At 42.5% G+C, this 142,661-nt stretch overlaps 7 protein-coding genes across 25 annotated transcripts; 1 reads left to right on the top strand and 6 right to left on the bottom strand.

The window, feature by feature from the left end:
* Nucleotides 1–12,132: 12,132 nt before the first annotated feature.
* elavl3 (ELAV like neuron-specific RNA binding protein 3) lies at nucleotides 12,133–29,168 on the top strand. Of its 6 annotated transcripts, none has more exons than XM_027027293.3 (7): nucleotides 12,133–12,595; nucleotides 18,758–18,974; nucleotides 19,084–19,187; nucleotides 21,349–21,502; nucleotides 22,192–22,417; nucleotides 22,931–22,969; nucleotides 23,777–29,168. In XM_027027293.3, exons 1-7 carry the CDS (start codon nucleotides 12,587–12,589, stop codon nucleotides 24,123–24,125), a joined length of 1,098 nt encoding a protein of 365 aa, XP_026883094.1. In that variant the 5' UTR covers nucleotides 12,133–12,586; the 3' UTR covers nucleotides 24,126–29,168. The 6 variants fall into 6 exon arrangements, with proteins under 6 accessions (XP_026883094.1, XP_026883099.1, XP_026883096.1 ...); XM_027027295.3 differs by having other exon boundaries at nucleotides 12,134–12,595; nucleotides 23,798–29,168; XM_027027294.3 differs by having other exon boundaries at nucleotides 12,135–12,595; nucleotides 22,195–22,417.
* A 332-nt stretch (nucleotides 29,169–29,500) lies between these two features.
* Nucleotides 29,501–35,933, bottom strand: prkcsh (PRKCSH beta subunit of glucosidase II). The gene is made up of 18 exons (XM_035529067.2): nucleotides 35,854–35,933; nucleotides 35,277–35,397; nucleotides 35,050–35,166; nucleotides 34,818–34,913; nucleotides 34,647–34,704; nucleotides 34,213–34,330; nucleotides 33,788–33,917; nucleotides 33,365–33,449; nucleotides 33,156–33,234; nucleotides 33,003–33,086; nucleotides 31,653–31,820; nucleotides 31,458–31,548; nucleotides 31,242–31,311; nucleotides 31,053–31,142; nucleotides 30,874–30,948; nucleotides 30,687–30,786; nucleotides 30,418–30,587; nucleotides 29,501–29,717 (listed from the first exon to the last, which is right to left on the bottom strand). The coding sequence occupies exons 2-17, from the start codon at nucleotides 35,365–35,367 to the stop codon at nucleotides 30,441–30,443; spliced, it is 1,599 nt and encodes a 532-aa protein (XP_035384960.1). The 5' UTR covers nucleotides 35,368–35,397; nucleotides 35,854–35,933; the 3' UTR covers nucleotides 29,501–29,717; nucleotides 30,418–30,440.
* Nucleotides 35,934–39,179: 3,246 nt separating this feature from the next.
* On the bottom strand, nucleotides 39,180–88,247 carry pde4a (phosphodiesterase 4A, cAMP-specific). Of its 8 annotated transcripts, none has more exons than XM_081698430.1 (18): nucleotides 87,952–88,078; nucleotides 86,959–87,058; nucleotides 84,822–84,960; nucleotides 77,563–80,755; nucleotides 62,279–62,464; nucleotides 60,183–60,219; nucleotides 59,942–60,012; nucleotides 58,509–58,558; nucleotides 55,776–55,888; nucleotides 49,574–49,667; nucleotides 49,257–49,420; nucleotides 49,066–49,164; nucleotides 48,735–48,899; nucleotides 48,501–48,600; nucleotides 48,227–48,381; nucleotides 47,853–47,975; nucleotides 43,335–43,517; nucleotides 39,180–43,212 (listed from the first exon to the last, which is right to left on the bottom strand). In XM_081698430.1, the coding sequence occupies exons 4-18, from the start codon at nucleotides 77,622–77,624 to the stop codon at nucleotides 42,733–42,735; spliced, it is 2,082 nt and encodes a 693-aa protein (XP_081554556.1). In that variant the 5' UTR covers nucleotides 77,625–80,755; nucleotides 84,822–84,960; nucleotides 86,959–87,058; nucleotides 87,952–88,078; the 3' UTR covers nucleotides 39,180–42,732. The 8 variants fall into 8 exon arrangements, with proteins under 8 accessions (XP_081554556.1, XP_081554559.1, XP_081554557.1 ...); XM_081698433.1 differs by lacking the exon at nucleotides 77,563–80,755 and adding an exon at nucleotides 69,388–69,524; XM_081698431.1 differs by having other exon boundaries at nucleotides 80,634–84,960.
* Nucleotides 88,248–93,492: 5,245 nt separating this feature from the next.
* On the bottom strand, nucleotides 93,493–105,280 carry raver1 (ribonucleoprotein, PTB-binding 1). 4 transcript variants are annotated; one of them, XM_081698424.1, is made up of 14 exons: nucleotides 104,925–105,280; nucleotides 103,533–103,595; nucleotides 102,156–102,625; nucleotides 99,710–99,901; nucleotides 99,455–99,575; nucleotides 99,273–99,367; nucleotides 98,516–98,618; nucleotides 98,084–98,286; nucleotides 97,423–97,507; nucleotides 97,198–97,337; nucleotides 97,038–97,109; nucleotides 95,964–96,086; nucleotides 95,519–95,584; nucleotides 93,493–95,423 (listed from the first exon to the last, which is right to left on the bottom strand). In XM_081698424.1, the coding sequence occupies exons 1-14, from the start codon at nucleotides 105,232–105,234 to the stop codon at nucleotides 95,277–95,279; spliced, it is 2,190 nt and encodes a 729-aa protein (XP_081554550.1). In that variant the 5' UTR covers nucleotides 105,235–105,280; the 3' UTR covers nucleotides 93,493–95,276. The 4 variants fall into 4 exon arrangements, with proteins under 4 accessions (XP_081554550.1, XP_081554551.1, XP_081554553.1 ...); XM_081698425.1 differs by having other exon boundaries at nucleotides 97,198–97,334; XM_081698427.1 differs by lacking the exon at nucleotides 95,964–96,086.
* Nucleotides 105,281–105,771: 491 nt separating this feature from the next.
* On the bottom strand, nucleotides 105,772–117,683 carry tyk2 (tyrosine kinase 2). The gene is made up of 24 exons (XM_027027288.3): nucleotides 117,410–117,683; nucleotides 115,362–115,564; nucleotides 115,152–115,275; nucleotides 114,796–114,928; nucleotides 114,224–114,387; nucleotides 113,527–113,908; nucleotides 113,265–113,450; nucleotides 112,768–112,925; nucleotides 112,561–112,678; nucleotides 112,130–112,313; nucleotides 111,928–112,046; nucleotides 111,625–111,792; nucleotides 111,443–111,530; nucleotides 111,154–111,281; nucleotides 110,893–111,028; nucleotides 110,296–110,447; nucleotides 110,064–110,214; nucleotides 109,845–109,939; nucleotides 108,905–109,097; nucleotides 108,624–108,742; nucleotides 108,338–108,510; nucleotides 107,814–107,931; nucleotides 107,584–107,694; nucleotides 105,772–107,495 (listed from the first exon to the last, which is right to left on the bottom strand). The coding sequence occupies exons 2-24, from the start codon at nucleotides 115,543–115,545 to the stop codon at nucleotides 107,352–107,354; spliced, it is 3,528 nt and encodes a 1,175-aa protein (XP_026883089.2). The 5' UTR covers nucleotides 115,546–115,564; nucleotides 117,410–117,683; the 3' UTR covers nucleotides 105,772–107,351.
* A 738-nt stretch (nucleotides 117,684–118,421) lies between these two features.
* si:ch211-66e2.5 (cell adhesion molecule 4) lies at nucleotides 118,422–122,514 on the bottom strand. Of its 3 annotated transcripts, none has more exons than XM_027027302.3 (5): nucleotides 122,271–122,514; nucleotides 120,130–120,396; nucleotides 119,680–120,012; nucleotides 119,372–119,575; nucleotides 118,422–118,952 (listed from the first exon to the last, which is right to left on the bottom strand). In XM_027027302.3, exons 1-5 carry the CDS (start codon nucleotides 122,347–122,349, stop codon nucleotides 118,945–118,947), a joined length of 891 nt encoding a protein of 296 aa, XP_026883103.2. In that variant the 5' UTR covers nucleotides 122,350–122,514; the 3' UTR covers nucleotides 118,422–118,944. The 3 variants fall into 3 exon arrangements, with proteins under 3 accessions (XP_026883103.2, XP_026883102.2, XP_026883101.2); XM_027027301.3 differs by having other exon boundaries at nucleotides 119,330–119,575; nucleotides 122,271–122,512; XM_027027300.3 differs by having other exon boundaries at nucleotides 118,422–119,575.
* Nucleotides 122,515–123,240: 726 nt separating this feature from the next.
* Nucleotides 123,241–128,446, bottom strand: LOC113588198 (vascular cell adhesion protein 1-like). 2 transcript variants are annotated; one of them, XM_081698423.1, is made up of 5 exons: nucleotides 128,283–128,446; nucleotides 126,166–126,429; nucleotides 125,386–125,751; nucleotides 124,820–125,047; nucleotides 123,241–124,551 (listed from the first exon to the last, which is right to left on the bottom strand). In XM_081698423.1, the coding sequence occupies exons 1-5, from the start codon at nucleotides 128,335–128,337 to the stop codon at nucleotides 124,436–124,438; spliced, it is 1,029 nt and encodes a 342-aa protein (XP_081554549.1). In that variant the 5' UTR covers nucleotides 128,338–128,446; the 3' UTR covers nucleotides 123,241–124,435. The 2 variants fall into 2 exon arrangements, with proteins under 2 accessions (XP_081554549.1, XP_026883082.2); XM_027027281.3 differs by having other exon boundaries at nucleotides 125,419–125,751.
* Between the last annotated feature and the right edge of the window lie 14,215 nt (nucleotides 128,447–142,661).

Genomic DNA, 142,661 nt, shown 5'->3' with positions numbered 1-142,661 from the left:
ATTAACTGCTTCGTTTGAAACTCATGCAAAATTTTTACATTTATGCTACTGGCACCTGTAAGGCCTTTCCATACATGGGTGTAATGGATGCTGTTCTGAACATATTTCCTTTTAACCTTTTCAAGGAAATTAATCCATAGTGATAAAGTCTAAAGTTTAAAAACGGTCATAAGATAAATGTGGTAGTTTTCTGGAGTATAGCCATTTACTAAAAGGAACAGTCATCCAGGCTTGGCATGAACTTTCAGGCCTGAAACTCACAAATGAAACTCCACAAACCTGTAAACGCAAGTATTTATTTCTGGCCACCAGGAGGCAATGTACACCACAAGTGTTTATGACGGAAAGCCATGAAGCCTGAAAAGGCGATGTCCAGACATGATTCAACCAAGCCACCTATTGTCCTGTGCATTGTTCATATATCAGAAAGATATCTCTCATATTTAACTTTAATAATGTGAATAATTATATTATCCATCCACAGCAGAAATAATTGTCTGAAGGACAATGTTGGAATATCCTCTGAGCTTATTCTTCTTTTGTTTGACGGATAAAAGGTGTAAACCACAAACTCTTGCAGCTTCAAGAAAAACATTTTTGCTTCAATCTATTAAATATGAGCTCTGCATGTCAGACCTTCATAATTTAACATTCATTTGCCTCTTAAAACTAAATGGGCAAGAGGCATTAATCAACCTGTTTGTTTCCGAGCCAGGAGAGCCATTTGTGAACTGTGGGAGAGACCACCCTTCCTCCCCGTTTCTCCTTGCTGTTAGCGCTCTCTTCTCCCCAGCTGAGTATGACCTCACAGCACTTACAGGCTGTCTGCCTGTGGCTCAACCCAATGAGGCTGGCCCATTCATTCAGCACCACGGAGAGCTGCTACTCCTCCTTCTGTAGGTAGTACACACCTTCTGTAACCATCACCCACCTGAAGGAGTGTGTGTGTGTGTGTCTGTGTGTGTGTGTGTGTGTGTGTGTGTGTGTGTACAGGCGTGTGTGCATGTGTGTTTTAGGTGTGTGAAGCACGCTGACAGCCTCACATGGATGTTATTAGTACATCTTGGAAAGGCCACGCTCTGCTAGAGGAAGAGAACAGAAAGAATTAGACAGAGTGAGAAACAGAGAGAAGTAGAGAGAAATTGTGAGAACGAAAGGTCTGCTGTCTTTGGGGGAATTTTCATGTACCTGTCCCCCTCCCTGCAGGCTGGTCCAGGGACCATAATAATGAAGATAAATGAATTTCTCTCCTTCACTTTCTATTGAGCCTCTCCTGCACAAACCATGCATCGCTGCACCTGATGTAAAAGACCTCAGCATCTGAACAGCAGCGGCTTGGAATAAATCCCATTACCTCTGTGTAGCACACCGCATTCTGCAAGCATGATATTTGTCTGATTTTCTTGCCATCAGCATATTGAGATTCATGCGATGTCTATATCTTCTGTAATAGAGGGTATCAGGGATTGTGATTTTGAAGGATAGCCTGTAGTCAACCTGGAAGGCCCTGTGTAGTAGATGTAATGGATTCTCATTGAGGCTATTATGTTAGGGAAATTACCGCATTGCGGCTATAAGGAAACTCATGTACTTATAGCATTGTTTGGGCCCACAAGCTTAGAGAAACCCTGTAAAACCAGACACACATGCATCCTGTGTCTCTACAGCCAACATCACTGAAGCCTAATCTGTTTTGATAAACATGTCAGGTACACATTACCCCTGCAAAAGCCTCATGTAATTGGCTCACTGTAGGCAGGTAGCATACATCATATCCTGCCCTCTCTGTCTCCATAGCATGTTTCCTCTTCTCTCCTCTTTTCCCCTCCTCTCCTAACCTCTCCTCTCCTCTCATTCCAATCTTATCCCCTCCTCTCCCATTCCCTTCCCTCACCTCTCCTCTCTTTTCCTCCCATCGTTTGCCAAGGCTTTCCTTTCCTCTACCAGTACCATTGTTTCATTGCCCCTCCCCCTGTGCAGAGAGCAACCCCCCGCTGCATCACGAAAGAACAAAAGCGAGAGTGTCAGACACCACCCTCCAGATCCCTTTCACACCCCAGCCCCCACCCACCTTCCAGATGGGGCTGCCTTTTTCTTTTCTTTTTTTAAATTTTTCTTTACAGGGTTCCTTTGAACCCCAAGAGTCCTCCAAAATGGATGTGGCCCCCACCCTCCCTGCTCCTCAGCTGCCCGTCATCCACCTGCTCACACGCCACGCGCCTGAATCTAAAGCATAACCTCCCCCCTCACCCAGTCCTCACAGTCCGGTCACGCTTAAACTGTTAACCCCTTGCTTGCTGTGGTCTAGCTCCAGGACAAAAATCTTAGTGCCAACAAAGGCTGTTTTTATGACATGGCACTGCACAAGCCCCAAAGGGAGAAGGCAAGGGGAGACATGAGCCATGTGAGAGCAGCTTGCAGTGATACTTAAACCAAAGCTCAGTTAAAGAGAGAATCAGTAAAGGAGGCAGCACAATGGCATGTTTTGTAATTAAAGCTCTAGGACATGATTTTAGTGACAACAAAAGTCTTCCTCTTTATGGGATCCTAATACCAGTGGCAGAAAAACCATTATCATAGATTCATATATAATATGTCAATGAAATGTGGAAACAGCTTAGAAAAGCATGCAGTTAAAGAGAGGTTCATTAAAGAAGACAGGATGATAGCACTTCCAAAAAGAGTTCTCAGGGATGAGGAACTGAGAGAGGGCTCAAGATGATGCGCACACACACACACACACACACAAACACACACACACACACACACACACACACACACACACACACACACACACACACACATGCACACCTAATCAACATGTGCTTTGGAGAACACTTATAAACGCTGGTCACTTGGAGATATTCGTCATCGGAGAGCAGCGTGTCGTAAGACCACTCTAGCTAAGGACCGTAGTGGTGTCCTCCCAAGCCTGAGGGGGAGGAGACGCACTGCTCTGGGAGCACTGTCACGTTGCATCCTCGAGGCGAACTGGCTGCAAACACCTCCCTCTCTCTCTGTAGACCCCCCCCCCCCAACCCTGCGCCTCTAGGGAGCTGGCGAAGGGAGCCAGACTGGGCAGGCATCTGTCGCTGGACAGCTGCCGGTCACTTAATGGAATTTGCACTGTCCTTGATGGGCCAGAGCAGGGGCTAATGGCTACCGAATGTGTTAAAATCTGGTTAATCAATCCACAAGCCAAAGCCCATTCTACCCATTTGTCCTCTAGTTTTACTCTTTTAGGAGCAGAAGGAAGCTTCACTGAGCAATGAAGAGTGTCATGCTGTACGCACATGCAAATAGCACATACAAAACTTAAAGGGCGAAGATTAAAGTAAAGATCTAAACCTCTGAGGTGAGACTCATGTGTGGGACTGTAGTACAAACACAACTAACCTGAAGCTTGAACAGGAGTCTCTCATCACTGTGCTTATGCAGGTCACGTCAAACATCAACATGTTGAATTATGAATGAAGGGGAGTTTATTTAACTTTGGATGACTTTGCATGATAAGCCTGTTGAGTTTTCCTAGAAGAGCTGCCACTTTGTGTTCAAGGAGAATTCAACTCAGTTTCATTTCTGGGCCCTTTATGGTATGTTAGCTACCGTTTCAGTTTTTATTTAAACTACCCACATTTATTAGCCACTTTTTTAGCCAGACAGCCGTGTGACACCTAAAACACTGAAATATTTCCAGAGGCTAAATTAAAATCACCAGCAAAAATGTATGTGCATTTAAATCATTGTCATGTGCATTTATCATTGTCAAATACATGTCATTGTCAAATATATAATATATATAATAACTTTCTTCATTAATGGATGTAAATGGTATGTTGACACAGAAGCTGAAAAAAAATCCTGAAAACTGAAACAGGAACCTTACTGGATGATAGAATTGCAAAAGACATCATTACATAAAAGATCTCTACGAATACATTGAAGGCAATGCAGATAAAGCTTCTGTGTGGTGTCCATAAACCTCAAAAGTAGGTATTTTAAATAAACTCAGAGCTGAACAAAGTGGAAGTTAACGATAAAACAGACAGCTTTGAGTTTGAGACTTTACCCTCCTGCTTTCTGTGGTCTTAAAGAGGGTGCCCACATGTGCAGGCCATTCCACCTCCAGCCTCTTCCATGCTTCACTTTCTTCCTCTGATCAGCAGGAAGTCAACACCCCCTGCACATCGCCACCAGAGCTTCAAACAGCCCAAATCAATGGGCAGAAGGGAAGAGAAGTCCCTGGCCCTCCCTCTGCATCTGTCCAGGAAAAGTAGAGGGAAGGCTTCACCCATCAGAGACCCACAGAAAAAGGCAGACATTATCACTCCATCTGTCACAAGCTTCCTTGTCTCTGCTCGCAGGAAATATGGCTTCTGACTCAATCAAGCCACATGTTCTTCCCATTTGCCTGGTACTGTGCCTATAAATCATGGAATAGATCAAATGGACCAATTCTGGCTGCTGTATGGCTGAAATTGTCTCTCAATTCCATGTGTACCGGTCATGTGACACAAGTACTGGACACACCACTGATAGTTCAGATATGTTATAGCACAAACGTCTGTTTAGATCAGGTGTGCTTTGCTGAGCCAAGATAAAAAACAAATTAACAAAAAGCATATTGTTGTTAATGTTGGACTGCATGTTTTAAATCTTTTAATTGTTTCAAATTAATGAAATATATGCCTACCACACAGTTATCTAACTCTGCCAAATCTTATGGTTCCTTCCATTAGAAGGGTACTTACAGAGCAGCACCAAAGCCAGGCTCCCCTCCCCCAAGGACCCGAGCATGCTCTCAGAGAGAGGTAGGTAGTGCTTCAATCTCAGTCATGCTCATTCATATTTAATTCTGCCAGAGTTTCCGGCCAGACTAATGTGTTATTGATTGCATGTCGCATGTCTCCTATTACTGCAGCAGGAGAGGAGAAAAAAGAGAAGAAAAAAGTAGTCGGGGGGTGGGGGGGGTGGGCAGCACAGACTGAAAGTGCAGAGGGAGGGAGGGAGAGAGGGGATATGAGAGAAGAAGAAGAGAGATAAGGTGGATTGGGATGTGAGATGAAAAAGGATGCAGGTACGGGCAGAAAACAAACCATAATCCACGAGTTCTGAGTTTCACGCTGGTGTCGTAACAAATACAGAGCGGGAGGCGCAAGCATATCATGATAGACTCCAGCTCTGACGCCCCCACCCCCGATCTTCTTCACCACTTCGCTCCCGGCAACTCTCCTCACCCTCATATTTTTAGACCTGAGCCTTCTTGAGGAACAAGTTCCATTATAGACAGAGGGCTGTTAGTGGGCTGTGCATGGAATCTAAAAGTGTGCAAACGTGCTGAGGTGTAATTAAATGTAAGGAGGCAGACATGGGCGAGAGGATCTTACACTTCCCATCTCTGGGTCCTCATCAGTGCTCCACAGCGGGTGGGACCCGAACACATGCACCTACAGAAGAGATGGAAACAGAGAAAGGGAGAGAAACTAAGGAAAGAGAAACACCATCACACTGCTTTGTGTATTTAAGGTTTTCTCCCCAGATACCAATGCAGACGTGTCTGAATGAAAGATTAATAAGCACATGTCTATGTTTAATGAGGTTCAATGGTAGACAGCTTCCTAGCCATGCATGATGGTCACATACCCACCCACAAGTCCCTTCACTTTAATAAATTGCACATACAAGTCCATACTGACACATGGATTTGCACAGTACCAGAGTATGTGTGTCTTCATTAGCTGTAACAGCCAGTTCTAGGCCCCCACCAGCACACACACATGCACACTTCCCCAGACATATGGTATATAGAGTGTAGCAACAGTCTCTGTGCTTTCAATAGATTTCACAATCAGATATGAACTCATTCTTACATACACACTTGCACAAATGTGAGCGTGCACATCATACATGCATGCACATACACAAACACACAACCACAGACATACACATGTGCGTGCATACATACAAGCATGCACTCAAGCATGGAAAGCAGAACAAAATCAATAACTAAAAAGATGACAAGAGGCGTCTAGTTGAGCTCCTTCCTCCCACCTGCCTGTCTGCTCTAATAATAGCCCACAGACAACATGGAGAGGCAAAGGAAGAGAGAGAAAAAACACAGACACACAGAGCCAGAGAGGAATGATTTGGCAAGAGGAATGCCAAATAATACATGCGAGGGTGAATTTGGGCAACATCCACTATTCACGAAACAGCCCAAAACAAGCTGTGGAGTGGGTTTGGTTCTGGAGCTGATCCAGGAGCTGGGGGGGAGGGGGTCTGGTTTGGTAGCCATGCCAGAACAGTAACCGCAGGGGTGGGGGATGGGGGGTGTTCTGGAGCCAAGTAAAGAGCTATAGAAGGGGGGGGGGGGGGTTCCAGTCCTGGAGGTGAGCCAGAGTGGTAGTGGAGAAGGGGGCGATTCTGGAGAACTGTTGTGGGGATGAGAGCAGTTCTGGAACAAACTCAGGAGCCATGGCAGAGGAGGGGCTGGTTCTATAGCTGAGCCACAGCCGTCATAAAGTGGTCTGGTTCTGGACCCAAACCAGGGAGCTGCAGGTATCTCCTGCCTTCTGCTCTGTAGCTTTCATAGGCAGCAGGGGGTAGAGAGTGGCCCTAACAGATGAATCACTGGAGGGACTGCAGGTCGGATAGCACATCCCGCATTACGATATGGTCAGATAACACACCCCACGCTATGATAGGGCTAGATAACATACCCTACTCTACAATATGGTCAGATAACACACCCCACGCTATGATAGGGCTAGATAACATACCCTACTCTACAATATGGTCAGATAACATACCTCACACTATGTTACAGTCAGATAACACACCCCACACTATGTCAGTCAGATAACACATCTCATGTTACAATGTGGTCAGAAAACACACCCACACTATGATATAGCCAGGTAACACACCCCACGTTACAATACAGCTACTACACTCTCCTACATGCTAACATCATACAAACACTGAAATCATAAGTAGGAACCACTTCAGCATCCATCTTTGGCTACCATTGTCACTGTTGTAAAAAAAAAAAAAAAGTTTTTATATCGTCAATAAACACTTTACCAAAACAATAAAACCACCAGATCCCTTGATGTATTTTGAAATTGACTATCATTGGCTAAGTACGGTCATTGTGAATGGTTTTCACAACACAAATCTAAGTGACAAGTATCTTTTAACAGCTAAATGTTAATGCACATACTTGACTAAGCCGCTGCAAATGACTGAACACCATGTGACAAGTAATTAGCCTTATAGAGCCCTGGTTTTGACACTTGACATGACGTAATGTAACAGCCGATCATATTAAGGCTCACAAAGCTCCATTAAATAATAAAGTATGCCAAGTTACATATTAATGACCACACATACACCACTTTGTAAAATAAAATGTTGGAGGCTCTGATACTGTAAAAGACTTTCATGGCTGTTGTCAGTATAACACAACACACAATTAGCATTTAGGCATAAGAAACGTGCCTGCTCCTAAATTTGTCTTTTGGGTAAAGGCTGGACTGACTGGGATAGAGCAGTTCCAGTTTCAACAGTACAGCCTGCCCAGTTCACCCAGTCTACTGCACTGGCTTGTTGCTGTTTCCCCCACCCCATGAAGGATATATTCAAGTTACAAAATATTTTCAAGCCACTCATTATGAATCTGTTCGCAACAACTGCATGTCCGAAGAGACTGGTGAAGGGAAGAGAAAAAAAGAAAAAAGTTGCATGCACAGAATCGAGGCTGATTGAGAGCGCCATTAGAGAGCCGTAGTGTCTCATTATGGCTTAACGTCTGCAGGAACAAAAGAGGCGGGGCTGTTAATCTGCTCTCGTGGAGGCCCCATGAACATTATAAATAATCAGTGAAAATTACGGCCAGGGCTTCAAGCAACTGCTGTGCTTGAACCTCTGAATCAGTGCACTGAATAGGTGCTTCAGACGCCCTCTTACCTCTGGGCTGGCTTCAGCAGCACCTCCACCCCACCCCAACCCACACCCACCCACCCACCGAGTTGACAGAGCCTTTAATGAGAGTCCACAATAAAGCTTGTTTATTCACACTAAGTGCAAAAGAGGGAAGAGAGAGTGGGAAGGAGAGAGAGAGAGCTGGAGAAGAAGAGAGGGATGGAGAGACTGAACAAGGCCTGGGCACTTTGTGGCCCCTGCACACACACACACCATTTACCATTCGGGTGCTCTCGGACACAAGAGATGCCCAGTCAGGCAAATGCATGCCTGGTATAGTAGAAAAGATAGTAAGGGGTTGATGGGTGGGGTTAGGGTAGGGGAGGTGAAGTAGGGGGTTAAGACAGGCTGACAGCGGGAGGCGTCGTTGTGTCCAGTCTCTTATTAACACTTAACGAGAGCTTTCCTCATGAAATATTCATCGCCACTAATATCATCCAAGCTCCAAGCCTATCTGACTACTTATGTAAGGCAATTATGTAAAAAATCAGACAGGGCCCACAAGGACTGGGACAGGCCTACAAGACAAGAACTGAGAGAAAGAGAGAAAAAAGAGAAAGAGGAGCGTGAGAGAGAAAATGAGAAGGAGAGAGAGAGGGAGAAAGTGAGAGAACGTGAGGGAGAAAGAGAGAGTTACAGACACAGAGAGATGCAGAAAGAGAAAGAGATAGAAAGAGAGAGTAGGCAAGATGTGTTACAGTGATTCAGATGATCAGCAGTCATACCAAGACAGATTAGGGTTGGGGTTGAGGTTGGCGTTAGTGTTAGGATTAGCACTGCGGTTGGGGTTGGCATTGGGGTTAGGGCTGAGCTCAGAGCAGACTCACAGAAGAAAGTTCACTCCCACACCCGATGTGCCTGCACTGCTAACCTGGAACCCAAGAAACACTCAAGCAAAAATAGTCTCATTGACCTGGCATAGCTTGCTTAACGAACCCAAACATATCTAAGCAACCACCTATCTCAGGAGTCTAAATGTGAATCGGTGTTTGAAAGTGGCTTTTAAGCTGCTGTGCTTGTGCATGTTTACCAAACCACTGCTCGCAATGGCAGCATCTCCTGCTGCCCGGCTTCTGAGTGGAGGCCGTTGGCCATGCCTAGCATCACTCACAGGATTCCTGAAGAAGAAGAGACTGAGCACTTCACAAGGTCACACAAGGACAGTGCAGAAGGAATGTAAGAAGGAGGACCATTTCACAAACACACTTCTCTGTCATCATCAGTGCTCCGGAGCACACACCTCACATGCAGCCTGAGGTTAGGCCCTGGTGGGGGTCTGGCCACAAATAGGTTGTTTGTTACGCCTCATGTCCCGGGGCTGGGAATGCATTATAGATGAGACCACACTGTCAGTCTCAGTATGTCCCCACCTCTAAGGGAGGAGCCCAGGGGGGAGGGGGGGCAACGACTGCTACTGTAATCAGCAAACTGATCTTCCAGCTGAGAACCAGGGACACCCACTTTGTACTAGTGGTACTCGCTTCAACATCGAATAAATTTTATAATATGGCAAGTGCTTGAAAGTTTCTCAGTTGAATCAAAATCTTTATATGCTTTATATGCATTAGCAAATTACTAGAATAAAAAGAATGGTTGAATTTGGTTTAATTTATTTTGAAAAAAAAAGAACGTTAGAAAAAGAAATTTGTATATTTGGAAATGCCACTTTTAAAATTATTCTAATTATTCCACATTGCTTGTTAAAATTATTATCAGTAATATAATTAAGGAATCATGCAAGGAATCACACATAATAAATTAATTTTAATTACCATTATTTACTTTTGAATTACATTCCACTTAAAGGCTGTGTATAGAGAGGAACTTTTCAACCTTGCTGGCTAATACATGTAATTTATCATCCAACTTAAAATCAATAATAACCTCATTTAAAAAGTTAATATAATGCAGAGGAAAATGTTTCTTGAAAACAAGTCCCTGAGTACAATATGCTGAATTAACGCTGTTCTCAAGCAGCCAGCCTCTTCTGTTCCAGCTTCCCTGTCAGGTGATCCTGCGGCCTTACAGAGTCGAGCACCTCAGTCATGCAGCTCGATGCAAATCTGATGTATACTTCCCACTGGTACTCGGAACACAGCTTCAACGTGCACAAATTTCTCATGAAGCAGCCCCCACCAACCCACCCACCTTCAGCTATGCCAAACAGCTTGAGAACTACATCTTGAGACCTTTTGACAGTAACTGTTAACAGAGGAAATCAGTTGAAGCTTTTTTAGAGCTTGGCAAAAATATTCATCAGCTCATTTGCACTTATGATATGTGAGAAAGAGCTTTAACAAGAATTTGCAAGGAGGAAAGAAAGGCATGTATTTTAGACCTCTGCAAAATAATATCAATGTCTAAATATCACCCAACGCTTATGCATTTTCTGTGTCTGTATTTATTCATAAATAAATAAATAAATAAACACATACATACATACATACATACATACATACATACATTTAGAAAGAAATAAATTAAGATAAAATTTTAAGTTTAGATCAACCTAACAGTCCACTTATGCAGCTTTATGTATTATTCTGTAAACTTTACAGAAATTCACATTCGTTTTCAAAACACTATCCCCCTAATCTTTCTGACACCATCAGCTACTTAAAAATGCTGGCAAAAATATTGGCTTTTATTTTTTATTGTATTATTTCTATACCTAGCTGTAAAGTATCATAACAAAGCTAACAGGCTATATATGTATTAGGTATTTTTAAGTAGTTCATTGTTAATAAAAACATTTGGGAAATCTTGATCAACATTTTTAACCCGTTGCTTAACCAACATTACTCGTATAAAGTAGCATATTTTCTGTTAGAATACATGACATTTTATAATGGAGGCAATATTTAATTGCCTTAACAGGTTATTCATTTTGTAACACTGAACAACCTTAACTAAAAAGTATTTGGTGTCTATATTTTGCTTGTATACATAATTGCAATGGTGCTATGAGGCTAACAAGTAATATACGTTTATGACTACAAAATTAACATCGCAAAAACTGGTTGATTGATTACATTTGAAGAGGAAGCGAAATATTTGAGTTTGTCCTCTTTTATATCAGAAGTAAAACTGCATACTCCTCAAAGAATTAGTAATGGTCCATCAAATAAGAGATGGATCATGGATCAGTGCTGTAGTGGTCCACAGAGACTCAAATAAACAGTTCTCTTGTCTTCAATGTGTAACCCAAAATGACTTAGTCACACTTCATGAGCCACTTCTGGTGTCATCTGAGAACATCAGAGGTGTCACATAATATGCTGCGCTACATCTACAAAGGTTTCCAAAATTTACAAATGTAACTGTTGTTTTTCAAATTCTAAGACATTTCAGATGTCTTCTTTTAATAATTTCCTGTAAATAAAACCTCCTATTTTCCCAGCCATGCTGCAAAAACACTGTGAGTATCTATTGGACAGTTGTATTTGTCCAAATCAAATGGCTTTTTATCATTCCACCCCAAATCAAATTGCTCCATTCAAATTGACTTTTAGCACTATCACACACCTTTATTTTGTTTGTAAGTAGTGGGGAAATGCTTATATTAGTCATCCCACAACTTTGTTTACAACATGGCCTCTTACTGGATAAACCTTCCTCTGTTTTCCTGTTTGTCTGGGTATTCATTTAGCCATTGGCTAGTGATGGTGACTGTCTGCTAACTGAAAGTACACTTGCAAAATGACAAACCGAAGTATACAACATGAGGAGGATTAGTGAAAGGAAAACAGAATAAGGCGGGGGGGGGGGAGAAAAGAGAAAGATAAGGTTCTTGTCTTTTCTGCACCCATCTGTTCTGATGGTGCAGGTGGAGTTCTATTCTTGCATCTCAGTGTGGAGTGTGTGTGTGTAGCAGAGGGAGCCAGGATCTGGGGAAGTGTGTGTGTGTAGGGAGGGGGGGGCAGAGGGAAGGTAGTGTGTGTGTGTGTGTGTGTGTGTGTGTGTGAGAGAGAGTGCTTGTCGGGGGATGGGGAGCGAGAGATGGGGGGGTCTTGGTGATCTCTCCTGAAGAGGATAATGGGAGAGCAGTATATAGCAATGGCTGCCTTGTAGTGCCCTCCCTTCCCAATTAGCCAATCAGGAGCCAGATTTTCCTGGCAGAACGACACATAAAAGAAGAACATTGCAGCAGAGGCACAGAAGGAGACTGCGAGGAGCTGGGAAACACACACACACACACACACACACACACTCACACGCGTGCGCGCCACGGCCTACCCAGAACACCCTCCCCTGGACACACCCTGCCGGGGATCACTGCTTCTCTTTTTTTTCCATTCCGAACCATCGCCCACGCCGCGTGGAGAGAAATCTCTCTCTCTCATCATCATCATCATCGTCCCGAAGAAAACCCTCTTCTCCTCATTTTCTCTCGTTTTAAGGAAACCTACCATCTCCTGGGCTGAGAATTACGCCCAAGAGAAGGCTCCTTTTTCCTTTTTTCTTTTTTTTTTCTTTTGATTTCGGAAATCGAAATTTTGTTTAATTGAGCCACATATCAACCAGGCTAAAGAATAGTAAACCTCCAGCTGGCCTGAAGACCTGCGGAACGAAGGACCTAGATCTTGCTCATCGTTGTACAAGAATGGTTACTGTACGTATGCCCTTTTTTGTTTTGCTTGCAGGGGACCCTATTGTAGCATCACACACACAAAAAAAATATATATATTCTTGCATTCTCCCATATTTCACTGTGTGTAGAGGACTTCTGTATGGGCCAGCACATATTATTTGCATATCTGAGCTTACTGTTTATTGTTAAATTCGATATTACAGTTGAATCAGTTGGATTTTCGTAATTTCATAAATGTAAATGTAACATTAAGACAACATACCTTATTTACATACTGACATACTCTCAAATCGGATTGTGTAAACAAGATTAACGATCAGTGGTGGGTATTAGTAACGTGATACAGGGATGCGCAATGGCTGGCTGCTACACTAAAGCGCGCTACTTCGACGTTTTCTGTGGGTCATCGTTAACGATGCTTTCTTCTATCTTTGTGTCTATTTCTCATCGAGTATTTAAAAATGCACATCTGCTTGCATCGTTTGTGCTTTTGTCCATCATAATGACACAGAAGTAATTGTGTGATATGTCACACAGCGCGCGCGCGCTTCGGAATTCTGCAGGAGTAGCGAAGGTTGCTGGAAAGGCAGAGAAGGGCGTTCGGGGCATCGAGGCCGCGTGCGGTTGCGCGACGACGGGAGCGTACTGCCTTTCTTTAACTGCCTTGCGCAGCAATGGGATGCTCGAGACGAATTTCTGAGACAAAACATGATGCCTCGGAGGCTCAGAGCCCACAGAGAGCAAGGCAAAGAAAAGGGTCGAGTCATTCAGAGAGTGGGAGGGGGAGGGGAGGTTGCCTATTACGCATCCACTGGTTTGGATTGAATCAGGCAAGTCAAAAAAATTATAAAGGCTCTCGTTACGACGCAACTGAGCACATGAGATGGAAATATCAAAGGCTTCGAGATTCCAAGTGACTTTTAAAATGTAAAGATTTTTACTGAATTAGCTAGAGGAATTTCTGTTTAAGTGATTATGATTTAATTAGAAACACAAAGAACGAGAGGCCGGATTGCGTTTTGGGCGTGTCTTCTTCGGTGGAAGACTAGGCGATGGCACGCGCTGGCAGGTTCTCGGAAGGTTCTGAGTCTGACTTCTCGAAAGTCCCCAACAGAAAACGTTAACATCTACAACATTATAGTAGAGAAAAAATAAAGTCACTATCCACAGATAAGTTCAGTTATATATTATATATATATATATATTTACAGATATATTTACACAGCTTACTAAACATATAAGAAATATTTTAGACATCAAGTGACAGCTTGTTTGTACCGAGCTATAACATTGTCGTTGTGAATTGTGAGACACGTAACATCCATGTTTTGGGGAAATATTCGAATATGCCTAGCTGAAAGATATTTACACGTGGCCTGGAATAGCCATCTGACTGTAGCTCGACAGCATCCGTGTGCACGTGAAGAGATTGCAGTGTAGGCCTCGACGACCCATGACAATACAGGCGATCCTAGTTTACTGATAAAGGGGTGCAGTTGAGGTCATTTCAGGATGACAGCTGACCTCAAACAAAGGACGGCCCATGCTATTAATGTGTTTAGCCTCTAATACAATCTTCGGTCGATTATTTGGTTACATTGGTTATGTTATTCTCGATAAAGGAAACGTTATGGTCTTATATTTACGATTAACCTAAACACCGAGAGCGGGCCTGCGAAGTTTCCTCCTGTTCACGCGTTCCGCAGTCCTCCGCGAACATTCCTCTAGCGCAGTGCCAAGCAAATAAAATAGTTGAGTCAGATAACCTTCTCGAGGCACTTACACAACTCCAAGGACATAAGTGACAAACAGCAAAACCCATTCTGACACATATACGATCAATGTAATGCTTAAAGTGTTATATCTAAATGAGGAAGTTTGCTCAAATCAAGAAAGAAACATAAGACGACTACATCCAGTACCATGTGTCATCCCACCAGGGTCATGGCCGCTTGCCTTATTTTTAAGGTGTGTAATAGAAAACGCTTTCTTTCATCGACATTTACGTCACTGTAAAATAAATAATGAATCAGTGGTGGGTTCAAAATAACGCTTATGATGCTTGAAGAAATACTAATTTCAATAATCGCCTTATAAGGATACAAAGCTAGTTCATATGCCTAAAACCTAAACAATAAAACCACAACACAAAATATTGTTTTGTAGCATTTGCTAATATCAATAACTAAAACAACAAAATAGCAATAAAAATGATATTATTATTATTATTATTATTATTATTATTATTATTATTATTATTATTATCGCTATTATTGCTACTACCGTTATTATTGTTGTGCTGTAAGGAAAGAGGAAAGTGGAGGCAGTTGTGATGTTCATTGTTCACGAAGAGTCCCGCAGCCTCTGGCCTCGACACAAAGCGCCACTGTTTACATTAATATTCATAGTGCTGCCGTGGTCTCTGAGCGCGAGAAGAGGAGGAACGGGTGGCGCTTTTGTTTGGTTGTGTCAATACGTTTATTCAGCAAAAAGGCTCTTGGATTTATGAATGCCCACAGAGCACACATGTCCTCGCGCAATCAAAGGGAAAGGGGATAACGATTTAAACGTTTCGGATAGGTCGGGTAAATTAAGCAACGAAGCCTTCGCTTTTAATGAAAATATCTTAATTGCAATGAACGTAATAACCACACCGAGAGAGTTGAGGGTTGGTGGGATAATTTCTAAAGCTATACTTCGCTGTTTTGGAGAGGGCAAATAGGATACTCTCTTTGCGAAAGGGAAACCCTTTCAGTCGCTCCCTACTTCAGCACTCTGGATAGCGCCCAAACAGGGGTTTAACACGCTATGCAATGCTTTCACCACTATAGGTTGCGTTTTTGATTTTTAAAATCATAATACATAAACGTTATTTATTTAACACAAAAGGCAGGCGTATATATAAAATCGACAAGGTTCTTGATAAATTGTACTTTCCCCTAGGCAAAACGAACCCAATTGTTTTTATCCACCTAATAATTTCAAAGCTGAAGAGCGGATTTAGCCGTTAGGCGTTTGCTCGTGAATGCTAGAGATTTGACTTGTGTCCTGTATCTTTACAGCTGCCGCTGTGATCCTATAAAATGCGGTGAGAGTGTGCCTAATGTCCTTTGTTTAGGATAATCCTGTAATCTGTGCCACTAACACGGCCGCTTGGCACACCAACATTTACATTTTAGTCCAGAGGCCAGTCATTTACATTTTTTAATTTGAGAGAAAAAAGTATCGTGACTGTAGTGCAATTTCAAGTGTTCGCTGTCCTTATAAGAACAAACTGATGCTCTTTTTAAAATATATTAATTTAAAACTATTATTATTGGAGGCATTGAAAAAGAATGCATAACTGTTTTGTATCAGACGCCAAATTGATGCTTGTTGATCTCGCGAGACTTTGTCAAGAAGCACAATTCTTTTCAGAAAATGGCTTCCTCGCAGTACAAGGACGTTAAGGAAATGACGTGCTGCAGCAGGCCACATAAGCAGCTCTCCTTTTGCAGTCAGTTTTGAATAGTTCTTTACCTTTGATTTCACTTTTCATCACCAAAGACTTTAATGAGCCAAAACGGCACATTTACATTCTATGAAAAGTGGCAAGACAATATATATTTTGTGAAGGTTAAATAAATATATTTTTGAAAAATAGAGGTCTATGAATAGAGATACGTGAATAAATGTTGGCAACAGGCAAACTGACAGATTCCTCGGGACACATTTAATATAATAAATTTTGTTTATTTATTTATTTATTTTTGCTCTGCATTTGAATATTTCAACAACTAAATCTAAAAAACTCAATTTAACATAATTCTGTTCTATATCATTTTTACATACAAATGATGTTTTAATTTGAAACATTTTCACCCCACCAGTCTTTTATTTTTACAACATATCCTATCTCACTCCTACATACACTCTTAAAGTCCTGAAAAACAATGTGTGCCTGTTTTTCAAATTGCTGAATTAGCAGAGATTTTCTAACACAACCACTGCACATGAAGCCATTCGGACAGTGGGAACATTTTCAGTGCTTTCCATTATTGAACTTGGCTAGCAGTTCCTGGGAAGTAGCAGTGCTGTTATGCCAATTACTGATAGGGATTGTGAAAGAATGTGCAAACTAGGTTTTACAACTCAGAGAAGTAGTCGAAAAGGAACCAGCCGGCTTGCATGGAAGGCAGGAGATTGTTTCAGATGTCTGGACCCCTGTGCATATGTGCAAACCTGATACGGGGCGTTAAATACTAGAAATCCTCCAGGTCACTTGAAGTAGAAAAGCGGATGTCAGGGTAAGAGAAGGGATTGCGGCTCATGGCGAGTGCAATGCAGCCGTCCATTGCGTAAAAGCCGGCAGACCACGGTGCAACCGAGGAGTGCCCATCATCCTCCGTCGCCTTGGTGTCAGCCCTCAGCACTGAACTTCCTGCTTGACTGAAAGCTTTGCCAAGCCTCTCGGCAGGCTTGTCTGTGTGAGTCACAGATTTGGGGACGAAACACTCTCTTCCTCATCATCGTTCTCCAGCGTGCTGCTTTTTGTTACGTAACATTCCGCATTCATTGGGAAGGGTAGCTAGGCCATGGAAAGGTTTGTGTCAGCCCTGTCACTTAGTGGAATGAGATGCTCCACTAGCGCCTACTAGTGTATGCCTGTAGAGTCTACGCATTAGCAATGCTTTAGGACTTATGTTGAAGACTTTATGTCATGGGGGAAAATTGATATATGGGGGACAGCAAGACTATTTGTCATGCAGCCCAGGGGTTTTTGCCAGAATCTGTGTTTGCAGTGTTTTTATTTTTAGGCTGTAATAACCCAGTCGTCTGTGCTTTGCTGGTGCTTTCTGCCTGTCAGGGGCAGTTTTCCTGCAATCTACATTTTGCTCAGAACAGAGGGCTTATTTAATTTACTCACAAAGGAGACTGATGTTTGACTGACAGAGACCATTCTCAATTGCTTCCCTCTTAGCGAACATAGACATACATGCACTTACACACAAAAACAAACATTAAAACACACACATACATCATGCACACATACATGCACTGCTAAAAGTGAGCCAAAGCCAGCCAGCAGCAACAGCCATCGAGATGTTGTTACCTGGGCAACCTGGTTTCAAAGGAGGGAGGAAGTTATGGAGCTCGATTATAGGCAGATATGAAACAAAAGTCGATGGAGCAAGATAAGAATCAAATATGAGACAAAAAGGAGGAAGAAAAGCTCAGACCACACCCAGTAGGGGGAAAATGCTTCTTGTAAAACCCCATACCAGCAGTTTAATACAGGAATATAAATGTTGAAATTAATTAAAGTGAAATCAGCCTTTATCAGTCAACATTTTTTTATTAAAGTCCCCTCAGACTAAAATTATTTAATGATTTCAGAATGATGTGGGGTGACTAGTTACAGTTGTACCTGTTAACAGGGATCATATAAAAAGATCAGAGTTGCATCATTAATTGGGTGTGTGAGCTTTCTCATTCCACCCCTGGGGTTATTCTGTGAAAAGGAGTGTGCTCTTAGTGAACTGAGGCTGACTAATATTCTTATGCAAACAGTAATATTCTAATACCACTGATGTACAGTTGCTCGCAACACTGGACAAAATGCACCAACAGACATTCAAAAACCTGAAAGTGAACAAATTACTTTCAGGAAGTCAAACTAAAACACAAAAGTTCATAATATGTATCGCATAGTGGGAAGTTGCAGTAAAAAATTAAATTAAAATCACATACAATATTGATGTACAAGATGGGATCCCTTATGAGCAAACAGAAAAAAGGAATATGAAAGTTACTTTAGTAATAGAGAGAAACTGTCATGCAGCGGGGTGACACACAGCGTCAACATGTCCATTTCCATCCATTAGTGAGTTGTCAGACTGCTGACCCTGTAGAGAGGACCAGAGCGCAGCAGGGCTATGACATCTCTAAATCTAGCAGCAGCAGAGACACTGAGAATGAGGACAGAATAGAGGAACACGGAAGAGCAGGGAGGTTGGGCTTTGCCCCTACTTGCTCCTACACCATTCAGACACATTGACTTTTCACCAGGCAATAAGTGGAATCAGGAGTGGTTTGGAAGCTGCCTCTTTAAACACAGTGGCAAGCCTCACTGACACAAAGGCCAATCCCACCCTCGTGGTCACATACAGTGCAGCCACTGATTTATCAGTGTTCCCTTCTCAGATAATCAGCACCATGGAAACTCAGGTGTCCAATGGTCCAAGCGGAACCAGTATGCCCAATGGCCCAGTCATCAGTACCAACGGCGCCACAGATGACAGCAAGACCAACCTGATCGTCAACTATCTGCCTCAGAATATGACCCAGGAGGAGTTCAAGAGCCTTTTCGGGAGCATCGGCGAGATCGAGTCCTGCAAACTGGTCAGAGACAAGATCACAGGTGATGCCAGACACCACCTCCTCCTGCAGAAAGAATAGAACTCAGAGATGTCATGACACATGTGTGACTGTGTGTTGAGCTGTGATTGATTGTTTCGGTCATGCTGTAGGTCAGAGCCTGGGCTATGGCTTCGTAAACTACGTCGACCCCAACGATGCTGATAAAGCCATCAACACACTCAACGGTCTCAAACTGCAGACAAAAACAATCAAGGTAAGCGCACCCCCGAACCCCTGCTCCTGAATAAACCCCCTGCCAAGGGCCAGAAAGCAAAAGAATAAAACAGAGGGACAGACAGAGATGACGGAGAAAACAGAGGAGAGATAGAGGGCTGAAGATGGGGGTGGAGGAACAACAGGAACTAAAGAAAGAAATGAGAGAGAGGGAGAGAGAAAGGCGCGAGCATAGGTCAGAAAGCAAAGCAGGCTGTGTGCAGAGGTGATTGTGATGGAAATGTAATTAGGGGGTGCAGTGCAGGGAATTGGGGTGGGGGGCGGAGTCAGGGAGCAGAGAGTCCCATCTGCCTCCAATCTTGGCTAATTAGGACCTTCTTTGTCCCCAAATTCAGTTGGGGATGGGTGGGCGTGGTTTCAACTGGGGTTTAGGAAGAAAGAGAGATTAGACCATCCAGCCTGCTATCCCCACCTGATCAAAGCAGATCAAAGATTGTGACAAAACATAGGCTGAGGAAGATTTACAGAAAGAAAGCACATGAGCCCTAGAACAGTAAGAAGGATAATTACCTTAAGAAAAGATGCACAAATGTATGCATTTGCTAAAATGTAATATTTTGTATAATTTGCATCATTTATATATCACATGTACATTCTTCTTTAGCTAAATAGATTGAGTGATATGGCTTACATCTATCAACAGATCAAAGTGATGTAAATAATAACAGAATAACTACAAGTTTGTCTTATCTCAACATGCTTGCTCCATCCTTTACCACTGGTCTTCTCAACTCCTCTCCTTGCACCCACACCTTCAAACCCAGAAAATGTCATATTTTCCATGTCAATAAGGCATTGTGGGGGAGCTGGGGGGAAGCCGGGGGGGGGGGGGGGGCAGATAGGGGAGGAGCATGGGCGGGGGCTAGGCGGAGGCAGCGTGGGGAGCAGAATGCCAGTGACAGGATTAGAGGCCATATGGGCTCCAGGCACCATCTGTAGTGTGGGAGAGAAAGGGAGAGGGTTAATTATAGGGCAGGATCCAGCCTTCCAACACAACACCCGGCTCCGCCCCAGAAAGCCCACCGCAGACCACTCTCCAGCACACACTCACACACACTCATGCACTCACACACACATACACTCACCCAACAATAACCCTCGTCCCCCAACAATACAGCTGCTTAGTTGTACTCAGTGCCAGCCACACCCCCAACACACACACACACACACACACACACACACACACACAGAAACAGGAACTCAACATCACAGCTTCAACAAAAGTAAAGTGTCTAGATAGTCACACTGAAAAATGTCATCTCTTAAAACAACCAGATACAAGTTGTAATTTGAAAAAACTTCACACACAAGCAGCATGTGAAATCGCAGGTTGTGTGTGTTTGTAGTGTAATTTGCTGGGCCACGGGTGTGTTTATGAGTTGTCAGGGACGCTCCATGTCTTACACTTTGTTTACTTGGCTTGCTGGTTGCCAAGAGAACAGTTTTCCCCTGAGAGAAAAGACAAAGACACACACACACACACACACACACACACACACACACACACACACACACACACACACACACACACACACACACACTCATAATGATGCCATAAATTACTATCATACTCATTTAGCTACAAATCTGTTTTTTTCAGAGCTAGATCAAAATACTAGGCAAGGCAGTATAACATGAAAAATATTTCAGTGTCAGAACAAACTCCAGGCCCTAAAGCCTCATACACTGCGGTGTCTGAGGTGGTCCACACTGTGCCTATCATACAACAAAGCAAGAAAGTGCTCTCGTTAGAGTGCCTCCAGTGGGCAGACATTAGATTTCAGTGAAGTGGCTGACTGTGCAGAGGTGCAGGGCTGTTGGAGTGTGTTGCTAGATACTGGGGCTCTGGGATTAGGAAGTGGTGTGCAGGAGCAAACAGCAAGGGGACATAGACAGAGCATGATTGCAATGGAGTTCGTGTCAGAGCACAGGCGCTGGAAGAAAGCACGGATGAAAAGGGAAGGTAGAGGCCTTTCTCCGGAGCCGTCAGGGAAGCAGTGTGAGGAAGAGGATAGACGTCATAATGGCAGGGGAATGCAGCTCGGAGAAGTCTGCAGGTGCCGAGAACTAAGAACTGAGCCATCATTTGCAGCTCAGTGTGTGTAACCCTCTGTGTCTATGTGTTTGTGCTGTGGCGGTAGGTATCCTATGCCAGACCCAGCTCGGCATCCATTCGTGACGCTAACTTGTATGTGAGTGGCTTACCCAAGACCATGAGCCAGAAGGACATGGAGCAACTGTTCTCGCAGTATGGCCGGATCATCACCTCGCGCATCCTGGTGGACCAGGTCACAGGTACAGCCTTGGCTCACTCCCACTACGGCCGCAACAGCCCAGCTGATAGCAACTGCCTGATTACATGGTCCTCCACAGGGCTTCTCAGCTCCAGCCCTGTGGATCCACTGCCCTGGACTATGTCAGGATCTGCCTGTTCCAACACTCTTGGTGCAGCTGCTTAGTTGCCGGGCTCTTCATGATGCAGACCGGGTGTGTTGGGACAGGGAGACGCAGCAGAGCAATGGGTTGTCGTGACTAGGCTTGAGACGCCCTGGTAGAACCTATATAAAACTACTAACACAATTAATGATGAATGAAATCTAGTGGAGATCACATAGCGTTTCCATATGAAACTATGCTGTTTCTGAGCTTTCATTTCAATGTCAAGTCATCAAATCTTTATTGTCATTTCATCTATATCCAGGTATACAGTGAAGCAAGATAATGTTTCTCGAGGACCATGGTGCAACACAAAATAAGAGCAATAAGAAGTGTAAACAATAAATATGAATATGTACTTTTGAATACCACCATTTTCTGGTGAAATATTGATTTAACTTATGCAAAATTTTTAAATCTTGACTATAAAACTAACATCAGGAACCAATATAATGTCTGAGGTCTGATGAGATCCTCTCTCAGATAATGTCAAGCTGGCAGCCAAAGTCAGGCTGGGTACTGACCTTTGCCCCTGTGCCCTCCCGGAGCAGGCCTATCTCGAGGAGTGGGTTTCATCCGCTTTGACAAGAGGAACGAGGCAGAGGAGGCCATCAAAGGCTTGAACGGCCAGAAGCCCCTGGGAGCGGCAGAGCCCATCACGGTCAAGTTTGCAAACAACCCGAGCCAGAAGACGGGTCAGGCCCTGCTCACACAACTGTACCAGACAGCCCGCCGCTACACTGGGCCCCTGCACCACCAGACCCAGCGCTTCAGGTACTGCATCCACCCACCAACCTCCGTTCCTTGCTCCACTCTGCCGGCCTGTGCTTTAAACTGCAGCAGACGCATGCCACTAGAGGGAGAGAGAGTCCAACATGGGCTCACAGTTGGAGCTTTTACACTAATTATGATACGCTATGGTCCTTCATATAGGTTGCCTTAGAAACGGACTCATTACTGTGCAATTTGTGCTGCAGAGCAGTACAGTAGAATTGTATAGGGGATTAAACAGTGTGGCATGGCGTTACTGTATTTCTGTGCATTCAATCACACACAAGGATACAGACTACTCTGATGCAGTACTTTGAATCCACCACCTGAGGACTCTCTAAGCATTGCATCAGGGTGCTAGGAGAGCTCTGTTCGCTGATTGGTGGAGACTGAGACTGATGTAGCGGTCCCTCTAGTGGATGCATAAGCTGCATGTTAAATGAAAACCCTGTTGCCTGCTTGTCAGATCTTGCCACTAATGTCTCCACCTCCTTCATTCTCCCTCTTGCATTGCAGACTCGACAATTTACTAAACGCCACCTACGGAGTCAAGAGGTAATTTCCAAAAAAATAAAAAATAAATAAATCAAAAGCAAAGGTGTCTTTTTTAAAAAAAAAAGCATCCATGCCTAAGACAACCTCAAACAAAGTGCCCGGAATACCCCCTGCTGACGTAACCTTACAACTAGAAAGGTGACTTGAAATGCAGTCTGCACTGCCACAGTCAGTGTGACACAGTAAGCAATAATAAGTGAAATGCCCATGTGGCCCAGCAGGCTCTTCTGGCATGGCTTTGTTGAACCTTTTCTTTCTTTTGGTTGGTTACTCGATTGAACTGATTTGTATGTATTTATTTCTTGAACTAACATTTTTGTTTCAGTTTCAGTTGCTTTAATGTCCTTTTTTTTCCACTAGCATGGACATACCAGATTCCGTTTGAGTCTCTTCTGTTCACTCCAGTTTTTTGTGTTGATTTATTTCTTGTTTGCTTTCATCCCTTTCTAGGTTTCTGTGTTTTGCTCAAAATTGTGAGATTTCTGTTGGAGGTTGTGATTCCTGTGTCCTATTTCTACAGAGACTTTGGTCACCAGGGAATATGACTAAAATACACAGAGAATGTGGGTTAATTTGCATTAGAGAACTAAGCTGTTTGGTGTTCTTTTCTGCCTTTCCTAGTGCGAGCAGGTTTGTCTGAAACCTGCAGTACTGCCCGTGTGCTTTTAAAGCTGTATGGAGATGAGGATCAGCTGTCGAGCCCTCAAATCAGAGGCTCCGAATCAGCAGGGGCGTGTTCCTGTGCGTGTGTGTTTGAAGGCAGTGTGTGGCGTGCGGTGTGGAACTTCAGAATGACACCCATGGTAGCTCTCCTTCTCTCTTCCCCAGATTCTCCCCCATCACCATCGACAGCATGACCAGCCTGGCAGGGGTAAACCTGACCGGCCCCACTGGGGCAGGCTGGTGCATCTTCGTCTACAACTTGTCCCCCGAGGCCGATGAGAGCGTCCTCTGGCAGCTGTTTGGTCCGTTCGGTGCTGTCACCAACGTCAAGGTGATCCGCGACTTCACTACCAACAAGTGTAAGGGCTTTGGCTTTGTCACCATGACCAACTATGATGAGGCTGCCATGGCCATCGCCAGCCTCAATGGCTATCGCCTGGGTGACCGCGTGCTGCAGGTCTCATTCAAGACCAGCAAGCAGCACAAGGCATGAGTGGGAGGGGCCAGGGCCTGGTCACTACCGCTCCTCAGCCTGCAGGGGGAGCCAGCAAGCTCCCTGCAAATTCACTCTACATGGGCATGGACTGAGTCTCTCTCTGACACTCATTCAACACACACACAGACATTCACACATGGACACGTTATGTACACATACACCCCACACACGCGTGCATTTAGTCAGAGTTTAAAAAAAACAACAACAACAACAAACAGGAGTTTTTTTCATTTTCTCTTCACACAACATGCTAGTCCTCCCCTATGTTTGCCTGAATTGAATTAGTGGGTAACTGCTCTGTGGGTGGGGGGCGTTTTGCGAGGGAGAACGTTTTAATGAATGTGATGAAGAATGTGCTGAGCGCTTTGATTTAATTCAGGCAAATTACTACTACTGATGAACAAAAATTATCAAAAAAAAACGTGCAATTTACAGAAGCTCTTGGCCCATTAACTCCCCAGTCTTGATGGAGTGGATGTAGTCACTTTTTTTACACTTGGGCATTTTGAATCAGTGATTTTTTTAGATCTAAGAAAAAAAATTAAAAACAGTGTTCTCTTATATATATTATGATATAACTATATATTCAATATTTAAGGTGGTTATAATAGCCAAGTATGTAAGCATTTTCTAGAACTTTGATTACATTTTCCTGGCTTCACATAAGGTTGCAGTCTGTACCACCCCACTGAAGGTCTGACCCAATAGCCAATGAGTAACGTGTGTGATGGCAGACACAGTGCCAGAGGATATTAGTACACCATAGTCACCTCAACATCCTGAAACAAGCCAGTCAACATAAACACAAACAAGAACAAACACATGCATACTTCCACACACAATAGCCAAGACTTATTTTATTACATCAAAAAGTAACCTAGAATCTCCACGCGTTTCTACACTCTAGTTTTTTAATAGTTCAAAACTGATTCCACCACATCCAGCTTTCTATGCCACTAGGAACATTTTTGGCAGCGTTCCCTTGGTGATGAAAAGGCTAGGGGTACATCTGGAATAAATCTCATTTAGTAACCAAGATGTACAATCTAAATTCAAAACTTGTACACGTAAAAAAAAAAAAAAAAGTCCTCCTTCCAAGGACTACTTATCATGAGACTGTCAGCATCCCCTATAGCCAGGACACATTCTATAAACACATGGTCTGTATGAAGCTTTTTTTAAAAAAAGAAAGCCATACAGATGATAGCTGACATCTTAGACTGGCATTATAAGGCGAGGTTAGCTAATGCCTGTTAGCCCTGCACCCCCTCGCTTCTGTCCGATGTTTAGCACCTGCTCTCATCGATTGAGCTGAGAACTTTGGCACTTCCGAGATGCCAGTCATGTGAACGATGGCAGAAGACAGGCAGACATACTGGTAGGTGATGCCGGCTAGGACATTCCATTCTCACACCTGTTTTAAGATACAGCCACTCAATCAGTAAAAATATCATGCCATTTGCCCCACCCACAAATAATTAAGACCCATTTAAAATGAGAAAATTATGCCCACTTTTGTGCCAGAATTCCAAAGTCCCAAAAGCACCCTTAGAAATGTTCTAGGGTGAGCAACGTTGCTGTAAAAACAAGAGAATGTCATGTGATAGAAAAAGATAGATTTAAAATGTGCACACAAATCAAATGTCATGTTGTTTTTCTAAATAACGCTGTTAGCCAAAGAGGACAATGATCTCTTTGGGGGAAAAAAAAGGATTACGTTAGAGATTAATATATTTTTATATCTACAGAAAAAAAAACGAGACCTTGTGCAACGTTTTTACAGATTCTTAAGTGTGGAAAGATTTGGAGCACACCGCATGGTTTTCTGTCCTGACTGGCCTGCTATAGAGACCTAACAGGCTGTGGTGGACAGGCAGGGTCTGAGGGGTTGGGACTGCAACAGTGACCGTGCAGTGGAACCATTACATGATCAAAAATACACAAAAAAGTGAACAAATGAAAATTAGCAGACATATAGATATACACATAAGAATAAAACAAAGAAAGTTTCTCTAAAGTTGCATCAAGCACTGCTTTGGCAGTGGTGTGGTGAACACCCATTGCATCACTGGAGACTCCGTGAACTAGTTGCAGTGTACTCCAGAATGCTCCAGAATCCAAAACCTGACTGTGGAATATTTCAATCCATGCATATCATCTCCATCTGGCAGTTTAGGATGAAGTATAATATACTGTGCATGTTTACCATGCTCAAAGCACCAAACAGTTTGTTTAAAATTGGCTTAATCCACTGCACTCAACAAGGTTAATCTTAACTATAGCCGATACACAATAGCTCACATAAACTATAGATTAAAGTATATCCTCATGTGATTCATATTATCACAATGAAGGTACATACTGTCTGCTATGACTGTTTTCCATGTATTACTTTTAGATTGATCAGAATTTATTTAAACTTTATGTTATTATTTCACCATACTCAAACATACTGACATATCTTTCATATCATTTTTTTCTGCTTTGTATACTTTCCAAGTGAGGGACCAAGGCTTGTTCACTGAATACACCGGTCCTGCAACTCTTAGCACAGACTTTGTAAAAGATAATTCTCACCTTAAACACCTAAACACACATCACAGTAATGCTTGATCCCCTCACCACAGTTGTGTTGCTTACTCTCTCTTAATTCCCCTTCATAACAAAGATTCAGTCACATTTAATCAACCATCCAATCCAATCAACTACAGCACTTTTGTATTCATAGCACCATAGAGATAACATTCACTTCCAAATACACTTTCTTCATGCCAACAACATATCCCACACTCCTCTGCCCATTTCATTTATTGATAGTGTGCTGGTAAAGCGGCTTCATTACCTTGTAACAATACATCAAGTCCTGGAAGGATGCCTGATGAGATCTCTGGCCACTCTTTAGAGTCAGTGACAATAGGCAGCAGGGGTAGAAATGAGAGACTTGGCAACCTAGGCCAGTGGTTTGCTGTAAAGCTCTTTGGAGGAAGTGGCTGGCTAGGTTAATATTTCATCAGAGAGGTCTTAGTGTCCTCAGCTCTGGCTACTAATCCAGCGCATATTAACCCTTTAGCACCACAAGGACACACACACATGCACACACACATGCACATTGAATCCAGAGACGCACTCCTCAGAGCTGCGGTAGAGAGCCAGGAACAACAGCAGGAGCCACTCGTACTGCACCGCTTAAGCAACAAACACCAATAAAATCATTTAAAAAGACAAAAAAACTTTCCTATGGAACAGTAAGTGCAATGTGCTTTGTTTTTATATTGACTGAGAACAAAAGATATATATATTTTTTAAAAAAGAAATTAAACATCACACTGAAATGGTTTGCGGAATAGTGAAAGGATCAAATGCAATGAACAACAACAATAAAAAAACAAAAAAAACAAAAAAACGTAAGTGTTAACTAACAGGTACATTAAAGGAATTACCTAAACAGTGAGAGCTCTGATCTCTGATAATGTCCATTATCCCGTACTCAGCCCCCCAATTAGTGCTCTGACCATTCAAGGTGAAAAAACCTGCCAATTATGGTACTGAAAAGAGCAATTATCAAAGACCGTGAAAGGAATACTGTCTAATATTTCATTCAAGTTATAGCCCATGTCGAATTCAGAATATCATTTTTCCTGTAATTTATTGATTTACCTTACATATCAGAATCACATGTTATCTTAGCGTATTTGTGTTGTTGATGTTGCCATAGAGAACACACATGGGTTAAATAATTTCCTTGGTTGATTTTATTGGGTACAGTTTATCTTTTTTTCCATTATTTAAAATTAGTTGCTGTTCCTACAGTGTATGCAGGTTTTAGAATTAGTTAGTTTTTTATTTCAATCAAAATGTGTTTAATTGTGTTTGTAAAAGTCTGTGGTAGCTTTTGTTGCAACATAAATAATTTAAACAAAAAAATTTTCAATATAGCGCCAATGAACTTGTATTATTTGGGCGACTTTAAGCTTGTAGTTTTAACTTATTGTTAACTTAAAAACTATTTATTATCATTATTATGATTATTATTATTGCCTCGTATAAAAGTATGTTTTGTGTATATTTATGGTTTAATTCATTATATTTGCAAGTTTAAAAGAATTTTAATTTTGCCAAAATGTGGTTACACCGTTTTGTTTTTCTTAAAAGGGAACAAATAGACTAAAAAAAAAAAAAAGCAGCTTTAGAATTACTATTTGGAAAAGTTCTCCATAGGCAAAGAATGCACTGCTATATTAAACTAATCGAAAGTGTAAACATACATGCTGTGTGCTAGATGTTATGCCTTTACTGCCTGTGTTTTGTTTGTCTTGTTAAATGAAAACCTTTTGATTATTTGATCTAATCACAGTCTTGTTTTCCCAGCCACTTTCAGACCCCCTGACTGAGAGAGGGTGGGTGTGTGGGTGGGAAAGGAGGTGGAGTCTATGGTGAGGCCAGGGAGGGACTGTGCGAGGCAGGCTCCAGTCAGCAGCCTGGGTCTTCTGGCGTTCTCCTAGCTCCTCCCCTTCCTGCCTCACTGCTGTCACACAAAAGGAAAGGGAAGGGTATGCAGAGTGGGTGGAACCAAGCAAATATCCTAACCCCCACCTACAGCTGAGGGGCGTTGCCAGAGGCAGGACTAGGAAAGGGGTCAGTGGTTCCTCTGTTTCTCAACCAATAGTATTTTGTGTCAATTAATTTAGAAGGGATACAGAGTTACTTAGCAATGTTCTTCTAACACCATTTCTCAAGAATGGTACAATAGAATACAAAAAATGGAAAAAAAAAAAAAAAAAAAAAGGAATCAAAAACAGAGCCCCTGCTATCAGTGCCAGAGGGTGACAAGTGAAAATCTCACACTTCCAAACATGACCAAATGAACAAAGTCAACAATGTAACAAAGGGAAAAAATTAAAAATAAACCTTTCAGTTTAGTTTAGGATATTTATTACGGGGATTTCAGCTGAAGACGCTTGAGGACTTTTTCATGGAATTGTTTAATTATTTGTACTTTACATGCCAGAAAAAAAATAAAATAAAAGTTCAGAATCCTGACGTCCTGCTTGTTATGTTTGGATGTGTCTGTGTGGGCAGAGCCAAGCACAGTCCTAAAGAAGCATACTGAGGAAGTGCTGATGTGTGTAATTAAGTCGACCATTGACGCCTCTGAACAGTACTGAATATGAACTGCTGCACAGGGATAGTCCTTACACCACACACAACTTGTAAAGGTTGCTGTATGCCCAGGTCCCCACCCCAGAAACAGAACATCTCTGCTGCAAACCTACAGCAGTGTGGTAGTGATATCCAGGTAGAGAGAAACACACACACACACACACACACACACACACACACACACACACACAACCAGTCGAGAGCAAATAATCTGGGGGTTCACACAAATTCAACTTTATTTGCAAACTCACAATGGAATGTGGACAGAGTTCTGCATCAGTATGAAAAGGACAACAAAACCAGTTAAACAAATATGAAGCACTTTATCCATCATAAGCTTCACTGAAACATAACCTTGTCCTGATCAGTCTGGACAGGAACCAGAGCATAGCAAGGTGGATGATAGGAACAGGTATGGGCCACACCGACCTGGGGAAGACAACTCGACAGTTAACCACCACGAAACACAGGCTGACGTCCCACACTTATGCCATGGATTCAGAGTAGCATGTTTATTATTATTTAGATTTTTTATTATTATTAAAACAAATACTGACAATGAGCCCTTAATCATGTTAAATACATTGTCTAGTACATATATTAAGTGTTATACTTAAATATTATAAAACTAATTCTGTATGTTAATCTCTACACCATGCCATGAAACTTACAGAGCTGTTATGTAACAGTCTCTATTTTCATTGCAATTAGTTCAACCCAATCCAGTCCAGTCTCAGTAGTACTGAAGGGTTCTCTGCCACCCTGTGCACAAGAGACTCAGCAAAGCATGTGCGGCTTCCTAGGTCCTCTCCTCCCTGGGACCAATAACAACTAACTGCCACTGGGCTGATGGCACCAGACTGTGGAGCAATTTGTGCATGAAAACTTATGAAAGAATTCTGAAGCAGCCAACATCAGTCCTGCTTCACGCCTGTACAAAAGGAGACAGCATGAGCCCAGAGGGGGCAACATTGAGCTAGAGGTGCTGCTATGAATCAGTGCTGGGTAAATAATAATGCCTCAGCGTGCTTCACTCCTAAGGTTGTACTGCCCTCTGCTGGTGGAACAGAGGATTGCTGGAGTTTACAGCTGGCTCTAATTGGGCCATGTCCACAAGCACTAAACTCACCAGAGCACAAAGCGGTTGGGGCTCTAGAACTCGTCATGGCCAGGTAGGGAGGAGTCAGCATTGGGTGGGTCCTGGCACACAGCGGGTGTGGTGAACTCCATCAGGTATTCACAGCGACTGGGTTCTGATGTGGATGTCACAGCTGTTTCTTTTCCGCAGGTCAGCTTCACCTTAAGAGAGGAACAGCAGTGCATGGCCACAGTAACAGCGGTGCATCTGGTAAACACCAGACCAAGACTACAGTGAAAGCAGGAGTGGAGGTTACTCACTGTGGTGGACCTGTTAGGACCCTGCCAGCATCCAGTGCCATGCTCATATTTCATCAAAAGGTATTTATTCTCCTCAGGCCCTGCCCAGGCTCCCCAAGTACTAGCAAGACAAACACACACAGGGAGTGAGAGCAAGTTGATCAACAATACACTAATTAAGAGATTGAGATCCTGGGAAGACTCTTACCCCAGGTTGGTCTCTGAGCCTCCATACTTAGGTTTCTGGGAGACACGGTTAAAGGGACAGAGTCTATAGATGTACCTACCAAGTAAAGACAGGAAACATGAGCACACACATCCAACACCACAGAAACCATGAAAATCCATTGTCATAAGTCAATGAGGACACCAGTGAGGTTGACCTACTCGCTGGTGGGGAGTTCATAGCATTGGCTGTAAAGGTATGTGTACTCAGCACTGGGGCCAAAATCAAAGGAAATCTCTTTCTCAATGTTCCTGTTGGGATAAACAGACCCACATGGCCCATTCAGGCATCACAGATTCAAGTTCACACCTAGAGAATGATGGGAATGGTCTTGGCTTCACTGCACCTACTTGATCTGATCCTCCACTTCACGTAGAGCCCTCTCTGACTCTTCAAAGTCATCCCTGGCTTTCTGAGCGGCTGTGGATGACAAGACTGTTACTGCCACCTCAGACGGCATTACTGACAAACACCATACTGACAAAGTCACAAGGACATTATACTGAAGCGCGCTGCATGAAGTCCTCCATGCGAAACCTTGTGAACATGGGGGGTAGGGAACTCACCATCGATCAGGGCATGAGTCTCAGAATCATACGGGGACATGGCCTCTTCATCTTCCTCCTTCTTCTCTGGAGATCTCGTGGTAGGCGTGGCCTGTACCGCACAATGCAACCTCCTTTACTGACCTGCTTTACTGACAGAGCAGCCAGTCAAACCGGCCAACCTGCAGAGCGGATAGGCAGCTTCACCTTTCTCACCTTATCGAGGTCTTCCTCAGCAAAATCGTCTTCGTCGTCCTCCTCCTCCTCCTCCTCCTCCTCCAGGATGTCTTCATCGTCAGGGTATGGCTCAGAGTCATTGTCAGTGAGGGGCTCCTTGCTCTCTTCGGGGGGCGTGGTGACGGGTGTTGGTTCCACAGGCTGTGACTGTAAGAGAGGCAGAAAACATGTTGGTGGACATCAGCTCTGTAGAGAAAAAGAAAAGAAAAAAACAAAAACAAAACAAACACACACAAGTTCATCTGAACACTCTTTACAAAAGAACTCCACCAGAACAGGAGAAAAAGGCCTCAAGATTTTATACTCAGAACTGAATGTCAGCAGACAGCCAGTGAATTTGTCAAGCATTAACACAGAGCTAATCTTCTTCAATACCTATATTCCTAATTTCAAAAGATGCTTCGTGTTAAAACTGAGATGGCTATTTCCTCTCCTCAGAATATAGACACTGTTGAGAATGCTGAAATATTCCTATGAACCAACTCTGCCTTCAGATGGACTGAAGTGGCATCACTGCTACTAAATACAAAAGATCTTAGGACAGGAAAGAAAGAGGAAAAAAAAAAAAAAAAAGACTCAGCTGTCATGATAGAGATGTCAAACAGATCTGATTATTTCAGATTTAGTTTGGTTCATACTGGAGAACTTTGCAGTTTAGTTAGTTATTTTTCTGACTGACCCACTGATACGACATAGGGGAGTTGCTTGAGAACTACACACGAGGTGGTAATACATACCTTGTAGTTAATAAGTGAACACAGAAATAAAACCTCGTTTGCTATAAGTGTTTGGTCTCACAATAACCAATTAATCGCAGTTAGTAGCTACATGAATATCTGCACTGCAGTTGCATTAAATTTAAGAATTACTTCATCTAGTGTTAGCTAGCATGCTAGTTAGATTAGGAAATAAACAGTTCAGCTGAGGTTTTGGTTCTGTCTATGGATCAGAGACAATCATGGAGCTGAACACAGGGACAATCTGAAGGACTCCCCAGAAAGCATTAGTAGCCTATAAAATACTGTTAAGACCAATTTGTTTTGCAAATTTCAATGAGTGTTTACCAAAAATGATGAAATGCTACATCTGACATTATTTTGTATGTCATGTCATGCCTCCAAGATTTGTGATTGCTGGTGGTGAAAAAGTGATTGAAAATACTTCAAATCAAAGACAAAATGTGGTACACACACGGCACCTTCTCTGTGTCTCAGACAAAAAAAAACAAAAAACCTTTGCCAAAAGCTTTATGCAGTTATTTAAGCCAGAGAGAATATAAGCCAAGCTGAGAATGTGGTTAGATCAGGTGTGTGTAAGAGACTTACACACCTCTGAGACATACTTGTCCTTAATGTTGCTCCACACCCTCTCAAAAGCTGCTGTGTCCACTTGTTCAGCCCCTCCAAACAGGGCCTGGAGGCAAATCAATACACAAATTAGGGGGGGGGGGAGGAAGAGAGAGAGAGGGTCACGAAAACACACCTGGGCCTCAGTCTCAGAAAAACTGCCATCAGCATCCGAATCGAGCTCTGCATGAGTCTGCAGCTCGGCGAGAGACACACTGAAAAACACAAACATCATCATAAACTGGACAAACACACCATCTGCTCTACCACTGCATATGGACATACAGACCCCACCTGCATTAAAACTGCATGCACACAGACAAGCACACAATCTGTGGCACTTACAAGCCATCTGCATCATCGTCCAGCTCGAAAAAAGCCTCGGTCATTTTGGCTTTGTCCTTCTCTGCGCGGCTTGTTGCCTTTTGTTCTGCAGTAACAGTAAAAAACAACAACAACAAACAAACAAAAAAAAAAGAGGCAGGAGCTCCATTAAATAAATAAATAAATAAATAAATCACTGACAGAGCACCCAGCCTCTAGGACTAATATGTGTCATGACACACTGCTCCTGCCCTGTCAAGCTATGTTACTACAGAATATGTCTTGTGTATCTTAAAGGTCACTGGAATGTTAACTGTATGTGTCCTGTTCAGAAAACAAATCCTGAAGATAGATGGGAGTGTGAATTTAGTGGGTCCCATAAGCCAAACGTCAGGAAGACAGCAGCGTGGCAAATGTGCCATGAGAGGAAGAAGCAGCACTTACCCTCCCAGGCCTTGAGGTGGCGCTCTTTGGCTTCCTTCTCGGGCACCTCGGCTGTTTCTTTAACAGTTCTCAAGGCCTCCACTTTCTCCTCCATCTCCTTCCGACTGTTCTGCATTTCAGTAAGCTTCCTCTACAACAGACACATGACTCATCCACGGGGAAGAAAGCTTTACACCAGACGGTCATACTGCAGTCAGCATTTAAGTTGTTAAGGCATTGATTTCACTCATTAAAAGGCAACACTTACTCTCATCTCTTACATACATTAAAGCGACCATTTAACTCCTTAAAGCATTTATTTAACTTGTTAAAGCAATCATTTACCTCAATAAAAGGCAACACTCTTGCATTCATCTCTTATAAACCCCAAGAATCCTTCTGAGGAGACATTAGTCTAAAGGTAAAGGTATGATAAGTTACCCCACCTGTCTCTCTTGCTGCCCAGCCTTGGCCTCCTCAATGAGTTGCTGTTTGAGGAGGAAGCCCTCTTTGGTGATCTCGGCCATCCTCTGGAGAACCTCCCGCTCCTTTCGGCCCAGCTCCCTAAGTGCCAGTACAATGTGATAGGACTGCTCAACCCCAATATACTACAATGGCAACAAATGTTTAATCACATCTGTGCAATGCTAACTGCCATTTGCTATGCTCTTTCCCTGTACATTTTGTATTCATTACACAGCAACTATGTCAGGTCAGCATTGTACTCCAAGCATTTATTTTAACTGCATCAGCACAATGATTTAAGATATATAAAAATAGATCCATTAGGGTAATACACATTCATTTAAAGCTAAGGTTTTCTTCTAAAGGATACATTATGCAACATTAACCCCACAGAAGTAATTACTCTAAAACTTACTTGCAAGTGTTTTCACATTTGGCCCCGCTGTTGTACTCATCAGTGGTGTCACAACAGTCTTTGAAGGAACAGACAGGTTTTGTACAGGATATACACAAACAAATGCTGCACGCTAACACAACTCAAACTACACTTTAATAATTAGTAGAAACAGAGATAGAGTTGTCTTACCACAGATGCCGTCATTAATGCGCGATGACGGAATGAAGGTGGGTCTGAAGCCAGCATTAGTACAGTGGAAGTTACCATTGGGACACGCAGAGGTTCCTGAGGTCAAAAGGCATTTATAGCGCATTTGTAACTTTGACAAAATACGTCTGAAGAGAAGGGCGTTCGTGTAGTGTTGCAATGCGATTAGAGTGCAGAGATTCAGAGATGATTCAAATAAAGACTTTATCAGCACCTGGTTCATCTGAGCCGTCTTTGCAGTCGCAGTAATCGTCGTTCACGCGATCAAATGGAATGGTGCGAGAACCATCAAGGCACGTGAATGGAAGGTTTTCGTCATAGAACTGTCGTTCTGAATTGGGAGTGCGGATAAGTAAACAAGTTAAAGGAGCCATTTCATTATACCGCACAATGAATGTAAAAAAGCTACTTATTAATAATGAAATGTAGCGATAATCTTACTTGTAATTGGTACTCCGCGTGGCCTTTGAACCTCTACAGCTGCCCCTAAGCTTAATGCTAAGCTTATGAATAGTAGATGCGTGCCCGTCATGATATAGCTATGATATCCGACGCTCGTGACCTTGGAGTGCAAAATATTCTGTTTTAAATCTTAAATAGAGAGACACTTGGTTTAACGTATATTCAGTGCAACACACACACACACACACACACACACACACACTACCGGCCAATTTTCCGCTGAATTACATTTGGACGACAACCTGGTTAGCTTGTTAAATGTTTTACTAACTAGTCAACAGGTTAATAAAATTATTTGAGTACAAACCGTCTCTGATTAGATCCCTCAATTATCTAGCTAGCTACTAGCACTCCTTAGCTACGTGTTAGCGTTAGGCAAGTACCAAGCAAACTGGACAGATAGCTAACCTAGCTAATCTAGAGACCTACCTACTAGTAATTCTAGTGTATGGCCTCAAAATAATAAACATGAGAGCAGTAAAAGTGCAACTGTTAAACTCACGAAGAGATTTAACAATTTAATAAAGTGCATACAAATGAGATAATCATTCATTACCCTCTTCCGTAGCGAACTCTATGCGTGCTCACGTAAACTAGCCTTCGGGCGCATTGGATTATGGGTAAGGTAAAGATTTGACGTCAACCTGTTTCCACTTTCAAAAGAAGTCTGGGGCCGCCGTTTTAACCGCCGCTGTCAGCTACGTAGTATTTGAATCTGAACACAAAAAAGCTATTAAAATTTAACGTTTGTAAATGAGCAATATAAATCTGAAATTGAGGGTATACCATTCAATTAAACGGTTGAAATGCAAAATACACAAACCACACTATATTTCCAAACAGCATTTAATTCGTTTACCTTTTTAGGTTTACTTTCGACATAACCTTTGACGTTAGGCTATATAGCCTCGCCAGCATTCTTTCTTTTGGGGAAACACCCCACAATTATTTTTACTTTTTTTAAGCTTCACATCATCCGGCACATTAACTACAACAAAGTGATGACGAACCAAAGCTGTACACATATGCACAAATTATCTAGTGAACAGATTTTAACAATTTTTTCTAAATAAGGTGGTGGAAAGGTGCACAGCACTTTTGGCCCACTCCAAAAGTCCAGTAGCAGCTGCCACACAGCCTGACACCCCCCTCTAAGGTCAACCATCTTGGGAATCCATACAGCCTAGAAGCATGGGTACCCCCATGGCAACCAGTAGTTAGGGCACTGTCTCTTCCTGTGGCATGGGTTGTACAGGCACACTTGCATCCCTGATGAGAGCAGCTATTCTTGGTAGAGGAAGTCATAGTCTAGTTTCTAGTAAGTGCTGGTTGGTGAGCTGGTGTTTGGCATGGACAGTGTCAGAGCTGCTCTGAATACCCTGCTCCGGGCATAATGTCTTCTGATCCTGGTGGAGAACCAAACACAACCGTCTGCCCCTGGACCTGCTGACATCATCACTCAGGGTTCCCTCTGGCTGAGGCTCATGACACTAACTGGATTCATGACCTTTATGCTTACACCGCCAGCAAACCCAGTTGCTCTGCTACTACCCACTTGGGATTCTTCCTTGGTACATCGTCTCCTCCTGGGGCTCCTCTGCCACAGCACTGTGTTGTTCTGTGGATGAATTTGGCTATCTCTGTCTTGGTGGTGGCCATTTGAAGGTGGCTATTTTGGTGCAGCAAGGAGGAGTTGACCACGATCAATACAGCCATATCAATACATCACTTTTTCAGATATGACTAGAGGTTTGCATACTTGATGTCTTGCACTTCCACTCTACAGATACAGTGAGACAAATCATGTGGAGATGTCATGCTGATCCAAGGCATCATCGATTTGTTGAAGCAGGTGCAAGTCAGGTAACAATGCTGAACCGCCAATAGTTGAAACAGAGGCCCAAACTCTTATCCTTTTTTTGATGGTCCTTTTTCAGGATCATCTACGCTTCCCAGAACCTCTTTGATGGCTCAATGATCCCCACAATCACCAGCTAACTTTTTAGCAAAGGGGAGCCTGTGGGGATGGAGCCAAATCAGTACAACACTAATGACATTATTGTTGCACTGTACTAAATCAGTATGTGCCACTGTTTGTGCTTCTCTGTTAAGCCAAACAGGCTCCGCTGCCACATTTCATGCACCGCATCCTGTATTGTGCAAAACTCCTTTACTTGCCACTGCTGCCCTCAATGTTTTCTGCTTTCTTTGCTGTCTGCTGCATCATCGATGCTGATGACGGCGCTGCTTGTGTGTGTTGCCTTTGCCCTTCTGCTATCTGCCAACCAGCACTGGTACTACATTTTCAGCTCTTCCAGTACAAGTGGCTTCACCCATGAAAAAGTCATGTTACCCTCAGCCTGGCAGCGTGCCATACCATCAAGGATCTCTCAACTTTCTCTGACACTGTATGTTCATCTCCTCAACAGCTGGCAGATTCCCTCATGGAACACAAGGGTCATGCTGCCAAGGAACCATGACTTTCTGACTCTGCTCTGCCACTAGCTGCTATGGATAGTTTCACTTTTCTCCCCTGTAAGCCCAGCATTCCCTTTTTGAGATTGAGCAATGCCCTGGCTGCCATGAGGATCTCCAAACTGAGTATATACAGATCCTGTATAGGTGCAAGCCAGAACTCATGCACTTGTCTTAGACCCCCGACTACAGGAGTTACTTCCTTCCTCTCATGTTGACCCGGCTGCCGGTGTTTGGCATTGACTTGGACAGGCTTTGCTTCTAGTGTGCTGTTAATAGTGTAATGGAGGTCAGGTCGTCACAGCAGCAACACTGATGAGACAGTGTCAATGAGGGCCATGAGATGTTGTCTGCTAACACTGCACTCAGCCCAGAGTCTGCACTAGCAACAACCCGCACCAGTCTATTCCACCACCACTCACTCAGAGGCTGCTATGAACATCATCTCCTCCTCAAGCGCCTCTGTCTTTTAGCACTATGTTGTCTTTACCCCTGGGATGAGTTCAGCCCTCTCTGCCTTGACAGAGGACACTTGGAACCTGGCGAGCTGCACGTGCCACCTCAGTTTCTCTAGCAGCAGTGCATTCAGGAAATGTTGCAGTGCTAACTCCAGTCTTCTTGAACACAGAGAATGTCTGAGCCTTCATGCTCAGCTCTGCCAGTGCTGTTATCTGCTCTCCACTTAGTTGTCTTAGGGTGTAGTTGACCGCCTGAAACATCGCTAGAGAGCTGTGGTCAGTGGCATGAAGCTGTCATGTTGATGCAGCTGCATATCAACAAGCACCTCTATTGTTTTCTCTCCAGTGCCAAACAGAGGTGTATCACAGTGAAGGCAGCCACCCAGTCATTATGCCAAGTGGCTGCTGCAAGTGGATTTTTATATATACAGATATACAAATATACAGGGGGCAAGAGTGGTTCCAGTAGTAGTTAGAGCAGTAGTAGTAGTAGTTAGAGCTGTGACACCCAGAGTCCATGAACAACATACATTCCATGAGATCTACGTACAGAAGAGTGCAGTCCTGGAGACTGTTATGGTACTATGCTGGACCCTCGAGCTCCCAGGCTTCTGTTAGAGGACCTGAGCTTGGAGGAAAAATACCGGCCAGCGGGAGGGCGAGTGGGGAATTAATTATAAAAAAAAATTCCCCCAATGTGCCTACATACAGACAAAGAAGCAAACTTTTATATATAAATCTGTTTGTTTCTATGTCTGTTTGTTTTGGAAATGATTCCCATAGGCTAAGAACCATTCATTTTTTATAGTTGTATTAGAAACAAATAGACTAAAATTCTTTTAATCCTATGAAAAACACACATTCAGTGGACTGGTACTCTATACTGTGTCCCATGGCTGCTGTTTACCACAGTGGTAGAAGATACAATACTGCAAACATTCTCATCACATTTATTAAAAAAATCATCCTTTATTTGTATTTTCAACACACTTTACAGTACTGAACGGTGAAAGAAAAGAAAAATATACTGATATATATTTGTTTTATATATAGCCATTTGCTTATTAAATGCCTTTTATTCACAAAATGACACCTTATTTCTCTCAGTGGATTACCTTTCATAAAAATAATATAATATAAAATAACTTGGACACATTATACACATTACAGCAATGTCATTTACAAATATTACAATCATTTTCTGGTGTTTTTTTCCTATATATTATTTATCATAATTTATGAACAGGTAACATTATTTAAAGCCCAGAGAGTCAGTCCATAAATGATTCTCATATGAGGAAAGTAACTGAAATTACAAAGAAATCTTTTTTTTATAATTAAGCCACATTATCCTTCAAATCTTATGACTGTGTCAGGAAGTATCTTAAAAGACCCCCTTACTCAAAATACTGAAAACCCTACACTGATCAGCCATTACATGGATTACTGACGCAGCTATCATGTGGATTGCCGACCAGCCATCACGTGGATTACTGATCAACCATCACATGGATTACTGATGCAGGGTAGCTTGTCTTTGTCATGCAACAGGGAGAGAGTACCATTATGGTGGAAAAGGCTTAACCAAGCCATGTGCATCTCCTGTGCAACTGTTACCATGTCCCCTGAAAACGCCCTGTTTACCCCAGACTGGCTCCCTCATGATCCTACAGCAAATATAAAGTGCGGGTACAAACGAGTTGTAGAATTTAACAATGATTATTCTATTCTCAGACACATTTCTAATATACAGCAATTCAAGAAGGTAGAGGATTCGTTCTGTGAATTTGAACGGAAAATGGAAAAGAGAGAGATGAGCAGAGAAGAGGGAGAGGGTGCAGGTGCTTTTGCAAATTCAACAATTCTACTAATGCTTTATAACAACTAAAACTGATAAGTCGTCAGTGAGTGACTGATTGATTCCAAGTGATTTCAAATATACAGTCCAACATTACAATATATACAAAACAAGCTGTTAACTCTTAATATTTATATTCTCTTGTAATTAATCTTCAATATCATGACCACCAACCAAGATGATACAAAAATAAAAACTGTACACAAACTGTTCAAAGAAAACACTTTCCCTTTGATATTCCAACAAGAATGGCAGCAAGTAATTAATTCAATAATTTCTTAATAAGAAACGATTGCTACAGTAGTGTGTTAAAATGGCAAATAGTATTTGTTTGCTTAAGAGTTTACATCATTAACAAAAAGTCACAAACTAAAGTATTGTCTAGGGTAAGGTAGGAAAATGCATATGGGAATGTCATCGGTTCTGACCAGTAAATTCTCATTCTCACCCCTTTCCTGGGTCACAGCCCCACCACCCATCAATCGGGGCCCCGTGCCACAAGCCACACCTCATCTGATCACACCTTGTTTACTCACTCAGACATTTTGTTATTGGGTTTGTATTGATGTGACCTCAAAGGTAGCAACAGGCACAGACTCAAAGCTAAGCTACTGACCAGCAGAAACCAGCTCGTCCCCACGTCTGTAGAGGAGGAGGATTTTTCTCACGAAATACCCACCATTTCCCTGTCAACTATTACATTCAGAGACACACACATGGGGCAGTATTTTAATGTTGGGATAACTCCAATGCAAAACTAAGAGACCCGGTAAACATAAATGTGTACCTCTCACCCAGACCCCCTTCAGTTATTGGCATTTGTGAGAAAACAGCTGCACTACAGTAATCATGAGTATGCTGCCATCTACAGTAGTGCGACACCCACAACCTCACAGCAGTGTGTTTGACAAGAAACACTGCTCTAGTACAGATTTCTCAGTGCAGATGATGCAGTAATTATGTATCCAGACAGACATTTAGCAGATCTACACACATAACAAATATTCTGGGATGTGTCAAGAGCATCTCGTCAGTCAACATGGGAACATATATAAAAACCCTGCAGTGTTAAGGCAAAAAAGCATTAAACTCAATAATGGCTGCATGTGACTCTCTGTGCATGGTAAGTCTGGCCCATGTCTCTGACTCAGCCTCCTCTCCACCAGTCACCGCCTTCTGACATCTCAGTCACTGAATTACCTACTCACCAATTTCTTTAGCAAGACACAATTGAGAATATTATTGGTTTTGTGATAGAGCATGACTGCATTATTTCAGTGGGTGAACATGAGACTGTCAGTGTGAATCTACCAGTCTCTATTGTAAAGATCCTGGTTTTCTCATGACAGGCTGGGACTGTAATTCAGCAAGCAAATGCAGAATGTCCCATGGCTTATTATTAAAAAGTGACTATCCTTGTTTGCATGAACAGTGACAGGAGACATCAGCCCAGGAGCCACACCCAGGGCTTGCCCTTATTTCAGAGTCCCCTAAATGCTTGACATGCACGGAAGCAACCAAGGAAGACTTAATGCAATGAAACGAGGCGACGCCAATGTTTCCAACAGTCATGGAAACCTTGAACGACAATGAGACAGAGAGAGACAGAGAGAGAGAGGGAGAGAGAGAGAGAGAGAGCGATAACAGGTAATAAAGTAATGAAGACAAAAGCAGACACTCCTGTCCCACGATGCATTGCTTCACGGCAGCTCCAGAGCCTGAAGCTGGTGGTTCAGAAAGGCACGTGGCCATCTCATATTGGCAGCACTCCTGGTAAAGGGAAACAAGGAGCCAGGGCCCACGCCGCCTGCTACTTCCACACGTCTCTTCCTCCACTTCCTTCTACAACCCACAGTCCCCTCAGTAGTCGCTCTGTAGCGGCGTGTCCTCATGGTTTTCTTTCCGACAGAAACAGAAAATAAAAGTCACCCCGAACTGAACTAACCATGCACTTCCCGAGGATTTCAGTTCCTGTTATGAATCCGTTAAAAACAAGTTGACTATTGATACGGATAATAGTTGGTATTCCATTTGAGATGGCTTTTTCCAAAGAGATCCTTTCCAAATCTGAGTCCCCTCAAAACACAAACACAGACACACATTTAGGGTGTGTGCACATATTGTGTGGTACATTTGCTGATGTGGTAGATAAACCTGCAAGTGATGTGTGTGTGTGTGTGTGTGTGCGTGTGTGTAGATGTGTGTGTAGATGTGTGGGTGTGTGTGTGGACAAGAGTCTAGGCATGTGTGTGTAGGTGTGAATGCTTGTGCATGTACATATGTGAATGTGCATGTGTCGAAGTTACAGAGTGCTACACCATCTAAATGGCCACATTTAAACTCCGTTAAAATTATTTTCTTCCAATCAAACTTTTACCTTCTGATGGAAGGGCCCCAGCCCCCATTACAAATCTACAGTTGCTGTGTTAATTACTTCTCTGCTAGCAATATTAATTTGTTCCCTTTTTTGAAAAATAAAATGAAACATCTTATTGAGTTGGTGCAGAAGTATTGTTTTGTTCATGATTTTCCCATGACAACGCAGGAAGGTGGACAAGACAGGGGTGGGGGTGAAGGACACAATGTTCTTTCAGGACGTCCTGCTTCCTCCACTCCCTTTCGATGAGCCAGCAGGCCGCCGAGCTCACGTGTCATCAGCGGGAGAGGACGACTCTTCCTCTTCCTCTGCCTCCTCAGTGGGACTTCCATCAGAATGCCTCTCCTCATCCTCCTCCTCCACCACTGACTGGACCTGCAATCGCCTCCTCCCAGACCTCTCCACTGCCACTTCTCCTCCACCCTCCACCTCCCCACCTCCGCCAGGATCTGCCCCTTCCTTCATGTCTTTCTGCTCCTCCTGTGGGTCATCTCTGAGGTGGTTTTGGTCAGAACGCCCCATCCCCTGCGCTGGCTCTCCCTCCAGGGTGAGCTCAAACTGGAACTTTTCTGTGCAGGAGTTGAGCTCATTGTCAGGGAGAGGTGGGGGGGAGGGGCTCTGGGGGATGGTGCTCTGGTACCAGTCCCGGTTGTCTTCCAGGGTGTCCAGGATGTCCTGAGCGTCGGGGTGCACCAGGTCACCCCAGGTCTCCCACAAGGGATGAACAATATAGTCAATAAAACCCACCTGTGAGAAGAAAGAAGATTTATAGAAGGAGATTTATAAGAAAGTGAACTGTGTTTGGGTAGATGCGTGTGTGTGTGTGTGTGTGTGTGTGTGTGTGTGTGTCTGTGTTTGTATGTGTGTACCTGACTCTTCTCCACAGATGCAGTATGTTTGTCACACATGGGACTGATTTCCATCCCACGCTCACGCTCCTTGTCTCCCTGTCTGAAAAACTCCTCCATGATGCGGTCTGTCCATTGCCGGTACACTGCCAGGGGCTTGGTGGGGTTGCTGAGGTCAGCACAATGAACCATGTTTCTCAGAACCTACTCTCACACACACACACACATACACACACACACATACACACACCAAAGTTGGCTCATTATTATTTATTTTGCAGCCAAAGCTGTTTTCATTGAACTACTTTGTCTGAGTGTTTTTGGTGGGATAAAATATTTATATATCCCAAAAACATAAACCAACTGCTTAAAAAAAACAAAAGAAAACTTTGTACTTATAGATGACATCTCAAGTCTTACAGTGTTTATTAAACTGGTATTGTAATGTGGTCTTTATTTTCTTAACTGTAAAATACTTTAGATAAAAATAAAATAAGTTAGATAAATATTAATATTATTTATTTATTTTGCAAAATAAAGCATTATTGCACTGGTCTGGTAAAGTGTATGATAAATATTCTGTTATTTATCTAGCATTGTTCAAAATTGTTATTTTTTAGGACAAGTAAGTGCTAAAAGTTTCACCTCTTGAACTTAACAGGAATTGTTAACATTTATCATGAATAAGTAGTTATAAACAGGGTCTACAAATTCAACAGTGACATAATGATCTCAGAACTGAACTCAGAGCAGCTGGTAGCTGTAGACTTAGCTGTACTTCTAATTTACATTTACAGCATTTAGCTGAGACTTTTATCCAAAGCAATTTACAGTTATGACTGAGTATAACTTAAGCAATTATGGGTTAAGGGTCTTGCTCAGGGGCCCAACAGTGGCAAGGCTTGAACTTTGAGCCAACTAATTATAAGTCAAGTAGCTTAGCCCCATAAATGTGATGCATGTCTGTTATACTTAGCTGCTAAACTAGAATCAGCCTGCATTCCTGTAGGTTACCTGGTCGTGTAAATGGAGTAAGGTACTACCAATACCAAGATCATAAGTTCAATTCACATGTCCTGTCATACTGAACAATACATAAGTGGCTCTGGATAAGAGTGTCTGCCAAATGCTGTACAGTGTAAATGTAGCCTGACAGCTAGTGTTCATACCTGAGAACATGAATGCACTTTACTAAGCACTTTATATAAATGTCACATGCAGAGAGAGAGAGAGAGAGAGAGAGAGAGAAAGAGAAAGACTTTGAGAGTTAGGCTAAATAAATAAATAAAAACCAAGTATAAATAATTAACAAAATAATACCAAGCAGTCTAACTTGAGTCAAAGTCATTGGTGGAAAGGTAACACCTTTATGGAAGAATAGAGTGATGTTAAAAGAAGGTTATAGGTCTACTTAGGTTTGTGTTCCATGTTTAAAACAGTGAAATAGTGAGAAATATAAAGATGATTAGAACGTAAATGTGATTAGAACGTAAATGTGATTAGAACATAAATGTGCAGTTCTCACATATTCAGCACTGGGGTTTATTACTTTATGCGAAGCAAGTCACATTTCTACAGTGGGGTCCTCTTGCTTCTAGTTATGGCCCTCTCAGAGGTGTTAGTGATTCTTTACAGCTAAATGAATCACATCAGTTCTTGGAGACTATGCATAATGAGTAGGCATCTAAGACTGCTGGGTGTTTGAGAACAACCTTAAAGAACACCAGATCAGAAAAAAAGACTTTTGAATCAGTGTCTATAGGAAATACACATACATGGAAATCTCAGAGTCACTTTACATTGATTATTGTGTTATGTGCAAATGCATTTTTAAAACCCATTTCTGAAAAGTATTGCAGTACTTATATCATCGTGAAGAGTGTATTCACTGTAATGCTCTCTCAACCATTTAACTATGATATTTGTTTTACAGTACTGTTGAGAAAACTAGTCCAGGATGGGTAAGTCCTCTTGCGGGCCATTGAAGCTTTTGCTGTCAGACGTGTGGCTGCTAATGATTGGGAAGAGCTGATATAAGAAATGGTGGCAGGTATTAGACATTTAAAAGAAATTATAATGCTTTGAAAGTTAAAGAAAAGTGCCTTCTTTCTTCACTGAGTAAATTAGAAGAGATTTAAAATGTTAGAGGATATTGATAATTATTACAATAAACAAATATTCAAAAAGAAAGTATTTGAAGGTAGCAACTTCAGCAATAAGACTTTACATAAAAACATAAATAACACAACATAAATTACAAAACATATGTAACACATCTGTTCTAGGTAACAGGGAGTCTTCTCTGCAGTAAGGTAAACTAAGCCTGTGCTTTTGAGTCAGCTTTGGATTTGCCTGGACTGATCTCCCATTCTCTAATGTAAAGCATGATATATTTCCATCAAAAACAAACTCACTTTCTTATCTAATTTGATAGTGTGATTTTAAATGTCACATATAAGAACTAACTTTTAAGAGGTAACCTTTTGTGGTATGAGTACCTATTATGCAAATACATGTAATGTTTTTTTTTTACTATTGCATAACAGTATTCAGTTTTACTAGCATTCAGTGTTAACTTAGGGTGACCATATTTTTGTTTTCAAAGTTGGGGGCTCTAATACATGATCACTTTTAACATATTTATTTATTTCAGGACAAATAAACTATTGCCTTCAGAGACTATATGGTCACATAATGTCACTCCTCTCAGCTGAGCTGTTCCTTATAAATAAAATAAATTTGATAAAATGTATGAAGTAAAAAATATATAATTATTTATTTTCATCATCAAATAATTAATGAAAATCCATAAAAATGAAAAGCCATAAAAATCCACTACTTCATTATTTAGTTCTGATGTAGTTCTGATGTACTCATGTATACTTTCCTGAAGTCAGTTTTAGGTATGAAAATGCCATTTTAACAAGGCAGATCCACATGTGGGACTCTAGTTTAACACATATTTCCACACATATTCTGTAAGATGTGTTTAATTTCTGTTTTATTACTTGCAAGACTAAAAATTAATTTAATCAGAGCTTAAGTGGGTGGGTGTGAGTGTAAGGAGACGAATCTTTGTCAAATTATTTTGTCACATGCATGCTATACACACAAAAAAAGTCAATGTGTTTGTTTTTAAGTCTTGTTAAGGCTCCATAAAAAAGATTATATAGAAGTCATGTATCCTCTCTGGTCATACACTTATATGAAGCAGCTAACACACTGAGAAGCAGTCTGACCAATGGCTGTATGCATGTACATGTTGTGACCAGTTGTGACATGAAAGAAGGCAGGATCTCTAAAGAATGATCAAAGTAATGCACATACAGATGCATATATTGAGAGGAAAACAAATCCTGGGCATTTTAGGCATTTTAAAAGTCCAGGCTAGACACATTTTTAGGTCCCAGAAAGAGGATATGTCTGGGAAAAAGAGGACGTATGGTCATCCTAGATAAGATGTGCAAATGAATCTTAAATGTTGTTAAATGGAGCCCACAGGTTCTTTAAGGTCTTTAACACTAACACAAGCTCAAAGTTGTTTCATGTCTTTAATGCAAGCTCAAAATTGGTCTTTTTTACTTTATGTTGTGTTCCAAGTCAGACTGAACCCAATTCATCAGTATTATCATTGAAAAATTGTTTTTTTCCATAACTTTTCATTAAAATGTGTTGACAATTTCCCTTCAGGACTAGGTTTTACAGCACAATTTAGCTTACAGCCAATTATGAAAATGACTTCACAGCATAAGGGAAAATGTAGCTTTAAGAAAACAAAGACATAAGGTTGTCATGTGAATACCATAGTTCCTAAATGGGGGAACCCATTGTCATACTGCTGCAGTAGAGATCTTATTTTCATGTTTAGCTGCTCAACCTTGTCCACACTGCATTTTTCTCTTGATGTCCGTGTTGCATGTGACTGTAGTATGTAAACAAAGTCCCGTGGTGGAAAGGACACTGGAGTCATAAGTCAGATACTTGCATGTTCTCACCACTCACCCTTTATATCATTTTTATGTTTTATTGTGGACAGGAACCTTTTGAAAATGGACAGTGGACTAAAGTCTGAAAGCAGAATTATCCTAGAAGCTGGAATGTTATGTCAATGAGCTGAAATGTTATGTTAATTACTTTATACTTGCTTTTTGCATTTTACTCCTTTGTGAATTTATTTGGATTTTTAAACTTTTGTTAGCTATAATGAACCTAATTTGACTTGACTTTAACTTAAACCTGCAAATGTTTCTGGAAAATCTGTAAATATTTTTTAACATTAAGATTACTATTTAAGATTACTAAAAAACTAAATATACTTCCAGGAAAGGTTCCTGGTGAGATGGAATCCAACTATGTGCTATCTGTGATCCTCATGGATAGCTTCATAGCTTCAGTTCAAAACCAGAGTAAACCTCAGACACCAAATGTTGCTCATTAATTACACTTGAGGTAAAGTTTTGTAAATTTTATATATTTTTTGCCAAACTATTAATTTAAAGTGTCCTGCTGCATTTATTGTTACAAACACAAATTTTTCACCTGAATGCGGTCAGTGTAGTGATCGAGCAACAGAACCCCTGAGCTTGTCACTTTCTTGGTCTCCACCATTGTCTTCAGGTCTGCCAACAGACTCATATGCTTGGACATGTCTGTGGCCAGCACCTTTGAAGTGAAGAAGAAAAGACAGACCATGGGTAAAAGGATGACCAGCTTAACATATCACTTTTGATGCGTAAAGCCATAGACCACAGGCTGGCATGGAGGGTGGGGTGGTGTGGTGTGGTGGGCAGGTTGGCATGGTAGGTGGAGTGAGCCTGTTGGGCAGGTTGGCATTATGGGCGGGGTGAGCATTGTGGGCGGGGTAAGCATGGATGTTTGGGTAGGCATGGAGCGCAGGGTGGTGGGGGTCTCACCATGTCGATGACCAGCTTGCGTAGACTCTGTCGCTGCCTCTTGCTCAGGTTCAGGAAGATGTCACAGTTCTCCTCATGGAGCAACTTGAAGCCCACAGCCAGGTGATGGTTCTCCAGAACTGACTCGTCATTGTACATCAGAGCCAGCTCCGAGTCTGTGGCAGAAAGGGAGCAAATGCCAGGCTGCTGACAATGCAAAGCCACAGGAGTGTAGAGGGGAGACTCAGTGTTATTATATGAACCTCGTGCACTTTTCCAGTGTGTGTGGGCTTACTGGTATTGATGAGGAACTGGTTGGAAACTCCAGGATGGTCCACGTCATGGATGGCTGCAGCAAACAGCGCAGCTAGAATTTCCAGATCGGTGAAGACTGCCTGTAGAAGAGACAGAGCGGAGGAACGGCGTCTGCACACAGAGTAACATAAGTCATGCTGCAACTGGAGCACCTACACACTTGTCTGAGAGGCGTCCCAAGGGTCAGTCTGACCACATGAGAAGCTGTACTCACATCAAGTGCTGGCGTGGACAGGAGCACGTGTGTTGATTGTGTGACATCAGCCGCATGCAGGCTGTTGTGGTAAGCCACGTTGGCGTGGTAGTGATCTTCTAGCGTCATCACGTAGGTAATGAACGTGTCCACAGGAATCCGAAATGTCTTCAGCAGATCCCGCTCCTTTGAAAAGACAACAAACATGTATTCTGTTATACTTTAGGACTAAACGACCTTGGATATGAGAAATGCATTACATAAGTTAAACTTAAACATAAATTATTATTATTATTATTATTATTATTATTATTATTATGGGATGGAATGTGAAGGCCAGTGGATCACAGACCTGGAAGATGGCAAACATGATACAGCTCAGAGGTCTGTTATTGGAGAACTCAGCCACACGAAAAATATTAAGGCCCCACTTGTTCAAGTCATCCAGTTCCTATGAAAAGGCAATATAGGGAAAGTGCATGAGTGTACGTCCCCCTGACAGGTGATCAGGACCAAGTTTGTGTGGGAGAGGAGGGGCTGTACCCTGGCGAGCGCGTCCTCGTGCTCGGTCTTGATGCCGAAGCGTGGCAGCGCGGCGCTGGTCAGGCTGGAGCTGTGTGTCAGCTTCTTCACGCCACTGATGTGGCACATGGGCTTCTCCCGCTCACGCAGTGTCGGTGATGGGATCTCCACCTCATTCTGCTTGTCTGCGGAGAACACACAGGCCCTCGGGGACTCCATGTATGGAGAAAGCTTCGCGACAGGGTTGGTGTATGTGGGGAGGCGGGTGAGCGTAGAGTTGGAGTTTCAAGGAACCAACAGAGATTACAGTAGGAAATGGTGCAAGGGGGCTCACTCACCTAGGAAGGTAGTGGAGATGTACTCAGACACCTGGTTCCCTGAACGGCTCATCTCAGACAAGTGAGACAATTCCCTGTTTAACATCCTCTTAAACTGCAGGACAAAGATGGGAATATGGGAGAATAATGAGTAAAGCTCAAGGAATGTCACCAGTCACCAGTAATGCTCAGTAAGACTCAAGCATGACATGAATATGGGTGAACACAGCACACTAAAAAGGAAAGAAAACACTGTGTTTAAGATCTTCATGTCATCATGATGTTCATAGTGCCTACCACAGCTGTTAGGAGACTTGGACCTTTAAAAGGAGGAGGGGGATGTGTCTCGTCACTACTGCTAACACAGTCAAACACAAACCATGGCACATATGCAAAGCACATATAAGCACAGTTTTACCTTATGTCACGTTAGGGTTAATTATAGCTCATTAGGCAGCAACTATGAGAGGCTGGAAGCACATTATAGATTGTTCTTGGTGTTCGGTGTCAAGTGTGTGTTATGCTGTTGCCTACAATGTTATGTTTGGCAGGATCTAATAGGTGCTTATTGAAATCCCATATTATTGCTGATATCAAATGGTCAAATCAATAATGTATACTCTTAATTAAACCTTGATTATGTGTAAGCCAGTGAAATAGAATGCTTTCATCCTTCCTACCACATGGTTGACTGCAAGGGCAAAGAGAGGTCTGTGGTATCAAGCACACACACACACACACACACACACACACACACACACACACACACACACACACACATAAACACGCCTGTTCGGGAGCTGCAAAGGAAGTAAACCCAGCTGCAGTCTGAGCAGGCGCACTCCTCGTGGGAGTCGAATGAGACCCCAGCTTCATCCCACCGGCTAGTCCTTCACACGTTACAATCACCATGGCAACTGGCGGGTTTCCTTAGCAACTGCCTCCTCACAGGTCCTTCCTGCGGCATGACAGGAGAGAGGCGGCTGGTTGGGTGACAGTGGGAGAGAGCAGGTGTCTGTTTCTGACCTTCCCCAAGGTCATTACTCTGGGCACCTCTCTCTCTCTACCTCTCTCTCAACATCTTTCTCTACCTCTCTCATCCTTTCTCACTACCTTTCTCGCAAGCTCTCTCTCATTCTCTCTCTATCTCACTCCCAACATCTCTCTCTACCTCTTTCTCACTCTCTCAACATCCCTCTCAATATATCTCTCTCCCTACATCTTTCTCTACCTCTCTCTCTCAGACCTGCTCTGCATCACACTTTTCCACTCCAATCTCTTTGTTGTTGCATTGCTGTTGTTGCATCACCCCCCACCCAAGACTTTTCTTCCTCTTTCTGGCCAATCACTTGTCTTCTAATTACTCTGCCCACACATCAGACTGCCCATAGCTCAGCTTGGATGAGGTGTCTGATGACTGGCCATGTGGCATAAAGATCAGGCACATTAAAACAGTTTGGCGGCGTTGAAACACCACGGCCAAATCCAAACCACGCCATTGCCCTCAGAATGCCCTCAGACTGCAGACTGACACCACATGGCCCACGTCTCTTGTTTACATCTCAGAGTACCCAGCACCGCAGCACGATCAGCTCTCTAATGAGCACATGAATGTATGTGATCAGACGTGGGTGGCAAAGATCTTCACGCTCGCTGTGAGCAGTTTGATCAGCATGAGCTTACATGCTGTGGACCCAATCCAGGGCCCAGCAGACCTGCAGTGTGTGGTTCTGCTCCAGAGCCCAGCAGACCCATAGTATGATTCTTTCTCCACACTGCAGTACATTACCGCACATACTGTCCCAAAGCTCTGTTCACATGATGCTGAGTCACAAATACAACACTCTTGCTCTGCCAGTGTTTTAGCAGGCATCCTCGAGAGAGCCAGGCTGGTACAAGAGCACAAGAAGCTGAAATGTCTGCTCACTTACTAAGAAATATGGAGACTACTAGGAGACCAGGCCACTGTCTAGGTCTGTTCAGTGGCACCAAATGAGCTTATTCGGATTGCAAAAAAAAACTTATTACAGGGGAAAAAAGGAAAACACTAGTAATTCAGTCATTTTCAGTTCAGGGCACTACACAATTAAGGTTCACCTTAAGCTCAGAGTTCCACATTCAGAACCCCAAAGACCACGGTGGAGATATGTCAGCTCCTATTTAAGCATAAGCAAAGGATGTTTTTTTTCATAAGTTAAAAACACAGATCTTTACAACAAGGCTAAGAAGAGCCAAGGATAATAATAATAATAATAATAATAATAATAATAATAATAATAATAATAATAATAATAATAAAGTTTATTATTCCAAAATTATTTCAAAAGGTTTTAAAAGTACTTTACAGATAAAATGAAATGGAATAAATTAAGATAAAAATAGAACTTAAAAATAAAGAAAATGTCAGAGCAGAAAAGTGAAATGCAATAAGATAAAAATTTAATATAAAATAGTATAATTTTTGCAGCAGTATAATTTCAAGGTAAACTAAGCTATGAACATATAGCACAAAGACAGCCTAAGAGTTTGAGAGACAGCACATTGCAGTATCCACACAACATCCAGGCCATGTTAACACCGTCCAACTACATGTATGGAAGAATCTCTGTCTGAAATAGCCAACTCTCTGCCAAATTACCAGACTGCAGCATGAGGACTCACAGGTAGCTTCAAGGCTAGTGCAAAAGGAGTGGAAGAAAGGAGGTATGGAGAGAGAGGAGGTGAGAGAGAGCCTGAGAAGGGAGGGATAGGGAGAGAAGGAGAGCAAGAGAGAGAATGAGAGTGGCAAGGAGCAGACGCTCTTCATCAGTGTCGCTCTGTCTGCCACAACAAAAACAACAGAAGCCATGTGACCCAAAGAATTGCCATCTTCTGTGTGCCTCAGGCATGAGGTCAGAGGTCAGAGCCTAGAACTGACCTCATGCTCAAGGCAAAGACTTCAGTGGTTGACAGACACTAGTTGACAGACACAAGTATTGTGGCACAAATATACCAGGCACGTAATTTCCTTTGTCCATCCCTGAAAAACTTTGTCCATCCCTGACATTTCCATTTTTGCTGTCTAACCCAGAAATGTCTTTTTGCTAAATTACCTAACCATCTTTGGTCCCCCACCCCACCCCACTCCATCCCAGTTCCAGCTCAATGCCTAATCCAACAATTACTTGAGGAAAACTCTCCTTCCCCTGCCCTCCAGGTTGTACCAGCTTCACACCAATTGGCTGGCTGTAGAGTTGCACATCCTGTGCCTACCTGGTCCCACCAGCCGATGAGCCAGGGTTTGGCGCAGGTGTCGCAGAACAGATCCACCAGGTGGGTCCTGTGCTCGGCGGTTTGCCCTACCCCCTCCAGCACCACACTACTGCTGCTGCTGCAGGCTGCCTCCATCTCCAGCTCCACCCTTCCCCTCCCCTGCAGGCAGCTGTAGCTGGAGGAATGGGGTGGCCGGGGTGAGGCAGGCGACTCGAGGCCCTCCACCATGCCCATGCTGAGTGAAGGGGGTGGCGTGGATCGCTGGCACAGGCAGGAGGCACGGCAGTGCAGTGGAGTGGGCCCAGGGCGTGGACCCCAGCGGCATGCGTGCGCCGTCAGGGTATGGGCGCCCAGGCCACAGCCGACCCGGCCAGGACTCTCCAGAGCGATGTATTGGCCCGGAGGGGCGAGTGTGGGGAAGCAGACTAGAGTCCAGCAGCGCGCGGGGGGGGGGGGGGGGTCTCTGTCTCCGCCTCTCGCTAATGCTCTACATACAGGTGTCGGGTCACGGACTGGTCCGTCCGGAGGATTGCGGGCAGGGGCTCTGCGGCGGGCAAGAGGCGCCCTGTGAACAACTTGCCCAGAGCCGGTGGGTGCGCAGGCTGATGAGGCTACATCGCATCCCAGCTGATGAGCAGAATGGAGCAGACAGAAGCAGAATCCAGTAGGAAGGTGGAGAAAGGAAGGGAGAGGAATAGACAAATATGGAGAATTTGTGAGAGAGGAGACCGTCTGAAGGGCACGGGGGGTGGGGGGTGATGGAGACAGTGCAGCGACAGGAAGAAACACAAGGATGGAGATGTAGAGGGAAGGAAGGTGAGAGGCTAGAATCAAGAGGGATGAGAAAGGCAGTGAGAGAGAGAAAGAAAGACAGAAAGAGAAAGCGAGAGAGAGAGAGAGATATGATGGGATAGTATGGAAGCAAACAACGCAGCCAGCTGAGCACTGACAGGGATGCAGTAATCCACAGCACACAGAGTCAAAAAAAAAAGACAAGCGACAGACACAAGTGCAGGAAAACAAGGCAACAAAGAGTGAGTTGGCGCCTTTGGCGGCTAATCGAATCGCTCCAAAGTCCAAGCCGAGCGCGGGTCTGGGAAAATCGCCTGTGTTTGGCTGACTGTCCGTGACTCTGCTGCCCCTCCCCCACCCCGGAGCTCCGAGCCGGGGCCCAGTGTTCTGGGTGCGTGTGGCGATCGTGCTCCTGCAGCAGCCGGTCCAGCACGGCTGCGTCTCCTCCGCACGACCCCCTCGCGGCTGAGTCCACCCGCTATCTGATTCCCTGCTGCCTTCTCCTGTGCCTCGTGTTCTCTCCCTCCGTCTCCCTGGATGCTGCAGACGGCTCTCGCACGCTAGTCAGCCTGCTCTGGCAGGAGGAGCGCGCATGAGCATGTTTTTTTTTGTGTGTGTGTGTGTGTGTGTGTGTGTGCGCGTGTGCAAGCACGCACTACCCTGAATGCGCATGTGCTGCAGAGGGCATGTCAGTGTGTGGGAAAAAAGGAGAAGGTATGTGTGTGTGTGTGTGTGTGTGTATGTGTGTGTGTGTGTGTGTGTATGTGTGTGTGCATATGTGCGTGTATGTATGAGCATTATCTTTATATATGTCCTCAGTTTATCTCCAATACAAACAAGACTTTAATGAATCTGTAGTCTGTTTACCAACATTCACCTTTCCTCTCTCTCCTTCTCTCTCCTTGCTCCTTTCTCTCTGTCTCTTTCTCTCACACACACATACACACACACACACACACACACACACACACACACACACACACACACACACACACACACACACACACACACACACACACACCACTGTTCTCTTGTTCCATCCTCGATTTACCACGCAGTGTGCATCATGCTAAAATGAAACTGAATAATGGTGTTAAATATTCTAACACAGCAATCTTGACTTTGAGGGAAATTAGAAAAAAAAATGTTCCTGTCTCCTGTTTAAGGGAGAAAGGTACCGATTTTTCATTGGCCGGTACCTAAGCCGCATGCCTTGTGGTCACAATGCAGAGCCAATGGTTAAGCAGGAAGGGTAGAGGCTGCTGCAGTTCGGTAGCAACCAAGGTTAAAGCACAAACATCCGCATCAGGACCCAAGAGCTCCCTCCCTTACCTCCTCCCCATCCTTTCCCTCTCCATCCTCTGTCCCTCCATCACTTGTCTCTCTCTCTCTCTCTCTCTCTCTCTCTCTATTTGTCTCTCTCGCTTTATGTCTCTCTCCCTCTGCTTTTCTCTGTCTCTTGCTCTCTCCCTCTCATAGTGATGGAGAATAATGCTTTGGCTACTTTGGTTGCACGTAAACAATGAAATATGAAATATACATTGGAGAAGGAAATCTATTAGATCTTTCTATCTATCGAGACCTTTCCTTCTCTAGTTTTTGATGGCAAGCACCCACACACATGCAGACATGGTAGTAGGTCCAAAAACAGGAGCCATAGTGGTCAGTAGGTGGTCACCTATAATACCTCCACCTTTTTTTTTGGGGGGGGGGGGGGGGGGGTGTTCGGGGGGCACTGCTTACACCCCGAAATCTAATGCATTATTTGTAGTGTGAGCAGGAATTGTTGGGGGCACCTCCTCCATCCAAAAAAAAAAACCCCTATGCCATGTGGAATGTGTGAGAGTGTGCTGGTGTGCTTACAGAGCCCATGATGGTGACAGAGTCTAACGGCTTGGGACCACAAAGAGGTATCATTCCCTTTCTCCACTACATTCAGCAAGCATCAACCTTCAACATTCTAGCCTTTAAAGTCATAATACATCTGAACATAATAGGTTAGAACCTGGCTCATGGGATTATAGAATACCTATTGGTCTCGGGTACAGCTTGAAACTTTGCTGCCAAGAAAGGCAATCCCCTTCCCACAATTCCATCCCAGGCAATACGACAAATGGGATTATGGGAACTGTAGTAAGCATGTCGCAGTGGTGGCAATGAAATGAGGGTGAAGGCACACCTTGTTGGAAGCCATTTCGCTGACTGAGCGGTGTGTCTGGATGGTCTCCAGCTGGTCTAAACACCAGTCGAGCTCCTCCAGAGTCTCACGAGCCAGCTGCTGGTACGTCTCCTCTGTACGGTGGGGAGAGAGGGGCAAGGGGGAGAGACCCTTAATACAATGGCATACAAACACTGGAGCAATGTTTTAGCATCACTTTCAAAACACAGTAGAAACTGGTTTAAACAACAATGTTTGGGATCTGTCAAAGGAAAGCTCCTGTAAAGTATTCTCCACTTAGACTATTTACTTTCAGAGGATTTATTAATCTTACCCTTAATCAGTACCCTTAAAAGTTGTATTAATCTGACCCTTAATCAGTACTCTAAGAAGTTTTCATGTCTGACTCTTGTCTTCTTTCAGTGACAAAAGAGCAGGAATATTTTAAAATGTTCACAAGGAAAGATCAAATGAATTATGAATAATGTATTTTTTGCCACATGACTTGATTATCACATTTGCTACCAGCAAAAAAAAATGTAAAAATTGTCCTATCTGTGGATGTTTGACAGAAGTTGCTACTGATATAAATAGCTATTAAAATCATATATCAAAAAATGTTTGCTAATGAACACAGAAATGTTGGAACACTTAGATATAGTTTTCAGTGCCAAAGAAAACCAGAACCACCTAAAAGCGAATTAACACTGCCTTCTTTTTGCCTTTTGAAGTTCTATTTCACACTGGCTAAACTGTCATTATGAGCTAATTTCTTGTGTTTTTAGAAGGTAATAGGACTGCAATAGGAAAGCTATTTACTTTATGTTGCAAAACCCAACTGTGTTGTGAAATTCTGGCATATATATATATATATATATATATATATATATATATATATATATATATATATATATATATATATATAATCTTTTGTATCTTCAATCTACCATCAACTGGTCCATGACTAAGTCACTAATCTTTAATAACCTTCAGTGTTAGATGTCACACATGGACTGGGGTCAGGGAAAGGGATGAGAAACATGCTCAAAGCCGTAAGCTTAGCTATAGTCTCAGCCACAGATATTTCACCTACACAGGCGCAAGTAGAATCTGACATCTATAGTGCATTTACCTGGCCACACTATCAGGATCCTGCCAAATGCATTCTGATTGGGTATCCGCGTATATATGCACTTCCGCAAATCGTTTTGTACTTGTCTGATGTAAATCACGTTTTGTTCTACCTCAGGTCTGCCTTAGTGAACAGTTGCACATATATTGAGATACAATGAGCCTTTCAGATCAAGTTATATCAGTGGGACTGAAAAAGATGTGTGAGGTCCATGGTATCTCACCATTAAAAGTAGTTCAAGAGTTGTGCTTAAAGCAGTTAGTAATAAGTAAGAATTAAAAATTATTTTTATTGAAGGGGTTATGTAAAACTTTTGGCAATCATTTGCTAGGCTATAGTCCTGTTCAGATTGAGTATCTGTTCTTTTTGTTTATTTGCTTTGCTGTTGCATCAGAATTAGTGTAGGCGTAATGATTTTATTACTGAATACTGGCCTCTTCATTATGCTGCCATTGTTTTTGGATTGCACTTACATTTTTTTTATTTAAAAAAAATCATTTCAAAAATCAATCAATAAATAAAAATAAAATTATTAAATAAATAAAATTATTAGGCTCAACATTTTAATAGCCTACGTTAAAAAGGCTTCATATGGCCTGGCATGCCAGTGCTGTGCTAGTATCATGCTGGTTCTGTCCTAGTATTTGATAGTGTGTGTTGTGCTAATCTCAGGATAACAGGCTCAGCAGTGTTGATGAAATTTTTACACATTAATGTCACCACTGGGTTCATCACCCCAAAATGTTCAAACAGCAGAAACTAGCCATAAATAAAAGTCTAACAGATTGATGTGTATAGATGTGTACAGATGTGTACACCTACAAGATGTTTCTAATAAAGCGGGTGGTAAGAAGTTTTAACTTCATTTAACTGAAGAAAAATACCCCAAGGAGACTAAAATATTCATTTATAATTCTCAGAGAAAAACATTTTTTAACCCGTCATATAACTTAGTCTAAAGATGTGTTGCCTGACCAGCTAATGCAGCTCTAGCTCAAAGAATGTGTGTGTGTGTGTGTGTGAGGGAACATTTACAGGCAAAAGCATATTGGTGTTTATCTAATGCTGCAGTGGGTCTACACAGAGAGATTAATTAAACAGCAAAACCATCCCGAGTCCTCTTGATCCAAAATGAAATGACCAGAAAGTTTACTTACTACTAAAGTCTACTTATTACTAAAGATTACAGGTGAACCCTGTCCAAAAGAGGTAGTAGTATTGTAGTATTGGTCATATGTATCTCCCTCACTGTGGCATAGGGGGCGATATGGAGTGAAAGGCTTTTTCATCACCACCAGATGATTTGTGATTTTATTTTCTCCAGAGGCTAGCAACTGAGAGTTGTTCTTAGCTTGATTAGAGTCTGGTATGCCTCCAGCCCCTGCTGTCCATATGGTTCCACTGCGTCCGATGATATAATTCGTTTTGTACTGGCAGCAGTGCCTACCACAGGAAGCCTGGTGGAAGTGAATGTGAGAGACAGTGTGTGGGAAGAGCGGTAGTGTGTGTGTGTGTGTGTGTGTGTGTGTGTGTGTGTGTGTGTGTGTGTGTGTGTGTGTGTGTGTGTGTTGGGGGGTGGGGGTGTGCTCAACAGTTGCTAAGTTTTAATACAGTAAACATACCAGAGAGCGTTGCTGGGGGAACGGTGGGTTGGCTTGTCACTGGCGACCTCCTGTGGACAAAAAGAGAATTACAGACTATGGGTGACTGGAAAGAACTTTCTGTTGGCAGAAGCAGGAGACTGGCCTGTGCTGTCAGCTCAGTGGGAGATCAAAAACCTTTACCGTAAAGGGATCAGCTGATGTGCATTCCCAGAAAACATATCCATTGCATCTAACATTATCATTTCACATAATACATTTTTAAATTATTATACACTGTCTTGTATGTGTACCACCTACACTATATGGACATACCGCTTGATCATTGAATTTCAGCATGGTACTCTAATTGAATGCCATTATTGCAACAAGTCAGTTTGTGAAATTTCTTCCCTACTAGATATTTTATAATCAGCTTTGAGTGGTATTATTGAAACGTGTAAGCATTTAGGAACCACTGCAACTCAACCACTCAGTCACAGCAACTCAGCAGACCATGAAAGTTACAGAGCATGGTCACCGAGTGCTAAGGTGCATAGTGTGTAAAAGTCACCAACGCTGTGCTGACTTAATAAAAGCTTCAAATCTCCTCTTGCATTAACATCAGCAAAAAAACTGCGTGCCGGGAGCTTCATGGCATGGGTTTTCATGGCTGAGCAGCTGCATGCAAGCCTTACATCACCAAGCACAATGCAAAGCGACAGATGAAGTGGTGTAAAGCACAGTGCCACTGGACTCTGGAGCAGTGGAAATGTGCTCTCAGGGGTGACAACTGTGCTTTAGTGCACAAAGCAAGGTCCATAAAGGCATAGTTGGGTGAGTTTGGTGTGGAAGAACCTGACTGGCCCACATAGAGCGCTGACCTCAACCCTATCGACCTCACAAATATATGAATGAGCAAATATTGTCAAAGGCACACTCCAAAATCTTGTAGAAAGCCTTCCCTGAAGACTGGAACTGCCCAACAATTTTGTCCATATATAGTGAATATTAAAGATTCACTGTCTGGAGCAATGCTCAGAATGGGGGGAAAAAAAATTAAATTAAAAATCCTACAGATAAAAAAGAAACACAAATAAGTAGTTCAACCAGAATAATTAGCTATCTTCAGAGTACACAGCAGACATAGGAGATATCAGCAATGTAATTTTTTTGGCAACTGATATAAGCAAATGGAGGTGATCAACACTGAAAATGTGCTAAAAGCAACCATCTCCTTCCTAGACTTGAACAGCTTAAGAAATATCTCTGAATGTCCTACTTTCCATAAAACTAAAGAAACTAAAGAAACACAGGTCCAGCTCTATAGATGAAATGCAGGAAATCTCTGAGTAGATACTAAGGGCACAAAACTTGTCTTTATTAAATTTGTGTTATGCCAGATGCAAAAGAATGCTGCTCTGAGCTAGAGCAGCAGAAGGTTGAAGTAAAGGATACTGTGGAATGGTACTGACTTGCTGGTGGGTGTCGTGACATTGGCAAGAATGGTGAAGTTGCTTCTGACAGTTCGAAGACTGGCCAACACCTAGGGTAGAGGGCGGGGAGAGGGTGGAGAGAGGGAGGGGAAGAGGGCAGGACAGGGCAACAGAGAGGGTAGAGACACAAAGAAAACAGGATGCTAAGTCTGTCTTTGCAAGTCTTGGGCAAACCTCACTATGAAGCTGCATGTAGTTCCTAGTAGGCAGTAGGCCTTACCTGAGCAAAAGGGGTGACTATGAGATCTTCAGCATGTCTGTAAAGAGAGCGAGAGAAAGAGTGAGAGAGAGTCACTCTAAACGTGAAGGAAAGACCTGCTCTACACTCAACAGCCACTTTATTAGACATACTACAGCTCAAGTCTATAGCACATTGACATGCACAATTTATATATCTGCTGATGGCTGCTGTCAGGGGCCAGCCACTCTCAGCTGAGCAGTGTCACTATGCCTGTGTGTGTGCATGTGAGTGTGTGTGTTTGTGTGTGTGTGTGTGTGTGTGTGTGTGTGTGTGTGTGTGTGTGTGTGTGTGTGTGTGTGTGTATGTGCACGTGCATGTGTGTGCATGCATGTGTGTGCATGCATGTGTGTGTGTGCATTTGAGTATGTGTGGGTGTGTGTGTGTGTGTGTGTGTGTGTGTGTGTGTGTGTGTGTGTGTGTGTGTGTGTGTGTGTGTGTGTGTGTGTATAAACTGAGCAGTTACACTGACAAGTGTAAATTCCTGAGCCACACTGCTCTGCCTGCTAACCCTGTGCCAGCTCAACCCCCACATCCATGCCACATGCATGCCAGTGTTAATGCAGTGTTGAAATGGTCTGCCACAGGAATAACAGGGCCAGCAGTGGTTCCCTGACACTGACCAGTGATGAACAGGGTAGAAGGGGACACATGCGCTACTACAGCTGGGCTTCAGTCTGGAACTGTACACTTATAAAATACACTTATAGACTAGGAATACATAAATATACTTATAGGCTAGATGCACATAAATACACTTATAGGCTAGATGCACATAATTACACTTATAGGCTAGATGCACATAATTACACTTATAGGCTAGGTGTAAATAATACATACACATATAGGTTAGGTGAATATAATAAATACACATAGGCTAGTTGTACATAATAAATACACATATAGGCTAGATGTACATAAATACACTTATAGGCTAGCTGTATGTAATATATATACTTATAGTCTAGGTGTATATAATACATACACATAGGATAGATGTACATAGTACATACACTTTTATGCTAGGTGTACATAAATGCACTTATAGGCTAGGTGTATATAATAAATGCACTTATAGGCTAGGTGTATATAATAAATACACTTATAGGCTAGGTGTACATAATAAAGCTAAGTGCCATAAATGTAAATGTAATTTACATTTATACCTTAATGCCATAAATCTAAAATGTAAATGTAAATGTAATAAATACACTTATAGGCTAGGTGTACATGTCACGGAAGGCTCTGGCCCCCATGAGTCACGTGGTACGGCCCGCCGTGTGCAGGGGATTCACATTTGTACTGTTTGTAACCACGCCCTCTGGCATTACACACTTGCATTGGGTTTAATGTTGAATTTCTGTCTGTCTATTTAAACCCCTGTCAGTGTGTGCATCCTCGTTGGTCATTGTCCCTACGTGTGTGTTAATTTCGATCTCTGTAGCCATAACGTTAGTTTGTGTAGTCCAATGTTAAAGTGTATGTGTTCTTCCTTTAATGTTAAGTGTAGAGTCATGTTTACTGTAAGTGTTGTGTGTGAGTGCCACCTGTGTAGTATATGTTTAATGTTAATAAACGTCTTGCTCCGTCGAGGAAGTCTGTGCGTCCTGCTGCACGACCTGTGGCACTCGGGCCAGAAACGTACAGTACATAAATACACTTATGGGCTAGGTGTATATAATAAATACATTTATAGGCTAGGTGTATATAATACATACACTTATGGGCTAGGTGTATATAAATACACTTATAGGCTAGGTGTACCTTAAAAATGCACACAAAGTATAGTCCCAAGGTTGGTTTAATACAACTGCTGGTGAGTGTGTTACAACCCAAAGAACAGCTAAGTGATGCGTGTGAACAGATTAGTGATGAATGTGAATGTAATTGATGCACATGAGCAGGGAAATGATGCATGTGAAGATAAGTGATGCGAGATAGATAAGTATCGTGCATGAGCAGGTAAGTGACGTTTGTGAACAGGTACGGGATGCATGTGAAGGTAAGTGATGCGTTTGAGTAGGTAAGGTCATGATTCACCCATGAGCTGCTGTTGTGGCCCTGCAGATAATGCTTACCCCTCGCTATTAACGGAGGAGTTGCGGGACATGGTCTTGGGGGACATGTCGTAGTCGGAGTCAGAGCGATACAGGAAGGACTCACGCCTGCCACTCTGGGGGAAGGAGGGGTGGAGCACCAGACCAGGACTCGCCTGCAAATCCATCGGACTACGTCCAGGAGACGGTCCATTCTCTCCATCGAAACTGGAGAGAGAGAAACAGAAAGAGAGAGTTGAGAGTAAGAAATGGATAGAGTGTGAGCATGAGAGAGAAAAAGATGGCAACGCCAAGAGATTGAGAGTAAGAAAGAGGCAGAAAATATAAAGAAAAAAGAGGGCAAAAACAAGATGAAAAAAGAGATAAACAGAGCGAAAGGTCTTGTCATTTCCATTAAGCACACAGACACCCCTGCCCCAGACAGCATTAGCTTTTTTTCTCCCGTCCTGCACAGGGCAAATGGCACTGATATTGCAGATTTTGTGATTGGCTGTCCATCTCTCCAGACAGCTAATGCTCTTAGACTTTGTAACGGTCACAGGTTGCTGCCCAATGACAGCACCTCCATTAGCATCATTAGCCTATTAGCCCAGTCAGTGAAACTCCCATAATCACTGGAACGGTTTATTAGCCTTACTGTAATGCGGTTTATTAGCCTTACTGTAAACAAGAACGAAAGTGCACAAAAGTGACAGAGCTTGTTGGATAGAAAAGTCACCGCGCATGAATGCACGTAGCTCGATTGCAGGTTCTAAAGTGTGTTTGTACAGTGCTAATGCGAACAGGCGCATGGACAAGAACTGAAGGCTCCAGAACATCATGGAAGTTTTATGGCCCTCCCAGCCAATTCTGCACAACAGCTGTGGCTGTCAGCATAGCAGCATGGAATGGCACCCAGCCTAAGAGGGCATACGGGTGCAGCAGAAGGCGGAGCGTAGTGTAGAAGCAGGGACTATAGTGGCCAGGGGAAGAGAGCCAGGAAAGTAAGATACCTGGAGACGGAGTCCCAGGAACGCCTCAGGCATAAAAAAAACCCAGCTGCTTTGCAGGTGGAGGCCCAAGTCTGGCGTGTCTGGGCTCAGAGGTGAGGCAGGGTGGGTCGGGAGGCGGTGGCCCACCACACCCCTCCCACAGCTCAAAGCTGCACTCCAACCTCCTCTGAGTCATCACTATGGAATTCTGGGTATGCTGTAACACCCAAAACCTTAGATACACATGAGAACTACAAAAAAGCTCAAATGCACACACACATGACAAAACAACAAAAATATGCACATGTATTACAAAAAAAACAAAACAAAAAAACAACACAAATACACACATGAATTACAAGAAAAGCTACAAGGTTTCAGCATCAGAGTTTAATAGCGGGCAAGATTTCAGTCTGTTGTCTTTCTCTTATTTTTTCCCTTTCTCTCTCTCTCGTTATCTCTCTGTCAGTCAGACGTCCTCCCCCTCACTCTCCCTCTCACTCTCACTCTAATAACCCTGTTCCCACACAAAATGGAAAAAAGGATAAATAAAAGCCTGAACGTCAACGGCAGCATCCAGAGCCACGCAGGCTGTTACTGGCGCCGAGCTATAGCACCACTCTGCTGTGGGAGCTAGTGCTGCTGGGTGAAGGCTGCAGCAGCTGCATGCCAGTCTCTTTTATGGCTGGCCTGTTTTATGAGGCTGGGGCAGATGCAGGCATACCTTCCTGCATACCTTCCTCTCCCTTTCTGTTTCTCTGTGTAGCTTTCTGAAACTCCTCTTACCTCCTAGTACACAGTTCTACTTGGAAAAGAAAAACAGATCGTCATGAGGACCGAAGACGCTTGGTTAACGGGGAACTGGCGTGGAATAGCAATGCTCCAGAGAGAAAAGAGAAGAACACACACTGAGAGGGGAAGAGAAAGAAAGAGAGAGAGAGCGAGAGAGAGAGAGAGAGAGAGAGAGAGAGAGAGAGAGAGAGAGAGAGATGGAGGTGGTGAGTCACTGCCTATCTAAATGTTTGCATACCATGAAAGCCTGGAGCATGTGATATTTTCCTCCAAATCCATTTTTGTTTTTCCAGAAATAAACAGGTGGTTGGCCTTCGAGACAAAACTTCCCAGTTACTTACTTAAGTCTTACTTACTTAAGATGGTACCATGCCCCCAGTCTAAATAAACTCACTTTTCTAACAGGAACTAATTCCTTACAAACTCTTTGATCACACCAAAAAAGATTTATAACATTAAATGAGTAACAGAGGGAGGGTGTGTGTGTGTGTGTGTGTGTGTGTGTGTGTGTGTGTGTGTGTGTGTGTAAAACAGAGAGCGTGGAGGGGAGAAAGACAGAGAAAGAGAGAGAATGAGTGGGCGCGCACAGGCCATGTGCCTTCGCTGTATCATGTTAATATTTTTTAAAGTCACGTGACGTCTCTGAAACTAGGAGAGAGAGCGAGAGAGAGAGCCACGCGTCACGTGTCACTCTAGCGCTCGAATACCATCCGCAGAGGAACAAATCATAAATAAGACTCTTGTCAGCCGTCATTTTTTCCTGAATCTCCCCTTTCCTCGTGGGTCCTAACGCCCTTTTCCTGCTCCATCCAGCTTCTTTTAGATTTTTATGCTATTTTTCCTGTCTCTTCCACTCGTTCTCCCATCATCTGTCTCTCAAGATCTTCAACGCCCTCTCTCTGCGTTGTTCTCTGTAATTTGTCTCTGTGGATGTGAGTCAGTGCCGAAGAAAGCACGAGCCAAGCGCGCGCTGCTACACCGGCGCGTTCGTTTGTTTATAGGCCACGGGAGACCCGCAGAGCATACTCACTGAGTCATGGACAGAAAAGACGTTTTTACATATGAAAACGTAAGCTGGCGTGGCAACCGTCGAAGAGCACACATGTGGAAAATTAAACGGGAGCGGTGCACTCTGCGTGTCCCATGAGGCCTTACAGAATCTTAACAGAGGTAGTGAAAATTTTGGCTAGGTTTGTAATACGTTTGCGTTGCATATGACCTAACTATTGTCTTGAAAACGCGCTAGATTAATACACCTTGAAAAACGCAATTAATATGCATCAATAGTCAAGGGGGGGGGGGGGATCACAAGCTGAGCTAATGCACGAGAAACACGCTCGCCCTGCTTCCTTTGAGCGCACAGTGATTATAGGATACGGCGTTGGCAGCGAGACAGAGCGCAGAACAGTGGACAATGACAAGATGATCAGAGGGTGCATGGAGGAAAGAATTAGTGCCAGCTGGGTGCGCCTTGCCCTATAAACGATAACATGCTAAAACCAGACCTTCCCCGAGCAGCAGGGAAACAAATGCTGGCACACTGATGGCTTTGTCTTCCTGGCCTGGCTCTTTGAATTACTGACCTTGCAGTGACTGTACGGAGCCTTCAATGTGACAATAATTGCTGCAGATAAGTACTGCGATATTGATGTGCTTTGAGGAAAAAGGCCGGGAAGCACCCACTGGCCAGGACGAGTAAGCCACGACGAGCTAAAATTCACAACAACTCGCACGTGTAGAGTTTTCGAGGGCTTTGGCGTGTGCTGAGCTCTTTCCGAAGGTTTGTATGGTTTCGAGGGCTATACTGACATGGCTAGCATTCGACGAGTGCTCTTAGTTATTCTGCGATCCGCCAAGATTCTCCCTTTGTAGCTTTTGCGCTGACAGTATGAAATTAAATTAAAATAATTTAAAAAATAATAATAAACTCAAGCGCGTGACTAATCAAGCAGGGAAATTGACGCTACTCGGAGAAGTTGCAGTGAGTCACAGAAATTTGGAATTAAAAGGTGCCCCCTTCTCGTACTTCTCCTGCAAAACAAAGCTATGCCTGCTATTACTGTTATTTATTCTGAGACCACACACTCAAAGAGTGAGCCACACTTTGGCTCACTCCCTTAGTCATATCCACTGGCCCTCAGTCATGCCATATCCACTACTGCAGACCTGCCCTGTGAGCTTCAAATCACCTCTTCGGCCGAATCACCACGTTTGCAGCGGTAACTACTCTCAGTTGTAAAGGCCCAGAGAAGGCCCTTGCACCACTTTAAAATAAAATATTTTGATTATGTCCCATTACTAACCCGTTTTTTAGCAGGCTTTGAAGCCGTAGTTATTGAGCTGATATGGCTTAATTAAACCGCACACTATGCAATGGATTTCCTGGGTCTTTTCCGCTGACCCCGTGATTGATTCTTCATTAAAAGTGAACTGGCCGCACGAGTCCCGTAGGCTTTGCTGACACACCAGTCGGAGCTGCACTGCAAGCACTCCATCACCAGGCAGTGAGTACATTCCTCTACTGGGATTTTTTAATTTAAAAGAAAAAAGGACCCTGGAGAAAACATCCTTGAGCCTCCTTTGCAGAGTTAGTACTTAACCCCCCACATGTATGCCCTCACCTCTCTCTCTCTGTCTCTTGCGTGCACTCACACACGCACACACACACACACACACACACACACACACACACACACACATACTCATCCCTGTGTTGCCCAGGTCTGTGGAGAGTTATTTCCTGTCTCTGCCTCCTCCAGTGCCAAGCACATTTCCACGTGTGCCCCATTGCCCCCATCCACCCCTCCCCCCAGCTGACACAAGCAAATCGCCCCCACCTCTCTGCTTAGAGCTGCATGCTTCACCTATACATTTAGCACCTGCCAGATTTGTGTGCTCAGTGGGGATCGGGGGGGGGGGGGTTGGGGAGGAAGGGGGGTGGTGGAGAGGGGTGGTGGACTGGGGGGAACAGGGGAGATAGAAAGTGTGTTTGTGTGTAAGTGTTAAGGAGAGGGGGTAGGTGTTTGTTCCAAAGACTGGAACAAAAAGCTGCCATCTACTTTACTGCTGCACATCATTCCTCGCACACTGAGCAGCACCTGATCCAGAGCAGCATCCAGAGCAGCTCGGAGGCAGTTCATTGAGCAGCACCATCATTCCAGCTGCTTATTACATCAAGGCCACATCTCAGCCTCACCGCTGACTCACTTGGATATTTTAGGGGTATGCGTGGAAGCTCACTCTCTCCTTCTCTCTCTTCTTCTCTCTCACCTCTCTATCCTTCTCTATCTATATTCCTCCTTCTCCCTCCCTGCTCTCTCTCTTCTTCCCTCTTTCTTCCTCCATCTCTTGCCCTCTCTTGCTCTCTCTCTCTCCCCCTCTAGACTCTGGAAGCTCAAAGCTGCTCCAGACACGGTCCATTTCTGCACCCACGCAGCACCTGCACTCAGTTCCCTGCTTCCCTCCTCTACTAACCAGGTGGGAAGTAGAGCCATCTTAATTCCAGGACAAAGGGCACAGTCTCCCTTCATCCTCTGACACACACAAACACACACGCTCGCACACATACACACACAGAGACAAAGACAGTGTCAAGCCAAGGCAGACTGGCTACCCTGCAATGGCAGAGCAGGCGTTTAGGGCTTTCCTGGCCAGTTAGGTGCCAGACGGGGGTCTGTGGGGGCGGTTCGAGGAAAGGGCGATTACAGCAGATCAGATTGGATTAGGGATGGCTGGCTGCAAGTGGTGCAGCATCTAAAGCTGTGCTCTCCACCATGTTAGGGTGGACATGTACTGACTGGCTTTATGCATTTCATACAGATGATTCGAACACATGGTGCGCTGTCCTGGAGAGTGCCGATACTTTTCATAGACTCTGGGTGAAACGTGTGGCCTTGCCTGCCGGAGACTAGTACTCAGGGATGCCTTGGAGGCCAGAGGCTCATGCTCGGGAATACCTCAGCTGCTCTATTTCTTGCTCGCTGCTCTCTGGCTGCACCCGACCTGTGCCTGAGGTGAGAAGCCCACCGGCTGCCCTTTTGCTCATGTTCCTGCCAAAGCTGATGCTTGGTGCCTCTTGAAACTTGGCAGAGGCACCCTCAGACCTCACGAAAACTGAACCCTTTCTCCCCAATAGGCACATAGACATGCACATCTGAAAACCTACCCAAATGAAACCCAACTGCAAAAAATCAGTAAAACAAACCCCATATATAACGCCAATATAAACCCAAGCCCAGTATCAGTACACCCCTGCCCCCAGGTTTCAGGCAGTCTACAGCAGACATCACATTCGAGCAACTATCAAAGTTCCAAATCCTATCTTCTCTGCATCTCACACCTCTCATCACAACCTGACTAATTGTTCCTGACCCGCCCACCAGCGTGCTAAAGACTCTCTTCCATTCTTCTCTTCCTCTCTTTCCTCTCTCTCTCTCTCTCTCTCTCTCTCTCTCTCTCTCTCTCTCTCTCTCTCACACCTCCCACAGCCTCATTCTTCTCTGATTTTCCCTGACCCTTTCAGTAAAATTCCTCCCTGGATACTAGGGTCCATAAAAAAAATTAATGAAACAATTGAAAATCCACTATTTAGCACCCAGATCTGTTTAACAGATTATGTCAAGGGACAACCAAAACGTGTTGGTTTTTAAAGATGGCCACCTGTCCCTGGTCACATCTCTTAAAGTTCTGATGAGACATGAGGGTACGAGACTCTTCACGTGATTGCAGTAAGACAGAAAGATGAACTACCACAGAAAGTGATTAGGAAGGGCAAAATGCAGATGGAGAAACATTTTTTGATAGAAGCCTCATTTTAATTTCCTCTGCTGGTGCTGAAGCACTTTAGCCAGTGTGACATGTTTGAGAGTGACAACGCGAACCACACTCTCTGCCTGACTGCATAAGGTTAAACATTCGGGTTCACCCAAGGCGCTCCATCCTGCCAAAGGACAGTGAAGCGACTCTGTAATAATACCAGTCGAACTTCATTATCCCCTGCACTGAGTCAAACATAGATGCTATTGATTAATGGAGTTCTGTAATCAAGTGGGCAGGAGTACTACTCCAATAAAAAGCATGGTCATTATTAACATCATTTGAGGAGGTGCTTCATGAGAACCACATGCATTGGCATCTGGAGCTGGGAATGAACCGTTTGTAAATATGGATTTGCTGGTTCAGTGGAAACCAGGACTTGTGCTTTATGACTAGTTGTATCTTTACTAGTACTCATAACATGTGCGTATAGATGAGCACGACGCACTGTATGTCATTGGTCTCTAATGTGGACTGCAGACCCTCTGGCTGAGTCCCCATCCTGGGCTCTCAGCACAGCCCACACGAGAAGTGGTATTTTTAGACTATCACCCTGTCTCTGAGATGCAACACGTAACTCCTTCTCTGCAGGCTGGGGGCTGCCGAAGCTGTTATTTTAATCCAGACTGGAGAGACAGAGAGAGAGAGAGAAAGAGATGGGGAGAGAGAGAGAGAGAGATAGGGAGATTCTGGGAGGTGAGAGAAAAAAATGCAGAGAGGGAGAGGGAGAAAGAGAAATTTAGGGAGAGGAGAGAGAGAGAGAGAAAGAGAGAGAGTGAGTCACCAAGCAGTATCTTTGTTTCACTGAGAAGATGCAACAATGATGCCTCCCCCTCCACCCCCATGTTTGAGATATCCCCATGTTTGTCCATATCTCTCTCTCTGTTATGTCTCACTTTTACATCTCTGTTTCTGTCCATATATGTCTCTGTTATTTCTCTACATGTTTGTCCATGTCTTTCTCTTGGTTATCTCTGTTATGTCTCAAATTCAGTTTGTCCATGTCATGCAACCACTTGATTTCTACTTACACTCTTATCAGATGAAGCTGTGAAAAACATTTTATATACAGTCACTGAATTAAAGGGCACAAAAAGATGATGGAGAGATTAGTATTATTTCTAGTATGTTATTTGGAAATTTTAATTGATTGACTGCCCTTTTTGTGTCCTGACACCTTGAAGTTTTGGATGAACAGACTTCACCAGATGCTGGGTGTTTTCTGCTGGTAACTTTAGCTTTAGCTCTTTTTTTTGGGGGGGGGGGGGGGGGGACGTTAAGGTCTCTTTTCCAGAGTATGAAATTCATGCTCTGTTCAATTTAGTAAAGTGGATAGACTAGACTAGGATAGACTAGGATTAGAATTTCATACTTTATGTGCATGAAAATCTTATTTGGTAGGATAATGTGATTGTTTTTCCAGTTCCAAGATGGACTTCCATTTCAGTAGTTTTGAAGGATTTCATCACATCCGAGTAGGCAAGACTTTTGTAGAAATTAGAATTTTCCTCCTTCAGTTATCTATTACTGTGGCTCAGGTTACTATTTTTCATGGTAATGGTGAATACTTATTTCTGTAATGGATTAATCTAGAGATCTCTTTAATTAAAAGTCTCTTTAGCCAGTTAACTGCTTCATTAAGTAATTCAGGACAGCTTTTCCTCTTGCTCTGCATGTCTGCCATTCTGCCATTATTTTTTTTTTTCATACGTGCCTTTGCTGGTCTTGAGGGGCATTGTTTGATTGCTCTACACCAGCTACAAAAGGCATGTCATTCATACTACTCAAACAATCACCAAGTTCTGTATTTTGAAGAGTGAAAATGACAGTTTAAATGTCAGGGCTTATTTCATGTAGTCAGTAGCGTCACTGAAATAAATAATAAATAATTATACACATATATAATTAAAATGACATTACTTTAGTTATTTATCTATACATTTTATGGCATATCTAATTATGTATAGTCACTTTTAATTTTAATATTATTTATTTAATTACATTAAGCCATTTATTCAATTATTTATTTACTTACTTGCATATTACTTACATACTTATTTCATTTTTGTCACAAAAAATCCTCCATATTCAGCAGTTTTCATTTTTAATAAACTAGACACACTATAGCCAACTGTTAATCTGAGTTTATCCTTACAGACAATGAATAACATTACCTAAGACATCAATTGATAGTACTGTAAATTACCATCAAGGGCCCATAACTATTTTCAGTGTTGCATTTACTGCTAAACGTAGCGACTACAAAAAGCTGATTTAAAATCAACAAAGGTCTAATATTTCCACCTAACTGTAGCTGTGGTATTAATTTACCTTAGCCAATACTATAACCCTGTAATAACACACATATAATAATCGGCCGCCGGTTTCGAACACCACTTAAGGTCACTTAAATCATGTTACCTGAATTTGGTTTTGGTTTTTTTTGTTTTTTGTTGTTTGTTTCTTTGTGATACTTTCAAAGTCTAGATTCAAAGCCTTTTCTTTGAGCTATCCACTTTGTGAAAGATGCCAATTATACAACAAAGTCACACTGTCCTCTCACAACTGTCCTTGGCTAAGGGGTCATTATGTCTTTCTTAAATGAACCACAGATTGATTAAATTGTGTTTCTCTGTGGTCAAGTTGTAACGCTGATGTCAATAATATCGACTAGTGTATTCATTACTAGGCTTTTTATCCACCCTGATTAAATAGTTGAATGATTTCAATGAACAAAAATGTCATTCTGCTCTGTGTTTTCCATTGTATGGTGTAGGCTAAATAAGATGTTAATCATGATTGTTCAGTTTTATGCATTGATTAAAAAACAAACAAACAAACAAAAAAAACACCATTAAAACCAACAGTCCAAATACTTTTGGTATAACTGCAAAACATACTTCAGCCTGCTGTCCAAGCAATTTTTTGCAGTGCATCTTCAAATCTTTTTTACCCTCTGCATGTGTGTGTATAAAATGTAAATCAGTCTGCTCTGTCATGTCCAACTTTCAAGAACACACAGTTGAAAAACTGTCAGAATTTTTCTGAGGGATCATATCCATCTGTCCATGATGTCAGCCCACATCAGTTTTTTTCTTCTAAGCATGTTTGTTTATCTGCATTGATATGCTATAGGCCTATAGCCTGCAGTCACCTAATGTATCTGTTTCCATCTCTGTTCTTCTTTTCCATAATGGCCAATTTATTAATGATTTTTATCTAATATGGCACCTTTAGAATCAATTTTTCACACCAAATTTTGTACATGCACGGTGCCAGGGTATTCTCACACACATTATTGGTGTTAACTGATATGATGACTCGGAATGATGGGAATGGATGTAAGCTCAAATAGGAGGATAATAATGTTGCTGATGTTTTCGATTTGTTTTGTTTTGTTCCATCTGATACATAATCGGTTTATTAGGTTAGAAACATTGGTATGCCCTAAGAAGCTGCTCCAAAACAACCTGGTAAGCCATGCATTAAAACACGAACTTCCACAAAGTATCATGAGAAAATCTATGTACACACCTATTCATGATTTAAGTACATGACTATAAGTTAATAAGGAAATGTAATGGTATACGAATTATTCTCGGTAATAGAGGAGGTAAAAATAGTCATTAGTGAAAGAAAAGGTTCGCTGTGAGTACGGTGTTGTCTTTAAATTGGTATGGATTCCAGCTTCCCTTAAGGTGATGCTTCATAGAGTCAGCTGGTGAAACAAAGGACGTCTGAATCTTTGAACAAAACCTCTGTCCTCTTTCTCTGGAAACCTTGTGTACAACACTGAAACCATGACTACCAATATATCTCTGGTAGAAGAGGGGAAAATATTTTATATATGAGGACCATTTTGATTGCAAAGCTGATGAAGGACCTCCTATTTCAGACTACCTCTAGATCTTTTACTGCAATTACAGAGTCCCTGAAAATACACAAATCCCTGAAATTTTCTTCATATATTTTACGCGTGTGTGTGTGTGTGTGTGTGTGTGTGTGTGTGTGTGTGTGTGTGTGAGAGAGAGAGAGAGAGAGAGAGAGAGAGAGACAAAAAACATTTTAAATTTCAAATGTGACCTTTTGTGGCCAACAGTTTCAACAATTTTCAACAATACAGAGATGTTAATCATGTCTGTTGGTCTCTCTTTGTCTCTGATGGATTCAGTAATGTCAAACTCCACCCCAGTCTCACCTTGTGAAGGTCTCCTCAAATCAGTTTGTTTTTTTTATGTACACTTACAGCATCCATCAGCATAGCAGAAATAACACTGTATCTGCCAATAGACATGGCTTGATATCATCCCACCCAGTTAATTCTTGTTGTAATATGTGTGCTCGTTTGCTGGATGCCTGATTATAGTTTTGCTGTGTTTATTGGCTTGTTTTAAATAATTTTAAAACTACATAAAGAGGATGTTTATCTATATAGGCATATTTCTAGTTATCTCATTCTTGAACATAAAACGATATTAGAACAAGGAGTCGAAATGATCACCAGCAGTGGAAGTGCTAAATTGTATTTGCATTCAGACTTCTGGACTAAAGAACTCTCATTTATAATATCTTTGCCTTAAATTTCTTTTCTCTCTCTCTCAATCATTTTATTTCTCTCTCTATATGCCTTGTATTTCATTTAGAAGTTTCTGTGTTCCTTTGCTCTCCATCTTTCACAGTTTATTGAGTCATTTGCAAAACCTAAAGGTGAACGGCTATCATACTGTCACTGGCTCTCTCCATAACCTCTCTGCTGATGGATGGCCTTTTAAGAAAGCTCAGCAGAGCGCCACATTAATACTGATTCACATACAAAGAGAAGTGAGCTATCAGATAATGCAGCATGACGAGAGAATTCGAGGCAGAGGAGTGGGGAAAAAGGTGTTCCTTTTTTTCGATGTTTGTTTTTGTTTGGTTTTATCTTGCTTTTCTCTGGACTGTTTTTTTTTTGGCTGCCCTGCATGTGTGTGCAATCACCCTCCAAGGTTTCAGCTACCAGTTCTTGGATACGTATGGCTGCTCTGTGCATCCATGCTTTTTATTGGGCCGGTTGTTGTTTGGTACACTATGATTGGTTAAAGTGTGTAAATGAGTAAATCTCAAAACCCTTTTGTAAGTTGCTCTGGATAAGAGCATCTGCTAAATGCCATAAATGTAAAAAAAATGTAAATGTAAATTAGCATTGGTGAGTAAGTTGGAGTATCTAGTATGGACTGGTGTTGTACTAATAATGAGTTGCCATGATTTCTCCTGGATGTGTAATGCTTTCTTTTTCCCCTTCTTGCTTTGGAGTATTTGTTGCTGGTTTACCTGCCTACCACTATTAGGGTTATGGTGGTTCGGTACATGCCAGCACTCTGCAGTCACCCCTCCACCCAAGCACCCAGTGAGTTAACTTTGATGTTCTTTGCCTCGTTCCACCTGCCAGCTCTCTTGGTAAAACTGTTGGACTAATAAACTTAAAAACTTTGCTTTACTCAACTGTCGCACCCTTACAGATAAAAGTCTTTACTTGTAACAATCTCATTGTTCAGAACAATTTTAACATGTTTTTTTTTTTTTTTTTCTCACAGAGACACAGAGGCAGTGACCAGATGAATACTTCCATCTTAATCTAATGACACCCAATCACTAAAATTATATGGCTAAGACCATGCCCCAGGGAGAAGGTGGTGGTCTAGCTGTTGTTTATTAAAATACTTTAAATATTAGTTTCTGTAAGTTTTATGATGTAACTTCATTTGAATACTTGGCACCAAAACTAGCTGATTCCATACCATTAATGTTTTTGCTGATTTATCGACCCAAAACATCTTCACATTTTCTTTCAGAAATCAGGGAATTACTTCTTATTCTGGTCAGTTTGGTATGTCCAGCAATGGCTGTGCTTGGGGGTTTTCAATATCCATGTGAACACTGATTGTTCTTTATTAGCTGAGTTTGTTTTGAATGTCTAATTGTTTTTGTTTGATGCGGCATGTCAACTTTCCTTCCCTTAAGACTAGACTGGTTCCCTTGAGCCATTCCTTGCCATGATTTACCTCAGAATTATGTGCCATGAAAACTGCATGTTGGCACCTTGAGTGCCTTTATAAGAAAACTGACCTTACTGTTCATGTAGTAGCCTACTGAGAACATATGCTTAGTTATAGGTATAAATGCAACCCATGAACTCTATATTTGTTCTGTCATGAATGGTTCCAGATATAAGACCAAAATACTTTTCTCTACTATTTACAAACGTCTTCAGCCCCCATCAACTGCTCCTCCTAGTACTGTATCACATTTTTTTTCTAGATTCTTTATAAAAAAAGAAATTTGCAAAATTTATCAACAAATTTATCCACTCTGCTCTCCCAACACATGATCATGACAACACCCTTCTCATTCCAGCTGCTGAACAGTTTTGTTTTCTTTCCCACTCACCCTTCTCTCATTGGTGACTTAATTGCTAAATCCACCTCCTCTACCTATTCTTCCGTTATTTTTATTCCTATCTCTCACCTTATTAATGAATCTCTTGTTCCTATGACCCTCAAAACCTCAGTCAAACTCCCATTCTTAAAAAAAAATGGTCTAAATGCAGTGTTCCCTGATAATTACCAGCCTGCTTGCAATTTCCCCTTCCTAGCCAAATTGTTAGAAAAGGTTGTAGCCTCTCAACTACAGCCTTTCTTAAATATTCAGAACCTTTTTGAGCCTTTCCAATCTGGCCTTTGTACCATGCAGAGCACTGACTCAGCTCTGTTATGTGTCCTCGATGATCTCCCCCTATCTAATGATTCTGGCGATCTCAGTATATTTCTTCTTCTACATTTAAGTGCTGCATTTGATACAATTAACCATGGCATACACATAACTCCACTGTCAGCCATTGTAATTACTAGCACTGTAGTTACATGGTTCACTAAATGGGTGCTCTGGTTACAATACCAGGAAACTGGCTCTTTGGTCTGGTGGTTAGGGCATATGTTTATCTCCTGTCAGCCCTGGGTTTGAGTCCTGGGTAGGGTGGCTGCCTTTGTTACAATTACACTTTGTTGCCCTTGATAAACCTAAATCTTGCATTGATATTGTTACTCAAAGAGTGCTCCAGGGATCAGTCCATGGCCCTCTATAGGTTACCCTTTGGTCCGATTATTCGTAGCCATGGCCTTCACTTCCACTGTTGTGAACATAACACACAGAGCTATATTAAGATTAATATGTAAGACAGATGGAATGCCTTTATTTGTTCATATATACATATACACATGTGTACAGTACAATGGAATGTTTCCCTTCACATATCCCAGCTTCTTTGTGAGCTGGGTTCAGAGCACAGGGTTAGCCAGACCACCATATTTGCACCAAAGCAAGTCTGTACTGGACAGCTTTGATGTCAGCCACCTTGAGTGCAGTGAAAAAGTTTTGGATCCACTAGAGTTCCACAGAGGAACCAGTTACATTTTAACCAACAAGGGGGCAACTATATGCAAAACCACTGACCCACATTCCTAAAACCCTATCTCCTCTTTGCCACTGCACTGTGTATTACCCGCAATAAATCAGATTCACGAACAAACTTCCCTCAATTCTGAGGGATCTCATTTGCATTGTGGGATAATGCTCTAGTAGGGAAGGATATTAGGGAGGTGGCCTGGTGGAGTCCAGCAGCACCATTGTGTAACTGTGTTTTATCCTCTGGCCAATTGGGCAGGAGTCACATTAGACAGGAGTCACATGGTGGCAGTTATTCAGTCTTTGAACAGTCCTTGCTGTTTGTAGAGTTGGGTAGGCAAAAAATAATAAAATTCTGCTCAGTCCAGACTTGCTACATGATCTCTCGGTAGCCCCGAAAACAAACAAGAACAAGAAGTGGAGAGAGAGAGGGAAGCCTGTGTGTGAGGAACGGGAACAGGAAGCACGTCTGTGACAAATGAGTGCAGGGTGTGTGACAAGAAGTGTACAAGAGTGAACGGCTGAGACAGACATGCAAGACAAGAAAGAAGAGAAGCAGAAGAGATTTAAAGTAATACCATAATACCTTAACATTAAATGCTAATGTAGGTTACAGTGGAAGCTAGCTGGGGCTGGCATCAGCTCATCTGCGTTAGCCTAAGTGACACCTACTGACTTTCAATCATTATTAGTACATTAGGATTTTTAAAATAAATATGATTACAAATTAAAAAAACAAACAAACAAACATGAATAAGCCCATGATAATATGCAGGCTCTTATCACCTTTCAGTGTTCAGAGAGGCTACAGGTCTAGGATGGTGCTGAATGCCTATTTGATATTTCCAACAAGCCTACTGTGCACTGCCCTTCAGAAATCACAGCAAAACTAAATGTAGAGTAACAGGAGGAGAACACCCTGTTTCCAATATCCAAGCACGGCACCACCCAATTGCCTGCTTGCTTGGTCACATGGTAAAGTCTAACACAGAGTCTAGCACATTCAGTATGACACAGAGGCAAGTCATACATTTATTAGAGTGGGTATGCGATAGATTTTGACCAACCTGATTGCCAGCACCTACCACACTGGACAAGTGTTACTACTTCATTGGGAGTAAATCAAGAAATACATTGGGGAGAACAACTATTGGCTAAGGAAAAAGCAGAGTAGTAAACTATTGGCTAATATGTCCTGGTCAGCAGGACCCCCCCCCCCCCCCCCCCCCCCCCCCCGTACACACACACACACACACACACACACACACACACACACAGCTAACAAACCTCCCGATGAGCTTGGTTGGCTCTGAGATAAGAGGCAATCTCCCAGCAGGCTGTTCTAGCATGGGTGACCAGCAGCATGGCCAAACAGACTGGGCGTCTCCCCTTCTGTCCCCAGGCACTCAAACCATTGAGTGCCGCTCAGACATGAAGACACAGAGATTCACACACACACACACACACACACACACACACACACACACACACACGGTCACACACAGCTCCTTTGAGGACAGAGCTTGCTCCCTAACAAGAATTGGCAGTTCATGATTAAAGGTGAAAAAAAGACACCTCTCAAAACACCAAATCACGCTAATGGCATATGACCTACACATCCATCCCAAGGTCTGATGACAAATGCCACACAGCACCACTAAAAGCAATCAAACAAGATGATCATTTCAAAAGGGACAAAAATACAAAACCAAAACAACCAGCCAGTGCAACACTATGTATGATGAATTAATAACAACAGGTACCAAACAAGAAATTCAAATATTCATTATAGCATTTCTTAATAAAGAACAAAATATGTTTACATTTTTGGACACGAGCATATGGGTACAGGGGGACAGAATGTGGATGCGAGCTATAATAGCTGAATGACACCAGCTACAGACCAGCAGTGCTGTGTTTACAGCAGGGTGATGCTTAACACAATAGCATGGTTGTGAAAAAGTCGAGGTGTGCTTTGAATGCAGGTTAACATGAGCAGAGATGCTGATCCCCAGAGACAAATCTTGTACGTTAATAGACTCATGATACCTGTGCCCTTATCAAATTCACAGCATGTCACACACTGCTCAGTCTGCGGAAAGCATGCAGGCCATGGTGTTACCCCCGATGCCGCCCTTGTTGGCAACATGGAGAGGAAACCCCAGTTTTGTCCAACACAGGCCCAGAGCCAAGGATGGGTTTAAGCCTTATTTCAGCAGGAGCTTGGGCCTTCTCTCTAACTAGTTATAGCTGCCTAACTAGGAGGAGGGCCAACTCATGCATACACTCAGATGGGTCATGTGAGTGACAACATGAGTGGTCAATCAAAGCCAGAACTTTGCTCTGATTTGATTTGGCCAAGTGGCACTCACCCCTCAGTGCTGTCACTCCTCCTACACTCACCCCGCCGTTCCCTCACTCGTGTATGCACTCATCCTTTCAATCCCACTCTCTCTCCCTTTGTCTCTCTCTCTCTCTCTCTCTTTCTCTCTCACTTTCTGCACATCCTTGGTCACCTAGCTCTCCACTTCGTATCACGATCAGCAGGACTGAACCAAAGCCAGCATCAGCAACCCTCTGCGATCACGCTGGCTAATCGCCTCGTTGGTAGGCAGAGAGAGGGTCAGGTGGTCAGAGGGAGCGATCGAACCTCTGCATGTGCTGCTGCTGCCTGCCATGCTGTGCCATTCACCCGTGCAAGGTGGTGAGTCACACTGCTCTATCATGTCCCATGCCTCAGTACAGGCAGAACCGGCACACACCTGGTGCAGAAAGATAACCACGGCTGCAGGGCAGGTGGATCAGACCTCATTATGTGAACCACACACGCACACATGGATCAAAGGGGAGGAGAAGGAGGAATAAAAATAGAATGAGCTGAAGAGGGAAGAGACAGCTGGGTGAACCAACTATGAAAAGCTGAGTTCAGGCGACATTAATGAAATCGGGACGTGAAGTGATATCAGGTTCATGCTTTTCTCCACACACATTCAGGCAGTTTACTTTCCTTCATCCAAATGCTTCCACAGCCTACACAGCTCCTTAATTTCAAACAGCCTATGAATTCGCAATGACGCTAAAATTCTTGCTCAGTAGAAATAGCTCACTACATGAAACCAATTTTCAACTGTAATTCATACACATATATTATATATCATACATATTCAGTTACACCCAAACCCCAACTCTCAAATGTCATCTAACCCCCACCTCTCAATAGAAAAGTGCCGCATACTCCCATGATGCTTTGTTCCTCCCATGATGCTGTGCTCACTGCAGAGGCCATATCAGATGTATATAACATCAATCACAGCGGACATTCCTCGGTCTAAAGGAAGGACCTTGAGCACTTTCTCCAGGCTGCTGTGGCATTAGTTCCATGGTTTGTAGGTCCAACTGTACATCACACACTGCTGAGCATTTAGGTTTGGATTAGGTAAGGATAATTAGGTTTAGTGGCTTTCTGTAGTATAAAACAGTGTAACAGCCACCATACGTATAATCCTGGCTATCCCCAGAATCTACAGAATCTTTCAGATGTTCATGGTCTGAGTTGTGTAATGCAACTGACCCAGAACCAACAAAGACAATCCAGCTCACAAATAAACTCACCAACAGTCTACATTGGTAAAGCCAGTTCATTGCCATGTTTTCTCTCTCTCTCTCTCTCTCTCTCTCTCTCTCTCTCTCTCTCTCTCTCTCTCTCATACACACATTAAACCTATTCCTCACCCTGAAAACATTAAACCAGAACCATAAATTTTTATGCCAAGCATTATTCAGACCTTTCAAACTCCCGAGACACCAGTTTCACAAAGCAATTCATACTTGCTTGCACGATCACCATCATGATGTATGCTGCCAAACTGATTCATTAAACTCCACAGAGGCATATCGTAAATATCTGCAGCACTCTAAACTTGCTATGGCAGCCAGCACCATATTCCGCTGATACTGCACACATCCAGCCATCTGTCCCCAATTTCTCGTAATCATCCAGTAGGCTAGAGTTATGGGGCTCTGCCAGCTCCCCTGGGAACTACAACTCCCACAGGGCATTGCACTTCAGGCAGGACAGCCGGACGTGTGGCGACAGAAGTGTGCTGTTCTGTTGTATGTATGTTCAGTGCTCTCCACCATCTGCATGTGTCAACTGGAATTTGGTCTCAGGTGGAAGCTGTGATGCAGGTGTCTAACTGACGCCACTGTGGTAGCCCATAGAGATGAGCCCAAAAACACACAAACACACAAACACACACACACACACATACACACGTTCTGGCTGGGTGTCCCTCACACACATAAACAAAAGACTCCTCACACTTCTTCACCATTCACACACACACACAAATCCTCACCTCTCTGTTCATGTGTGGCATGCTGTGCTTTACTTTCATGCCTCCATTGCTCTGACTTGCCTGACTCTGTTCTGATTGTTACCTGATAATCTGAATCAGGTGTGGCAGTGCTTCGAAACCACCTGCGGTACAAAACAGGATGAAACAGAATGAAACAGGACACACAGCCCACTTGCCTGTTGGATAATGGAGCTTACTATGAGTTACCCAGGACTGTTTAAAAGTAATTGTTTACTGGGTAAAGTTCCTGATTTAAAGAACAAATATTCAAACTAATATGTGGGTGAGATTAATAGGTTTCATTGAGAGCTTGAATCAGATCACCATGCCTGCTGCCGTTTTTGTTGTGGTTGGCCACTGGGCAGATTGTATTCAGCACCTGGCTGCTCCAGACCACCTGAAGGGCATATCAAAAGGGCCCTGGGATTCTGGCAGTCTGCTTGTAAACATGACAGGTGTGGATATCATGTGAGGTCACTGTGTCATGTTGGTGCACCAGCTCAAGAACTGGCAGCTCATCCCTGCAGAGAGACCCACCTCTGACCAGACTCTCACATCGCATCTGCCACACATAGGAACTGGAGAGTGTCAGTTAGGCTGGAAAGGAGACCTTTAGAATATACAAATATCTACATTTGCAAATTTGCCCCTCTTCATTGTAGCTAGTGGCAGTCTTCATGGAAACCCCCTCCTGTCTTCAATGCAGACAGTGGCAATCCACATGGGGAGCCCCACCCCACTTACACCAAAGCTGGAATATAGGCAGAATCATGGGGCTGCTTTTTCTGGCACACTGTTTTGGAACTGCTCATAAGGATGCTGAAAGGAAGGTACAGAATTTCTTGATTTACTGTTTGCAGGCTTCTGACTTGTAAATGGATGTATACATTTCAGATAACCGTGAAAATTAAACAAAGTTTTCCCATGTAGACCTCAGGAGCCATATCTGCTATGCGCAGGCCTGCAGTCCTGGCTGCTGATCAGCTAGCACCAGAGCGCTGTTGGGGCTTGATGGATGACCAAGCATAGGGAAGACATGGTGAACTGCAGCATGATCATTACCTGAGGAGGAATGAGCAAATGTCTAATGATGGGCATCTCATTTAGCCAATGGGGAAATGAAGCAGAATGGTGTTTGGGAGGTGAGATTCCACAATGAGAAGGTGGGAAGAATGGGAAAAATCCGATAGATTTGATACGATAGAGTTAATAACTTAGTGCTAACATCGCCTTGAATCAGAGAGGCACTGGGGATTCAGGCAGGAGACACATCTGGGACACCAAAGGAGAGTGAGGGAGCAGGGAGAGGGAAATCAGACAAAATCATGCATGAAATAGAAAGAGCAGAGCACCAAGGGGGAAAAAAAGGTGCAGATTGAAGTCAGTAATTACAGAGGAGAAAGAATCAGACGGGGGGGGGGGGGGGTAATTACAAAACAAGGAGCTGAAAAGCATCAGTGAGAGACTCGGTGGAGGAACAGGTGGCCTCGGATCCAGACAAGGTGAGTGACACGTGATCGAGTGGGAAAGGATCCAGAAAAAATGAGTGACATGTGGGTGATCAAGTTGTAGGGAGCTACACCAAGCATTGTGCTTTGGAAGGAAACAGTTCCTGAGGACTGAAGGAGAATGCAGGGGAATAATATAAGGGCATAAGTGAACCTGTTCAACAAGAGACAAATCTGGATATAGTATTAGATCAGAGTTATAGAAGAGTATTCATGGTCATAGCATGGTGACTAGGAGAGAGTTTTACAGGCATCAAGGCAAATATCACATGTATGTGAATACTGCATTATGGTTTGGGGCTCTATGTTTTTGTTTTTATCCGTTTGTATAATATGTGATTCACACAATACTCATTGTGATCTGATTAACTGCAGGTGTGTCTAATAAACTGCTTAGCAAGCTTGGCAGTCAGCCAACAGAGCACCAAAAGAGCATTACAGCGTTCATCTATAGACAGCACAACTAGTGACAGAGACAGACAGAGAGAGAAAGAGAGGGAGGAGAGATGTAGAGAGAGGAACAGAGAAAAACAAGAAGAAAGAAGCCAAGAATGAGGGAAAGAAGAAATTCGAGCAGGCAGTGGAAGGAGAGTGGAATGAATGAGAGGGAAAGCAAGGAATTAAGACAGAATACCAAAGGCAGAAAATCTGTAACATATCACTTCTGTGTTTTCTGAGGCACAAGGCTTATCAAAAATGTGAATGTTCTTCACTCTGAACAGCTAATAAAATGTGTTTGCCGCACCATTCCACAACAACACATGGCACATCGGGGCATTAGACTTCCTTTTGCCTTTTTGGGCAAATGTATCTATTATACACATCCACAAAACAAGTAACCATAGCAACAGAACTGCAGGCTGAGCGGTTCTTCTTTTCAGCATCGGTCATTCTTTCTTCAGTGGTAACTTCCCAGATTGCGCAGGGGCAGCGGACATGAATAATTACCTCCTTCAAACATACCCACTCTCTCTATGTCTCTCACACACACGCACACACACACCCCCACACATACACACACGCTCACATAAAGGTACCTACATAATGTGGACAGACTGACAAATGTACTTCCAGTGAAAGAATGCGATGTAAGAACAGGCTTTCCAATTCCTCCTGAGCACAGTTCCAGTGGGGTGTGCACAATCACACAGCGTATGGTTGACAGCACTGGCCTATCATAATCTCCCCCACCTATCTATATGGTGAGTTCCAGGAAGCACAAAGACCATCAAAGATCATCACAAATTCAGTCATTACAGGAAAAAGTGACCTTTGAAAAAGCACACAGACTTAATGCAGGTTGTATTCCAACACTCCTTCCTGTGTCTTTTGGATTTTAATGAACAGAACTCTTGATGATCATATACTTGCATGTACTCACAATGGCTAGGATTATTTGGGTCTCTTTCATTTGCAATTTTTGTGTCATAATCCTTCATGTTTGATCTTACTTACATATTTGTCTTACTTTGTAAATAAGATTGTTTGGTGAAATACTGCCAAGGTTAGGTCAACAAGTCCTTCACAGAGCCTTGGTCCTCTGAGTACAGGCACACTGTTATACATATATACTGCAACAAAGCTGCCACATCAGTCCCTGGGCCCCCTGCAGAACCAGGTCTTTGCCAAGAACCTGATTTAGATCCTGTCCAGACACTTTCTTTTACAACAAATGTTTGGCCCACTAACACCCAGTGCCTGGTACCGTCTTTCAAATAATCAAACAGAAATTGAGGAATGAAAAAACTAATTATTCAGACTCATTCTTGGTGCACAATAGTTCAGTACCCAGTGTCCATTGATTCTTTAGAGACCAACTGCAATAATATCATAGCATAAAGTGAATTGGAATTTGACTGGTTGGGGCAGCCTTTAAGGACAAGATAATATGAGGTTAGGCAGTTATCTACCATGTTGACATAGGTGCACATCTGTATAGTGGTATTACACAAAAACCTGGTACCCAGGTTTATGAGAAAATAACAACTTGAAACTTCACAAAGTGGGGACTTGGGCCACTTCTGTTGGCAATTGAGAACAGTGAACAGTATCACCCTACTGCTATAACATCACAAACCACTACAAATATCATGGTCTGGCCAGGTCACAATCTGCTAATCGCTGTCCATAGCCACATAAAAGGCACAAAAATCTACATACCATACCGCATAGATTTTTGCCCACACACATTATTAACAAGCTGAAGTCGTGAGCCATCTTCAGTTCACATCTTGTGTGGAGTATCAGGTTCTAGCTGTCACACTTTTGATTTCCAAGCTGCCATTAATAATATAATTACTGAAATCTTGCATCCCACAGCTACTGAGATGATTGTGTAAAGGCTCATTCACCACTAAAACAACCTCCATTTGTTTCTGCACAGCTGAACTATAGTTTTGTTTTCAGTGTTTCAGTCTTCTGCTCCACAGCTGGACCTTATATCATCCACACATATTGCCTAATACATAGTACAAATGGCCATGGAGTATAATGCATGGTATAGTGTATACTGCTAGGATATTGTCTGCATATTAACTATACAGAGCATGTGTCTGGTTATAGGTTCCATGGTCTCTGCATTGTGCTGATAGTGGTTTATTATGTGTCAGTGGACTGGATGAATGCTGTATTAAGTTCTCATTGTGCTCAAACTTATGCTTCTTATATAAAGCAAACAAACCTTATAATCTGGAATTTGAGTCAAAGTGCACATCAATATGTTCTCCTGGTTGAAAGCACATACAGGCAAATTGGCAATACAGGCATCCTGATCACAGTGGAAGCCTGAAATCTGTGGCATCTGAATGCTGTGTCACTGGCTGAAAAGAGACAAAACAGTAAATCATAGTCAACAACAAACAAACAGGAAGAATGTAATTATTCACTGACTGTTAAATGAGACTTTTAAAATGCTTGTGTTTTAAAGTCATGACAAACATACAGTATAGCATGTTTCCTGTTAGCCACCAAATGCATATTGGTGCCTGATAGATGCTGGGTTTCCTATCTCACTCTATCACCACATGTCTCAACCAACCATGAGTAGAAATACTTGACATTACATCATGACCACATAACTACTTGTTTGTCTGGTATGTTGCTTCGTTATCTCAATAAAAACCCAACTGGTTGCATTCTTGGCACACCAGGACAGCATATGGCACCACATGGCACAGCTGGGATTTAAGCAAAAAATCCCAACACTGGACGGAACTCCATGATGCCAACTTTCACTAGTTTCACCACTCACTTGAAGCATAAATGGAATTTTCAGAAACAACTCTGAGAAACAAAAACATCTGACTTAAACAGGAAAAACAGACAGGAAAGCTTGATTACTAAGTAATATTTTGGACCTTCAGAGTTTAATTGAAATCTATCATCACTTCTCCATAATTGACCTGTATAGCACAAAAAGCAGGATTGCTACACCCAGATGCACACATCTGGCACTCTCTTCAGGCTCCCTTCCTTCACCAGGTGACACAGCTGGGAGGAACCATGTGCTCATCAGACTGTCCAAAAGGTTTCAGCAGGATGATTTCTTCTCTGGTTGGTGGAGATCAGTTCTCATCAGTCCTCCTGATTGCACCATGACCAGAAACACCCATGAGCCTTGACTCTTCAGCTGACTGACAGCCTTTTTACTCAGAAAAGTCTAGATTGATTTTGTTAATTAAAAAAAACCAACTCTAAACCTATACCTGCTTCAGCTAATTGCCTTGAAAAAGCACCACAATTTACGATTCTATTTGGTACCACAATAATCTCGTTGTCTTGGGAAAGGTGAAAGTTGTCTTGACATTGTCTACATGGTGCATCTCACAGGGCAGAGCAGAAGCCCCAGAAGGCTAGGCAGATGTGCGGGATGAGGCACTTCCCACAGCAGAGCAGGCAGAGGGTGGCTGGTGGCTCAGAGCAATGTGTAAGCGATGTTCTGTAAATCTCCATCTGCAGCCTGGCTGGATGGCATCATGCAGCTATTATTTGGTTGTGGGAACAGGGTGGAGAGATATCGCCCTAATAAACTGAAAGAGTGAAAAAAAACTTCACAGGTACAATGGATGTTCTTCCCCTCCACCTCCCAGATATAACTGAAGCAGAGATTGCACTCATCAGCATCCATATCCTGTGCTATACCAAACACACTTATTCATACACATACACACACACACACACAACAAAACATTCATACACAGACACTCACAGTCACAGACACATACAGAAACACATGTACACACATAATCACACTTCTGTATGTACACACACACACACACACAAAATAATGATAAATGCACTTTGAAAATATACATGTGAGTGCGCACAAATATGCACAGTGAGCACAAATGCATATACACTCAGAGATAAAATACAGTGACACAATTTGCAATGGACCACTCACATGAACACACACACACACACACACACACACAATAATGGGAAGAGAGTGCAATGGTTTGATAAAAGCATCCTCTGACATAACTGCTTCTTGCGGTGTACTTTTTTCTCTCTCTCTCTGTATCTCTTATACACACACACTCATACTTTCCCCTCTCTCCGTGTGTTGTCCCGCCCACAGAGGAAGCAGATCAGACCGAATCACTAAGGCCACACTCATGCCCGCTGTAGCTGCCAGTGAGTCCTAGGGCTTGGAATCCCTGTGTGGGCTCTATGCCTTCGGTGGGCCTGCGTTGGCCTCTCTCCTGGCTGCCTGCCGAGTGTGCCATCTGTGGGCTGGCAGGCAGGAAGGACTCTGGCCTTCTGCTTCTCCCTCTGAGCTCTCACGTCACAGCTTTATTAATTACTGCCACGCCCACCTTGTCTCCCCCGAGCCCATGTGCTTCCTTCACCTCCAGCCATCGTGCCTGTAGATGAAGGTGCAGTGCTGTGGATAGGACAGCAGTACCCACACTCATCCTAGATGGAAACAACACCAGGTGCATACAGGTATGCCTCAAGTACACAAATATAGCAAATGCATAATTGACCAGCCTATATAAATAGGGTGGATGTAGGGTCAACTGTGTGCATGGAATAGACAAAGGCCACCTAACATGTGAGTGGGTCAGGAACCTGCTCGGCCAGGCCATGAGGCAGGCAATTGCTCTGAACCAATCTAGAGTAAAGATTAAGTATTGCATAAGTTTGAGTATAAAAAAATTATTTTGTGATTCATTTGGAACAAAAATGGTTAAAAGCATCAAGTGGTTAGAGGACAGATGCATTTTTGTGGATTTTATGTATAATGAGCTAGGAGTCATTAGCTCTGAACAGGTGTGTCGGTGGGGACATACGATGTCATAATACAAAGCACGTACACTAGCATGTGAAACCTCCAGCTTCCTCAACTTGCCCCAGGTGAAAGCAGCTCCATCTCCCGCCTTATTCTCAAACCCATCCAGTTATTCCTGAAATCTCCCTTTCATTCGATGACATTGTGAACACGGTGTTCATTCACAACTGCGGGCCATAAAACTTATCTTGTTTGTGCACAGAGAAATCAGCTAGACCTTTGATACTGTTGCATTTTCTTAGTTTCTGCCTTATCTAAACCAGTTCACAAACACATATGCTGTGATCGGATGAATGCATCGTGGCAAGCAAACTGGCTTGGGTAAGTTTTGTAGATCATGTTTCAACCATATTAAGGTTCTTTGGATAAAATATTGACTGTTACGCTTAACACATCACTGAGAGCCCACGCATCCCCACTCTCAGACCTCTTGACATTAACCCTAATTTAAATCTTGATCGCATTCGTCCTTCACCATAATGCTTAAATTGCTTAGATTGGCATTGTCTAGTCTTACCGTTTATTCCCAACACAGTTTCCTATGGATGTACTAGTTGTTCCATGGAAGGACGATGGCCAGGACATGCGGGACTTCTTAAGCCCCGGCCGGTCACTCGTGTCCATCGCATTAGAGCGCTCTATCTGTCGGTGGTGATGCCGGTCAGTGTCAGAGTAGCCGCGGTGTTTGATTTTGATGGGGGTCCGTGGTTGTCTCCACAGATGCTGCGGAGGCTTGAGGGTTGCCTGACCCTCCCGGGGAACCGGCAGCGAGAGAGACAAGCTCTTCTTAGAGCAAGGTGGCGGTTCCATCATAGTGCAAATTAAAAGATCTATTCAAATAAATATCTAAATATATTAAAAGGAATCGAAAAAAGCTTTATGGCTATATATTCTCGCACATCAAAAAATAAGATTATTTATTGTCCATAATTGTCCATAAGTTTATTGTCCATAACTGGCTCTTCTCCATATTCAACAGGGAAATGTAACAAAAACAAGTCCAAGGCAATTATATTCTGTGCTTTTAAAAGACGATACACTATTACATGAAAATATTCAAATAATTTGAAATTAATCACAGTGTACGGATAACAGGTAATGGCGGTTTGTTACCCTTTTCTTGACATGGTGTGTAGTTGTTTGAATTAATTCAAAAGTTGTGGACCAAAAATGTCTCCGCTTCAATCCACTTAAAACCGTACGACGCGCCGTATTGTCCGCGTTGATAATGACAGACACTCGCCAGTGCTGTTCCCACTTAAGTTTGTCTCCTCGTCGCCCATGGCGCAATGAATCACTTATTTACCGTACAATTTATTGCTTTTTTATCAACCGCTTATTGCAGAGCCCCTGGCCGCTGGCGCTGTTTACTGCACTATGCTGGGAATTATTGCTCTTGCTAACAGCACATGTCTGTCAACGATCGCTCGCAATCACTTGGTTTCCAACTAGACACAGTCTCTGGGTAAGGAAAAAATTGTACATCTGGAACTGAAGCGACTAAAACTCCTGCTCGCTGTCCACAGATTCACCTTCCACCTCCATTTAAAAAGCTCCAGGCAAACAGTTTCATTTCGTGAGTAATTCTGAATTTTGCCTAGAGAACATCGTGCGTGGGATGTTCCCGAAACCCATGAACGCGTTTTCGTGTCGTTCCTTGGTTTCTTGATTCTGAGCTACAAAGCATTCCTTCCGCCGACTAATCGGTGCGAATCGCGGTCCCTGCGCTCCTCTTATTAGCAGTTATCTTATCCATGTTTTTCTTGCAAACATCTTCTGTTAAATTATGGCATTGGAGATACAGTTAGGCTTCTCTCAACATCTCGGCGCGCGCGCGCACTCTCTCTCTGTCTCGCTCTCTCTCTCTCTCTCGCTCTCTCGTGAGCAAGTATTCGGACCTGCCCTCGACGCAGTTTGGTTTTCTTTCGGTTAAGATGAAAACAATCTCGGATTTACTGCCCTTTACTTTTTTCATGTTGCGTTCGTCCATTTGACAACGTAGTGATTCGTTCATCGTGTCAAGTCCTCCCGCCATCAGAGGCATGCGAATACAATGGTGACTATTTATTAAAAATGATTAATGACTCAATTTAATGCAACACGGCTACATACTGTTTACATATTACTAACATGAAACGAGTTCACGCCCTACGCAACATGGACAAAAGTAAACGTTATTGGATGAGTAGTGCCTGTTTGCATAAGAACCGCATTTTACGTTCGTTTGCAGCTGTCTGTCGCAGTATTTCCCAGTATTGCGAGTTGTCACTTTTTTTAAATACAGCTTTTCATCGTTATAATCATAATTAGCATGTCTCGGAAAAGGGCTGAAAATGGAAACGCGAGGAGTTGCATTTCTCGTCTAAATTCACAAACGACTATTACATTTTTCTTAGCCATTTGTACAATTATCTGTTGAACTTGGATGAAAGACAAATAATTAATCCTTGATATTGGACAATGGCGCTGCTGTCATTTTTTAGCAGGCCCCCGTTGGACAGAGGTTTGCGCGCGTTAAGATGACAGGCATCCGTGTGGTAAAATTTAAGATTTTACTTTATGAAATTTCAATCATCTCAGTAGCCATTTCCCCCCCATTTTTCAAGGGAACCCCCCCTTCACCGAATGTTATGCGAACATTCCATTAGTATGTCCAACACCTATCTCCCCCCCCCCCCCCCCCCCCGCATTATAATAACGTGAGGCAAGGTGCTCTTTTTAGAAAATACTAGCCCAACAACGGACGGCTTTGTGAAGTCAATTTATTTAAATAGGAAATTACCACTCAACCTTTGAGTAGTGAGTGCCACATAGAATACATAATTACTCAAAAACAATACTGTAATATCCATCTCCACAGAGAGAAAAACAAAGAACGATCCAATCACATTCCAGATACCAAATAGGCCTATTCTCCAATATTTTCATGTCTGCATACTCTGGTAAGCAAACAAAGCATGCCTGGTTCCCCCGCCCCCCCCAAAGAGACTAAGGCTGTTCAGCAAAGCCCAGAGAGACGACAGAGGCCTGTTTGGCACCAGAAACATTTATCATCTCTCTGACATCTTACAGCCAGGAGTAGAGAAATGCCACACTTCACCCCAAGGTAAACCAGGAACACCAATAAGTCACCTGCCTGCCCCACCAGCTACAGCTGAAGGAGATTGCAAATAAACACAATGGCATACATATGTAAGTGTGGTCTACTGAAGCCCATACATTCAGCTGAAGAAATAACTTTGATTAGGATAAACCAACTATCCCATATATATATTTTTGTACACTGTGTGGCTTAATAGCAATTAGCAAGGGACTACAAGACATTTAATGCGTCATCTTCAAGAGACTTAAATGTCCCTCGTTCACAGCTTCAAAAAATTTAAGGAATTCTGAAAATATTTAGACATGGATAAAAGTTTGCAATGGATGTGTTTGCTATTGTGAGGCAACACGGGACCCTTGTCCAAGGACTGTTTTTGTCAGGCTCTCATTACTGCACTGTGATAGAGTGCAGTAAGTGCCCACTCCACCCCAAAAAGAAACAAGCAAGCATGCAGGTCAGTCTATCCCTGTGATGCCAAGAAGGCTGGCTCCTGTTCGGTTTCCAAAATGTGGTCTCCACACTGGGGAACACTGGGAAACAGAGGCTCCCTCCTTCCCTGGTTAGGTAGGGGGAATGAAAATTCTTATTGCTCTGCTGCCAAGGAAGAATGGGTCAGTATTAAAGGGTGACACTAGCAACACTGTGGGGGTGGGTTTGTAATTTGGCCAGGCTGCCATATTTCCAAGTCTAGGCACGGCCTAGCTATGCTTCTGTATGGAGTGCGTTAATTGTTCGCTGGCAAGATATCAGCAGTAGTTTAGCCCTTCACACAAAGGAACCCAAAATAGCAGCAGCTTGCTTCTTCTTTACTTGTGACGCAGTAGTAGAGCTGAAAGTTCATCTTTGTTTGTCATTACTTGCTTGCTCCTCCAACTGCCCCACCCAAAAAACTACCAGGCCTGACAGTTTTCCATCAGGAGAGAGGAGAGTGCTGACTGGCAGTCTAATTGCCCATTAATTGGATCAGAGAACTGCTGAAAGCCTGGGTTTCAGACACAGGAGGTTTGGCTTGATGGAGTTGGAGCCAGGGTCGAGTGTCAGCATGACCGCATGCATGGGGCCTCTTCTGCAGCTGCCAACCTACCACTCCGCCCACCCCAGTTAACACCCGCTCTCCCACGCTAACAGCCCATCATCATCACAGGCACTGGCGGTGAGGACAGTGACCCTGGCCAGCGTTCACGCACAGCACCAGCACTCAACCACCTGGGGGGCAGAAGTGCCAGAGGCACAGATGATTCATATGACACAAACACCATTTTACTTGAGATGGTGCTTTCAGGAGTTCTGATAATACTGACGAGAGCATAAATATCTCTACTAGCAACTCTTTATAATCTGTGGCAGTAGCTGGCTGTTGGGGCATTGGGGTATTGAGAAAGGGGGCGGGGAGGGAAAGAAAAAAAAAAAAAGAAAAAAAAAAGAAGACGACCCCACACACCACGCAGGTTTCCGTAACATTCAACACCAATGGTGCAGGGTGATTGCAGGGGTGGAAGTAGTGAGAAAAAATAAAAAGGCAGAAATAAGTGTGTCTCAAATCACCCATACTGCCATCTTGGTGGCCCTCAGAGAGCCCAAGGGATCAGGATACCCAGGTCCAAGAACAAGCTTACAATTATAGCAGCAGCAGTGATGAAAGCCAAGGGAGCACCATGCCAAAAAACACAACAGGGATAGGTTGTGTGGGGACATGCATTTTAAAGACTCCCTCCCTGCCCTGCCCCCTTAAGTGTGTCTGCTGCCAGTCTGCAGAAAAGCAGATGCTCATTCTCATTTTTCTGAGCCTATTAAAAAACACACCAATGCAAGGCTCTCACTCCTCTGCTCCTGTATGAAGTCAGCAGGGGAGGCCATTAGGTGCATTTTGTTTTTTTTTTTTTTAAGACACCACAGAGTACCCAGACAGCATTTTAAGCTTCCAGACTTCTCATCTCACATGAATCTCCACTAGTGCTGCACCAGCACTTGTTTGGCACTGGTTAACTCCTCACGACAGACCCATTATCCTAATGAGCAGGGAGACAAGGTTCTTTCAAATGGGCCTTGTTCAATCACGTTAAAGCTTGAAAAAAAGGTACACAAGTCAGTCACAGCCAATGAACACCATTCCTGCAACAATCGTTTGTTTAGACACCCATCCATACTGCAGAACAGCACCAGCCACCCACCCGTTGAGAGCTAAACCAAAGGGAACATCTCTCAAATAAAGCTGACATTTTGCTTCTCTCATTACCAAATGAAAGTCAATAGCTTCCCCTCCACCTCTTCCACTAGCCCACTGCTTTAGATGGCCAATGTAGGTTCTCAGCAGTGTTCCCTTGCTGAACTTGCATTGACATTTATTTTCCACTTTGAGTAGATTCAATATTATAGTGGGGGGTGGGGAGTGGAAATTTTAACCTTTGGCACCAACAGTTCAGGTGTACTGAAAGAAACCCTTTTGTTCTGCACCACAGCAAAACAGCCTTATTTGCTATTAAACTATCATTTTTAAAAGACCAATTGGAAGGCAAATCTCCCCTTGTGTCTGTCTACTGGTTTCATTAATGCATGAGGACAGTCACATGGCTTCAACCAATACAGCTGAATGAGGAAATGTAATTGATGCTGAAGAGGGCAGTGAAATCTCCAAATGAATTTGAGAAGAGATTTAGGAATAGTGAAGAGAGCTTTTTAAGGATTACAAGCATGCATGTTATCTAATGAATCAGGTACAATTCCTGTACAAAACAGATGACGACAAACTAACTCAGACTAAAAATTTCATAAAGCATCCCCACAGACACCCTGCTCAGTATAATCCCCAGAGGAATCTCACCTGTGAGCAGCATGTATACTCAAACACAGAATAGGACCTGTGATCTGAAGCATGGGACCAACCACATTGGCCTCCAGTCAGTAATAGTTGTCAGTATGCTTCTGGACTTTAATAAATGCACAAGGAGATTTGGATGAACTTAAATAATATTTACTTGCTCATACAAGTCACAAAAAATGCAGCATATCTATACAATTGAATAAAGCGCTTGTTGAGCAGTCAATCAATGGAAAATGAAGTCTTTGTAAGTCATTTGTACATAGCAGCTCCTCTTGGTTCATACATGTGTGAACTCATTTGGTACAAGACAGATGCTGCACTGCACAATCTCTTACTCACACATACCCCCACCCCATCTCATTATAGACTAGAAGGAGGAAAAGAAACAAGAACAGGACTCTAAAGTATCAATCAAGCTTAAGTATGTACACAGCAACTAAATTGATGTTAAATAGTTCAGGCTCAGATTCGGCAGAGACAATTGCAACAAACTTCCAAATTTGGCACAAGAGAGACTGTAGCTTCCACTGTGAGCTGCAGCATATGCCAGAGGTATTGAGTTATCACAATCAAAATGTCAACCAGATTAATTATGTCACACATCCAGTACCCACTCAATCATATGCCAATCATAATCAGTCAGCAACAGCTCCAGGCCTGCAGAAAACGGATGGCAAAGGAGTTGTCACAGTTAGATTTAAATCAGTGTAATACACCCCTGCCGCCCCCACCCACCATGTTTGGGCATTGGTCCAGCCTGGTCAGGAGCCTCAAATGTTCAAGTTGTAAAGAAAACTGCAGCCACGAGAGAGCACCTCCCCTTCATCTCCCTCTGCTGGTTTTTAGGGGAATGGCACCTAGTAGATATTTATGTTGGGGGGGGCAAGAGTTGTGTGTGTTTATATATTTATAAAAAACCCACACAACAAACCCCACCAAACACCCCCCCGCCCAAAAAACAAAACCACACACACACACGGGGGGGGGGGGGGGGGGGGGGAAGATGCTGTGCAAGGAACAAAAAGGGACAGATTGCAGGCCTGGTGACAGTTCCCTGAACATCTCCACCCAGACTCCACCTAAGCACTTTGCAACAGCAAAACTGCAGACTGAACACAAGATAAAGGGAAGGGGGAAGAGTAGGCACCCGTCGAGCACATGGAAAAAGACCTGACGGAGGTTAGGAAGATAAGTAATATGTTATCCAAGTGCAGCACACAACATTCAGTGCAGGAAAGCAGGCCACGTGATGGAGGAAAGTGGAGTGGAGGGTGGGGGGGGGGGGGAAGACCAAGGCAGATCAACACACCCAAATGTGATGCTGAGCAGGAGAAAAAAAAAAAAGAAAAAAGTAATACAGGCAGGGTGGTGGGGAGGGGCCACTCTGTTACAGCCAGAGACCTACGAACATCACAGGCGAACCCAGGATTGATATACATGTGCTGAGTGGAGACTGATCCTCAAGAGATTGGACTCATGAGCGTTAAACTGTAGCGTTACACAGAAACCATTTAAAAAAAAATAAATAAATAAAAAAAATAAAAAAATATATATTATATAATCCCACCAGTGGAAGGGGGTTCTTCTCCCTTGTGAGGTAACTGCTGTCTTAGCGTCTCCAGTAAATGAAAGAGAGAAAATAAACTAAAATAAATAAAATGCAAATTAAAAGGAAAAAGTACAATTAAAAAGGGAGAAATAATTTACATATAAACTGAAGTCATATGCACAAGCAAAACTTCCAATGGCTGGCTTTTGTAAGGTAGGCTGAGCTCCAGGACTGCCCTCCCACCCTGGGGTGACCCTGCTGACCTCCCAGCCAGGTCAGCAAGTTACTGTCCCCACTGCTAGATGCCCAGCCCTGGCCTCTTTCTGCAGGATGGCAGAGAGATTTTGCAAAAGCGCCACCATGTGGCAGTTAAAAGATGCGCTTGCGCTTCAGGTAGGAGTCGGCATAGTGTCCCCCGAGGCCCTGAGAATGCTGACCCACGTAGCCGCCCTCAGGACTGGGCTCCGGAGATGGGATCAGACGAGAGAAAAGACGCTTCTGCCCACCCACAGGAGTCTGTGGCAAAAAGCAGGTGAGCGTGAGGGAGAGCAAAAACAAATGTGTTTTACAGTTGTTAGCATTAGCGGGGTGTGCAGGGGAAAAATGCGTACCTTGCGCCCAGTGCCAGGGGCAGCAGAGAAGAGACTGGTGCGAGTCCCAGGAGGTGTTCCCACAGCCTGGCCAATGAGATGAGTAACCATTTAACCATCCACACAAAACTAACTCAACTCTGCCCAGTAAACACACAGATGAGCTTGCATATGGCACATCAAGCCAACCTACCCTAACCAACTAAAAATAGCAATAGCCAAAGTTATACCCTTGGGCTAAAAGCCAGTTTAATGACTCACACAAGAGGGTCTTGTATGGAGAAAGGAGTAAGGAGAAAAGAAATGTGAGGGTCATTAAAAGCACTGCTCACTCAAGGTAAAAATTGAAAGACAACATCAATCATCCAGAACAACTCTTCAGAAGACTGTGCTGGTTTTAAAATAGCCATAGCATACTGTAATACTGAAGGGGAAGGAGGGGTATCAATGCACAGGAGGACAGCACCTTGTTCAGCCGTGTCAGCGGCAGGCTTCCGGGTGCACCGAAGCTTAAGTAGGAGGAGCCAGGAGGACTAGGGGGGGAGGGGAAAGGAGGCGCTCGATCCACGAAGCCCGAGAGTCCAGCATGCTGCAGACCAACACACATGCACCAAGTTAGTATTCCTTAAGCTCAAAGACTAAAGTATTTCTTAATGCTACATCTAACTTTTGTATTTGCTATTGCTCATTTATAAAAATTTGTTAATACTCATTAATAGTGTATATGGAAATTTTGAACTGAATATTTTACTATGTGTGACAGATGGGTGATACAAGACAAACAAGCCCAAGAACATCACATAGCTTGGAAACAAGCTAGCCAGCCAACTCTGCTCCATCTGAGATTAACATTTTGTACATCGTCCCTGACAAGGGAAGAATAAGGGGGGGGGGGGACGTAAACCTAGCAAGGCAATGCAAAATAATTAAAATGATATGCATTGTGGGTGGCAGTCCTTCCTTAAAAGCAGGCCATGTAACCAATTGTCTGCAGTAACTATACAAGGCTAGATGAGTCCAGCATATACAAACACATCCAACACTCCTATTCTTAGGCTGTTAAAATGCTGAGTATACTTACTCCTTTTACACAACAATTAGAATATACAAACACCAAAAAAATACACAAATAGTTTTTTTTCCAACTATGGTTATAGATTTAAGACCAAAATACTGACTTTGAATATAAGCCACAAGTGTTTGGATTATAGACCGAACAGCTATGTGGTACGATTCAGATTCTCTGGAGCACAACAGAAAATGTAGTCAGGAGGACAGATAAGCTAAGCTTATGAAAAGCGTCAGCCATCAGTCAAAAAATAAAGGACCCAAAGATCTAAAGAATAGAGTCAATTGTGATGCAGCCCCCCGCCCATAATTGCAGCCATTAATATTTAGCATTGTGCATACAAATGTTCACTAATGTCATGGCAAATGGATTCACTGGACTCAACTGTAATCAATTAAATATGTTCAGGTAAAAATCAGTCAAATCTGTTCATTAAATGTTCTGGGAGGCCACCATGCTTGTGCACCATACCTGTACTCTCTTGATGGCGTGGGGCTCCCAGCCTATAGACTCCTGCTGCTCATACAGGTGAGAGTGTGAGTCCTGTAAACAGGTCCCAGATCAGTAGGAACCGGTTTACCAGCACACATACTGAAATGGAGGAGATTAAATGCTACATATAACCACTGACCTGGCGCAGTGATGGGAACTCATAGGAATCCTGGCGGCGCAGACCGTAGATGGAGTGGACATTCTGGCTTGGGCGCAAGTTAGATGTGCCAGCCAGTGTAGTTGGCCTCTTCCTGTATGGGTGAGCCCTAGAGTTGGCTGCTACAGGAGCACAGGGCATGTTAGGACGTGTGATGACAAGGAAGAGCGGGATGTGACAGCACACGTAAAGAAGCAGGAGGCCCACCTGAGGACGGGAATATACTGGGTGCGTTCAGAAAAGGGTTCTGGGACACTCCGATGTCATTGGATGGATCTCCCAATATGGACACCTGGGGTGGGCAAAGAGCAATACATGAATTGCATGCCAACTGCTGACAAAAAAAAAAAAAAAAGTAAACTGCCAACGAGTAAAACCTTAATGAATACAGGAGGCAGGAAGTAGCCCCAGAATCGCAGCCCTGGGTTCTATAATTGCATATCTAACATTTCACTGCATGACTTCGTAATCATGGCAACAAGTGTAAATCAATGTAATACTGAACTTTTTTCCTGCTGTGTTAATATATTATATTCACTCACTTTAGGTTTGCACTTATTTTTTACATTTCAGTTTAACACGACATGGAGATCTTAACACCTTAACACTACCACGTAGGTTTCCTTCAAGATAAAAAGACCCCCCCCCCCCATTACAGCAGTCTGAACTTTTTACTTATAAATACAACTAAAGCCACAGTGACCTTGATTCACTTATAATACTAGACTTTTACATGTATGCTTTGATGAGGGTTCTTAACAGTAACAGCAGCATGGTATACAATACATTGGAAGTTTTATAGTGTTGCTCAGGTGTGTGCTTTAACATCGACTCAGATATAAAGGAAGTTACTTGATGGAAGCCTCACCGCTGGCAGAGTGGGCCCATCTGGGCTGAGCACACTGCCCAGGAGAGGCATGCTCATCGCCTGGGGTGCAGGGGAGGGGTTCTGGGGGTAGCCTACAGGCCTGGCTGGGGACTGTGGCTCCCGCGCTAGTGGCCGGCCCAGAGGAGGTGGCTTCATTAGGCCCAACGGCTCTGATGGCAGAGCAAGACCTGAGGCCACGGCACCTGGATCGGAGAGATGTCACCACAAACATCAGAAGTGAGTGAATTTTTTCAAATACAACAACATGTACTGCATTGGACAGCCGGCTTTCTCCAGAGGAACTTATGTATTCATCACCATGACCGTTCTTCCTGGGTATCGAACTAATGACCATGGTGTTACTAGCACTTTGTTCTACCTACTCTACCAGGTGAGCTACAGGAGGTGCCTCATCCCAGGCCTTGTATATACCTTGGGCCAGCACATTTGTTGTGGCGTGAGGTAGATCAGCCAACATGCCAATGCCCGGCTGTAGGGGAAGACTGGCCAGGGGGTTCTCGCCCAACAGTCCAGCCTGCCAAAGACAAACCACATCAGCTTGAACACTGCAAACCAGCATAGGTGAAAACATGAGGAGTGAAAGCTGCACTACAGCAGAGTTCATGTACACGTGTAATCAGAGGCTTAGTGAATGCAGGTTAATGAGACACTGATGTAATTGAAACCTTTTCAGGTTATTCAAAATGAGCTGCTGGTGCCTATGACTGCTTAGCCACACACAAAGCAGGAGAGAGCTTGGACTTGTCACTTATACTGGCTGAAGGATCTGCCAAGAGCTCAAGACAGGCGTGCTAATAATATTTCGCTCACGTCAATCTTCAAAAAAGACGACATCCCATTTACCATCCAGCAACTATTGGAGGGACACATTGTACAAGAGCGTTCCTTGGCAATGTCTCTGACAGGACCCAGCCCTATCCTGACACTTCCTCTACATAGCACAGCACACCACACCCTGACACAGAAGCACCACTCACAAGGCAGCAGACAGCCCTGCAGAAAGCCAAAGAGCATTTCCTAGAAGGACTTGCTAGGAAGGGAGAAGTAGAGACTGAAGGCTATGAAGTACATGTCAAAAGATCAGTGATGCATGGAATGGGAGAGCTCATTAATGGACAGGGCAGGTGGGAGGGGCAGGACATGAGAAAGAAGCAGAGTCTGCATATACCTGCTGGACTTGGTTCTGAAGCAACAATTGCACCAGAGCTGCAGAGAGGGCAGGATTAGCCAGAAGTGGCATTGCTGGGGCTGCTCCAAGCAAACCTGCACACACAAACCAGTCCACTGGTTCAAAATGGGAGGTGTTAATGTCACAGGGGGCTGTTTGGGGGGCACACAGGTCAAAGCTACCTTGTTTGTGTCCATGGTTGAGTGACGCCAGCAACATCTTCAAAGTGGCTGGGTTACTTAGGCCAGACAGGATCTGCAGGGCACTGGGTTCAGGGAGGAGACCCTTTCCCCTGTTCAAAGCCTGAGAGAGACAGGCGAGATATGGGGTGGGGGGGTGGGGGAAATCAAGAGAGAAGGGAGATATTAAAAGGACAGAAATGCTACAGCTTCAGGAGCTTGGGCATTAAAGGGCTCTGTGGGCAGATTGGACGGTACCATAGTCTGTGCAGCAATGAGAGCTGCCAGCATGCTCCTGCCTGGTGGTCCTGGGGCACAGAATGACACTCGAATGTGGGTGCCACCAACAACCTTCCCATCAGTAACCCGCTGCACCTCCTCGGCCATCTCTGGTGTGGGGTACTCCAGCACAGCAAACTGCCGGAAGCTACTATCCTGTCCCTGAGCAAGCTGGAGAAAACAAAACACACACACCACAACAAACAAGGCAAACAGTCAAGAGTACTACCTCCCCAAAATGAACACAGTTTAGACAGACACAATAAAAGACTAAACTTTCTCAGATACAAATCGCCTGCATGTATGCCTCAGCATATGGCTGAATTGGAGGCCTAACTGCTAGGCCAGGTGAAGGGGATGGTTCAGCAATAACGATTGCCAGAATGACCAGACCAAGTCGGGAGAGTAGCATCACTTGCCCAGTTTGGCCAGTTCATGGTGGAGTCGGGGGCACCATGTTACATAAATATGGCCTTAGTCATTTGCATGTCAAAAACCAATGATCTGTTAACAAATGAAAACAGTAAGGCATGCAGGAAAATGTCAGCATATCAAATATGAAGCAAAGACTACAGCTTCATTCTTTTATGGAAAAGTTAACTTTAATGGGTCGAGTTTGACCACTCTGTACCTGACATGTTTTGCAAAGTTTAGAGAATATCCCAACAAGGCAGATAAGTGGCTCTAACGTCAGAACTACAAATTTTAGAAAACAGTCACGCGAGTGTCAAATCTGTCACCATGTGTGTATAGCAGCGAAAAAGCCACAATCAAGTCCAAACTGCTGGACGCATAGGTCAACGAACAGTGAAGACGACACCAAATTAGACATGCAGTTAAGAGAAACATTTCACCAACTATCCACATGAACACCTTCAATGTTAAGATGTGACTTAAAACGGAGACTCATTTAAAGGTGAACTTTGTTCTTATGAAGTCTTTTCACTCTTTCTTTTTGTTGTGAAATAAGCAAAATACATTGCAAGAACTTACAACAAGTGTACAAATAAATAACCTTAACTAAAAATATATCGTCTTGTGTGCTTATTTGTGTGTGTGAATAACACTTAATACAAAAAAAATCATTAGAGTCAGTAAAAATTTGGTTTGGGACAGTAAACTTCCCCTTGCTTGACCAACTGGACAATTTTTTGCTGGGGGGGAAACCACCATAAGATGACTGGACTGGTAGAAGTGATTGCACATCTGTGCATTAAGTTCAGGGTGAGCCCTAGGCAGGGCTAAATTAAATTGGTGGTAATTACTTGCCAGTGAAAATGCTTTCAAGATTGTAATCCGAATTTATGAAGTTAGGAAGTGAATTTTAATGCAGCCATGCTTTAATTACAAACTGTGATCCACAGCACTCAAACTCCATTCAAATTGTTCCTACAAAAAAAAAAAAGCACTTAATTTATTCCATCCTTTCTGACACAGAAGGATTCTAATGAATAAGGGACTGGAACTAATTCGATATTTTATTGGTGTACATGCCTTTGTGTTATGGTGCTCCATAAAGGAAAACAGTAAGCAATCAAATTGAGCACAGGTCACTAAAGCCTTACAGAGTGACTTGATTAGTATTTGAACACTTCATAGAGTTGGGCCCATCCTCCATGTAATAGGCTAATAAAACACTTAAAATCCAAGTATAGTGTGTGCCAGAATCTTTAAAGACAAAAAGAATCACCCCCAACACCTCAGAGCAAAGCTGTACAGTTAGCAACACACAGACGTTGTGATTTAAGGTAGACAAGCTGCCCCACTACTACAGATCAAGCGCACAATCGCCCCAATTCCCCCTCTCTAGTCTGCATCATGTCTATTGGTTGCAAACAAAAACCTCACCAAGTATAATCTTCTCTAGTCTCCAACACATCGGCTTTAATGAGCAACCTTTGTATGGTGCACACGCAGTACAAGGTATTATATGCATTTTAAAAAGTTAGTGAATTGTACACAGAACAAAGCACCTTTTTGCATTCTACACACTGAGTGCAGTCACTCTAGCCTGTCTTTCCATCAGAGTCATGGTTTTTGTGGCTGAACGTCAAACTGTTGTGGTCCGTTTGTTACTCAGACAGCTCTCGGCAAGCGATAAAATAATGCATTTCACGGTGTGAAATCAGTAGGAATCAAGCCACAAGGTCGCAACAGACACCTCCCAAATAAATAAACATATGAAGCAGCACTTTCCCTTCAGGGGTATTTTGTTTGCACTTCTATCGAGTGGCTAATCAATAAGGCAGCAATAGAATATCCTACTGCTGGAATTTTGATTCATATTTTGCCATTAGTCCAGAACACACTAGTGGGAACTGACTTCAGATAGATACTGGACACGACGTACAAAGGCAGACAAAAAAAACCCCCAAAAAGCTTGAGACAAGTTTGTGAAGGCCGTTGTGCATGAAGGTGCTCCCACCTGACAGAAGACAGGGACAGGTGTATCAGGCAGGGCATGGCGGAGGTCCTGGACGTGGAGTATGCCCGGTGGGAGGCGGTCCATGCACAGGCAGCGAGAATGCAGCATGGGGAAGGTGAGTGAGCCCACCTCAGTCCAGTGAACATAGAGCGTTCTTGATCCCAGACGCTTGCCCAGGAGCTCTGACTTGGCACGTGCCGCAGAGTCCTTCTTCATGAACTCCACAAAGCCATAACCCTTAGAGTGGCCCGTGGTGGTACTATGAATCAGGAAACATCGCTCAAGGTTGCCGAAGGGGCGCACCAGCTCCTCAAACTGCTGCTGCGTGAAGGCGCCGGGCAGATTGGCCACGCACAGCAGTGCGTCCGTCGGCTGCAGCTGCACAAAGAGGTCACGGCCACGCAGGATGTGCCCGTGGAACTGGCCGATGACCCGCTGGGCCTGGTCGCCATTCAGCAACGTGACAAAGGCTACACACACACACACACACACACACACACAAAATGGAGGTATAGGGTATAAAGCTTTGCTCAATAATGACTTGTGAAATGAATTGAGAGAGTGGTTGGCAGTTCAAGAGCAATGTCTTAGTAGTGACAGAATTTGATTAAATTTTGAAAGCTACTTCATTTGTCTTTGTAATAAGCCCGAGGCCTTCATCAACAGCTGGTCACCAGAGGACAGCTGATTACGGGCTGACTATTAAAAGGATAACGACAGATTAAGTCGGTAGTGGCACTACTGCATGTAGAAATTCCCAGCAAAAGCTCCAATCACAATCGTGTCAGTAGAAAGGCTCATCTGAAGAGCATGTGGTCCGCAGTGGTCCAAAAGGCAGAAATTAGCTATGGATGAATGGAGTAGAGCATGACTAGTGGTGCTCACTGCTGTGTGCAATTGCAGACCTACAAACAGCACATATATTGGTGAACCTTAAAGTGTCCACTGAGCATAGATACACTGGTGAAAAAAAACTGGTACGATGCCTCATGAAATTCAATAATGAAACTATATCTTAATGGCTCAGTGTACAAAAAGCTTTAACCCAGATGGCACAGATCACAGCAGTAGCTGCCAGTCTAGTCTTGAGTAATAGCTTTTCATAAGACCACAAGCACATGTGCTGTGGATCTTGTATGCATTTATATGTGTCTTCTATAGCTTGCCATATAACCCAACAAATTACTCAGTGTTAAACACCACTTCAAATGATTTTGAATACAAGTCATTTCAAAGGCAGTGTGATGAGCTGCAGCCAGAGGATCAGTGCAGCTGAACAGTCAGATCGATTCAGTTAAGGACATGGCGTCTCCATGAATGCAAGAGTAAGTGATTTTGCTACTCTATAATACAGGCCACGAGAAGGAAAGGACATACCTGTTCCTTTGTATTTGTCAACAAAGCAGTACTTCAGATCATAGCTGCTCAACAACTCGTGCACTTCCTAGAGACAGAAAACAGATTAGTCCAAAGAATTTTCCAATAGGTTCGAGTTCAAATAATTTCAGTGGCAAAGGTTTTTCTTTAGCTTATGTAATGGTGCTACACTGAAGGGGTGTGCAAAATGGACTGTTAGAACAACAGGTACAAACACTATGAAAATGCTAGACAGTGCTTAAAAAAAAAAAAAAAAAAAAAAAAAAAAAGCTAGCTACAAGCACGGGGAACGTTATGGGGGCGTTAAAAGACTAAAGGGTAAAGATTAAAACATTTGCTGGGGGATAAATACCAGGTTAAACGCTTCCTACGCGTTACCATAATACCAAATCGAGCACGCTCTTTTGGCGTAGCTGAACATTCGTTTTGTTAAAGCGATTTCGCAATTCTCACAGGTCCCTTTTCCGTCCCCAACAACCAAAATGTCTCCAGAATACCAGAAGCATGATTCACAAATCAAGATTTTCCCGATTTCTGGCTTGTGTAAGTCATAAGGTTAATATATTGACTAAATGCTATGCGCAACATCTTCCCCAATAGTTTTAGTGAAGGTTAGAGAGAGATTTTCTGCTTATTTTTGTTTAACATTTACTGAGCTGATCAAGAGCAAAGAATTGCATAAGTACCAACCTAGCTAGCTAGGAAGCTTAAAAAAAACAACAACGCATAAATAGGTAATAAGCAAGTCTTTATCCAGAGTAAAGCGTCGACATGCTCAAGCCATGAGCACGACAGCTCGATGGACGGCGTTAGAGTGTGAGCTAACTAGCTTGGATAGCACATTTTGGTTAGCTAGCGTTAAAAACCTCAACCTTTGCACCTCAAATAAGTTTAGAAGTGTCCCAAACGATAGTCAGTGTTTTTACAGAAATACCAGACACGCTCAGCGAAATTAGCTGATGGACGGATTTGTCCAACCAGTGAAAGACAGGTGGGACAACCAATTTATACGTCTAAACTGGCACAAGAGGACCGGTAGATGGCTAGGTTAACATGCTACAGACTAAGATAGCAAACACTAATTAGCCAGCGTTCACATTAACGCTAGTTTCACACGAGGGCGACTCTTCCAGATAAAAGGACAGGCGTTTTTGTGATAGCTGTGATTTTGAGCTCTCTCAAGTCTCAATTTTTGATAGCCAAGTTAAAGCGAATGCGACGACACACTCCGTCACTTAGCTAGCCTTAGCTTAACTTACATCAATGCTAGCTAACGCAGCTTGATAGTTTAGTGAAGTGCCCCTAAAAAGTTTGTCATCCACAACCCGTTCGCCTGCTAGCTAGACACTGAAAAATAAAGAACTAAACAACTAAAACGTATCGTCCGGATACTTGCCTGATTAGTAACATCGACGGGAAGGTTCTTAATAATGATTTTGCGGCGATTGTAAAACTCTCGTCGAGTTCGTTCCAAACGACTGGCAATTTCTTCGGGACTGAGGGGTGTCAATTCATCGTCAACCCGTCGAGATTGATCGTTCCCCCTGGACGAACCTTCATCATGGTGCTCTACCTCGGGATCTTTGTACTCTTCGGCAATGCAGTTCTGCGATTTAATTTGCTCACAGTGTTCGTGGAATGGACGGGCACCAACACAGGACTCGTCGTCTCTGGCAGCTCTAACTGAAACCACCGCCGCCATCGCTCCCTGTGGAAGTTTCCTCACTCAGTACGCTGCTTGCTTTGGGCAGTTTAAACAATACACGCATGGAAGAAACTCGTCGCTCATTGGAAGAAGGGAAAATGCGTCACCGTCACGGAACAAGAGGCAGGGCAAACGAGTCACGTGTCAATTTTAAATCGATAACAAGGAGGGTTGCCAAGTTTATTTTCAGTAATGGTTTAGTTGTACAATCAGAAGTCCTTTATTGTAACAGCTTTATTTTAGGTGCAGTATTTTTATGACACTTATAGACTTCATTAGATGAGAACCATCAAATAGGCTGATATTTATTCTGGAGTTTGTCACATCTGCACTTTTATTCGTAAAATCACAGCTATTTAATTTTTATTTAGCAACGCATAGAGCTAACAACCCCAAACCCTATCTGTCAATCTCTTTTTAGTAGACCTGTCGGGAAATGTCTCAGCAATCAAAAATGAATAAATCGTAAAATCATTATTTCGCGTTGTGGAGTGCAAGCATATCAGATGTGATAAATTCGAAATGGCAAAAAAAGATGAGCAGAGACTTTTATTTAAGGACTTTCATTTGCAGTGTTGCACAGAGCTATATATCATACACGTGCAGTTACAGATAACAGTATTTTTAAAAGTAAATTTCATGTTGTTTTTTGTTTGTTTACTGTAATAGCATATTGTTGGTCACCGCAGGCACTGGGGCAGTAAGACATTCATTCTCCACCAAATGTTAGAACACATAATTCATTAAGGGCATTTACTTATACAGTGCTTATGGGTATTTATCAAAGGCATTTATTTATACATGTCTGATGTTAAAAATCACTATTTTGCAAAACCTGTGATTTCCAAATGTAGGCCCCAGGAATGCATTATTGGTGCCCTATATGGCCACAAGTGTTTTTGAACTATTATTAAATTTAAGGGCACTAGCAGTACTTGACCATAACCAACAAAAAGCCCATAGACATTTCTTCATCTGTTTCACATTGTACTTACAGTGGCACCACAGGCTCATATTCAAGTGCTAAATCTATATGAACATCAGGTTATTTAGGACTGCATGGGACCACTGGTAGTCAGAGGACTTGTGCACCAGCTTCATTGGCCTGGTCCATAACACACCCCCTGTTGGCCTATTCATAAACTTATTTCAAAATAAGAGAAATGAGAGAAAATAAGAGTAACTGGCACCATTTTCTAACAGGAAGTAGGATTTTCATTACTCTCCAGTGACAATATAATGTAGGATGCTTGCACTTCATTTAATACATTTTTATTAAAAAAAAAATAAAAAATAAATTCAATCTGGTTACCATGTGTTATTTTGTGAGACAAATTGCTTTACTTTAGCAGTTTTGAAACAGGTATATTTTATCAAAAGTGAGTGTGTAGAACCATGTCCCACTGTTAAACACAACTAGCTGTTAAACACAGCCTCAGGCATGGCGATAAGTGTCTGTGGTGATCAAGTGAATACCATCCCAGTGAAACAGACATTCTAATTAAAGTAATATAACTTTAAAAAATACTGTGGCTATCCTTTAGGAGTTAAGGGTAGTATTTTACAAAAGGATAAAATAAATATAAATGATAATTGTTCAGAAACATTTTAAAAGATTCACAAAGCAACAGTTCCAGTTTCTAAGTAAAGTAAGGTGCAGATTAGAAAAACAGTCTCAGCTAGTAAGCCCTTCCACAACAGGTAAAGACTTTGTCTTATATTTTCTAGACATTTAATTAACAAATTTTTTAAAAAAAAAAAAAAAAAAAAAAAATTAAATTAAAATTAGAAGGAAAAGAAGTTTGGTATGCATTTTAAGGCAGCCTTGAGAAATTAAGAAATAAACCTTTAACACACTCATCCAAACAAACGTTGCTCTGTTTACAATACACATTGTCACATTTAGAAATGAACAAAGTCGCACCACTGAATTGACCTCGTTCATACAAAAGTACTGGCATAAAGAATACCCAAGGAGCAGAGAGGCTTGATTTGTTACTGTAACAAGGAAGCGACATCTGTTCTATAAGTAATGCTAACAGCACAGTGGCATCTTCAGGAAAGTGTTGTAAGGTTCCTGGGTGCAAACCTGGCAGGTATCAAGAGAAAGGTGGTCAGTGCTGGTTAACCTGGGCCAGGCACACAGTGGGCTGCTGCTCGTACGTGCGGCGGACATCCTCCAAACACTCGGCCAGGGACCTGAACGTAGGCCGATGCACAGGCGTGAAGTCCCAGCACTGCTCCATCAGCATGTACACCTGGAATGAGGCCAGGGAGTTCAGCCGGACCAGCATGTGAGGCGCTACCACGTGTAACTGTGAATGGGTTCTGGCTTTGGTTCACTACCTCATGTGGGCAGTCTCGTGGGCAGGGCAGTCGTCTGTGTTTTTCCAGAAGGTTAATCAGTTTCATCACAGTCATCTGACCTTGTACCATCCCCATCATCTCAACATATTTCTACAGAGAGCACAGCCATTTATGCAAAATCAATACTCTGTTTAACAAATGCTCTACACTCATATAAAAACAAATCATTACATAAAAAAAAGATAAAAATACAAAATCAGCCATCTCACCATTGGTGGACTTTGACGATGGTCACAGAGTGTCAAAATCTCATAGAGCGTCACACCAAAAGACCAGACATCAGAGGAGAAGGAAAACTTACTTTCCTTCAGACACTCTATGGCATACCTGAAAAGCAAAAGACAGTAGAACCTTTCCATTTAGAAAAACAACACTGCTCTTCAGTGGATTTGGCCAAAAACTCTCAAGATTATGTTAACTGATTCTGCTGAGTTAAAATAATATGAGCCCCAGTCTCAATGTGTTTGGAAAGGAACCTCATTATGAGTTGTTCAATTCACTGTAGGCTTGTTTGAAATGTTTCTTTTTCCCCCTCATCAAACATCAGAATGATTAATATTGTGTATTTTGATCTGCGTTCCACAGCAGAACTGTTTGAAATACACTGTATATAGTTTACAGACATTGATTTTACAGTAATTTTACTGTATTCTGAACTGCAAGTTTCTCCTGTGATCTCTGTGATTAGAGTTAAGACACAAACATTGCCAATTTTCTTGCTACTCAGATATACCAGAACACAGGGCTGTCGCCATCTTCACGAACGCGATAGTAGATCTCCCCTTCAGGAATGTACTTCGTCAGTCCAAAGTCACCAATCTTCACCACACCCTCATTCTCTACCAGAACGTTACGGGCAGCCAAATCCCGATGGATATATCTCTTCGAGTGGAGGTAATCCATCCCCTGTGGAAAGACAGGACACTGGCGATTACCCATTTCATTTTATGGACTGCTTCAATTTAGGAATCAAAGTTGTTTGCTTATGATTTATGGTTAGAGTGAAACTCCTGGCCCACCTGGCAGATCTGCTGTGCAAAGAGCAGACTCTGTGCGACTCCAAGACGATGTTTGGGCAGGTACTCGCGAAGACTGCCCAGTGGAAGATACTCCATGATCAGCTGAACAACCTGTCCACCTGCCAAACCACAACCACACACATGAATAATTACACCACAGCACAATTAGCCACCATCTGGCAGAGGCTGTGAACACTTCCCTTTTTCCTCTGGAGCCATCAGGCATGTCTACTGAGAGACAATCCCACTAGAAGTGGAAGAAAAACCAACCCAACTCTCACCCAGTTCACTGCAGCAGCCTTTGTACTTGACAATGTTGTTATGATAGAGCGACTTGAGGATTTCAATCTCCTTCATCCAGGAGTCATGCAGGTGATTCCCTCCCTCCTGCTTCAGAGTCTTCAATGCCACGTACTCTCCAGTACCGTCATTAGCAGGGTCGTACACGTACAGCATCACCTTCCCAAAATGGCCCTGAGGGAAGACCATCAGAAAGTTCAGAAACAAAGAATAAACCAAAATGTACTGCAAGGCAATAAGCATGTTGAATGTGCCCCTTGGCTGCTAAGGCTGCTGTGCTCCTTTCTTAATGACTGTGCTCCAGTTCAGTACTTGGATACTACTGCTGTCTCATTACTGCCTCCTCCCCATGTATCAAGGTGGCCTATATATGGACCTAGTTGGAAGACTAAAGATGGCTTCTCATGGCTCAACTTCTCTAGCTCAGATTCCGCTTTGTACTTGTTCTAGTTTTTGCTTAGCTTCTTTAAACTTGTCTGTGTTATGCTGTATCACCCTGTTAGCTTAGTAGCCCTTATGTTGATAACTTCATTTGTTATCCCCGTGGTAAGCTTGCGTGTGTTAGCCTTGTGTTTGTGTCCTCCCAGTTTCCGTATGTATCCTGTCTTACTAATTGTTTCTGTGAGCCATGTGTGAAGACATTGTAAGATTTTATAGGTTTTTTATTTAGGGTAGATAGGTGTGGTGTTTATTTTGTAGTGGGTTTTGTTTATTGTTTTGGCACTTTAACCACTCCTGATGATTCACCAGAGTGTGTTATTGTGACAGTACAATACATCACTTTTCATCATATAGCTTTTGCTTTGGGTCCTTTTAATTCATATTCCACATGGCTCAGTTATTACTCAGTGTTTCTGTTATGGCTACGCTGCCTAGACTTGGGTTGTAACAAATGCTACTCCGCAACCACAGCAAGCTGACCTCTCCGAGGTCCCGGATCTTCTTCAGGTGCCGTTTCAGGAAAATACTGGGATCTCTGTCCGGAAGTGCCTCACAATCTGAAGAAATGTCTGGGTCTGTTATTAGAGAAGCATGACATTAAAAAGAAAACTTGGAAATATTCAAATGAGGATGCATCAAATTCAGTTCAAGATGGGCCAAAAGTGACCAGTGACACAGCTCATGACAAACAATACCCACTCTTAATCTGTATCTCTGTCAGCTCTCGCAGAATAGTTCTGAAGGATGGCCTGGTGGCAGGGTCATAAGTCAGACACATGCTGATGAAGCTAGCCAGCTCTTGGGACGAAGGCACGGCTAGACGGCTCTGCGTCTCATAGAAGCGCTCTTTCTGTGAAGAGAGCACAGCATGGGGTTAGCCATGTGTGGGCTACACAGACGGGGGTCCTACGGCAGGATGCGGATCACACACCTCTGGCAATGTGCTGCCACTCATGGCCAAATCTCCGTTGTTGCAGATTTCTAGCAGTGTGGCTCCAAAGCTCCACTTATCTGCAGCGCTGCCCAGCAGAGCCCCACAGGGCACACATTCCGGAGCAATCCATGGAATACGCTCCACTCGCTCTACAGAAGCGGGGGAGAGAGGAAAAAAACAAAACAAAACAAAAAAAAACACACACATGCTCAACCCTCCAGCAAAGCGCACCAGATGCCTCCCACGCTACACCACCATCAGGCATTATTAAAATGTGCACGAACAGAGGAAATAAACACCACCATCAGGAAGTGGTTCGCACTGGGCTTCCTGTTCAACCACTGACTAAGTAAAAATAAAAAAGAAATATGATGAGGTAAACAGGGTGATAAAGATGACCACGGTAACCCGAGTCATGTCTCAGACAGAAGAACACAGTGTTCTCAGCGGGCTGCTCAAATCACAGTTAACCAGACCATCATGCTGATATTACAGTGTCCTAACTTGTCTTAATTTATCCAGTTCAACAGAATATCCTGCTTCATTATATCTGCTTCATCATTAAACAGAATACAGCTTCTGAGTGTCCTGTACCTCCACGTGAGAGGGCAGTAAGCGCGATGCCTGGGTCACTCAACTTCACAAATGGAAATGTGTTTTCTTCCAGACCTTTACGAACAACCAGAATGTTCTTTGCACAGACATTCCCATGAACCAATCTCTTTGTTTCCTGCATTGGAAAGAAAATAATGAGAATACATTGCCAATCACTGTACGGTTGGAGTCAGTGAATGGATTTCATCAGATGAATTTAACCAGAAATACTTTTATTCTGATAACTACTGCATGGCTTACAAGGTAGCACAGAGCACTGGCCAGCTGTTTCGCCACCGTGAATTTCCACTGAGGGGTCACACGCGCCTTCTCTTTGTGCAGGAAGACATCTAAGGGGCCAAACTCGACAAACTCCTCCACCATGATGTCTGTTCAGAGTCCAAAGGGTTGGAAGTGAACGGAGTTTAGGTGATTTACGCATTACTATTCCATAATAAAGTGTGAGAAGGGTTGCAGCTGCAGCACGTGGGGCTCAGGGGATTCTGGGGGAGTGGGTGGGGCTCAAAAGAACTCCAGTTAGGGCACTCACTCTCAGATCCCTTGACTGAAACACCATGTACGAAGACCAAGTGACAATGAGACACCTGACTCATCAGGCTAGCTGTCTCAAAGAATGCCTACAAAACAACAGATTACAGGTGAAGGAATTTCTTAGCTCTGAAAGTCACATGTTTGTGTGTTAGGTACTGAAGGGGACCTGGGTCCTCTCACCAGAGCTATGTCTTTGTGACTCTGGTCCAGGATCTTCAGCACCACACGGATGCCTTTGCTCTTTGAGTGGTTGTTGTTCCACTCATCTTCGTCATCTTCTGCCCCGCCATGGACCATCAAATGGCCTGAATAGATGTTGGTTCTGGTACCACGTCCCAAGTGCTGTTCCTTATAAGCAAATTGGGAAATAAAGAAACAAACAAAAAGAGCTAAACATTGGCTAATAGTTGTCTGATGTAAAAGCAATAACGGATCAGCTCCTAATATGAACATGGAGCTGAGATGAGATGTGATAAGACTAACCTGTGTTATCTCTTTGTCCTTAATCTGATGGAACCTCAGCTGGCACAGGTTTAGGGTTTCAGAGACTGGCTTGGCACTGCTGCTCATTCCATGCCTCATCACCAGGAGGTTAGACAGCTCTGTAATGCAAATAGGCCAGTTCCTTTATTGGGATCACACTCGAGGTGTCCAAAACAACAGTAAGGCCAAAGCACATCTCCACCTGCAGGTCTGGGCAGACAGCACTTCTTCACAGTGAAGCAGTCTTGGCCAGACTTGAGCACAAAGGTTTTCAGGTTGTCTGTGAGTTCCTTCACGCTGGAGAACTCACGCCCCCAACCCTCAAGTGTAAACATAGAGTTCGTCTGCATGATCCTGAACTGCTTGTGTGTGGGACTCCGTCCATCCTACAGGGAACAATTATGTCCACAGATGCTCAAAAACCACAGCCATAGTACAGCATAGTCTCCATCTTACAAATTCTATTCCCTTAATTGTAATGTAAGTGCATTTGCACCATACCTGAGGTTTCAGACAATGAAACCCACAAAAAACCCACAACGTGTGCGTCTTTAGAGTGTTTTTAAGAGAATGACTGCTTATTCTTTTTTTTGTTGAAAGCAGCATGAAAGATCGGCGTGAAATGATCAGCACCTCCGTCCTACTTAGAACTGCCAGTATGATGCGTCGGTAGTCTACCACACTCCAGCGCACAACGAATGCGCCTGCATCTGCCGCCTCCTTCTTCAGCTTCTGAAGTACAAACTCGTCGCTAAGGAGATAACACACACAGAACATGTCAGTGCCGCACAAAAAAGGTATCATTAAAGTTATGGTAGAATATGTATACACCAGCCATACAGAATGGGTCCGTGCAGTCCGTTGGCCTCACTCAGAACCACTCTTGGAGGTGCCACCTCATGGCAGAGGTAGTGATGCGCGTCTGCAGTAAGACGGAAGTAGCCGTCGAGCAAGGAGACCAGAGAGCGAGCATCGAGGCTGGACCTCAGACGCAAGTCCTGCACCACAGCACAATGAGTCATACACCACACCTACGTTTCCCACAAAAACCCATACCCCACTGAAAGCCAGAGGTGTATAGTGGATGTTAAAGCCAGAATGTCAACAATGGAAAACCTAGACATGTGTCTGTGGATTGGACAGATGTTTTACTGAGATTTGACATACTGTTGCAAGTTTTTGCAATGATCACATTGAGTGAAGAATAAAGGATAAGTATGGGACACAGATGCTTAGAATTTCAAGACACAAGCAATAGTTTCATAATTTAAATTTTAATCACTTTCTTCATGTTAGCAGTAGACATATGAGTAAAAAGTGTATGTTCACATTCTCACCATTGCATAGTTGTCTTGTCGGCTAATACAGACATTCGTTCCCATGATGGCAATGTGCGAGATTTCTGGGAAGTCACAGAAGTGCTTCAACTCTTCCACCGTGTCCATCTCCTGCTGCCGGACCTGTTGCCCCCTGTGCTTCCTGTTGTCCAAGTAGTCATTCCCCAGGTAACTGTTCTCCTGTGCCTGCAACACAACCCACAGTGAGTACCAGACAAGCAGGACTGCCACAGCACCTCCTGGTGGCAGAGTTGAGACCTACCCTTTGTGGCAGGAGCTTTCTCCAGTGGATGCCCTTGGTACCGGACACCGTGAGCTCATGGGAGGGCAGCCCGCACACCCCCTCTGCCTCGGCTGGCTCCTGCATCCGCGAAGCATTCAGGTAGGAGCCACTGCCATCACCATGGGGACGTAGGACCAAGTGGAAGATGGAGAAGGTCTCGGTGCCAAAGCGTGGGGCCAAGCGCTCCAACGTGGACAGGTACTTGTACATGACTTCCTGAGGCCCCAGTCGACCCTGCCCCACCGTGTGCTGCTGGAAGCTGCGCACAAACTCGGAGAACACGCGCCGAATGCGAAATTTTGTCAGCACGTTGTCGCGGGCGATATGGTGGGAAAACGAGCGGGGGATGCAGCGAAGGAAGCTTCAGGGAAAACAACATCAAACAAAAACAAATCAGCCCCTTGGATTCCCACATCCTGCATTCATTGGCTTTTCATTCACTAATTAATTTCTTTTCATTTGCCCTTAGGTGATTACAGCTGCTAAGTCGTATTGCCGCTCAGCCCACACAATATGACTTATGGGCAGACTGCAATACCTCCTTCTTCAAGCTGATCCAGTCAGGGTTTATTTCCCCCTTTTTTATTTACATGTACAAAGCCATTACAGATCTTCAGTCCTTTTTCACAGATAAGTTGCTTTTGTATTTCTGTGGTTATGAAAATGCAGCTCACACCTGGTGTGCCTGGCAACTTCCTGTAGTGAGGAACCACTCTGCAGGGCTTTGTGAGACAGGTGCAGCACGGCCAGGCCCAGACTCTCATTCTTGAAGGAGCTCCGCTCCTCCTCACCCTGCACATCCTCCAGCGCTGCCACGTCATTTACAAAATCACACTTCGCCTATGGCCAATCAATGGACACGATTGCAACAACAAATAAACGAAAAACAATCATACAAAATTTGAAAATGTGAAGAAAACTGTATATTCAAACAATGCAAAGCATGTGAATTTGAAAACTTGGTAGAAAAGAAAGGAGAAAAAAAAAATGTTCACAGAACATGGTGCTACTATAACATGGTGCCGGTGCTACTTTGGGATCATGCTGAAGTGAGATTTAAAACACTGCTAAAAGCAATACAAACAAAACCCTTTATATACAGTGCCTCAACCACATGGCAAAGTAAGTTCCTCAAATATAAATATATGTAAACAAGACACACACACACAGACACACAGGTGCGCGCATGTCCAAACATGCCCATACACTAAGAGTGGCCTTTGAAATGAGAAGGCTTTTGAGCCACACCTGAGCGAAGAGGTACTCCAGAGAGGTGATCTCCAGCAGGGGCACGCTGCTCTGCTCACTTCCACTGCGAAGGGCATAGCGGACCACTGTCGGTTCCTTCTCACTCAGTCCATGCCAGTTCCGAAAGTAGAACCTGTGCGTCCCACATCAGCATGGATGTCAGTAAACATCTTCTCAGACCTGCAGCACTGCCGAATGCTCTGTTCTGCTTTTTTAAATCATCCACAGGCCCCATCCAAACACTGTTATTCTTAGTACTGGGGGAGCTTGCATAATTCATGGTGACCTAAAAACATACAAGCACACAAAAACACACATCCAAGCATGTGCACACAAACACACGCAGTCACACACACCTCATGCGGAAGTGAAGTATCAGGCGTAACTTGCTTTCAGCGTTGAATTTGTGGTTTGGACTGTACCAACAGCAAGCCTCTGGGTCGTAGAGCGCGAACAGGGCATGGCAGACAGGCGTGATACCTGCATAGAACAGCAAAGGCAGCACCGTCACATCTCTTCCCTTGCTGAACAGCATGCTGACTCCAATCTCTGCTCCGAGCTCTTACCCACAGCCTCTGCTGCCTGGATGGTGAGCTCCTCGGCCGTCACCTCTCCATCCTGGTGATTCAAGTAGCAATCTCCACTTTTGGTCCAGAAGAGATACACATGAATGCCCGGCCCAGGGGGCGCTTCGCACAACCCCGTGGACGTCTCTCGCGTTGCACTCTTGAAGCACCCACGTCTAGACATTCTCCATTCACTTTCACACCTGTCACCAGGAACAGAGAACAACATTCCATCTCAGTCCATCAGAACCAGAGCCACAGGATGCCACGGGGCTCATGAGCATACTAGACATGATTTGTATCGATGCATTTTCACAAAGAGAAATAATACACTGGTATCAGTGAAAATCACAGGGCTTCATTAAGCCCATTTGCGTGTTGGATTTCTCATTTGTAATTCGTGATGAGTTCTGTCCCGTTAGGTTATAGAGTTTGTAAACTGACACCGAAGTAGTGGTCAGGGATAATGGCATTATATATGGCTATTTTTTATGCAAAGTGCTTAATGGAAGGGGAAAAAACAGGATCAAATTTCCTTCTTTTATTTGATTAGGCTCTTATCACACAAGTGAAGAAACTAACATCTTATTTGCAGTTTGGCAATAAAAGGACACTTTGACCCAGTAAGCATATTTTTGATTATGGGTTAATGGGTGGATCACCCAGCACTGTTGTGTAATGTACTGTACTGTAAAATACCATATATTTATACTATGGAAATTTTGAAAGAAAATGAATTTTTCTCTGGGCATCAATACTGTACTGCTCTTAGGCCAAGGTTACCACTACAGCTTATTGACATACACACACACACACAAATCACTCAAACTTACTAAACATGCAAATTTTAAAAACCCAAATATATGTTTCACAATGTTTAGTCTCTGTGTATGTGTGTCAAAACGACCAAAACCAGAGGAGAGGCATATCAAACAGCATGGGCGGGTGATCTGTGATAAAAATGTGACCAAAGAGGCCAGCCTCTGAAGTCAACAATTCATTCCAGCACTTAACAGTAGGCTAGCTACACAATGTAGACAAAACAGGAATATTCTGATATATATGGTTACTGCCTTAAAATATACTGTGTTTATGCACAGCAGTAAATCCTTGATGTGATATGGTTAAAGATATATAGTGATATTGTCTGGGGGGGAGGGGGGATACATATGTTGGATCATGTGCATGTCACCTAGACTGAGAAAACGCAAGATGCTTATATCACATGACTTTTTTTTAAATTGTGATTTGTTAGGGGTTTAATTTACTTATTTAAAGCTTTTACAATGGTAAAGGTCAATACTGACACAATGAATAACAAATAAATGGTTATTCGAAGTTTAAAGGAAATCAGTTTCTCTATGACAGGCAAAAGGACTCAAATCGTACTACATGGGACCCGAGGGACCAAGTTAGCCTGTTCTCTCTGCCTATATGCGCGACTCATCGACGTCGCTCGCGTAACGTGAACGTGAACGTGATCAGCTGTGGAACAGTACCACCCAGTAAAAAGATCGATCTGCTGATAACTGGAGTAGAACAGTTAATGTGGAAAAACTAAAGGGTGCTTACAGACTTCATTAAGAAACTTTTCAAATAAAATGTCTTAAGAAATTAATGAGGTTAATGATGTGCAAAAGGGATCGGTTGTTTCCACTTTTTAAATCACATTGCCAATCTAAATAGTGTAAAAACGACAATGTCATGGATCTGACAGGCCCGGGTTTTTATATATTGCGTCCACAGTGATGGACAGCGTTTAGAAACATGCTCGTCGGAATAATTCGGAATAATCCCAGAAGTGTCCACTCTTCATTCGAGCAATCCAACGGAAAACTGTGATACCAGTAACAAATACACTTTAAACGAAGCACGCGGTAAGTAGTTAAACATATAGCTAGATTAACTAAACCCAGTAGCTACATGAAAAGAATAAAAACACTGCTGCAATGCTAAGGTTACTTCCTGATTCACATATTTTCTGAACAAGAGAGAACTAATTTACAGATTGAAAATGTTCTTTGAAAATTACCGAAACAAAGACTTACCATTCACACAGGCAAGACAGGAAATCCAAAATGTTTGTCTTCGACAATGTTTGCCTGGTTTATGGTGTAAAGTTTCTTTGCATCGCCTTTATTAACTACCTACGTACTCTGACATTCGCTACGTGCCTCGCTCGAAATACGGGAGGGTCCCCCGACAGAAGGCCAAATTCAAGTACCACAGACTTCGCGCAGATCCCGTGATCTCGCTATATATGATATGTAAATAGTTTACATAAGAACAGTTTCAGAATAGGTTATTTGGAGATCAGCGTACTGGGAATATCCGCGAGTATTCTGCGTCATTCAAGTCCTGGTGGTTTGCAAAATTAAAAGTCCCTATTCAGAATTTATTTTCTCATAGGCTACTGTACGATGCTTTCTATGCATACGCAGTTTGTAAAACAAATCTTAAAAGATCTGCTATCATTCTTGCTTTTCCATGCTTTTTAGGATAATATGTCCGGAATTGGTTCCACAACTTTTATTTTGTAATTGGTACTTCCTCTAATAGTAAGGCGACACACGAGACGCCTATTTAAGATAAACCTCCAACATCAAATACCAAGTTGTATTGAGGACAAATAGAAGATTACCAGTAGGTGGCGAGACAAGATAATACTGAATTGTTTCACTCGCAGGTTTCTGGGAATATTTTATAAGTGGTCTGACGTAAACTATATATATCTTAATAACAAGTAGATTCCGACCATTTTACTACTAATTTGTACACTTGTCTTATGAGTGCCGTATGCTAAATTGCAAAATCACGGTGTCTCACACAGAAAGAGATTTTCCTGTTGAATGACTTAGTTAATGTTTCAGCTAACTTTAAAGCAATTATATAGAGCTCTTGGAGTAAGACACACTTACATGACACAATAACGTTTTGTTTTGTTTTCTTTTTCTAGTTAAAAAGTTTTAGATCTATTTTCCACAAGTAATGTATTTTAATTTTTGCATTATGTATGATTAGTAATCAGATATGAATAAGAAGAAAACACTAAACTGTAGATTATTCTAAGGAAACAGATACAATGAACTTTATTGTTTTAAGGAAACAGATGGTGTGACCTTTTGCAGTAACCACATGACTGCAATGAGAAACATAAAACAAGAACTGAAAAAAAAGATCTTTCTGGTTTTATATTACAGGAAAAGATACTGGAAAAGTATGTCCTTCACACTAGAAAATCAAGCAGTTTTACCTGTATATTTAACAGAACAGAAAATATTTTCTAAAAGATTTTACCTTTTTATAATGTTTTTGCCAAAGACATAAAGAGCTTTATTTTAAGCTCAGCAACAACCAGAAAACAAGACAGCAAGAGACTTTCACAAATAACGAAGGCCACACCACCCATGCAAACTCACAACTCCCTCCATCTTCCAAGAGCTACAAACAGACACTAATTATGCTGCAAACACTCAGAAAAGACTCATAATTACTGTTATGTATTGCAATTTCTGGACCAAAATCCAGAGATGAATACCAGCCGCAAGTCCATTCCATTTAAATGCCTGAAAGGTCTCTGAAATTATACACCTATAAGAAGTAAAAAATGCATTTGCTTTCATGTCTGTGTTGTCAAAAGTCCATAGAGAATTTGTCAAAATTTTCTTTTCATCCTAAATAACATTTAACAGAACACATTGGGAATTATGTCTATGTGGAGTGGACTGTACATGCTACATGTTAAAACACATCATAAGACACATCATAATGTAGCTGACTGAAGATTAGTGGGAAGAGTACTGAAATAATTATTTAAACTGTCAAATAGTCTTCATGCCAACCTCAGCTTTAGTAATAACAGCAGTGCCTAGTCCAGTCAACAGCCCTGGTCAGCTAAGTCAGCTTCTAGTTCTCTGTACCTGACCATATCATATGCTTACTTATGTCCAGAGATCCATCAGTTTTACCTTTGGATCTGGGCTTTATGATGAACTGCTTGCTTGATTTACCCAGAATGTTGGAGGCCATACAGGTGTAAATACCCAAGGAGGGGGCAGAGAGGAGTGGGTGGCTCTCATCACTCTCCAGCAGGGTTGGTGTGCTCCACCTATACAGAGGAGGTGGGTTTCCAACTGCCGTACAGTTTAGTGTGATCACCTCACCATCTCCAAGTTCTATCACTTCCTGCTCTGGACTGAGCAAGTCAGGTGGGTCTGAGAAATAGTTCAAAACAAAACAAAACAAAAATCATCAACGTGTCCACCAATACTCTCACAAACACATGTCAAAGTTAGGCTGGCTGGCTGGCTGGACATACAGTGAACAGCAATGTCGAGGGGCTCTGACTTCACCATTGGAGGAGGCTGCGGTCCCTCTGGCCCAAGTTCCAGTGTGGCCTCACACCTGTATGGAGCTCCATGCTCCACTCTACCTGGTGTGATCAGCAAGGTGGAGGACACCTGAACTGGTGTGGCAGGTGACAGTTCAGAGAAGGTGTGGTTATACACTTCAGTTTGCCCTCGGTACCACCGCAGAGTGAGATACTGGACAGGTGCAATGTTCTGCACCTCACACAGAAGCTGGTACTCTCTGCCTTCTACCATGGGCCCAGTGTGGTTGACCAGGCTGATGGAGATGCTATCTGGAGTCTCTGAAAGGAAGATGATACAGCAATGAGCCCTTTAACCTGTCTTGAGCAAAAACAATATCAAACCTATCCGTGTAAACCTATCATGCAGCCATTTTACTAGTCAAGGATTGCACATACTGTATAGAACAAGGTTGAGCTTCTCTTCACACTGTCTGGGGGCGGTGAAGAAAACTCCATAGCAGATCGGCTCTTCGATCCAGTCAATCAAGCTGTCCACCTGCCACTGTACGGTTAGGTCATGCTGGGTGTGCAATGCACCAATGGCTGATTCCCACCCCAGCACACGCACAGGCCTTGAGGCTACACAGCTGACGGATACCGGCTCCCCGAAGCCCACCACCACTCTCGGGGGGGAGATCTCAAGAGAGCAGCTGTCACCTGATGCTGAGAAGAGTTGGTGATGCTCATACACATCTTCTATTTCTGTTTCACTCACATTTCCAAACTGATGAAGTGATTAAACTCTCTACAAAAGTGTAATACTGTAACCAGTAATCATCATACTGATTCTGCAGCCAGTCATTAGCAGATGGGGTTGCAATATTAGACAATATTAGATAATTTTGGACAATGTTAAAGCCAAGGCTTGTGTTTGGCTGATCTCATTTAACACTTCAAGACTGAAATTATTTTAAGTTGTGATATCTATTCAGTGCACATGTAATGTAAAGACTGATTGTAATTTAATAACGTCAACCTGGAGAAGGCAATGTTGTGTATCTGTGCTAGTCTCACTCTAATAATACCTGTCAATAACAGAATCAAGATGATCCTTGGGTAGGGGAACAAGAAGGATAGCTTCAGAGCTCTATGACTCTTTTAAACATTCAAATTGGACTCTCTATGCTTGTGAAGTGATACAGCAATGATGTATAAACCATCAAAACAACAGGGCAGCTTAGCCTACTGCATAGCAGTGTAGGATGTCACCTGCTAAGGCAGGGAACACATAATCCTGGGATGAAGAGTCTGGTACCAAGCTGCCAGACATTGATGACAAGAACTGACAATGTTCCTTTAAGGCCTTTACCATTGCCAATGATTCAGCCACTGCCTGTTTGCTGCTTTACTATATGGCATATACTATATTTACTATTGTGTCTGTGTAACAAGGCTCAGAAATGGCTTCTTAACAGGGCTGGTACTGACCATGAACCATCACTGCATACACTTGGACCTACTCCCAAGTTTTGAGCCTTCACGCTGCCTCCAACAGTGACAGCACTCTGCCCCAGATTCCACCCCAGACTGCACCCCCATACCCTGACACCACACCATCAGTCGTGATCTGCACCTCTAGCTCTCTGCTCCCATACATCAGAACACAGGTCATCAATCCTATATGATGTCTATAGGACATTCATCATACCTCCCAGGTCGACACTTTAAGTATTATAATAAATACAATAAATACCTAAGGGTGGTTTACCAGACCAAGATTAGTACTATATTAAAAATGGCCTCTTGCTGGTGAACCACCTCTGCCATTACAATTTAGTCCAAGACTAGGCTAACTCCATGTCCAGGAAACTGGTCTCTGGAGTATTATCTCTTATTTATTTGGATATTATCTTTTTCAGCAGACTTTGCTTTCTATACTCAGCATATATTACAGTGTTCAGTTTTCTAATTAACAACATTATACACTTTGTCAATGCTCCTAACAGAATACAGTTGTCCTGTCGCTACTCTTGTGTGCATTGCAGTACTGCATAGTGACATAAAGAGCTACACATAGGAAAAGTATTAAGCCAACATGTGTTCTAAATTGTGATACTCTCAAGGCACTTATCTATATTTCTACACACACCAGACTGTTTCACTTTTTTCAGTCTTCTTTTTAGGTTATGTTTTTTGTATAACTGGTATAGCTTTTTCAGTTTCTATAGCTGCACTTAAAGAGGAAGGCTCATCAACAATGTTATTGTACCTATGCAATGGCAGAAAAAAATGACTGAATAAAAAATCTGTTTTAGATCCATAATAAAAAAAAAATAATGAAAACACAAAAAAACCCCTGTTATTCAGTCTCTACTCTACTTCCTAAAAATGGGTTTTTAATACACACAAAGGTCATTCACACACCTTAAAAGTTTTGTTAGTAGTGTTCTCCACAGAAAGTTCATACAATAATTTCAGAAGTGCCATCCAAATTTGCAAACTAATCTCCCATTGTTTAAAGCAAGGTAATAACAAATCTCAAAGTAAAACAGTGCAGTAATCTGCACCTCAGGGCGCGGGCAGCTGTGTGGACTTACCTGTCTGGAGAATGAAAAGAACAAGACAACATTTCAACGTGTTTTTCATCGTCTTTGCGAATTTGTTGATGTCTAACATGGTCCGGGCGCGGAGACGAGAGGAATTCCGCCTCTGTGCTGCTTGGCAACCCAAAAACTGAGCCGTGACAGCTAACAAAAGCGCTGCTTTGCATCGCCACTCTTGTCCTTGCTATAGCTGGAGCGAAGGGTCTGAAGGGGCGCGAGAAAGGACCGGGGCCCCCAGGAAAGCACCCTCTCGCCCCACGGGAAACAATTGCTGCCAGCCTCCCCTCCCGCATGCCTAACCAGCACCTCCAGTGACGTGACACCAGTTGCATGGGGAGGCTTGCAAGGCTTGAATTCAAATCAGGCCTGTAGCTAAGGGACAACATTATGCATCATGACTATAAACGGAAAATCATGTGTCATTTTGAACCTGCATACTGCATTTGCGAGCAAATAATCAGAGTTTAGGATAATTGGGATCATTTAAAATGATTGCCTGTATACATAAAACATGAGCACCATGTGGTTTCTCCCCTTACTAGAGACATGTGGAATGTCATGTGAATTCCAATGTACTACCCACTAGAACAATCCACCTACATGTGTGTCAGAATTTAGGTCATTTTCGAAGCCAAGCAGCAAGAGTCGCTCTATTTGTTACAGTGAACCTAGAACATCACAGCTGTGAAACTCATTCTTAGAACCATGTATACAGTCAGAGCACAAGGGACTGGATTCTTTTGAGCTGAAGATCACTTTGACTCAAAATAATGCTTTGTTGTGTCCAAAATCTTTCTATTCACAGTGAAGAAGATGTGTTTTGGGATACTGCCTTAAAAGTCTTTGGTGTAACCAGGTTACTATGACAACACTCTCTCTGCTAATACACTAAGTTTTTTTGGCAGGAAACTCAGCTGTCTTGTTTAAATTAACAGAAAAAGAAGACACCATTTTAGACACACAGTACATGTACACAACTCTCCTCCTTTATTATGCAAAGTTCCATTTCATACTTACATTGCATTGCTAGCTGTCTCAATGGATACAGATGATTCAGGCAAACTGGAGATTACAAATTAAGGCAATAGCACCAACACTCCTTTGCAATTCATAGCTGTACGTCAGAGTAAATACCTGGATATTAAAGTAAGTATTAAAGTTCCTAAGATAGCTCATCTTTGGAAAAAAGGTATATAATGAGAAAATTATATAGCCTAAATGTTTGGTTGAACAATTCCACAGGTACCAAGAACATATAGAGGAACCATTGTAGCAGTCATGTAACTATTGCAGTAAGGCACATCTTTGACAAGAAAAAAAAAACAGTACCAATTTGAACTAATTATATATATTTCATCAAATATGGCTCTTTGTCAATCAATAAAATGTAAACTTCATAGAATTTATACCAATTCCTTATGGATATTGACAACTATGAGTACGCAATCGTGGTACTTACAATTAAAAGTTTAAAGCACATCATTACAAATATTACATAAATTGGGGTTCATATTAGTAGTACACCCTGGTTCCACATTCTTGAAACAGGTAGGCTTCATTTACATTTATGCAGCTTTGGCTGCTAGTGCCATTGCCACAACCCAGTGTTTAGTGCAACAGTGCCAGCTTTACACAGAATTATTCCAGCTTTACACTGCATTGTTCCAGCATTCTTGTACCTTTGTTGCAAATCACACTGTGTTGCAGCTGCATCAGAAATACTGACTATCTGTGTGATCTCTCTTTTGCCAAGTCACACATCAGACCAGGCTATATGAAACCTGCAAAACTGCAGAATTATGCTTTTGTCATGAAAAGAAAACTTCTTTCTAAAATGACACACTATAATGTGTTGTTCCTAAACACACCGTGGAGCTGAGAGATAGTTGAAATCAAGTTCACATACAAATACATACAAATTTGTCACATACAAATAAAAAACCAAAATGAGTTTGGGGCCATTCACCAATGGATAAATAGAGACTAAAATATATATTGAGATATATGTTGGGTTAAAATTAAATTCTTACAGATGTATACAGTGCAACCTTCCTATCAAGGCTTTAGTATTTATCACTGGAATACTCTAAATTAGTGACAGTCATTATGCAGGTACATAAAAACAGAAAACAAAGCACTAAAAGCAGACCACTATGTCTTCAGATGACTGAGTTTGAAGAAATCTTGAGCCATACATAGCCTACATAACCTGCAATCAGTCCCAAAAGCAAGACTAAGCAGGATCCCAGGATACTCCAGAAAACAACACGGCTACCTGTGTGGAACAAATGATATTACATAGTGAAAAATAAATCAGCATAAGGCATCCAAAATAAACTTTACTAGGCAAAAATCTTTAGTGATCGTTTTTAGCATGAATAAGCATGAATGAGTGCAAGTGGCTGAATCTAAAATAATAGACCTGGACTAGGCTACCTTTAACTTGTTTGCTTGTATGTATCCCGGTGATGGTATTAACTAAAGAGGAATGGTATATGCATGGCAAAGCTAAGATAAATAAATTAAAACGTTTTCCTACTGACCTTTTTTCCTGATTGTGAACACTTTAGTATCATTTCCATATTGGTTTGAGGCAGTGCAAGTGTAGTTTCCCAAACCTAAAGAGGAAGATGTGATGACTGGTCTAGGTTTCAGATGTGCTGGGATCCAATTGTACACTGCAGGAGGGTTTGCTTTCACTGTGCAGTTTAAGGTGATCATTTCACCACTATCCAATAGGATCTCTGTATGATTTTGGAACTGTGGCATATCTAAGGAAAAGAGAGATACACTTCACTAATTTAACACTAGTACACTACAGTCCTAAGTGAACACTGTTGACACTTTAAAGGACATTAAAATTGTAACAGCAATAAACACAATTACACAATGGTCTGAGTCAGAATATGGAAAAAAATACACATTCTACTAAACAATAAACTATTGTATGTAAATTTGATGTACTGAAATTGGTGTCTTAGCCATCTTCAAATCTATCAGGTAACTCCTCTGCAATGCTATTACATTTGTACATGTGGATTTTAAAGACATCCATACCCTACAGGAACAGCATTATAAGGTCAATTTAGTCATGTCAGCTTACAGCTACCTTGTTCAGCATGTAGTTTAAATAAGAACCTACAAGCCACAGAAATGATGAGAGGTTCTGCTGGTCTGGGAGGAGGCTGCAGTCCTTCTGCTCCAAGTTCCAACTCTGCTTCACACCTGTAGTGTGCTCCATCATCAGTTCTGTTTGGTCTGATCTGGAGTTTGGAAGTCTTATTCTGTGGCTCCTTGGTGTTTTCTTCACTGGTTACATTGTCTCTTTTCAGTAGAGTCTGTTCTTTATACCAGTTCACAATAACATTCTGAACAGGAGCAACATTCTGGATGTCACACTGGAGCCAGTAGATTTCCCCCTCAATTATCAGTCTTGTGTCATTCAGTAAACTGATGGACACTTTATCTGGAATCTCTGATAAATTAAAAGTTCTTATTACTATAAAGTAGCCATCACTTTCCAACATCATGATTAGAAGAGTACATGAGTGTTTGCGAGGTTAAAGTTGATTTGTATAACACATTTTATATACAGTGACAATTCAAAGTGTTTCACTAAGATATAGAAGAATAAAAAAGCTCATCACATCCAGAGATGCATCACCTTGGGAAGATCTTTGCGAAAAACATTACAATAAAATGTTACAAATAAAATGTATTAAAATTCAGTGGTATAGGTTTCATTTCAGCTTTGGGTAGGGACACTGCTCTCACCAGGGTCATAGAATTCCACTGCTGTTTCATGATGTTTCAGCAAGCTCTGCCATTGTATGACTATACACTGCTTTGCACAACTTCTCTCAAAGCCAAGAATAAAAAAATAACTTACTGTAGATGGTAACTGGAAGAAATGTCTTTTGCTGAAATCCTGAATCACCCACAATGATGAAACATAGTGGTTTTATATCCCATTCTGTAATGCTCTTCACTGTCCAGGTGAGCTGCTGGACTCCACTCATAGGGTCCACTGATCCCTGTGAGGCCTCCCAGGCCATCATCTTGGGGATGATGTCAGTGGAACAGTTTGCTGAGGCTGGAGCTCCATATTCTAACACCAGTCTTGGAGGTGTGAGCACAAGGGACCCACTAACAGCTAGAAAAACATTTCAGAAGAAGATTCTTTATAAAATTCACTAATTTTTACCACTTAAATAGAAACAACATTCAATAAGTTAGTTATTTATTCACAGCTTCAGATTTGTTTAGTTACTTATTCACATATTTTTATTAGGCAGCTGAAGTTGGTTTCTTATTCATAAAAAGAGTATTAATGTTACATATTTGCTGCACACTTTATGCTTTACAGACATAGATGAATTAGATGAAGGTGTGATCATACATCTGTTAAGAATCGATTCTGTTTTTCATCCTGATATTGAGAGTATAGGTTAAAATTTAGATTAAAATATAATTAAAATATTTCTTTTGTAAAATATTTATTATTTAGTTCATACTAAGTGTATAATGTCATTTCAAAATGCTAATTGTTTAGGCTACATTTTTACTCCACTTGGTGATTTTATACATCAAAACTAACCAAGAACATAATACATTCAATGATAGTACACAAATTAATCCGAAGAAGCACAAGCTCATGTCTGAGAGTTTACATAACCACAAGCCAGACATAGGATATTTTCAATGTGGAACAAGTCTCTGCGTGTGATTTTAGTAAGGGCCATAGTAAGGCCCAATGTGTCACTGGTAACTGGCAACATGACTTATTGTGTATGCAGGTAAATGAATACAAAAAGCAAATTTCAGATACATACTGAAAGACTAAATCCCTGTAATGAAGGCATAATCCATTGTAAGAAAAACCTGATTTTAGTCTTGAGATAGGCCCAAGATAAATTCATACCTCAAAACTAACTGGCAACATGGTAGATTGAGTAATGGTGCACATATATAAATGAATCAAACAGGACATTTAAACAGATTTTTTGGATTTGTGAAAGGGAACATAAATTTGGAGATTTGCTGAACTTTCTGATTAACGTTTTTGCTGAACTGAACTTTCTCCCACTTTTCAAAGTTGCATCCATGGCAAGATGTCTTTAGCATATAGGAACAACACTACTTTTGAAGGTATAAAATCACCAAAAGCCAGATTAAAAGTAGGTTTTCCTTATGGTAGAAACGCAACCTAAACAATGTGCTTAGTCTAATTAGATTTCACACTTTGAATTAATTGAAATAAATATTTTACAAAATAAATATTTTATTATATTTGAAATAAAGTTTTACATTCACAATAACAGGATGAGAAATAATCAACTTTTAACAAATTTATGATCACATCTTAATTTAGTTCATCTGTCTGTAAATCATAAACTGCGCAGCAAATGAATGCGGCATGAACACTCCCATTACATACCGATTTTTACGCAATAATAAGCGGTGAATAAGCAACCAAACAAATCGCAATAAGATGCAAATATGTAACTAAATTCAGAGTCGTTAAATAGAATCCATACTACAGTTTACACGCATTATGCATATTACTAAATCACCAATTCGTTCTCAAATACTGTATGTAATGACATATCAAACGTTCAAAAATGTTTGAGTCGTAACTTTATTAACCTAGTTCTTTACGCCTTTGTTAAACAACAGCTGTGAAATTCGCTCAGTAAAACAGGATACTACCTCGCTTAAGATACACTGACTTCAATAGCCTATAACGAAAGCAAAAAAACATTATTTAAATCTCTTAGCTTACAATTACTAGAGGACGTTAAATATAAGAGCTGTCTATTTTAAGTTACATATAATGAACTCGAGGGGATTCTGTGTAATCTACATGTTAAATGGACATTAGCGTACTGGTTTGCAACGTGCAACAAGCCTACTGAATAATGAGAGCAGTTAGCTATATATGTGCATACAAAGCACAACAAATGTATATAAAAGCCTGCAACAGTGAGCAAATGTTTAGGATCCTACCTGAGAGGATAAAATAAGTTGAAAGGTACGCTAACCGAAATGGAGGGGAAAACATGCTGGAACACTGATCAGAACGAAAGTTATTTCCAAAAGACAACCTCGCCCTCTAAAAACCTTAATACATAGCCATAAACCAGTTAACCGACCAGGCATTTTGAACGTGACCGCGCCCATCTCAAAAATAGTTCCTGAGGATATATATAGCCTACGTGACAACCCAGCTTCATGAAGTTTTCACTTTCAATTGTAGAAGAGTATTATATAAAGTAATCGTATAGTAAATAAAATAAAATGAAGTGAAATATAAATAAATATATAAATCTTTCTAGGCAATAATATCATAATGAACCGTTTTGTCTTCCCATTAGCAATTCAGCTAGGAAGAGGCCTACTTGCTCATTCAGAAGTCAAGCTGTGCAAGGTGCTTCTTTGGTGCTTTGCTGCACAGATTTTTAACAAAGTACCTTTGCATGTCCTTAAGTTCATCCACTTCCACAAATTTGGAATAGTAGTCCACTAGTAAGATGTAGTTCTTGCCTTCAAACGCTAATAGATCTGACACTAGTCAAATTGCAACTATGGCGTCATTTTTTCAGCATATTTGTAAATCGGTGTACTTCTGTTCACTGATGGAAATGAAACAGAGCATAGAAACATACTCCAGAACATTAATTTCTGTTGTGCACTGTGTGAACTGTGCTGTAGACAATGTGTAAAGCCATTCCATACCATTTCTTCTCTTGTACTTAACAGCTATATTTATAAATTAAGTTACAGATGCGTTCACTGGATGCACATTGGAGTGGAGTCTTCGAATGGCTTATCATCATTACAGACTGTAACGTGTTTACCCGGTATGTACTGGTGGAACTTAGTACATGGATGAACAACAGAGAGCATTTCCATCTCTATTTGTATACCTAGACAAGACTGCAACATTTTGTAGGAGCAAGGCTCCAAGACCAGAGCTGCTTACATTGCTGAAGATTTCCACTGACTGCGTTGGATCAAAGAACTTTTGCCCCGGCGGATAAGAGTACAAGGTCTTGAGCATGTCAAAGGCCTTCTGCTGTGCTCATTGCATGCAAATTCTACATCACTTCTTAGCAACTGAGCAACTGACACAGTGGGGGCTCACTTCACTGAAATTTGGAATGAACTTAAGCCCAGAAGGTGACACACTCCATCATTCTTGGATGGAGGTGACATGCGCTGGACTGCCTCAACCTTTGATGGGTCTGGTTTTAGACCATCCACTGTTATGAGGTCTCACATATGGTAATGATGTGACACATTTGGTCCTTTGTGGGCGCAGCTATAAGAATATCATCCATTCATTCCTGCAACACCATAAATGCCTTCCAGCATTGTGTCTATGAAGCAATGAAAAATTTCTAGGACACATTTCAGTCCAAACAGTAATCTCAGTCACCTGAATCTTTGAACATTGTATTGAACATTGTGAGATATGATGATGCTTCATCTGGTTAAATTTGGAGAAACCCTGATTTAGCATCCAGAACCGAATAAACTTTCACAGCTGGGATTGAGGAGGCCACTTCTTCTATGGTGTGCTTGGTGACTTTGTCAGTTGGGTCTATACAAATCCTGATGTTGCCATTCCACAGAACTGCCACTATGGAACTGGCAGCATATGGGATGAAGCAATCCTTTTGCATCTGGATCAATTTTAATTATGTACTTGCCTGGCAATGTTCCAGTGATATGTGCCAGCATAAGAAAATCATTCAAGTTCAAGTTCGGTTTATTCGTCACATACATAGTCATACACAGTATAACGCGCAGTGAAATGGTGGGTCCTACCAGTACAGTTTCCACTTGTACTAATTGTCCTCCCTTTTTACAATACAATTTGTAATGAGTCAATATGAATGATTTGGCTTAAAGCTTCTGCTGTGTTGGCAATTAGCACATTCTCTTGGGATGGGGCATGTTTACAACTTCAAACTCTGCTGTTGTTTCACAGTTGTTGTATTGAACCTTAATATCCCACTGGCTTCAAACTTGTAATTTAAATAAGAGTCATGGTCTTTAGATGAAAGCTTTCTCTCACCAGTGTGCATTAGAAGCTGATATGACTTATAGTTAGTGATATGACTTATAGTTAGTGTTTTTATTTGCTGCCTATTTATGTTAAAGAGCTGTTGTTTCTACATCATCTGTCTGTGTCACATTTATATCCAAAATATTATCATCTGTTTGAAGGAGCTATGCTGTTCATACACTCAGAGTGTTTACTGAACATTTACAACAAACTGCTGCTCGGTGATTTGGCTTGTGACAGTATGACCTTACGGTGTCTTTAGCAGGATATTCTCTTGGCGCGCCTTGTGGATGTTTACCACAGCTCTGGTGAAGTTTTTGCTGATTTAATGGAGCTGTACTCCTAAATTTGGTCTTTGGTTGCTTCTGAATGTGTTTGTTTACATTTGCCTCACTCTTATAGTTACTGTAGATACTTGTGTATCCTTCCACCTGACGATGTTTATCTGTTTTTGCAACATTTCCAAATGCTGAGGAATGTCTACTGCTTTGGCTAATGTCAGGTCTTCACCTTTGTCTAGCAGGCTTTCTAGCACAGACCTTTCTCTGACCCCTGCCCTAATAACGTCAATAAGCTTGTCATCTGGGTCAGTATACTTACAGTCCATGAGTAGGAGCCTCATATCCCTCACAAAACTCTCAATTGAATTGTTTCCTCTGCTTGAACAATGCCTAGCTATTCTCTTATTTTTCCTCAGTCTTATATAATTAGCAAACTTGTCGAGCCCCTTAAATGGGTCTATCTTTTCTCCATCACTCCATTTGAGCATTTCCCTTCCTTGCTCACCAGTCCATGTGCATAACCTACCTGCATGGTCTTTAGCTGTTAGCTCAGAAAGGAGACAATTAAATACAAATGTCATATGGCTTCAAAACCTTCTGAACTTCTGTTATGTCAGTCAAATGCCAGTCCATTTTAGAGTGCTCAAATTGCAGAGTTGATATTAATACTTCTGTTCTTGACACACTTCTGACACCATGTAAAATCATATACACAGTAGACAGGATAACTGGAACTGTGTGCTTTATTCTAACCAATGCTCACACCTCCTTGAGCACCACTCTGAGCAGTACAGAATCCTCACGAGGACTCACAATGAAACATGTTTTGTAATAATAATATATAACAACAACCAGCCATGACATCTAAGCTTATGAAGTAATTCTGCTGCCAGCCCTATATCTACTGTATTTGCTATTTTCTGTGTTTCATTTAATAAATTGACTCTACTACTACCGTTGCTTGCTCTTTGATGGTAAATAATCTTTCTCTACTGATTGTGGTTCTGTCCTGTCAGGGTTATTGCTTTACCATCCCAAGAAATAGTTGTTAGGCTCATGTTGGCTATTGATCTTACCAGCAGCTTACCAAGCCAGGTAAACTTGGCTGGCAAAAGCCAGAACATGACATGCAGAGATATTGCTCTTCATGACATTGTGCTTCATGCACATAAAACAAAGCAAACTACAATGGAAATACCATGTGAAAGTCAAGGCCTACATTCACTGAATATACAACCTGTGTATACAACAATTCTACTTTAGAACTGGGAACACACATACCGAAATACTGTCACCTTATTTCTAACCAAATAATCCTTTAGTGTCTAAATGCAGTTTATTGAGTTTCTTACCACAGTCAATGCACATGGTTTCTGTACCCCTTATAATTATTGAGTCCAAGTCAAAGTCTACAATTAATGAAAAAAACTTGGACTTTGGAATTGTTGAAATTAGACAAGTGCATGAAAGATCAGCTAGATCATGTAAACACTGTAGACCTCTCTCAAACAGATCCTCAATGATTAGCAGATGCCGGATGATCTTGCCTAGGTACAAAGGCTTCATGCTTTGATAAAAAAAAGCCTTTAGGAAAATCTTAATAAGTTTAACAGGGTCACTGATAGAAGTGCAGTCATAAGTGTCATTTCCCTCCACACGCTGCAGTGCACTTACCTCGGCCTCATCATTACTGCACACGCTGCAGTGCAGTACATTTACCTCGGCCTCATCATTACTGCACACGCTGCAGTGCAGTACATTTACCTCGGCCTTATAGTTACTACGCGCACTACAGTATACTTACCTCAACCTCATCATTACTGCACACGCTGCAGTGCAGTACATTTACCTCGGCCTTATAGTTACTACGCGCACTACAGTACACTTACCTCAACCTCATCATTACTGCACACGCTGCAGTGCAGTACATTTACCTCGGCCTCATCATTACTGCACACGCTGCAGTGCACTTACCTCGGCCTCATCATTACTGCACACGCTGCAGTGCAGTACATTTACCTCGGCCTCATCATTACTGCACACGCTGCAGTGCAGTACATTTACCTCGGCCTCATCATTACTGCACACGCTGCAGTGCAGTACATTTACCTCGGCCTCATCATTACTGCACACGCTGCAGTGCAGTACATTTACCTCGGCCTCATCATTACTGCACACGCTGCAGTGCACTTACCTCGGCCTCATCATTACTGCACACGCTGCAGTGCAGTACATTTACCTCGGCCTTATAGTTACTACGCGCACTACAGTACACTTACCTCAACCTCATCATTACTGCACACGCTGCAGTGCAGTACATTTACCTCGGCCTTATAGTTACTACGCGCACTACAGTATACTTACCTCAACCTCATCATTACTGAATCCGGGAGCTTCAGCCCAGCAGTGAATGCACTAAAAGAAAAAGCTTGCAGAACACTGTTTGCAATCAGGAGGAAATTTTACAGTATTGACATTCCCATCCCAATCTGTTGTAAATGATTTGACAGTGTGATCCAGCCCACTGCGTTGTATGGGAGTGAGGTATGGGGTCCATTCAGTGAGCACTGGCTGTAGAAAAGGGTGGGTCTTCAGTCTGCATTTGAAGACCACAAGGACCTCTGCTGTCCAGACAGCAAGTGAAAGTTTGTTCCACCATTTACAGCTTTTAGCTGACCCTTTTATCCAAAACGACTTACAATTATGACTGAGTACAGCTTGAGCAATTGAGGGTTAAGGGTCTTGCTCAGGGGCCTAACAGTGGCAACAGTCAAATACCTTAACCACTGATCTACCACCGCCCATTTAAATGTATTTTACTATGAGCTATGAATTTAAAAATACTTCTCACACCTCACACCTTCTCACACCTCACACATATGCCTTTTCACTTCCGGTGTGAGAAGATTAACTGCTGAGAGAGTAAAATAAAGAGAGAATGCATACCTGCCAACATTAGGCTGTGAAAAACCTTGCATTTTTGTATGTATTTGCCCATTGGAATAATATTCTGTATTTTTATCTGGACTGTTTGTGATATAAATGAACTGTTCAATTTTTGTCATTCGTGAGCATCTGACCTGTCTTGCTGTGTGACACCATGTCAGGCAGGGCTGTCTGCATATGCTCCCTTCTGACTTTCAGTTCAGCTGTCAAGTACCAAAACACATATCCCACACAGAAAATGATAAACACACATTTGACTTATATAACTATGAACCTAGTAGATTAATTAGATAAGTTACCAATTGGGAGCACAAAGGGAGTGTTGGTCAACAGCTGTCTCCATCACTTGTGATTTTAATATCAGATTCTATGGTAGCAGCAACATAGTTCAGTTCTGAAGTGTTTTATAAGGAGGTTTCTTTGCATTCAGCTGATGCTTTTATCCAAAGTGACTTACAATTATGACAGAGTACAACTTGAGCACCTGAGGGTTAAAGGTCTTGCACACAGGCCCAACAGTGGTAACTTAGCAGTGGTGGGGCTTGTAACCAACAACCTTCTGAGTACAAGTCAAGTACCTTAATCACTGAGCTACCACTGCCAATAAGAACGAATCCCAAATCTACTTGCATGGCAGAAGAGATATTCTGATACTATAACTGTTCAACAGGTCATGCACAATACTTATCAAGGGTAGCGAAAGCCTAGCACCAAGTTTATTGTTTGTTTTATTGATCACACACCATTTAGCTTGTAAGATATCTAGTAGGTTAACATTTTTCTACTGGCTGGTGCCAAAATCTCAAACTGTACCACAATTTTTCATCACAAAATTATAGGTGCTGGGCCTATAACATTAATGGTCTGGAACCAACAAACCTATGAAACAAGAGGCCAAAGGGTGGGGTCCTTGCATCACCTCATAAAGTCTTTTACTCGCCTTACCACAATTTCTAACTAAAAGCACAAAAATCATAGCAAATACAGGGCTCTAAAGTGGGGGGGGGGGGGGGTCTTGCTCAATGTAAGAGTGTGTATTCATGACCAAGTGTAAAATGGGAAGTTTCCAACTCTCAAGTAGGAAAGTTCTATTTGAACTGCGCACCATCTAGAAATTTGTACTTGAAAAGTTGGAGTTTTCTCCAATTTGATCTGTCATGTCACTTCAACATGCCAGCACTCATAGTGAAAAGTAAGAACAACAAATAGCAGCGTGTGTTTTTTTTACTTTTAAGCATCCTTAAAAGTTATAGTTATAGATTATATATTTATATATATATATATAAAACTGCTAAATAGTAGTTGATATTTTGATAGACTAATTGAATGGTCAATTAGTTACTAATGACAACAAATTGATGTCACTTAATTTTTGGAGCTGTTAATGGTGTACAATTGCATCTTCTTAAAAAATAAATGCCACAAATGTAAGAATAAATCTAAATGCCCTAAATGTAAAAAAAACAAACAAAAAAACCCAACAACTTTATTTCCAGTTTTTAGACATTATCTATTTATTTTTTTAGATAAATACGTTTCACAGGGCAAAGTAATACAAAATGAACACTGACCTCCTGCACTTCATCTCAGAGGTGTGTCTAATGCTCACCCATTAGCAAAACAAGTGACAGTTTCCTGTGAGTATTCATATTCAAGACTTTAGACGCCTGAAGCTGTGTGAATGTTTTAATGTGAGTAGTATGAGTTTCCAAATTGGAACTAAAGCAATACTTCTTGGCTTGTGTTCAATGATGTCATGCTCATGTCATGCTCACTCTGGTCTGTGCTCACTCAGGAAGCGGTAAACATTTTGGTTGTGCTAGCTGCCGACTCCAAGCTCCATGAAAAATACTGCTTGTATGATCACTTTTTTTAGAAATTCAGAATGGGGTCAATAATCTGGCAACACAAATATTTTCTATTCTCTTCTTTCTCCATACATACCATTTTCCTTACTACATTTTCCTTACTGTGTATGAACCCTGACATGAGGGTTTCAGTTGGAAAAGGTCTCTGGTAATACCACTTGCATATTCACTTTTACGATCTCATTCATATTGCTCAGAGTGGCATGATAACATTAACTGTTAACTTTCTATTTACATTTGCTGGATTATTGCCAGATACAGTAGAAATACATTTGGACCAAATCTCAAATGAATTATATACATTCACAAATATCACAGTATCACATAAATCTTAATTTTAGCAGGTGTGACATTCTCAAATCAAATAGCCACTTACTTACAGCACGTAGTAACAACAAGTAAATACAACCTCTTAAATATATTTTGGTCTAAGTCTTCAGAATATGGAAAGACCGGATATTCTACGAAACGTTCTGCTATTGTATTAATGACATCCTGTTGTAAGACCAGCTCAAAGTACTAAAACTTCATTATACTCTACTACTACTAGTTTCAGATGTATTTGCAGTCACATTTATTATTGTAGGAGATTCATGCAAATAGAGCATCTCAGGGGCTTTTCATCAATGTTAGTAAATATACAGCAGCCCTGGTCGATGGGAAGTTTAAATAAGAACCTACAATGCATAGTAATACTGAGAGGTACTGTTGTGGTTCTGGGAGGAGGCTGCAGTCCTTCTGCTCCAAGTTCCAGCTCTGCTTCACACCTGTACTGTGCTCCATCATCAGTTCTGCTTAGGCTGATCAGGAGATTGGAAGTCTTATTCTGTGGCTCCTTGGAGTTTTCTTCACTGGTTACATTGTCTCTTTAGAGTCTGTTCTTTATAGCAGTTTGCGATAACATTCTGAAGAGGAGCAACATTCTGGATGTCACACTGGAGCCAGTAGTTTTCCCCCTCAATTATCGGTCTGGGGGACACTCCTGGAATCTCTGATAAGTGAACATTTCTTGTAACTACAAAACAACACAGATGAAAACTAAGCAATACTATTGGCCTTCAGTGAATGAAACCAAGCAAAGCTAATGGATAACAATAAAGGTAGCATTGCGAACTGGCAAACTACATTCATTGTTCACTACTTGATAGCCATTGTTTTATAACAGAATATAGTAATTTACTGTAGAATAATTCATTGGTAAGTTTTGGGGTGTTTTGTGGTTGTTATAGTTCATTTCATTCAAGTTGCTCTCCTTTGAGGGGGAACTTATTTCCTTCTTGATATTACAAGAAGGTCTGAGAATTGGTAATATTAATATGGGTAACGGCATCGGGGTACCGCCAGGGTTATTGGTTCCCAATGAAAAAAAAAAAGTACTTAATACTCTAACTATTTTTGAGGGCCACTGACAGTCACAGACCCTTAGTATCGTCCCTGCATGGCTATGCACCATCGCTTAAAAGCATATAATTTATTTTCCCAACTAACACTGTGTATGGCTGAGTATTAAGTATGACATATCTCAAAGCCAAGTTGTCACGCAGACCAGATCGTTCCCCGTTTCCCAGGCAACCTAGTCACTTCCGGGTTTTCGTCAGTCTCCATGGTTTCGTGCCTCCTCCCCTTTGTCTCCAGCTGTTCCGAGTTTGTCCCTATTGTATTTCTATTAAAACCTTGTTTCTGTGTCTCTTGTTTTTGTTAAGATCCTGTTTGTCCTAGCTGCTGTTTGTTTAGTTGGCTCACAATTGTCCTCGCTCCTATGTGTTCAGTTAGATCTCGTTTGTCTTCGTTCATATGTAGTGATGGACGGATGAAATCCCATTTAAGCATTAAGAGCTTCTTCCTGTTTGTGCCGAAAAAGATTCGATGCATTGGAGTATTGAAATCCGACATCAGAGAAGATTGACATCTGTTGGCCAGAAAAAAAGATTGCAGCCTGCAGATCAACACTGCGAAGCGTGTTAATGCTGTGTGGTCTCACAGTTCAACTCGTGTCTGTGCAGATCCGCTGAACATGTTTAATTATTTATATGCTGCAATAAATGCTTGGATGTTGTTGTTGTTGAATGTAGAATGTATAAGGCCCACGGAAAATAAATATCAGTCATATATTAGCAACAAAGTAACCGCTCATCTGTGAATCATGAAACCATGATTTTATCGGGAATATAAGGGATATATAGGGAATATAAAAATCGTGTACAAAGTTTGAAAATATGATCTGAGGAAACACATTGCTGGGGTATAGTGACTGTGGAATTTAATTGATTGTGTTTGTGGTTAATTGGGAACAGAACATAATACAGAAGAGGAGTTAGTGTTCAATTCAATAAACTGAGCCCAAACGAACAGTTCTTTTTATTTAAGAATAAATGTTTCTCCACAGTGTTGGTTCACGATTTCACCAGTACGTGGTGCTGATGTGCGCTCATGTTTCGCACGAAGGTGTTTCAGCATTCTTCGTTCCTAGTTCCGATGTACTTTCTCCCCGTGCTCCCAGTTTAGTTACACTCGTTGTCTACGCTGCTTTCCCCGTTAATATTTGCTTGTTTGAGTCCACTCTCTTTTCCCGTTCGGTGTTTTCTTGTCTCTTAGCTTCGTTGAGGTTTCGCTTTCCCTGTTCATGTACGCAAGTCTTGTCTGGCTTCCTTTTTAGTTCCACTTACCTGTGTTTTTGTTGGTCAATAATAAGTAACTCAGTTCCCCTTTAGTTCTAGTTCTATTTATAATCGTTATTCTCCGTTAGTCTTACCAAAGTGTTTACGCCCCTTTTATCCAGTTTTCGCACTCACCTTGTTAACCCGTTCTGTTTGTCCTTTGTTCTGATCTTGTTTGTATGTTTGTGTTAAATCTCTTATATTCTATTAGTCACGTTCTTTATGGCATCCCTAGTGAGTTCCGTTCCGCATAACATCCAAGGCACCGGCATTTCGCAAGTGTTAACTCTTTACCCCTCCAACGTTACAGAATGACAGACCCACTAAGAACACCGCGAGTGCGTGCCTCTCCGGTCAGTGGTCACCTTGCTGTGAAGACGAGTTCTCTCAGCAGGACCCAGGCAGAATAACACCAGTGGCACTGTGGGGACATGGAGTTCTCGACATAAGTCCAAGAAGTCTTCCAAGAGTAAGCAAACATCAAACACTAAGGCAGTCGAGACTCCTGGTAAGTGCTCACAACCTACTGATCTCAGCGCTAGCATTAAGGATTGCACTTACTGCAGGAGTCTCCAGTAGTGTTCATGTTTCCGGCACTGTAGGTGCTGTTCAAGTAATAGACATTGGGGCTATGGACCCACAAACATTTTATCAGGAGCTTGTTGAACAGACCTTGTTGGACAGACCTTCTTATGACACACAGGCCTAGAGAAGTGGGTATCTTGGAGGGATGCCCTGGCCAGTTGAGAGGCAGATTCTCAGGATCTAGACTCAGAAACTCCCACGCTAACTCAGGCCAGCGTGGTGCCCCATTAACCAGCCTCACAGCTATCCAGACTAAGGACTATTGTAGTGCTCATGAGCAAAAGCCACCGGTCTAGATGAGTATGCTCTCTACCTGGCTGCTAGATCCTGTGCCTCAGGTTGGCGGCACCTCTGAGGCTTCTTTGTCTGTGTGACAGGTTACAGGCACCTCACCTAGGAGGAGCATCTCCGTACCCTGCTGCATGCTCGAGGGATCTCCAACAGCAGTTGCACCTCAGGACTCCCAGCCAGTCGCTGCCTCTGGCAAGGAGGACGCCACACAGCCAGTCGCTGCCTCCAACATGGAGGACCCCGCGCATCTTGCTCTTGATACCAGCACAGTGGATGCCGCTCCTCTTGCTCCGGTTCCCGGCCTAGTGGAGGCCACCCGAGAAGTCACTCAACCTTTTCCTGTTTTCTATATCAGGCTCCTGTAGCTCCTACAGTCTGCTCCTGTAGCTGTTCTCCTGGACCCACTGCTGACCGGCGCAGCAACGCCTCTGGATCAGCAGCTAAACAGCACTGCTGCGTTCCCAGACCCACCGGTGATTGCCGCAGCTGTGCATCCGGACCTCCTGGACCCGCTGCTGGTCGCTGCTGACTGCTGCGTCCTCAGACCTGCCACAGAACATCGCAGCAGCACCTCCGGACCAGTTCCATTCCGCATAACCTCCAAGGCGCCGGCCTTTCACAAGTGTGCTCGCTCATCACCCCTCCAATGTTACACAAGTATATAAAGGGTAAAACTAATACTTAACTTTAGGTACACCTTTAGGCTTGTTTTTATCATTCCATGTATACTATGCATAGGAAGAAAAATGTCTACATAACCTATATTCTTAGGTGTAATTTACTCTGGAAACATGTCCCCACCATTATTTGAAAGTGTACTCTCTCAAATAAGTTTCTATAACTATTTTTTTTTTTTATATAACAGCTTGCACCAGAAACCTGTCTAAACCTGTCTGTGAAATTGGCGCGCATGCTAAAAAGTTTATTTGATCAGCCCATGCCTCCAGTGGCTGTCATTGCACGTGCACTCTGTGGAAAAAGTTCAGATCAGCTCCTGGAAACTCATATGACTTTTCTCACAAAACAAATGTTACAACAATTGTATTACAAATATATTGTTGTATTACAAATATATATTTAAATCATAGTGATACTTCTTTAGAGAGCGTATGCATTGGCATCACTTTATTGACAGAATACGTCCCCTTGGGCAGACTGACCCTCTGTACCAATATTGGAAAAGAGAGCCCCAACCACACTTCCCCCTCCCCCTTGGCCTAGGGAGAATCCATGGCGCCATGTTGAAGGGCATAGCGATTCGCCAGAGGGGTGAGGCATGTTGTTACCAGCAGACCCTCCAATCCCATTTCAACATGTATTGAAATTCACAATCATGCACTCAGAATCCATAAGTACATAGTAATTATAAAAATAAAGTATTAACTCAACATATACTTTCACATAAGGTGAAACGGACATGGTTTGATTTAGTTGCAATGTTTTTAAAACTAAATGACTAACCAAACTGTTCTGACTTGCCGCCTTTAAGTAATCACTTCTACAACTAAACTTCAATATCGTTTATGTTGTTTTCCCCTGCTAGTTGTAGTTAAGCAGAGAGCAGTACAGTGTTAGTTAACATTTAATGAAGCTATACCAATATATCTGGACCAATAAGCTGACATGCCTCCATGTTTACCAGTGGTTGAGGGGGTGAGTGTTCCAAATTTTTTTAAACATTGCATGTGCCTGGAATTCTTTTAGAAAGTAGCCACTTGTATGCACAATGTACAAAGTTTGGGAGGGTGAAGAGTGAACGAGAAAAAAGCATTAGGTAAAAAAAATGTAACTGTCATGGTATTGTATGGCTCTCCTTAAGAACCCTTTTAGTTTGGGTGTGTTGATTTTATAGGGCTCAGTTATACTTCTACCACAAATGGATCCAGAATGTTTTACATTTTTTTTAAAAGCATCATTTTGTGTACTGTGATTAAACTGAAACATCTTGCATTACAAATGTAAGAGCTATAATTTTCGCATTGAAATTATGTATGTGAATTTCTTTTGCCTCTTGAATTTTTCAATAACTCACTTTCAACTTGCATTTTTCCGTGTTAACAAATTCAGAATCAAATGAAGTTTTCAAAAATCAAATATGCTGAAATACAATAAGACAAATCCAGATCCTAAAATGTGAGTTTAAAAAAAATCTAAACACTTTGGTTGCTTATCCTTTGTATCCAATCAAGTTGTGCTCCATTGGTCTTGTGATGGCAATGCTTGCTTTGTTTACAGGTGGGCAGTCAGCTATGGTGGCAAGCTCAAAAAATTACACTTCAGCTAGAGAGGACAGAGATGAGAATGCTGTGGTTACTGTGTCAGAGGCTGCCGAAAGGTCTGGAAGAATCAAGACAGATGACAGTTTGGCAGCTTTGGCCTCTCTATGAAGTCTGTTTCAGTTGAAACCTTGCTGTTATGGGGTGTCAGAGTGGTTCTTCCATTACCTCACATGTCTATATATACATAACACTCAGTGAATAAGTTGCTAATGTTACTTAGTGCCTAGGTAAGGGTTGATTGTTTTGTTGTTGTTTTTTGCTGTCTTGAATGTGAAGTATAAATAAACAGCCTTGTTTTTAATTTTTTTCTTATTAAGCTTGTTAACTATCAGTGACCCTAACAAGGCCATATTTCAGCATGCAAATCATTTTCTCTGTATTCTTCAAATTGAGAGACCCTTACTTCTCAGCATGGATATCATAAGTAGTCAGGACATGGCCCTTATTTCCTTTTACAAGCAACCTAATGTGGAATGGACATGACCCCTGAAGTAGAGACTTGAAGATAGGTACAATTATAAGTTACACTTGTAAAAAAAAAAAAATAAAATAAAAAAATCAAGTCTTCCTTTGTCTTTACTTAAATTGTCTTACAGGAGATACTGCTATTGGACAGGGTGTAATTCACTTCTTTCTTTTTTTTCCCTCAACATGCATGGAAAAGCTTAAGCCTGGGTTTTGCATCAATTTTGGTATGTATGTAATTTGTATGGAATCTTTTCAAATACTATTTATTTTTATTTTGCATAATAAAGATTTTTAATAGCATCTTTATTTTACAAAACGTACAGCCGGTTATTTTTGCTGAACTGCTGGATGTCCAAGTGGTGCTCACAAAACAATGTGGGGGTTTATAGATTATTGGAACACATTCGAGGGCAGGCCTGGTCTTTTAGGGCGGGATGGTATCCATCCTTCCAGGGAGGCCGTTGCTCTCTTTTCCGTTAACATAAGACATAGTCTTATGATAGACCTAGTTAATCTATGACAATTCAGACTGGAGCCCAAGGCAGCAGGCAAAGAGGCTAAACCAACCGCCTGCTGGTCGCTACGCGGTGCGGCCCGAGTGCCGAAGGGCGTAGAGCAGGACGCGCAGACTCCCTCAACTTTGTGAGACATTTATTAACATTTAACAGAACAAAACATTGAACGTAAACAGTATTACACAAAGTGAACGTTTAACACTGACTGTCTACACAACGATGACGACTGACTTACATACGCACGCTACTTATTGATATTGGCAATGACCAACGACGAGGTGCACACTGACAGCGGTTTAAATAGACATACAAACATTTAACGTCAAAACCCTGTACAGGTGCTCGCCCTCACGGAGGGTGTGGCTACAAACAAACGAAACCCCTGCACTCAGCACACCGTACCACGTGACTCATGGGGGGAGGA

This window comes from Electrophorus electricus, chromosome 2 (genome assembly GCF_041902795.1).
Source record: "Electrophorus electricus isolate QZ-2024a chromosome 2, ASM4190279v1, whole genome shotgun sequence".
In the NCBI taxonomy this organism is placed as follows: domain Eukaryota; kingdom Metazoa; phylum Chordata; class Actinopteri; order Gymnotiformes; family Gymnotidae; genus Electrophorus; species Electrophorus electricus.
This window is presented reverse-complemented; position numbering and strand designations above follow the sequence as displayed.

What these genes read in the sequence shown, in the direction of transcription:
- elavl3 (XM_027027293.3), top strand. An exon ending in CCTGGTGGACCAGGTCACAG is followed by an intron (nt 21,503 to 22,191) that starts GTACAGCCTTGG and finishes GCCCTCCCGGAG; the next exon opens with CAGGCCTATCTCGAGGAGTG. An exon ending in CACCAGACCCAGCGCTTCAG is followed by an intron (nt 22,418 to 22,930) that starts GTACTGCATCCA and finishes CTTGCATTGCAG; the next exon opens with ACTCGACAATTTACTAAACG.
- prkcsh (XM_035529067.2), bottom strand. Translation starts at nt 35,367, where the DNA reads ATGACGGGCACGCATCTACTATTCATAAGCTTAGCATTAAGCTTAGGG. An exon ending in CTGAGGAAGACCTCGATAAG is followed by an intron (nt 31,549 to 31,652) that starts GTGAGAAAGGTG and finishes TGTGCGGTACAG; the next exon opens with GCCACGCCTACCACGAGATC. An exon ending in GAAGTGGAGGATCAGATCAA is followed by an intron (nt 31,143 to 31,241) that starts GTAGGTGCAGTG and finishes TTATCCCAACAG; the next exon opens with GAACATTGAGAAAGAGATTT.
- pde4a (XM_027027284.3), bottom strand. Translation starts at nt 88,247, where the DNA reads ATGATGGAACCGCCACCTTGCTCTAAGAAGAGCTTGTCTCTCTCGCTG. An exon ending in TCCTCCGTTAATAGCGAGGG is followed by an intron (nt 60,220 to 62,278) that starts GTAAGCATTATC and finishes CTCTCTTTACAG; the next exon opens with ACATGCTGAAGATCTCATAG. An exon ending in TGTCCACGCCAGCACTTGAT is followed by an intron (nt 48,601 to 48,734) that starts GTGAGTACAGCT and finishes TCTCTTCTACAG; the next exon opens with GCAGTCTTCACCGATCTGGA.
- raver1 (XM_081698424.1), bottom strand. Translation starts at nt 105,234, where the DNA reads ATGGCGGCGGTGGTTTCAGTTAGAGCTGCCAGAGACGACGAGTCCTGT. An exon ending in CTGTCCCTGTCTTCTGTCAG is followed by an intron (nt 99,902 to 102,155) that starts GTGGGAGCACCT and finishes TGTTTTCTCCAG; the next exon opens with CTTGCTCAGGGACAGGATAG. An exon ending in AGTTCCCATCACTGCGCCAG is followed by an intron (nt 97,110 to 97,197) that starts GTCAGTGGTTAT and finishes ACCTGTTTACAG; the next exon opens with GACTCACACTCTCACCTGTA.
- tyk2 (XM_027027288.3), bottom strand. Translation starts at nt 115,545, where the DNA reads ATGTCTAGACGTGGGTGCTTCAAGAGTGCAACGCGAGAGACGTCCACG. An exon ending in GAAGTTGCCAGGCACACCAG is followed by an intron (nt 113,909 to 114,223) that starts GTGTGAGCTGCA and finishes TTTTCCCTGAAG; the next exon opens with CTTCCTTCGCTGCATCCCCC. An exon ending in TACTGCCCTCTCACGTGGAG is followed by an intron (nt 110,448 to 110,892) that starts GTACAGGACACT and finishes CCGCTTCTGTAG; the next exon opens with AGCGAGTGGAGCGTATTCCA.
- si:ch211-66e2.5 (XM_027027300.3), bottom strand. Translation starts at nt 122,349, where the DNA reads ATGTTAGACATCAACAAATTCGCAAAGACGATGAAAAACACGTTGAAA. An exon ending in TCTTTTCATTCTCCAGACAG is followed by an intron (nt 120,397 to 122,270) that starts GTAAGTCCACAC and finishes AACTCTTCTCAG; the next exon opens with CATCAGGTGACAGCTGCTCT. An exon ending in CCTCGACATTGCTGTTCACT is followed by an intron (nt 119,576 to 119,679) that starts GTATGTCCAGCC and finishes ACTATTTCTCAG; the next exon opens with ACCCACCTGACTTGCTCAGT.
- LOC113588198 (XM_081698423.1), bottom strand. Translation starts at nt 128,337, where the DNA reads ATGTTTTCCCCTCCATTTCGGTTAGCGTACCTTTCAACTTATTTTATC. An exon ending in TAAACTACATGCTGAACAAG is followed by an intron (nt 125,048 to 125,385) that starts GTAGCTGTAAGC and finishes TCTTTTCCTTAG; the next exon opens with ATATGCCACAGTTCCAAAAT. An exon ending in GTTCACAATCAGGAAAAAAG is followed by an intron (nt 124,552 to 124,819) that starts GTCAGTAGGAAA and finishes TGTTCCACACAG; the next exon opens with GTAGCCGTGTTGTTTTCTGG.